General features: G+C 38.1%; 2 protein-coding genes and 1 non-coding gene across 3 annotated transcripts; 2 read left to right on the top strand and 1 right to left on the bottom strand.

The window, feature by feature from the left end:
* Nucleotides 1-27,798: 27,798 nt before the first annotated feature.
* Nucleotides 27,799-126,217, top strand: CEMIP2 (cell migration inducing hyaluronidase 2). Its single transcript, XM_078152816.1, is given in 25 exon segments — nt 27,799-27,817; nt 48,508-48,850; nt 58,870-59,010; nt 59,799-60,121; nt 60,123-60,361; nt 64,965-65,134; nt 69,080-69,268; nt 72,150-72,319; nt 74,134-74,343; nt 74,734-74,939; nt 75,093-75,162; nt 79,347-79,475; nt 82,054-82,142; nt 90,614-90,745; nt 91,899-91,934; nt 93,434-93,589; nt 97,291-97,468; nt 101,767-101,982; nt 107,158-107,366; nt 108,808-108,990; nt 111,427-111,646; nt 115,490-115,588; nt 119,752-119,906; nt 122,215-122,318; nt 124,254-126,217. Coding segments are annotated over 24 exon segments (4,152 nt in total). The 5' UTR covers nt 27,799-27,817; nt 48,508-48,519; the 3' UTR covers nt 124,451-126,217.
* On the top strand, nt 27,871-34,234 carry LOC144456516 (uncharacterized). Its single transcript, XM_078151729.1, has 3 exons — nt 27,871-28,017; nt 28,809-29,512; nt 34,171-34,234. The coding sequence occupies exons 1-2, from the start codon at nt 27,871-27,873 to the stop codon at nt 29,472-29,474; spliced, it is 813 nt and encodes a 270-aa protein (XP_078007855.1). The 3' UTR covers nt 29,475-29,512; nt 34,171-34,234.
* LOC144457216 (U6 spliceosomal RNA) lies at nt 123,718-123,820 on the bottom strand. The gene has a single exon (XR_013486542.1). It is a non-coding gene; the product is annotated as a U6 spliceosomal RNA (small nuclear RNA).
* Nucleotides 126,218-144,179: the final 17,962 nt, after the last annotated feature.

Genomic DNA, 144,179 nt, shown 5'->3' with positions numbered 1-144,179 from the left:
TAGCCAAAGGAGGAAAATATAGGTCCAATTTCATTTGATTGTTAAAATATAAGCTTACTATTTCATATTTATAGAGTTTTAATAAAATATAAGCTCATTTCCCCATTAGAATTTAACCTCCTTGAGGTCAGGGACTGTCTTTTTTTTTTTTTTTGTATTCGTATCCCCAGAACTTAGCACACAGTTCCTGGCATATAGTAGGTGCTTAATAAATGTTTACTGATGCACCTGATCAAAAACTTGATGAAATGTAGGTAAATTATATCCTCAGTATTTTTCTGTTTTTCTTTTTTTTTTTTTGCTAGGCAGTGACCTGCCGAGGGTCATGTGAGTATCATGTGTCTGAGGCCGGATTTGAACTAAGGTCCTTCTGAATCCAGGGCTGGTGCTGTATCCACTGCACCACCTAACTGCCCCTAGTATTTTTCTTCTTTATTAGTTTAATAATCCTGTGAAGAAAAAAGGGAAATGAAGGTGTCTGAAAACTATGCTGGACTGTTGTAATTACTGCTTCTCTTTCTCTTTGATGGTCCATTCCAGAATTTTTCCAGAAATCAAAGTTCATTGCCTATGGCTTGTAGACACTATTTTCTTCCCTTTTTCATAAATTAGGGCAACATTTGTCCTTTTCCAGCCTTATGCTATCTCTTCCATCTTCAATGATCTTTTAAATATCATCAACATTGATTCAGCAATCACATCTGCCATTTATTTCAGAATCTGAGGATGTAGTTAATCGGAGTTAGATGACTTGAATTCATTAAGGGTAGTGTTAGGTTACTCTTCGTTTAGGTTGCCTTACTCTTTCATTACTTAGGGTATCAACTCCCTGTTAGTCATTTTTGTTCCATCATTTCTAGTGTAAAGATTATTCTTCTTTGTGGAGAAACAGAAACAAAATTAGTAACTTGGCTTTCTTTCTATTATCAGTTATCATTGTCCCATCCACTCTAATCAAGGTCTTGTCTCTTTTTTGATCTTCTCTCTCTGTGTGTGTGTGTGTGTGTGTGTGTGTGTGTGTGTGTGTGTGTGTGTGACAAAGCTTTTCATCATCCTTAGTTTCCCTGGCCTTCTGTGAGGTTCCTGGGCCATAATGAAAAGTTATAAAAATACAGCACAAACTGAATTAAATCCCAGCAAGTTGACTCCACCAAGTCTGCACAAGAAAGGGCCCTAGAGTAGAGGTGGGGTTGAAGGAGGAGGGGGGAGAAAACGAAAACCAAAATAAACCCTCTTCCCCTTCTAGTCTGTTGCTTTAATAAACGGAGATTAAGAATCAAAGGAGAAGAAAGACTTTCATTACTTTGGAAAACCACAAAACTACCTCTTATGCATCCATTGCTTTGAATCAAATCCTCAGAAATATGATGTGTGTTTCCATTAGGGTTCATGTTAAGGTATAAATAATAGAGCCACTGGAAATATAAACAAGGAAAGCAAAAAGTAAAGTGATCTATATATTGCTCTTACAAGTCATGCTTTTCCTTTTCAAAGCCTTAAGAGACAACCAATTAGTGTCCATCCTCCCCAACCCCTCTCCCCATCCCCTCTCCCCATTCCAACAGTTAAGGTAGTTACTATTAGTCTCATTTAGCACAGAGGGTAAATTTGGCAGAACCTCAACAATTTCCAGATGCGCAGAGGAAATTGATGCCTGTATTAAGTTGAGAGCTCGTGTTCATTATTGTTTTCAGTTCTGATCTGAGACCACTAGGCTATGGTAGCTATTAAGAGTAAGTATGGGGAGAGGGGTGGAGTTTCTGGTAAATGTTTAACAAATAGCTCTCTGGAAAAAAAAATGTTTACATAGAACATTTTAAAATTTAATATGCATTATTAACACTTTATTAAGTCTGGACAATCAATGAAACAATAATTCAAGCAATGATTTGTAGTATTTGTGAATTTCTGAGGCATAAATGCTCACACTGAAAATTTAAACAATCACCTCTCCATGAGCCAAGTTAAGCTGGCTCTAGCAAACCTATGTGTAACCTTGTTATTTCTTAGATATGCCTTATTTTGCTCAGTTCTTAAGACAATAGGTAAGTAGATGAGAGAGAGGGAGGATGTAGTCAATAATGAATATGAGGTTAAAATAAAAGGTACCAATAAAAATAACATGTAAAAAATAATAGGTAATTTGTATGTTTATCATGTTTCCTACTAGTATTGGACTTAAAGTATGAATGACCTGTATTCAAACCCTACCTCTGATACTTACTATCTGTTTGATTTTGGGCAAATATTTTAACTTTTCTGAGCTCCATCTGTAAAATGGGGATAATTTATTGGAGGTAATATTACCTAATAAGTAATAAATATAATTATTATAGTAACAAGTATAATTATTTATATATAAGTATAAATAATAAGCATAATAAATAATAAGTACAATTATTATAGGTAATAATACCTGTACAGACATAGGTAATGTGGCATTATCAATAGTGAGATGGCCTCAGGGAAAGAAAGAGTCAGGTTTCAAATCCCAACTCTTAAACATATTGACTGTGTGATCCTGGACAAGTCACAACCTCTCAGTGTCCCAGGAAGCTCCCTACAACTGTTGTTGTTGTTTGTCCTTCAGTTTTGGAAAGGACAAATGACAGGGTGATTTCTTGACTTACATGTGAATTAGATTTATTAAGTGAAGCAGAGTTGCACAAAGTCATCAGCCTCACTCTCTCTTCTGGAGTTCAGTGGCAAGACAAAAGTCAGGATGACTATTGATGGCCTGGGAGGCAGTGAATGACCTTGGCATCTTTGATGTCTGACCAAGCTCTGAGCACTTCACAATGCTTGTTCTTCTCTGCCCCTTTCCACTGATGAAGTCAGCACATGCTTGGGGTAGACGTCCCTCTCTCACTGACACATTTGAGGCCTGCCAGTTACCCTCAATCTGGTTTAGCCTATCTGCCGAGATGGTCTTACCAGCAAGTGACCACTGTGTGTGCTACAGCTCCTTGGAACCACAGGTGAGAGCTGAGTGACAGATGGACACCAAAGCTGAATGAGCAGCTCTGAAAAGGGCTCGACAGACTCTCAGAGTTGCAACCAGAGTTACTACTCCTCCCTGAACAAGACCCCTCTGAAAAGATTATTTGCTTTTCAAACACACCAAACAGCAGAAACATCGGAGGCATCAATGAATGCAGCAACCAAGGACAACAGTGACAGTGACAGTGTGACAGTTGAGAGACCAGTAAGAGACTTCTTAAGTTGTAGAGAAGTACCCGATCTGAATTTCTAGAGAAAGTTTCCTATACCAATGAAATCCCAGGTCTGGTTAAAAAAAAAAAAGCTATGTAATACTTCACAGGATTGACAGGATTGTTGTGAAGTTCAAGTGAAACATTACTTGGTTGGGTTTTTTTTTTTTGTAAATAGCATTTCATTTTTTCTAGTTACATGTAAAGGTAGTTTTCAACATTCATTTTTTAATAAGATTTTGAGTTCCAAACTTGTCTTCCTCTTCTCTTTCCTCCTCCCTCTCCAAGAAGGCAAGCAATCTGATGTAGGTTATACATGTGTAATCATGTTAAACATATTTCCACATTAGTTGCGTTGTAAAAGAAATGGAACAAAAGGGAAAACCCATAAAAAACAAAGTGAAAATAATGTTTCGATTTGCGTTCAGACTGTAGTTCTTTCTCTGGATGTGGATAGTATTTTCCATCATGAGTCTTTTGGAATTGTTTTGCATCATTGTATTACTGAAAAAGTCTGCCATAGTTGATCATTGTGTAATGTTGCTGTTACTGTGTACAATGTTCTCCTGTTTCTGCTCATTGCACTCAGCATCGGTTCATGTAAGTCTTCCCAGGTTGTGAAACATTATTTGTAAAGCCTTTTGTAAATATTGAAACACTACAAAAAATTCAGTCATTTTTATTATTTGTGGGGATAATGAGTCCTGCACTTGGAATCAACAGAGAACTGATTTCTAGCCTTGCTTCTGATGCTTACTATTTGGTGGAACATGGGCAACCTCTCTGAGCCTCAGTTTCCTCATCTGTGTAATGGATATAATCATACCCATATAAGCCACCTGTTAAGGTTGCTGTGCAAATCAAACGAGAAAATACATGCAGAGTGTTATAGAAATGCTAGTCATTGTTATTAATGTATATGAAATGTGTTGTAAGCAATGCAAATAGTATCTATTACTTCAGGGGTAGTTTCATAGGAGGAAAAAACCCCTAAAGCTAATGTTTTGAAAGCTAAGGTTATGAAATAAAATTAATAAATCATGCTCTGGGAAGAAAGAATCTCTCAAATTAGGGATTTGTTCTAGGTCATTAGAGTCCATGGTCAAATTGGTAAGCAAGCATTTGCTGAGCCCTTGCCAGCCCTTCTACACCAAATCCCTTAGGAGTGGAATGGAGGGGCAAGCCTGGGGAAATCTTATTCTCGTGCCTGGCTGGGCCTTCTCCCCACTCTGAAAGTTCAATCAGGTTGGTATATTATTCAGATCTGGAAAGAATGCCTTTACATCGGTTTCTTACTACATTGAAAGAAATACAATTTGTTAATATCTGAGCCAAAAAAGTATTTTTTTTTAATCTACAGGAAACTGTCTGAGATGCACATACCTTGAGGAAGACAGAGGTTCATGCCTGGCTGATCAACTATAAAACCAAATATTTGTGTGATTTCTAAAGAAACAGCCCAAGTCCCTTTTTGGATTTTTAAAAATTCACCTATTCTGGGATTATCCATGCAAATTACTCCAGTAATTTTAATTTCCTCCCAACTTCTTGTAAGAAATAGCTCAACAACTATAGCCTTTGTGGGCTGGGTACTTTGACAATTTGCCACAGATATAGTTATTTGTATAAACAAACATACACATATCTTTAAAATCCAGAAAAGAAAAACAAAACAAAAAATTTTAATTTTTAAACTATTAACTAGAAAATGTTCAAAAGGTATGAATATTTTCATAGACAAAGAACACCAGAAAATGGGTATTGTACATGAAACTGGGAATCCATCACATATACCTTATTCAATTTAATGTACACTACATTTAAAGTGATAGCACCAATATTTGTTTGCACGTATCTCTTTCTGAGCCCACTTCTGGTTTCCTTTGTGAATTTTAAAATGCTTCATTGACCTTTTTTCTTGTTTTCTTTCTTTTTTATCACTGTCACTACCACTTCATTATTCCCCTTCTCAACTACTTTTTGTTGTTCAGTCTTTCAGTCATGTCTGATTCTTCATGAACCCAGACATCATAACACAACTATCCATGGAATGTTCTTGATAAAGATACCAGAGGCTTGGTCTGCATGGTCACAGAAGTAATAGGTGGCAGACATTTAAACACAGATCTTCTGATTCTAAATCCAGTGCTTTTTCCAACGTATCATGATATCTAAAATGTTGTGGTAATTGTATAAAGAGTTCTAATGGTTCTATCCTCTTCATTCAACATCAGTGCACACACATTTTCTGCAATTTCTCTGAATTCATTCCTTTCTGAATTTCTCATGGTGGACAATACATTCATATGCCAAAATTCGTTCCACCCTTCCTCAATGAATGAGTGCCTACTTTGTTTCCAGTTCTTTATTATAGCAAACAGTATTGTTTTTTTTTTTTTGCAAATATGGGTCCTTTCCCTCTTTATTTGATCTCTTTAGAGACATATACCTAGTAGTGATATCTCTGAGTTAACACAATTTAGGGACTTTTTAGCAAAGTTTAGTATCTTTAGGGGTATAGTTCGAAATTGCTTGTGGATTTCTTGCCTTGAGAACTGCCTTTTCAAATCCTTTGACCATTTATATATTAGGGAATGGCTCTTTTTCTTATGTACTTCTATTAATTCCCCATATTGTATGTCTTGGATATCAGACATTTATCAGAGATATTTGTTGCAAATATTTTTCCCCTGGGTAGTTTTCCTTCTAATTATAACTGCATTGCATTTGTTTGCACAATAACTTTTCATTTTTATGTGATCAAAATTATCTTTTTATCTTCAGTGATCCTTTTGATTCCTTATTCAGTCAAGAATTATTCCTGTATTCACAGTTATGAAACATACCTCTTTCCCTTTTCCTCTAATATTATAATAAGACCTCATATCTTGGAGCTTATTGTGGCATATGGTGTGAGATGCTTATCTAAGTCTAATTTCTCTCAGACTTTTCTAATTTTTTTCAGGAGTGTTTGTCACATGGTAAGTCCTCACCCCCATTAGTCTGTGTTCTTCAGTTTACTGAAGACTATGCTACTATGTTCACTTGCTTTTGGATTCTGTGTGCCAAATCAATTCAGTTGGCCAATTTTTCCTATTTTTTTTTAACTGGTACTAACTAGTACTAGTTTCAAAGATCACTGATTTGTAATGTAGTTTGAGATCTGGTCCTGCTAGGGTCCCTCCCTCCCCACTTTTTTCGTTGTTTCTCTTGAGATTCTTTTCCTACTCCAGATGAATTTTGTTATAATTTTATTTTTAAAATTTTTATCATTTTCTTTTGTGAGGCAATTGGGGTTAAGTGACTTGCCAAGTGTCTGGGGCCAGATTTGAACTCAGGTCCTCCTGACTCCAGGGCTGGTGCTCAATCCACTGTGCCACCCAGCTGCCTCTAATTTGTTATAATTTTGTCTAGTTCTATAAAATGGTCCTTTGGTAGTGTGGTAGTATATTAATAATTAGCTCATCTGAAAATATTAAGAAATAATATTTTCTTCAGACAAAAGCACTTTCTAGACTTTTCTCTTTAGTAAAGTATATAGAACAGAAACTATAGCTTTCCTTTTAAATGGATTAAGGATGATAATCAAACTTATCTCTTGTCTCCTTTAGATCTTTGTCTTTCTCAGTTCCAGAAGCAATTGGACTATCTATGATGCAAACCTAGGAAAATGCCTTTTTTTTCATTCAGAAAGAACTTTAATATTAATCACAAGAAAGAGGCCTTTCCTTTCAATCTTTGAAGGTATGGCACATAGCCAAGTAAGGAGATGGGGAGTGATTGTTTTTCTGCAATGACATCTCCACACAGTATTATAATTTTTTTTTAATTGCAAAAGATCCCTATAAATGTTACCTCAAATCATCTTGGGTTAAGAGATAGTTGAGGGCATGGGTAGATTATGCCAGGTTGAATACTTTCTTTCTAAGCTAAAAATGTTTGAATATTGGAATAATGTTAAATTAGGCAATTTTTTCCCTTGCAAACTTGTTCCTAAGATATAGAGTACAGCATTGATACTTTTTTCTTCAATAGTAGTTTGATTGCTGCAGTTCTGAATCTGTAAATTAATTTAGGTAGTATCATCATTTTATTATATTTGCATGGGCCTATGAAGAGCATGGAATGTCTTTCCAATTATTAAATTTTCCTTTATTTTCATAAAGTGTGTTTTATTGTTGTATTTATATAATTCTTATGTATAATTCATATATTTTCCTAGGTAGATTTCCAGGTATTTTATATTCTGTAATAGTTTTGAATAGAATTTTTCCTACTTCTTTCTGATGGAATTTTTATTTTTTGGTAAGGTAGTAAAGGTTGATTATTTTAGCGCTTATTTTATATCCTATTAATTTATTGAAGTTTTAATTTTTATTAATTTTTAGTTGAATCTCCAATGTCTAATAAATTATCATTTTGATGCTGTTAAGGATTGCTGGGAACCTAGAAATGTCAGGGTACAGGGCAGAGTCTACCTGGAATGATTTACGCACTCAAACCATCTTCCAGTCAAGGTTCAATTTATTGTAGCCAATAGTAGTGGGCGAGGTTCCTATTGAATCTGCAATTTAGTGGGGGTGAGACTGATACTTATCTATGAAAAGTACAGTGAAAGGATCTGGGTGGGATTAAGGAGTAGTCAGTATGTGCAAGTAGTCTGAGGTGGGCCAAGTGTGACAGTGAAAGGAATGTCAAGTAAATTTAATCCTTAATCCTACCCAGATTCTTTCATAGTCCCTTTACTGTATATAAGCATCAGCCTCATCCTCATTAGTTTGCAGGTTCACTGGGAACTTTGACTGCTTCTATTTGTGTTACAATAAACTTTGCCATTAGACTGGAAATTGGTTTGAGTGTGTGAATTCTTTCTAGGCAGCTCTACCTTGTACTCTGACATTTTGGGGTTCCCAGAAACCTCAAACTACATTAGGTCCATAATTATTTTTTGATTCTCTATTTTGGTTAGATTTGTCTAGGTATTAAAGGAGCATATGGAGGTCCTTATATGGAAAAGAATTACGTTGGGTGCAATGAATGAGCTCCAGTCTCTATGAGTAGATGGAATACCTGTGTTGATGAGATCATGGATCTTTTTTCCAAAAATGATACTAAACTACAAACCCCTGTGTTCCACTCCCCACTTACATAATTGGATATTATGATATCTAAAAAATCCTGAAATTCACTAGTTTAACAATGACCAAATTATGGTTAAAATGGTCACACTGTATACACCTTTCACAATTTTCCTAAATTCCTAATACTGATAAGCAGCAAAGGAGACATATTTTTATCATCATCATCTTCATCATCATCAACAACACTAATATTTATAAAGGGTCTACTATGTCTCAGGCTGTGCTAAGTAAGCACTTTACAAACATTTTCTCATTTGATCCTCACAGCAACTTTGGGAGGTAGGTACTATTATTATTCTAATTTTATAGTTGAGGAAATTGAGGCAAACAGAAGTTAAGTGATTTGCCCTCAGTGATGTATCTAGTCAGAGTCTGAGGTAGAATTTTAACTTCAGTCTTCATGACTCCAAAGTGATCCATCCACTGGGCCACCTAGCGGCAGCTTTAATTTCATCTTTGAGTTTCTGGATTCAGTGCTCTCTTCAAAATATTTTATGTGCTTGCCAAATGTTGTGAATAGACTACTTAAACTAGAAAACATTTTCTTTTTTTCTTTTTTTTTTTGATACTTGGTTATCAGGTTGAAATAGTGAACAAAATGGAAGACAGATGAGTCCCTCCATATCGGTTATATCAGGTGCTAAAAAATAAACACATATTCATCCTTTTAAAACCAATATTTTCGGGGGACACTATATGACTATGACTCATGGAATAGCATAGTCTCTGGAAAATCAAAATAAAAAGTTCAGGCTACTGAAAAGGCAATGAAGAGAGGGGCATGATGACTATCAACAGACTAGATGGCTTGGTGTAATGAAATGAGTATTGGTCCTGGAGTCAGAGATTTGGGTTTATATCCTAGCTTGCCATCTACTTCTTGTTTGAGCCTGGGAAAGTTAATTAATTTTATTGGACCTCAGTTTCCTCATTTATAAAGTAAGATGGCAAAAAGTATCTAAGGTCTTCATGCCCTTTGTCTCTATGATACTACCACTAGGGACATATCCCAAAGAGAAAGAGAAAAAGGAAATATGTACTAAAGTATTTAGAGCAGCATTTAAAAAATTTTTTTTGTAGCAAAGAATTGGAAACAAAATGTATATTAATCAATTGGAGGAAAAGCTGGACAAATTATGGCATATGGATGTAACAGGATGTTATTGTCCCATGAGAAATAATGTAAGGGATGGACTCAGAGAAATTTGGGAAGACTTTTGTGAATTGATGTTGATCTCTAGCTCAGTAGAGTCAGTCCTAGTCACTCACCATTTTCTGAGTGAAACTAATAGATTCCCACAAAGGCAGTGGGCACCCTTTGTTCATCCTCAGCTAGGCATACAATACTATTTCCACCTCAGGGTCATGAGTCACTATCCCTAATGTCACAGAATATCAGAGCTATTGTCACAGGACCATAGAAACCATGTAGTCCAGAGGCTCTTAACCTGGGGTCCCAGACGCCTTGGGGGTCCATTGATAAATTTTAGGGGAGCTGTAAACTTGGATAAAAAAAATTACATCTTTATTTTCACTAAGCTGTAGCTGAAATTTAGCATTCCTTTCAATTATGAATGTAGGCAATGTTTGTCCTTTGTTTTGAAGATGACCAGTGACATCATGGGGTGACATCTTGACTTGCATATGAAATGGATTTAAGTGAGATAGAGTCGCACAAAGTTATCAGCCTACTTCTCTTCGACAGTCATCAAGGTCTAGCAGCAAGACAAAAATCAAAGTGACTGGGGTTGGCCCAGGGTGCAGAGGATGGCCTTGGTGTCTTCATGTCTGACTAAACTCTAAGCTCTTCATAGTACCTGCTTCAGGTACCTTCATGGACACTGGAACAAGTTATTCTCATCAGAGCATTCCATCAGAGGAAGCCTTCATATGCTTGGGGTAGACATCCCCCTAACCTACTGATGGGTTTGAGGCCTGTTGGTTACCCTCCATCTGGCTTAGCCTGTCTGCTGAGAATGTAGGCAATCAATAGGCGTTATCAGACTGCCAAAGAGACCACGACATATGAAAAAAGGCTATGAACTCCTGGGATCTAGCCAAACCCTTTTTTTTTTTTTTCCAGTGAAGACTGATGTCCTCTAAAGTGAAGTTACATGTTAAGATTACACAAGTAATAAGGAAGAATATAACTGGGATTTTAATCTGGTTCTTTTGGCTCAGAGACCAATATTCTTTCCATTGTATTATGCTGCCTTTCTCTTAGGCAACAAGATCCTAAAGACTAAAAGCTATTGTAATTACTTTTTCAGTCCTTCAAAAGATTTCCAATTTCATATGTGTACATATTCTTTTCAATAATTTACTTTACAGACTCTCTGTGCCTCAAGAGACAGTTTCATAAGTTGTGATGGAAAGTAAGAAATCATTTGCATCATTATTTGCCAGTCAACTTTCTGATAACAAGTCCCTGTCCTAACTTAAGCTAGACTGGTTGCTGGGCAGCAGTCCAACTCTATTTGTACTTGAAGCGTTCTTTTTAAAAAATGTTTTGTTCCTATTCTTTTCAAAAACATGGCTGTCACAATTCAGAAACTCTCGCTGTATCACCTCCTCCCCCACAATAAAATCTAGTCTTGTGGTAAGTGCAATTAAGTAAAACAAATCAATTTGTTGACAGTGTGTGCCTCATTTTGTGCCTATAGTCCACCACTTTTCTACCTGGAGGGCTAAGGCATGCTTCATCCTCTGAAGACATAACTGGTCACTGGATGGATCAAAGTTATTAAATCCTTGAAGCCTTTCTGGTATGGTAGAACATGTCAGGACTTGACTCATCTGCGTGGCATAGTCATCGAGAAACCAAGGGTCACCTACTTTGGAGGAGAACTTTAATAAGGATTATAATAATAACAATGAGAACTGGATGGACATATAATAAAATGATTAACTTTTCCTATACCCTGTCCCAATAATTGGGTGCAGCAATTTCCCTACAGGGTTTCTTTTAAGGATTGGGTCTCAGAACTGGTCATGGCTATCTCATGATGATTTGGCCAAAGGTTATAGTTGGAAACAAGGTTAGATTTCCACCTTCCTTTTGTGTGTTTGTAGTTTGAGTATCTTATTTTCTTCATTTGAAAAAATGAGGCATTGGATTAGATGACCTCTGAGGTCCTGTCTTGCCCCAAATTTATACTCCTCTAGGTACTACCGCAAATAAAATCCAAAAGCAACTGAACTAAAATAACATTTAGAATCAAAGCAGAAAACTCATGAATTGTTTTTCATCCTCTAAACTACCTAAACCTTGTAACTTTTGTTGCCAGAAGGGACCTAGAAAAAGAGATTCAGCAGATAGTGATATATAAATGCATATACATGCTGGCATAAACAACTAACAAGCTCCTTCCCACCTACGCCCTTTCCACCCTTTGTGCGTCAATGAGCTCAGTACATGCTGTTAAAGATCATGCTGCTGACGCTAGCATTTCCTGTCCTGATGACTGTTAGGGAAGGATGGATGCGTGACTGACAGTCCCTGTCACGCTGGTGACACCTATGGTCTGGCAGTTGAAAATACCTTACAGTTTCTGTTTACTGCCCTGCTTTCTAATGCCACAGGAAGTGTGATGTTTTTTTTTTTTCTCTTTCTGACTGAGCAATTCCTCACCTCAAAACTTTATACTTAGTTTCTTTGAGGGGTTAGGCTATTGCTTTACTCAGATTTTATTGCTAACATTTAGGCTACTCCAATCCAGAAAGCACCCAGCAAGCATCTACAGTATGCACCATACTGTGTTAGGGTCTAAGGATATAAAGGCAAAAAATGAAACAGTTATTTTCTCTGAAAAAGTCATGTTTTACTGGATAATTTCACTTGTAAACAGATGAGTATATGCGTGATAATTTGAGAAGGGAAAGAGCATTAACGATAACAGAGATCAAGAGAAACTTCCTTTAGGAGGTGGCACGTGAGCTGAGCCTTGAGGGAAGTTAGAGATTCTAAGAGGGAGAGGGAGAAAGGAGGGTCTTTCAGGTAATGGGGATAACTTGGGCAAAGTCATAGAAATGGGAGATAAGAGTGCCAAGTTGAAGGAACAGCAAATAGCATGGAAGTCATAAGCCTGGAAGGGGAGGTTTAAGCTAATCTGTGGAAGGTTTTACATGCTAGGAACCCAGTTTAGAAACCATTATTTTTCTTTTGCCTTGTGTGAGAAGGCTCACTATCCTGGTACAATGGGTCCCCCTCCTATCATCATAGACCAACAGAACTGTGCTGAATGGGACTCCAGTCAAGTGGAGGGGCTGTTCTAAAACCCTGTTTTTAGAAATTCAGTTGTCAAAGGTCAGCCTTTGTAGAATACAGATGATGCTTGCTCAGAAACTGAGCTGCACTTTTTATCTGTATGTTAGCTTTCACCTTTTGTTTTTGTTTTTCATTTTACACTTGCATTTTATCCTGGCTTGCAGACATCATACCCCAGATATTGTAGGGGTATATATTAGTGTAATACTAGGGGTGTATACATAGTATAATACTAGATCTTGGTCCATTGTTTAGGGGAACTTGTTACTAGGAAGGAGAGAAGACCAAATTCTTGGAGTTGCAAGGAGGAAGGGAGAAGGTCATGAGATATATATTTCAGACTTGAAGGAACCTTAGAAGTCAACTATTCTAACTCTCTCATTTTATGGTGAGGAAGTAACTTGTCCAGAGTCATACAAGTAGTTAGTTTTTTAATTTTATTTTTAGGCAGTTGGGGTTGTGACTTGCCCAGGGTCACACAGCTAGTAAGTGTATGTGTGTATATATATATATATATATACACACACGTATATATGTGTGTATGTATATGTATACATATATATATGTATATGTATATGTATATGTATGTATTTCAATTTTATTTTATTCTTAGGCAACTGGGGTTAAGTGCCTGGCAGTCTCATTTGACATAAAGTACTCTCCCCACTGGCCCTCATTACCTCTGATCTGGCCCACTAGGAAGAGGTAACATGGGGTCGTTGGTAGATTGCTTGACTGAGTCAGGAAAATCTAGGTTTGGATCACATCTTGTGTGATTGTAGGCAAGTCTACCAGTCTTCTTTTAAGAAAATTTTCTTGATTTCTTTTGTTTTTACATTATCTACATTTCCCAATATCTCCCCCTTCCCAAATAGCCATCCCTTATAATAAAGAATGAAAAAGAAGGGCAAATTTCACCAAAATTAACCAATATATTGAAAAAGTCTGACATTATACACGGTATTCCCTATTCAGTCTCCCGCATTTTCAAAGAGGTTGGGGGAAATATCTTCTCATATCTCATCTTTGGTGCCAAGTACGATCATTGTAATTTTACAAGATTCAACTTCAATTACTCTGTTATTGTTGTCCTTTCTATTTACATCATCATCATCGTTATTGTGCATATTATTTAATTATTTAATTGGGTTTAATTATTTCACTTTGCATCACTTCACATGTTTTCTCATGCTTTTTTGGATTCATCATTTCTTATAGCACAGTAATATTCCATTATCCAATTTGTTTAACTATTTGCCTGCTATTATTACTAATAAAGGTACTAAGCCTTAAAGCATGGCAACATTTCCCCCATTCACTCTTCACCATCTCCTTACCTAGGGTGTAATGGAAAGGGTTTAAAGTCAAACAAGATATGTTTGAATCTTACCTTTGTTACCTGTATGAACTTAGGCAAGTCAGCAATCCTTTCAGGGCCTTGTTTTTCTCATTTGTAATGAGGAGTCTATAACATAGAATAAATGACCTCTAAGATCCCTTCCAACTTTACATCTATGACCTTATGATCCTATTTTTACACATATTATGCCAGAAAATTCTACATTCTGAGGCTTAGGCAAAAGCTCACCAGAAATAATTTAGATCAATTCTAAGCATTTCTGATGAGAGAAAGAGAGGGGGAGAGAGGGAGAGGGAGAGGAGAAGAAGAAGAAGAAGAAGAAGAAGAAGAAGAAGAAGAAGAAGAAGAAGAAGAAGAAGAAGAAGAGAGGAGGAGGAGGAGGAGGAGGAGGAGGAGGAGGAGGAGGAGGAGGAGAATAAAAAAGAGAGAGGAAGCAGGAGAGGAAGAAGGAGCATCTGAAGATAGATAGAGTAATCCCACGCATTTAAAGGTATCTTGTGTTACAAGCTATTTTGGAGTTACAAGTTATAGTATTCCCAGACAATAAGCAAAATTTCATTAGATAGAATCAATCAAGTATTTATTAAACATCTACCATGTATTAGGCCCCATGCTAGGGAGAAAAATAGAATGAATGAAGCAATGCTTACTAACAAGGAAGCTTACTAACAAGGAGCTTAAATTCTAGTGGGGGAGACAAATGCATTTATAAATATATAGAGGATGAATATAAATATGTACAAGGTAGTTTGGGATTGAGGGCATGAGTATAATAGTTGAGGGATCAGTAAAGCCTTCATACAGAAGGTGGTGCTACAAAATGATTACAGAAGAGGTGAAAGTTCAATTAACATTTTGCTTTATCAAACAGAGCAATGTTATTTAACTTTCTGTCAACTTTTTTTTTGTGTCATCTGAAACCTATAGACCTTCTCAGAATGTTTTTAGATTCATAAAATAAAAAGCATACAATTACAAATGAAATCAAAGATTAGTGAAAATGAAGATGTAACAGCATTTAGGTGGTAAAGTAGAGTACTAGGCCTAGAGTCAGGAAGATCTGAGTGCAAATCTAGATTTCAGGCATAGCTGTGTAACCCTGAGAAAGTCATTTAACTTTTGTCTGCCTCATTTTCCTCAATTGTAAAATGGGGATAGTAATAGCATCTACCTTACAAGGTTGTTATGACTGAAGATCAAATGAAATTATTGTAAAGTGTCTGGCACAAAGGAGATGCTTAATTAATGTTTGTTTCCTCCCTTGCCCTTGCCCTTCCATCCAAATTAAAAAACCTTCTGAAATCCTTGGTTTTAATCTGAAATCCAGGTTAAGACCCCTCCCCTAAATAAACATTTTTCTAAAAAAAAAAATTCAATCCCTCTTCAACAACTTCATGCCATGATTCTTCATTTCAATTATTCAAAGATGAACCGAAGAGATACTTCCATTCACTGAAATGATCAAGAACTTCTTTCTTAAGTCTGATCATTACCCTAATCCAGTCAAGGCATGGAAGTGGGTGACCTGGAGGTAAGAGGGAAAAGGGTGCTGCTTTTAAGTGAATCAGTCAAAGCCCCTTTGATCTGGTCTGGGCTGTGCCCCAATTCTTCCTGAAAAATGAGTTCCTTCCTGAACTTTTTACCCAATTTCCTCAAAGAAAGTCTAGACCTTTGGTGAGAGAGAAAAAGGATTTGGTGTAGGGCAGAAATGTTAAACACACAGACCAATACTCCAAAGCTGGGCTGAAAGAGATCAAAATATAATTGGGAAATATTTAACAAATTAAAAAAATACAGTAAAACATAGATAATGTTAATATGTAGTTTTCTAAATCAATATGCCTCTACAGGGATCCTTATGTATGGATTGACACCACTGGTGTAGGGTATTGTTTCAGAATCCGTATTACCGTCCTGATATTATTTTGGAATATGTAGCTTAAAGAGTAGAGGCACAGGAGGGAAGGGTTATAGGTAGGTCTTCAGGATTATCCTTTAGGATGAGCATTGATTAACCAATTTGTGAGCTATTTTTCCTTATTATCTTTTGTAAGACTCTCTCTCTGTCTCTCTCTGTCTCTGTCTCTCTCTGTCTCTCTGTCTCTGTCTCTGTCTCTCTCTCTCTCTCTCTCTCTCTCTCTCTCTCTCTCTCTCTGTCTCTCTCCTTCCCCCTTACTTCTCTCCTAGATTGCCTTTGATGTTCATTTAAAAAGAACTTATTGTCTTTTGTTTTCATCACAGGCATTTTTGGAGGTACCTCTTAAAATTGTGCATTTTTATTTCTTCTTTGGGCAGCTAAGTGATGCAGGGGATAGAGTATGGGGGCTTAGAATCAGGAATATTCATCTTCCTGAATTCAAATTTGGCCTCAGACATTTACTAGTTCTGTGATCCTGGGCAAGTCACTTAACCCTGTTTGCCTCAGTTTCCTCATCTGTAAAATGAGCTGGAGAAGAAAATGGTAAACTACTCCAGTATCTTTGCCAAGAAAAGCCCTAATGAGGTCACAAAAAGTCAGAAAGCACTGAAACAACTCAACAACATACATATATATATATAAGTTTTATATATGTGTGTATATATATTACACATACAAACATATATATAAATATGTGTGTGTTTCTATATGTGTATAGAAACACACACATATAGGTTTAACTCTACACCAAGACTTTTAGGATACTCTATACACATACATATGTGTGTGGGTGTATATATATACACATATATACACATATACATACACCCCCCCCACCACACACATACACACACACACACACACACACACGTACACGAGAGACACATACTTTTGGTGGAGTGGCAGACCTATGATTTCCTGGTGAGGCACTCTTGCCAATACAGAGCAGCACTTTTTCTTTAGCTTATAGTCTCTGAGAGTTGCCTGGGTATTCTAGGAGGCTGAGGAAGTCCTCCTGGCTTCAGATTTGAGATGATGAAAGTGACTGACTCAACGAAAGCAAAAGGTACATAAATTTTAAAAGATTTAATTTGTAAGTGAGGATACAAATCACCAAACACACATGGTGCAATATGGGACTTGATAACACTTTCAGTCAGTGGACAAACTCCCTACACTTCTGTATTCCTCACAGTCAGACTCGTCCCTGGTTCCGACCTCACAGCAGCCAGCCTGAGGTGAGGGTCTAGACTGGTGAGAGGAGCAATGATCCCTGTGCCCATGATTACTTTTATTTCCAAATAGGGGATGGTGAGTCATTGTACCTAGTAGTCAAGACAGCCTCTTTGTGACTCGAGGCATGTCTATTTTACATTTTATAACTTTTTTTTTGGCTCTCTCCCACCTGCCCTCTGTTTTACAACCTTGTTTTTTTCCTGCTTTTACCTAATTAAATTCTTACCACGTCCACTGCCCTCAGAGTACCTACCTCAGTGGGGATTGCAGCAGGGCCTGGACAAAGCCCAACACTCTAGGATACTGGGAGGAAGTTGAGCGATTTCTTCAGGCTCACATAGACACTATGTGTCAGAGATGGGGATTGAACCCAGGTCTTTATGACTCAAGGCTAGCTCCTTCGCCACTAACCCATCCTACCTCTGCTTTCCTAAATACAAACATATACATAATCCAGTACTTCAATGGATCTATTATCTCATGAATTTGCCTACTTCCTTCAGTAATACAAATCACAACCCATCCATACTCTTGTCATAATGACCAACCATCTTTCTCCCCATCAGTCAATAGATCAATTGCAAGCATTTATTGTGTTCTTTTGATGACATCCTTTACCCTATTCTCCCTAATCCTCCATTTACAGCACTTTTGGTGACCTCCAAGCTTCTCCCTGAAACAAAATTTCATCTTTTTTGTTCTAAACAATTTCTTTTGCATCAACAAGCATTTATTTTTTCCCTTCCACTCTCCACCACTGACAATAGGAATAAAACAAACTCTCTGTGACTAATATGTATATTCAAGCAAAAACAAATTCTTACATTGAAGGCTCATTTATGTTTTGTATATGCTAATATCCTTCCAGTCAGAGGCCCTTAATCTTTTTCTGCATCATGGAATCCTTTGGTAGTCTGGTGAAGAGTCTATAAACCCCTTCTAAGAATAAGGTTTTTAAATGCATAAAATAAAATACATATGATTACAAAAGAAACTAATTATATTGAGAGTTCTCTATCTATCTATCTAAAGTTCATAGATCCCTGGTTAAGAACCTCCACTTCCAAAGCTATTGTAGGGCTGTTTATTATGGAATTCTATAGTCTCCAAAAAAGTGAGTTTCAGGATCACCCAAAGGGACATGGAAAACTGCCTGGTGGGTGTCAGCAGGTTGTATCACACTTTTACAAGAAGGAACAATATATACACACATACAACAAATGCCTGCGGGTAACATTACAAGCCATCTTTAGCTAGCTTACTAACTCCTATAGTAGCAGAGATTAATTACAATTAGTTAGGAGTGGATTTGGCGTGGAAAAAGGGAAATGAATGGGTATCAAAGACAGCTTTGTCTACTTCACAGGTTTGCCTGAGACAGATCCTCTTAAAAGTTTTCCACAAAATAGAAAACTGCTTGAATGTATTTGTTTTATCCCATCTACTTAAATGACTCACAAATATACAAACAACTAGGAAGGAGTACAAATGGGAATGGCAGGAGGTGATGAAACAAAGGGATAGATGGCAGTTCTTTGAAGCTACAGCCATTTGTTAAAAAAAAATAGGTGCTCTGGGTTACACATGAACATCTTACTCTGAAGGACATTTCCGTTTTATAGGGTAGAATAGACCTCTTGAAACTAGGAACACTGGGTCTATAAATCGTATGGCAAAGATACTGCTCAATAATATTTTTTAAAAAGAAATTCCATTAAAATTTTATTGATGTTTTCTGTTTACATGACCATAGTATCCCATCTATGGTTCTCTCCCCCACCCCCTTACCACTTCCCCAGAGCCATCCCAAAAAACATAGTGGTTTGTTTGGTTTTGAGAGAGAGAGAGAGAGAAGGAGAGAGAGAGAGAGAGAGAGAGAGAGAGAGAGAGAGAGAGAGAGAGAGAGAGAGAGAGAGAGAGAGAGAAATCAGCATAATTAGTCAATAGATTGAGAAAGCCCCAAAACATGTGTAGTGTGTAACATCTGTGGACTTCCCATTGCCATCAAGTTGTAGGTTGGGGGCATCTTTTTCATAACTTCATTTGGGTTCCACTTGATCTTTATAATTTGTTATGTTTATTTTTGATTCTTTGGTAGGTCATTGTTCTTTCTACCCATATCTTTTGGAAATCAACTTCCTCATTCTTGCATTTTCTAAACTCACATAGTTTATTGAGCATATTCTGTCTTTCATCTGTGGACTATCAATATGTCTTATGCTGATCTCCCCCTAGTACGAGTTCATTGCCTGAGTATTACAAAATAAGGCAAATTTCTCCCTGCTCCCAAAATGAAGTACATCACAACATTGGAACAATAAAATCATATATGGGGTTTGGGGAATATATGGTTTGGGGAATAGGATTTCCATCTGGAGGAATTATCAGGAAGTGTCATAAAGCAAGTGGTATCCTCACTGTCGTCATTATCATGCTCTGTGGTTTCTTCAGTCTCATCTGATATTGGGTCTATAGTTAGAATATTTTCATTCTTGGAGTAGAGGCCAATGGAAAATAGAGGCCAGAGAGGCTCTAAAAAGGAGTTGGTGAATGTATAGATGTGGCATCTACCATCTGCATCATAAAACACTATAAAACTCCTGCCTCATAATCCAGAAAGATCCCTACTTTGTTGAGTTTTCCTTTTAAGGAAATTCTGGTCCCAGGTGTGGTACAGACTATATTGTTATTTTGTCTTAGACTCAAAAGCCAGTATCCATTAGAAGAAGATGGTGAAACCTCTCCAATTCTTCTTACAGAGTTCTTACAAAGACCAACATCCCAAGCAGAACTGTTTCCCACTGTCACCTCCCAATAATGTCTTCCAGACTTGAAGCTCTGAGCTGCTAGAACCGGACCACATAGATCAGATCTCTCCACGATACAATGCAATTCCTTCCATGAATCTCTTTCTCTCATTGTTTTCATATCTGTGGATATAATGATTCCAGAATGGGCAGTTTCAGGATCCAGGTTGATTTCCTCATGGAATTTTGTCTTTGATTTTTTTTCTGATTCAGGCTCCTCCTCAAATGAGGCTGGAACAGTCTGAAGGACTGTGCTACAGCTGACAGTTGTTGATTGGGCCAGAGATTCTTGATGAAACAAGCTTTCCAGCATACAGGACATTTAAAACTGCCCCATTAGCTGAATAAATGTAGTGGAGGATACAGTCTTCACAGAAATGGTGACCACATTCTATAGACATGGCACTTAAGAAGAAATCTAGGCAGATAGAGCATATCATCTCTTCTGAAATACTTGAAGTAAGATATGAGGCCATCATCCTTTCTGATGCCTCTGATTTGGGTCTTTCCCTGTTCTTGGAGCTCCTCTGTTTCCAAGAATTGCTCAATAATATTAAGAAAAAAAAATCATATAGCCTGTTCTAGGGGTAGGGGTGAGGGGAAAGTACATCTCTGATTCTATCATGAAAGAGACTCGAGAAAGAGAAAGTAGTGAAATGTAATCAAAATAATTTACCCCAAGATTGGCATGATGCATTTGCCATCTAGAGATATTTAACAATGCATAAAGCCTCAGAGTATCACTTCCTTCCCCGTAGAGTCCATCTCCATCTCTTGATGAATCCAAATCATTGACTTTACATATACTGTCATCTTTCAATCACTTTGCATCAAAGAATGGAATGAGTGCAATTGTAGCTTTACTCAAAATAGGAAATATGTAATTCCAAAAGATTCTAAAATGGCACAAAATGACAAACATTAAATCTGTCAGAATCAACCAAAAACCATTGTTATTGACAACAAAATGCCAGATGAGAAAGCTGTTAGACTCAACCAATAAACATTTAGTGAGCATTTATTAGGCACTTTACTTGGTGCTGTTTAGTAGTGGGCCAACCAAATGTAAGTAGTGGATTTACCAGCATTGTGTTTAGGAACTACTAAATGCTGGCCAATTTTCATCTAAATATGGCCAATTTTTGTCTAAGACATCTCTCTTTCTACTCATAGAAAGTAGAGTGTCTTCAAAAAAAGAGCTTCCTCTTCTGCTTTGGCATTTTGGATTCAGATGTCATATGTGTCCAAGGCCAGCTTTAGAATAAATTAGATATAAAATTATTCCCCTAACACTGAAGGCTAATGCACTGCTATGTTCTCTGATGCCACTACCTTCCCCAACTTTAGCCAGTCTGGTATCTTATCTCTTAGGCCATTTTGAAATTAGCAGGAACTTTGTAAATAGTTGTCAAATTGAGTTTTTTCCTCAGAAGCTTACTCTATCTATTCTATGATATCAAAGACTATCCTGATAAACAAAACTAGTGGACAGGCATAGGAAGTCTCCCTCCACTCTCAGATAAGATACAAACATTTTAATAATGGTCTACTGGAGACCACACTTCTTTCTTTGTTATCTAATCTACTGGTAACAACAGAATTTGCTTTGGATTAGGTGAATTCTTTTGGTAATCACTTAATAGTGGTAACTGTCTATGACATCTGTGCATAAGGAAAGTCAATCTGACTCTGGTAATTTTAAAAATCAAATTGTGACCCCACAGGGAACGTTTTCTACTTTTTCTTAAGTGGCTTTTTTTTTTCCTATTGTGCTTTTCAAAATTCTGGAGCACTACGCCAATCCTGTGTAAGCAGTAATTTGTATCATATTGCTCATCATACATCTGTCTGAATTGTCTAGTGTTCATATGTTGTTGGTATGGGAGGGAGGAGGGAAGAGAAGTCATGGTGTCAGGAAATAGCTTTACAGTGTTGAGTATGATTGAATGTAACTTTTGGCATAAAGTTAATTTGTGGAACCTTGAGTTCATGGGGAGCTCAAGTTTCCTGGAAAGCTCTTTTGTGATCCAGGGCGACTTGAGACTTCAGCAGGGATATATTTGCTTCCAGTATTTTATTTATTTTGCATTAATAACCATGGAAATTGGAGAAAACTGGCTACAGTCTCCTTGAGGGACTCAATTTCTCTAACCTAAATGTATTCACACAGGTAAAGTGTTCTTAAATTTTCTTCCTTCCTTCCTTCCTTTCTTCTTTCCTTCCTTCCTTCCTTTCTCTTTCTTTCTTTCTTTCTTTCTTTCTTTTTCTTTCTTTCTTTCTTTCTTTCTTTCTTTCTTTCTTTCTTTCTTTCCTTCTTTTTCTTTCTTAATAAAGTTATCCTTTTGAATACTACACTGGATTTTTAATCTTTTGGTATGAAATGAGTTTATGATTCCCCCCCCCCCCAATCAGGAGAGGTGTGACACAAAACCCTTAAGATAATGTATAATTTCAATACCCTGGTTCATATTGAGTTTAAAACACCCATCTTTTATTTATTTATTCATTCATTCATTTATTTGTGAGGCAATTGGGGTTAAGTGACTTGCCCAGAGTCACACATCTAAGTAAAGGTTATGTGTCTAAGACTGGATTTGAATTCAGGTCCTCCTGACTCCAGGGCTCTACTCGCTGCCCCTTTTAATTTATTTTTAAAAAAAATCTTGTTGATGACTTTTTGTCTTTTCATCACAATCATTAGTCACGCCTCCAGGTAAAACTCTCCCTTGTGACAAAGAAAAACAATAAAAACATGTCGATACAGAAACTTTGACAATATGTACAATATTCTGCCTTAGTTGTCCCTCATTCCCTTCTATGAGGGAGGAGATATACTTTGTTATTTCTTCCCCAGGACTTTGTTTTTCATATTATGCAACCTTCAATTTCTTTCTATTTATACAGGATATCCCAAAAGTCTTAGTACAGTTTTAAGCAAGGAAGAGTATGTGTGTGTGTGGTCACGCATGCGTGAGCGTGCCTGCGCATCTGCGCACGTGCGCACACACACACACATTGGTGGTATGATTTATCAGGACATCAAACCCAGTTGACAAACACAAAGGGGGCAGGTAACAAGGACAAGATGTTAAGTGAAAAGCAGAGTTTTTACTTTGTTACCACTTTTTAAAAGTATGAAGTTCTTGATCAAAAGAGCAGCATGCCATTGACATTTTGAAGATATGTCATGCTCTTTGTGACCTTTAAAAAGTAAGATATATATTCTCTTGGAAGGCACAGTTGAGCCAGGAGACAGTTATAGAGTGTAACTCCTGGCCACAGAGAAAACAGTCAGCCTTGATAGATTAAGAACTTAGTTCTTGACAGAGGATAACTCTGCACATTTGTCTTTGTGTTTCTAGGAGAGGGCAGCTGGGGGTGAGGAGATTAGACTGGATTGTTCACAGATATTATTCACAGATCTTCCAGATTTAGAATCTATGATTTTATGAAAAGAATAAGGCAGACAAATCCACATGAGGATGCAGACAACGGTAAAATAAATGAGCACTTTAAACAGGATGTGCTGGAAAGAACATTAATGGGGTTGGTGTCATTTGTCAGAGTCGCTGTTGGGAGCCAAAGGAAAAGACCACCATCACTTTTTCAGTTCACTGTGAAAAGTTGCTTTTTCTATGAAGAGGGGGAAGATATGGTTTCTGCACAACCTAATATAAATAACTATATCCATTTTTTCACTCTTCTTGCTCTAAGATGTTAGATTCGATTCAGTCTCCAAAGCATTTATTAATATAAATCAATCAACAACCGCCTATTTTCTAGGCGCTGTACTAGGTGCTGAGGACAAAAAACAAAAGTGTAACAGTCCTAGCCCTCAAAGAGTTTTCATTCTATACGAGAGTTCATGTGGTATGTGTGTGAGTACATAGAAAATAAATATATACAAAATAAATATGAAGTTTTTTTTTAGGGGAGAAGGAAATAATAGTGAAGGGAAATCATAACAACTTAATATGGTGAATAAGTTGAGATTTAAAAGAAACTAGGGATTCTATGAGTCAGAAGTGAGGAAGGAGTGCAAACCAGTCATGGGCGATAGATAGCCTGTGCAAAGGACAGGAGATAGAATATTGGGTGTAAGGAATCATAGGTGAGAAGGCCAGTTTGGTTGGACTAAAGAATACTTCAGGTGGAAATAATGTATAAGTTGTCCCAAAAGTCTTAGTGTAGTTTTAAGCTGTTACTCATTCATTTGTGTCTAACTCTTTGTGACCCCATTTAGGGTTTTCTTTGAAAAGATACTAGAGTGGTTTGCCATTTCCTTTGCCAGCTCATTTTATAGATAAGGAAACTGAGGCAAATGAGGTTAAGTGATTTGCCCAGGGTCAGACAGTGTTAGTGTCTGAGGTCAGATTTGAACTCATGAAGATGAGTCTTCCTGACTGGCATTCTATCTGGCACTCTATCCATTGTGCAACCTAGCTGCCCATAATTAGCTACTGAATCTTAAAATCACACTAAGATTTTTAGAACACCTTATATAATAGATCTGGAAAAATAGGCTGGAACCAGGTTATAAATGTATGCCCAGTACCAAAGCCCAGTGGTTTGGGACTCTCTCTTCATTGGTGGAGGTGAATGCCCTGTCCTGTGTGAGAGGTGGTCTGGAGCTATTGAGAGAGCTCTATCTTCTTCTTTAGTATTCTTGAGACTTGGAGTTGCTTTGGACTTTGGGTTCTTCTGACTTCCAGCTTCAAGAGGGAAGGTGAGGGAAGCCGACTCCACTTTGGGTTGCTGAAGGAACAGACTGGGAAGATGTAAAAGAGTGGGTGGTTTCTATCATATCCCCAGTTTGCTACACTAGAAACTTTGGGGATTTTCCCCTTGGATGAGACCTAGGACTCTCTCTCTCTCTCTCTCTCTCTCTCTCTCTCTCTCTCTTGTTTGAGCTGTGTTACCAACATTCAGGTGGGAGAGTGTCTTCATTTTGTATTGTCTGGTATGTATCCTCACATGTATACTTGCTTTGATTTTTGTTTTTGCTACCAACTTGGATAAATGGGTTTCTTGAGTATATATGTTCATTGTGGAACTGGTGTCTGGTAGGAAAGGGAGTAAAGCCTTGTATATAAATCCTGCTTTCTCCCATACTGAACTGTGATCAGAAATTAGCTTTAATCTGAAAATCCCATCCTCTTGACTATTTAAGGGAGCATATGTAATTCTAGCCCAGCAACTCATCTCTCTGAGAACAGCAGAGAGGCCTCCAATCCCAACTTCATACTTCCCCTCCTGGCAGGAATTAAAGTCTCCCTTGGAGAAGGGGAGGGGGGCAGAGAAGAGGCTAAATATGTCTATTTTGCCTTGAGACATCCTCATGCCATGTGGGGTTAGCTTTCATAATACATAGGCCTTGCTACTTGTAGGGCCCAGCAACATAAACATTTATATACAGCATATTAAAGAAAGGGAACACAGTGTTTCTTTAAAACAAAGAATCCAGTGACCAAGAAAAAATCCAGTGACCATCAAAAGAAAAATTGACAAATGATGGTGTCACAGAAGTGTAGAACAGTAGCTAGAAGAAATATCATTTTTTCTTTTTTATTGCATTGACTAGACTGAAGTCAACTTATTCTGTGACTTTTAATTACTTCTAAGACAAAACCTAGCACATCAACAACTTCCTAGGGAAAGCAGTGAAAAATTCAACCCCTTGAAGATAATCTATAGATTGCATTCAACAAGTGTGAGCAGAAGAATATAATTTAAAGACAATCTGCTAAGGTTATTGTATAATGGACCAATGTTTTAGGCACTGCAATAAAGAGAATGGAATTTGGGAGACTGAACACATACACAAATAGAAATATGTATGAAAAAGAAATCATTCCAGAGATGCTGTGGTGAAAGAAACGCACACTTAAACACATCACATATATGTACATATACATAAACACATGTGTGTATATGTATGTAGCTAGAGAAATCCCGAAAGTCTTAGTAATTTTAAGCTTCCTATTTCGGGCTAGGGAAGAGAGAGATGAGAATAATAGCTTTACCTGGTTTACCTTATTTCAGAAATGTGTATTCAGGCATAACAAACTCATGGTTTTCTATCCTGACACCTACACATTTAGGGCAATCTTCTTCCCTCAGGCCCAAGTCACTCAGTCCTTGAAACCTGCAATGAAATGCCAACTCAGATGCCCATCCAGAAAAATGCCCTTCAAAGAACTGGAAATTGAGAGGATGCCCATAAAATGGGGAATGGCTGAACAAGTTGTGGTATATGAACGTAAGGGAATACTATTGTGCTATAAGAAATGATGAACAAGCTGACTCCAGAAAAACCTGGAAAGACTTGTATGGTCTGATGCTGAGTGAAGTGAGTAGAACCAGGAAAACATTGTGTGATGACTAATATTGACAGACTTAACCCTTCTCAGCAATGTAAGGATCTAAGACATCTCCAAAGGCCCCTGATGGAAAAAGCTATCCACAAAGAAGAAAGAACTATGGAGTTTGAGTGAAGATTGAAGCATACTATTTGCTATTTTTTTCTTCTGTTGTGTTTTGTTTCTTCTTTCTGGTGGTTCTTCCTTTTGGTTCTAATTCTTACTTACAACATCACTAATCACTAATGTGAAAAGATGTTTAATAGGAATGTATATGTATAGCCTATATCAGATTGCGAGCTGTCTTGGGGAGGGAGGTATGGTGGGAGGAGGAGAAAAATTTAAAACTCAAAAGCTTATGGAAGTGATTGTTGATAATTCAAAATAAAAAAAAAAGAAAGAAAAATGCTCTTGATCACAGGTTACCTGAAGGAAGAGGAAGTAGTATATGGATCAGCAGAAAGACATCAACAGCATAAACTGCCCTCTTGATCAGTGGAATAATTTACTTATGCAAGGCCAGTACTCTGACAAAAATAAAGATGAAATGTTTCTAATCCTACTTTAGTAGCCTGGCACAAAAAAAATCTATGATGCATCATTTTGGTAGGTCTCCTCCAGTTTCATAGGCCTTCTCTTTTGATATGTCACTCATTTCCAAATTTGCTCTTTTCCCCTTTTCAAATAATGTATGAAACACAGAAAACATATCTTAATTCTCAAACTTGGCTTTATACTTTATATGAATTCTACTTTAAAATATTGGAGAATACATAAATAATGGAAATGAGGCATTTATAAAAATCAAATATACATGAAAATATTGTGCAGACATGGAATTAAACTTTATATTTTGCTAGGTACCATACAAGACATACAGTGATTGCAGTGGTTTTATAATCCCAAATAGGACAGACTGACCCCAAGCAATGTATGCCTGCACTACTGCAATAGCCTTCTTCCAATTTTGCATACAGTCACCCCCCCCCCTTTTTATTGATGCTTCCTCTTCTTGGGACCTTCCTGAGATGCAGTGGGGAAATGAATGAAACACAGGTCCTTTCTTGATGTCCTTTTGAGGGGGGAATTCTTTATTATTTAGTTAATCCATACATTATAGAAGCTCATTTCCCTAGTGTCGGCTACTTCTCTAACAATATCTCACACAAGGGGATTTCTTCCTGGGTGTGTATGTCTGCGTAAATACCACGATTACACGACTAGACTTTACAAATTTTATATACAGTGTTAAATGAACTAATGTTCTCAATGGGATGACATCCAATTCAGTACTAAACAGAGGAAGGGGGAGGCCAGTGCTTGGCTGCAGCTACTAGCTGAATGGGGGTAGAGAACAAAACTTGTGGACTTGCGACATAGCAGTTCCAGCATAAGGGCTCAAGGGCCACTTGGGAAGAGGAAATAAAAATGAATCAGGAATCAGGTGGGGTCGGGGTTCTTCTGTCTGGGACTGGCTGAGAAGCACATTGTTTGAAGAGAGGGAGTGGAGAGCTTAGGTGCGTAGGGGTGGGGCTTGGATGCCAGACCCTCAGTTGTGAGGGCAGGGGGCATGGGAGGCGCTACATATATTAACCTCGAGAGTGGGAGTGGCATAGTCCAACAGCTGCAGCAGCATCAAGCTCCTGGGGCTGTGGGAGAAGGCACAGCTAAGCCTCGAGGGACGTTTGGGAGCCCCGAGAAGCTAGCGGCACGCAAGGTGGGGGTGGTCGCCAGATGGGGTTGGGTCTTGGCAAACTAGCCAAGTTGAGTCAAATATCCTTCTGACAGGGGTGGGGAGAAAGGAGCACTATATTTGGAGTCGCTGGACCTGAGTTCAAACTCCAGTTCTGCTTCTTATTACTTGTGTGACCTTGGGCAAGTAACTTTCTCTCTTTCGTTTTCAGTTTCCCAATCTGTAAAAATAGTAGGGTTTAAGTAGTGATTTCGACAGCATTAAATCTATGAGCTGAAGACTTAGGAGGGATGCTAACTCTCTGCAAATATTTGAGGAGGCCTAGGTTGTTCGGCTTGGCCCCTGGGGGGCAGATCCAGGATCGATAGCTGAAGGTTACAGAAGTATTTTTGGCCTTGGTATGTATGGAGCCCAAAACACTTCCTTTTAAGCAGAGGGCTTCGTAGAAAGTGGAACTGGGCTGCTTCTGGAGCTGATGGATTTTATCTCTCTGCAAAAGCTAAATGACTCTTGGTTGGGGTGTTGTAGCAGGGATTTTAGTACAAGTACAGGTCGAACCTCTTTGATCCCTTCCAACACTGAGATTCCATAAAAGGGGAGGACACGCTACGGATGTCAGGGAGAGCAACCGTAATTCCTTCTACACCCAGAGTGAGGGTGTTGGGGAAGGAGATCGAGTTCCCCGGTGAGAAATGGGAAGCGTTGCCTCCTTTCCCGGACGGCAGGTCTGGGGTTAGGCGGGGCACCGGGGCCGCGTCTGCGGAGCCAAGCTGTTCCTAGCTGGGAGCAGTGAGCGGCGCTGGGCTCTCACCTAGCTTGCGCCGCGACCCCGCGGGTGGAGCCCGAAGCTGCCACCGCCCCTTCGGTCTGCAAGCACCGCCTTCTCCCCTTCCCTCCCAGCCTCTGTTCCGCCCCCACCCGCGATTCCCGGCCCGGCCCAGCGCTGCCCGGGCCATGGCGCCCTGCAGGCAGACAGAGGCTGGCTGGGGTGGAGGAGAGCAGCAGCAGTCGGCTCCGCGGCCGAAGCCCTAGAACCCAGAGCTCGGCACCTCGGCGCTGGCCAGGGAGCCGCAGCGGCTGCCGCCGAGCCTTTGTCCTTCCCCCAAGGGCGCTCCGGGCCGCACTGCCCAACGGCACCGTGGAAGGGGAAGGAGGGGAGAAAAGAGCAGAGCTGTTGCCACGGGATAAAAAGCGGCGGGCACTGCTGGCTCTCCTCCCCGCCCCCCTTCTCTTCCCGTCCCTCCGCCCCCACCCTGAGGCTCAGGGCTGGAGGAGGACGGAGGAAGCGGCGCGTCACTCTCTGGAGGAAAGTATTTCACCTACCGGGCAAAGGCTGCCGCTGCCGCCAGTTGCGTAAAAGCAGCAGCCGCGGCAGCCCCCCAGCAGCCGGGGCTCAGCGGGTTTCCATTGCCATGGAAAGCAGAACCGGGGCCAGGGGTAGGAGGACGACAACCCAGTCTGTCTGGACTGCCGCCGTTTAGATACCCGAATTGCCCGGCTCCAAACTGCGGAGAGGAAGGTAAGTAGCTGCGGTCTCTGTCCCCTTTCTGTGGGTGCCTTACCCCTCCGGCTTCACTGTGTAGACAGACCCGGGGGCGAGTTCGGCCGCTTCACCACCAGCCAACCGCAGCCTGCTGGGCTGAGTCTAGCGAGGGAGCACGTTGGGGATTCCGGGTGAATGAATAACCCTCCCCCTCCCAGCCCTTTCTCGGCCGGGTCCGCCTCCCTTGCCTGGATGCCTTCCCTTTGGGATTAGGAAGGATTGAACTCCCTTAGAAGGGAATCCACTCCCTGAGAGAGGGTATTTGGGAACCCTTGTCTTGATCATAGTTTTCGTCTAGTTTTCTGGGGAGGAAACAATGGATCTTTTAAAGTTCATGTGAACAATCTTAAACTCTAGGGGGACGGTGTGTGTGTGTGTGTGTGTGTGTGTGTGTGTGTGTGTGTGTGTGTGTGTGTAAATAAACCCCACAGGAAGCCGGCTTCAGGGACAGATTGTTGGAATGCATTGTGTGTATGTGTGTGTGGGTGCATGTTTAATGGCTCTGTCCTATCGCTAATCCGATGGAGGTATTTTTGTTTTGTTTGTATCGAGAAAGGTTTTCAATAGAATGGATCTAAAATTTGGAAGATTCTCAAGAACTAAACATTCCAACCTCATATATTATGGACTTTCCTGCCAGGCTTAGCTTTTCCTTGTTGGAGTTGGAAGATGGAAAGGATCAGGACCAAAACTGTAGCTGGCTTACTTTTACCTGATTTTTAAAGTCAAAGTCTTTGCTTAGTTACTGTGCGTTCAGTACTGAAGGGGGCTGCTCTCAGGACTACAGTGAAATCTAGATCACACACATGCCTTTTCTGCATAGGCTAGGCTAGGAGAACAGCCTGGGAGGCTTCATTTCTTAATGTGTTTTGAGTTAAGTAGCATAGATCACAGGACTTCATACATTAAAGAACTCGTAGAGATGAGTGAGTACAACTCTGTTTCTTAGTTTCCTCATGTATAAGGTGAAAGAGAATTTCCTTGACTTCTTCAAGGTCAAGCCTAGTGGCAGGGCCAGAAGTAAGAGGCCGACTCCAAGTTCCTTTAGTTTGTTATGCCATAACACTGATGGATTAAAACCAATCTGTTTCTTGGCTGCTTCCAGACATGAGGTCCTAACTTTCTGAGACCCACATTCTTAGTTTAACTAGAAAGTGAAAGCACAAGTGTGTATAATATCAGTATCTAAGATGCACTTTCATTATAGATTGTGTACATGAAAGGGAGTACTTGAGATTGAGAGAAGGTACAAGTGGAGGGCATTTGACCTGAGCTCTGATACAGCTGAATTTACAAGGCAATAAGAAACTTTACGTTGAACATGTAGAACCTTAAACTCAATCTTGTATTTTAATATTATTCTTGTGATTCTTTAATAGCACAGAGTAGTGTGTGTCCTTTCATTAACTTCTACTTAGAATAAGTTGCTATTTTCAAGAATTCTGTGAATTCAGTAAACAAACATTTATCAGGTGTCTACTATACATTCCAATTGCTCCTTATTCATCTACACACTCACATATGTAGAGTGGTCCAGCTGATGCTATTCCTCATGCATGGTACTCCATCACTTAGCTCTTCAGTGTCTTTGCATTGACAGTTTCCCCTACACCTGGAACATCCTCCCTTCTGAACTCCTATCTCTCAAAATCCCTACTTTCTTTCAATGCTCAGCTGAAGTTCCAGCTTTTCTACATAGAGATTTTCTGTATGTCTGTACCTTCCCTTCAGAATTATCTTATATCTATTTTGCTTTGTTGTTGTTTTTATTGAGTCTGACTCTTTGTGACTCAATTTCGGGTTTTCTTGGCAAAGATGCTGGAGTGGTTTGCCATTTCCTTCTCCAGCTCATTTTTTACAGATGAGGAAACTGAGGCAAATAAATAAGGTGAAATGACTTGCCCAGGGTCACACAGCTAGTAAGTGTCTGAGTTTGGATTTAAACTAGGGTTCTGGACTCCAGGTAGCTAGGTGGTGCAGTAGATAGAATGCCAGACCTGGAGTTAGGAAGAGTCATGAGTTCAAATCTAGCCTCAGACAATTACTAGCTGTGTGACTCTGGTCAAGTTACTTGATCCTATTTATTTGCCTCAGTTTCCTCATCTGTAAAAAATGGAGCTGGAGAAGGAAATGGCAAATTATTCCAATATCTTAGTCAAGAAAATTCCAAATGGGGTATCAAGAGCCAACATGACCAAACAATTACCACCTGACTCCAGACCTGGCACTCTATCCACTGTGCCACCTAGCAGCACCCACAAAATATCTATTTTGTATATACTATATATATGACAGCTAGATGGCATTAGATAGAGTTCTAGACTTGGAGTCAGGTAAACCTGAGTTCAAAATTTGCCTTGGACACTTAGCTAAGTAACCCTGGGCACTTAGGTATTTTCAGCCTTAGTTACCTCATCTGAAAATGGAGGTAGTGGCCCTTACCTCCCTGAGTTGTCATGAGGATTAAATTATGTTACAGCAGTAAAAGTATTTTGCAAACCTTAAACCACTATATAAATGCTAGCTATTACATGAGTTGGCCTGGGAGCATGAGTGGTTAAGTGGAAATCATAGGTCCAGTTTAAAAACAAATATATGTATGATGTTGTCTCTCTTGGCTAAATGGTAATCTCCTTGGTCCTGTTTTCACTTTTATTTTTGTTGTCTTCAATACCTAATATAGCCCTTGGCATATATAGTAGGTACATAATAAATAATTGTCCTTTGATTGTTGTGGGAGGAAGGCACTGTGCTAGGTTCTGTGCATACAAAGATAGCTATGAAAGGGACTGTTCTCAATCAATTTATTGGGGGTGGGTTGAGGGTAGAGAAGACACAAAGAAGCAAAGGAGAATGTATTAAGTTCAAAGGGAAGATACAAAGTGGTTAGAGAAATTTGAGGAGAAATCATTTTTCAGAGTAAGAGTCAGGAAAGAATATAATAAATGAATGAAAAATCATTTATTGAGTGCTTACATCAGGCACCATTCTAAGCATTGGGCATATAAATACAATCAAACAAAACAGTATCTGCTCTCAAGGAGTTTACATTCTAATCAGGTAAGACAGCACATAGATTTGGACAAAGGGTGGGGCAGTAAACACTGGTTTGGAAATTGCTGGGAATTATACGGGATGTGGATTCTAGGCAAGAAAAAGCAAAGATTCACCAATCAGGACCCCGGATCTTGATAATATCCATATCAGAGTTGTCAAAGTCCAACTCTTGGTGGGAGAAGTATGAGGAAGATGGCTAATGTGGAAGAAGAAAGTGGTGCTGGAGTTGGACCTCGAAGGATCATAGATCGTGATAATGGTGATAGCTAACATTTATATAGCTCTTACTATGTACCAAACAGTGTGCTAAGTACTTTACAATGATTATGTTGTTTGATCCTCACAACAACCCTGATAGGTAGATGCCATTGTTATTCTCATTTTTATAGATGCAGAACCTGTGGCTGAGGGGTTAAGTGATTTCTCTTGGGTCACACAACTAATAAGCATCTAAGGCTGGATTCGAACTCCCATCTTCCTGATTTCTAGGCCTGGTACTTTATCCACTGCAACTAGGTGGAAAGGACCTCAAAAACCCTATTGTCCAAGCCCCCTCATTTTGTAGGGAGGGACTTCAAAGAGTAGAGAAGGGGATAAGAATGGAGGTCATTCTAGGTCTGTGGATAAGGACAACAAAGGCAGGAGGTTGAGAAGGCAACATGAGAACAGGAAGTGGAGACTAGTCCAGTTTTGTTGGAACATAGAATAAGTGATGTGGAACAGTACATGTTCAAGCTAGAAAAGTAGATACGATAGGCAGATTGTAGAGGGCTTGCATTCTAGGATAAGAGTTTCTCTTCTATTCCATTGGCAGTGGAGAGCTACTGAAAGTGTATATTGATACCCTTGATCCTGCTTGCTAATGCATGGCATAACAGAATGCTTCCACAATTATCCACCCTCTCTTTAACCTTAAATTTCTCGCCAGCCCTTGGTTAATTCCTTCTCCCTAGAAACATACCCAGATTTCTCCAGTCCTTAAAACAAAAGAAGGCAAAACAGAATTCACTACCATCACCTCAGGCTATTGTTCTGTATCTTTCCCTTTCACAGTCAAACTCCTAGAAAAAGTTGGAGGGGAAACAAACATTTAGTGTCTACTATGTTCCAGATCCTCAGTTAAGTTGTAGTGAATGTTGTGAGCCTGTGATGTTTCTTAGACTCCATTTTGTAACATGGAACCCATCTCTAACTTTGACTTTTGCTTGTTTTCTGTATAATTGGCTGTGGAAATTTAGCTTGCTGAATCCCTATGACCTGGCCTTCCCTGACTGAGTATCATGCTAAATGACTATTTCTTACTCTGCTTCTTTGTATAAAGCCATCATTATCAAGATGGTCCAGGGTTATTAGAACATTGGACAGTCATTCACTATTCTCCATCTAGACATAAGCCCTACTACCACCCAACTCCATTTAATGCTCCACTGAAATGCATGGTTGTCTCCCATTCTTAGCTGATGGCCAGAGACTAGCTTTTCCATCCTATAGGTATTACTTAACTCCTCAAGTGGGACTCTCCCTTCCCCACTCCTCCCAATATTATTTCCTTTTTTTTACCCTATTCCTTCCTATAGGTTTTGCTACTTGTGCTGCTGGCCTCTGGACCCTTCTTTCACCCACCACTGACCTCTGGTAGTGGTAAGTGTTAACCCAATACTAATAACACTTCTTGAAATGACTCTTGGAGTTGGAGTTGTCCCTTCTTATCAGAATCTAACCCAACCATATAGAGAGTATAAAGCTGAGTCTGGACCACTAGTATTTTAAGTCATGTTACTTATCAGAGCTAGGAACAGGACTCTTGGCAGCCTCACCTTCAAGGATAGGGCGAGGTCAACAGCTCTGCTGGTTACCTCCTATCTTCACCAAAGAGAGTAAGAGCTGAGGGTCTAACAGAGGTAGGGACCCTTTCTTCTTAAGCTGGTTATCTCCTATTCACACTGAAGAGAACAAAGGCAGAGGGTCTGATATTCATGCCCCAGTGACAGGAAATCCTTTTCCTACCATGGTCACGGCAAGGCCTTTACCTCTGGTGTTACATATAAGTACTTTACAAATATCATTTGGTCCTCATATCAACCCTGCTATTATTTCCCCCATTTTACAGACCAGATATGAATTCAGGTCATCTTGACTGCAGACCCAGTGCTCTATCCACTGTGCCACATAGCTACCTCAAGGAACAGTATATTAAGTAGATAATAAGAGTTACACTAAGTTGAGGGTTAGCAGGATGAGAATGATGAAAGGGCAAGAGAATCAGGGATAGCAAGTATAACAATAATGATAACTTCTATTTGTATAATACTCAAAGTGCTCTAAAATCAGATCATGGTTAATAGATTGGTATAATAGGGAGTGCTTTTAACATATTGTTGTTCAGTCATTTCAGTCATATCTGACTCTTCATGACCCCATCTGGAGTTTTCTTGGCAAAGATATTGGAGTGGTTTAACATTTCCTCCTCCAGCTCATTTTATAGATGAGGAAACTGAAGCAAACAGTATTGTGACTTGTCCAGGGTCACACAGCTAGTGTTTGAGGCTGGATTTGAACTCAGATCTTTCTGACTCTAGCCCTGGCACTCTATGCACTGTGCCACCTAGCTGCCCAGCTTTGACCATACTAGAGTTTAGTTTAATTGAATAAGGCTTCTTTAAGGTGAAGAGATAGCTCGGTAGATATAATGGATAAAATACTGGATTTGGGGTCAGAAAAACCTGAGTTTAAATTATGCCTTTGTTACTTACTAACCCTGTAACCCTTAATAAATCATTTAACCTATGTCTCAATTTCTTCATTTTTTTAACATTCTTCATTTTTTTAACATTGGACTCGAGAGCCCTTCTAGATTTAAATCTATGATCCTATGAATTGTTGTAGGAAAATTAAAGGAGTAGAACAGATGGAAAGATCATGGTTAGAAATGTTGGAATTTTGAAAGTGAAGTAGTTTTAAATGCTAGTCTGGCCTAAACTGTGACTACACTGGATAGTAATTGAAGTAATACAATTGTATTGAAGGTCTTGGGAGTTAAGCCAAAGAAATCATGGTTTTAGAGGTGTCATTAATGGATATTGAAACCTTTAGTAATGACAGCTGAGAAAGGGGTCAAGAGGAAGACTGTAATCTAGATGCCATAAATTTGGAGAAAAGTGTGAGGTTTCTAGAAGCCATAGATGACAGAGACAAGGGTCAGGATATCATTGTTTATAGTCAGATGGTATGTACTTCAAAGGAGAGGTTATAGAACAGTATTTGAAGAACAAGGCTCTGGAAGTGGTAGTGAGGAGTGAATATACCAGGGTGAAGTGAGAAAGATGTAGCTGATATTAGAGAGAGCTATTAGAGATGTAGAATCCTTAGGGAAAGGTCAGGTTTCACTTGATGGGTTGAGGTGGAAAACATATGACAAGGAGAGATTGAGGATAAAGTGAAGTTTAACAATGGAATAAAGATTACAGAGAGCCCAATGAAAATGATGGGTAGAGGCTATAAAGATTGGAGGGAATGTGGGGCTGGGATGAATGGAATGGCAGCATGTATGAGATAGCCACACTATGTGATATAGTTGCATGAGAGGATAAAGGAAAAAATTAGGAAGTGAGCTAGCACAGTATCAAAATTTTATGTATTTAATTTTAAATATGAAGCAAATTGATAAAAAAATTCTTAGACTTTTCAGTTATACATTTTCTATTTCACAGGAAAAATAATATCATGTGTCTTTTCTCTGCTTAGTAAACATTTAATCATTCAGTATTCTTATTCCTTTTGTCTTTGTATATTGACTTGATTTATAATCCAAAGTATTTTTTTTTAACTTTACCTGTGATTTGTTTAATATAGGGAAATCCCAATAAGGAAATTCCTTCAACCAGTATAGGTTGGTACTATCTTTTCTGCAACTTATATTCTTAGAGAGTTGCCTAGGGTCTTGCAGATTTAAATTGCTCAGAGTTATAGAGGTAGTATGTGTCAAAGGCAGGATTTGAACCCAAGTCTTCTTAATTCCAAGATCAGTTCTTTACCTATGCTGTACTACCTGTCATATAGCATTTTCTTAGTGTTATGGGGTGGTAAAATTGGAGACTAAATTAGTTTGGCTGAGAGAAATCTCTGAGTGAAGTGGGGAAAGAAGGCAGCATTGACAAGAGTTAGCAACTGATTGACTGTGGAATGAAGGAGAGGGAGGAGACGAGTATGATGCCTCAAAATTTTTGAGGGGTGAACCTAGATGACTGGAAGAGTGGTGGTGCCCTTGAATGTGGAAGTTTAGATGAAGGCTGGGTTTGCAGTGAAAGTTGTGTTTTGAACATGGTGAGTTTGAGATGGGACTTTCAGTGTGAAATGTCTAGTAAGTAATCGACGAGTATAGTATACAATATGTATTTCTGACTCACCGTGGTATGTGGTTCTAAGACTCTAGATTAACTTGGTATCAAAAACTTGTTGTTTTGTGTCCGACTTCATGACCCCATTTGGGGTTTTCTAGGCGAAGATACTGGAGTGGTTTGTCATTTCCTTCTCCTAGTTGATTTTACAAATGAGCAACTGAGACAAACATGGTTAAGTGACTGGTCCAGGGTCACTCAGCTAGTAATTGTCTGAGGCCAGATTTGAATTCAGGAAGAGGAGTCTTCCTGATTCCAGGCCCAGTGCTTTATCCACTGTATCACCTAGATGTCCCAAACCCAAAGAAGTAGCTTTTAATCACTTATTTAGCTCTTAATAACTTATTTCCATTTTAACAAATATTCTTTTCAGTTGGATTTAGGCTGTAACAGTTTATTTCGATACTGGGAGGTACCTGCCTTCCTTTCGCCTATCCCCACCCCACTCTGCATTTTTCCTTCTACACCACATACACTAAAAAAGCAATAAACCAAGTCATGTAACTGTATCTCTGAATGTATGACTCTAATTTATAACTGTTTTTCTTTAAAAAGGAAGAAGCAATTTTCAGCTTTACTTATAAAGAGTAAAATGTGCCTTCCCCAACAGGTGATTTCTAGCAGTCATTACAGACTATTCTAACTTGAATTGACTTAGAATGCTTGCTTATTGCTCTAAAGCAAGCTCACATTTCATTGTGAAAACTGCTTTTGTTACAGATTTAAGCTTGTAGGAGACAAGGACCTTCTAATTAATACATATAAGTAGGAGTTTTTAAACATTTCATAAAAGTGCTTGGCTTTTGTTGGCTATGTGTTATGTGTTTGGGGCATCTGTTCCCTCTCTAAATTCAGTTACATTTGAGCTTACTGTAAGCATTTTTATAGCTGTAGTTGAGTTTACTGTAAGCATCTTTATGTCCTGGTAGGGCAGACTATGTCATCTACTTGTAGCCCCCTCCCTTTCTTATCCACCCTCCCACCACACAATGAGCACTCAGTCCTGCAGACTGACTTCTTTGTTAAGAATTTCTGACACAAATAAGTGACCAAATATAAAAAAAAGCTGTGCTCTGCTTACACTTGTTATAAACAACATATACTTCAAAAGATGTTTTTAAAAAAATCAACAATGTGATTAATCCTTCCACCAATACATTATTGCTGTGAATGATTTTTAAAAACAATTTATTAAGCCCTTAACATGTATTTGGTAAGGGCAGCTAAGTGATGCAATGGATAGAGTGTCAGGCCTTGAGTCAGGAAGACTCATCTCCCTGAGTTCAAATACGCTTCAAATACTTACTACTGTGTTACCCTGGGCAAGGGTTAACTCTTTTTGCTTCAGTTTTGTCATCTGTAAAATGGGCTGGAGAAGAAAATGGCAAACAGCTCTAGTATCTTTGCCAAGAAAACTCCAAATGGGGTCATGAAGAGTTGGACACTGGAAAACAACTGAACAAAAATGAGCTGAGCACTGTGCTAAGCACTGAGGATACAAATGTAGAAGTCAGATAGTCTCTTACTGTTAAGAAATTTATAGTCTGTTTGGGAGAGGCGATATATACAGTGGAGTGTTGGCCAGAGAAGGGAATTTTGGTCTAGGGAGTTACAGGGATTGCAAGTTGGACAGTCTGTTGACATGCCTTTTCTAAAAGTGATGGTAATATTGATTGGATTACTGTGACTAGAGTAGGAGGCAGAAAAACCAAGGGGAGAGAGGTGATGTGGGTGTCCTCTGTCTGGACAAAAGGCAAGATGGCCAAAGTAGATGATTGGATGGTATATGGATTATGGTCTGCTCAGGGGCTGGATGGATATAGCAGTTTTGATGAGTTCCTATTTACTTTGTCACCTATCAAGATGGCTTGGCTCTAGGGCAGATTGTGACAAAAAAATTCACCGCCTCATCACCAAGCTTTTTTAGTGGTAAGAATCTTTGGTCTTGGTGCTTGTATGACACTCCTGAATCTGTACTTGACTTCTTTCTTCTTGGTAATATCAACCAGAGGTTATGCTCAGCTGGCATTGCCTTTGAGACCCTAGGGTCACCTCCTGAGAACAAAGAGGAACCAGAGAAGAATTTTAGCATAGGAGACAACAGATATTGAAGTAGAAAAATATTTTTTTTCTGCAATATTTTAATGCAAATAGAACCAAGAAACAATGAAAATCATGTTGGTAAGTAGAACAAAAGTCTATTAGAGATTTTTTTTGGATAGTGAAGTTTTAGCCGTGCATGTGCCTTGAAAAATTTTTGTATTCTCTTTGTATGAGCATTGAATCACAGAACTTAAGAATCAGAAGGCAGTCACCTCAGCAGTCACTCCTGTCTGACCTATAAATGAAGGATACCCCACTAAAATATAGCTGACAAGCAGCCACCCAATTGAAGACCTCTCAGGAAGAAGATATAACCTCTTGTTGGAAGTCAATTCAACTTTTGGATAGTTCTAATTTGTTAGGAAAATTTTCCTGAAATCAAGGCTAAATTGAGTTCTTGGCACTTTCATTCATTGCTCCTGGTTTTGCCCTCTGGAGCCAAACAAGATGAATTTAGTTCCTTCTCCAAATCATAGCCTATCGAATACTTGAAAACAGCTAATATGCCCCCTTGTGTCTTCTGTTGTCCACGATAAACACAACCAATTCTTTCAACTGGTCTTCAGTTGGTCTTTAACTGGTCATCAGCAGATTCCTTCAACATGGACTCAAGGCTTTTTCCCTTCTTGCTACTTCTGGACACTCCAGCTTATCAATGTCCTTAAATTGTGGTACCAAGAACTGAACACAATACTCCAGATGAGGTCTGATGAGGGCAGAGTAGGGTGGGACCATCACTTCTCTATTCTTGGAAGTTATCCTTCTCGATACAGTTCGGATCGCATTAGCTTTTTTGGCCATCACACCACACTGCTAACATTAGTTATTTATTTTCATCCTCTGGTAAGAAGAGGCTCTTATTACAAATGGCTATGTTAAGGATGACACTGCTTGAGAAATAGTGTCCATTAAAAAAATGACCCCAGGAATGATTCCACAACTGACACCAGCCCTTTGGTGGTCAGCTACATAAGAACATTATCTTTGAAATAGCCAGAGCTGGGGTTTCCAAAGCATGTTTGCAGCACTGAGAACAGGTTTGTAGTGAGGTATAGGGTTTTATTATCTGGTGGTGAATGACAGCTAATGTCAGCAGAGTGATGTGACAGCCAAAAAGGCTAACTGTTGAGATAGTCAACAGTAAGATGAGGCCTTGTGGCCTATGAGACATGAGTGTGCTTCACTGCTTTGAACCTCTTTATTTTAGCCTTGACCTTGATGCTGTCCTGTACCTATATTCTGTCTGCCAATTTCCCCAAAGGACACACTGATCTTGATTCAGTTCTTTATTATTATTATTTTTTGCCAATATGTAACTGAAGTGATAGAATTTAATGAGTGTTTAGTTTGGTGTTTCTAATAAAAATCATAGAAGATTCAAACTGGAAGAGATCTCTAAAGGTCATCTATACTAGGGGTTCTTAATGAACATTTTTCCCTTCGATAGTTTGATAACTACATTTAAAGAAATTGGTTTCTTTTTTAACAACATGTATTTTATTTTTTGCATTTAAAAACATTATTCTGAGGCTTTCCTCCAGACTTCCAAAGGGGCCATGACACAAAAAATTAAGAGTTCCTCATCTAAACTCTTAAATATTACTAATTACTAATATATTACTAATGAGTAAGTTAAGGCATACAGGAGATAAAATGATCTGTCCAAAGGAAGTATACTTCTTGTGTTAAATTGAGACTAGAAGTCAGGCCACCTTACTCCCAGTTTGATGGCTCTTTCTATTACACAAAATTACCATTCGATCTGTCTGTAGGCTTTCCCTGGAACAGGTTGATATGGAGCCACAGGACTCTTCAGTGCTTTACCAAATCAACCAGATAGTATTCGATGTTGTGTTCTTGCCTTTTCCCTCTAATTGTTCACTCATCTCTATAGTCAGCAGCCCCTAGGATAACTTTGTCCAATAAAATGTAAGTTTCCAGATGGCAGAGATGGCTTTGTTTTTGCCTTTTTAGCATTAGTACCTAGCATAGCGCCTTGTACAAAGTAGATGATGGATAAATGCTTGTTGAATAGGATTAGCTGTCTCTATGTCTTTTGATAATGCTGAGGATTAATGACTTGACTGAAACTAAGAATGATTAATTTCTCATGTTTTTGGAAATCAGCCTTTAGGTTCTCTGTTGCATTTTCAAACATGGCTTTTAGAAAAAGCTAATTTTAACAGGATGGTCCAGCCCTGTTTCAGTGTCTTGGTGATGAACAAAGGATAAATTAGAATGAACTGGATATAAGAGATATCATAGTTACAGTGTCCTCAGAGAGCTTGTAGATTTCTTAGACTCCTTAGTAGCTAAGGTCCATTTCTGCTAATGGTTTCAAATGACCTCTAAGAATATAAAGTACAAGAAATATTGATAGTTTTCTGTTATCTGTTATGCAGTGGAGGTCATGTCAACAGTAGTGCATTAAGATCTAAAGACATATTTCAGTTTTTAGAATTTCTAATTCATGATGTTGTTTAGTACTCCAGCTAGGAGAATGTTGGATGGGAACTTGCCAACTTGCCTGTGATAGATAGTAGAGAAATGTTGCATACAGTTGCCATACTTGGTTTCCTTGCCTTTCTTTTTTAGGATGTTGATGATAATGGCATCATTGACATCTTGAGACATTCATTTCCCAAGTGACTCATATAAACCTGTGGAGATCTCTACAAGATAGCATCCCTTTGTTGAGCTTATGCATCCCTGGTGGGGTGGGGTGGGGTGACCCCTTCAGAAACTGAAGTAAGGTTCTCAAATTTGTGCTTAAATTACATTGAGAATGAATGTAGGGATTTTCTGTCTTTGATGAAGTTAGACTTATCTAACCTCAGGCGGTTGTATATCTCATCTAATGTTACCTTAGGTTTAACTTTTTTGGCTTTCCGTTTCCTTATTGGTAAAATAATGGTACTGGACCAGATGTTTTCCAATGCCTCATTTACTTCTAGATCTGAGATCCTATGTTCTGAATAGCCCTGAATCTTTCTTGGCATCTGACCGCTTAATATGTAGGTTTATTAATCTCATTTTTGGCTTTGTTTTTTCCTTTCCTACTACCTACTAGCAACTTTATTGTATCTGTTTTTAGATCTTCAGAGCCATTTAAAAATATATAAGTTCAACTGAAAAATTCTTCATGTACTTATACAACATTATGCTAGTCACCTATACTTTGCATTTTCTTTGTTTTCATATACCTCCCTGAATCACTTGCCATCCTTACTAAATGTTGACTTGAATTGAATGCAAAGTACAGATGAGCTAAAATCATACATGGACATTAGGGCTAGAAAATCATCTAGGTCAGCCCTTCATTTTAAAATGAGGATACTGAAGCTAAGTGACTTGCATAAGGTCATACAAGTTGTAAGTAGCTGGAGTCTAGCCTCTAACTAGTTAAGTGCTCCTTCTCCCAGTACAGAGCTCTAATCTTCCTCTGTATTCTGAAAAGAATGGCATTGAACCCATTGACTCGGCCCTTTGCTGTGACCTTAATTAAAATAGCCTTCTCCAAGTCAGTGGAATGCCGGCCTTTTAGGTTCTGTCTTCGAGGGGCCAGTCACGCTGTTGATTAGATGCCAGAGCCTGGCTTTGTGTGCTTTTCAGCACACCCATCATTCACCATTGGCTGAGTCTCTTGTATCATCTTAACCCAGTGATTGATGGAGGGTCGGGGTAGAGGGGAAGAATAGGGGGAAGTTGGGATGGAGGCGGGGAGAGAAGAAAGGAAAAAAAAAAGAAGGTGGAGCAGCTATGTAATAGAACTGGGGAAAGGAGAAAAAAAAAGGAATCCAGGGGATGGCAATTGAAATAAAGGAAAACAGAAGAGAGGAATGGTTGAAAAGGACAAAGGATGAGAGGAGGACTGGTAGGTAGAATTCTATACTCCCTCACCCCAGTGAATTTTCTAGATTAAAAAAAAATCTTTGTATAGTTTGATCATCTTTTGTTCTATTTTTCTATTTTGGGGGAGTATATTTTGTTTTATCTGCCTTGAAATTTTCTTCAAATGGACTTTAATGATGTTTTTGATGTTACTCATTGTCATCCTTTATCCACCCCACCCCCCACCCACAATGTCCAGTTTTCTTTTTTTTTTTCTTTTCAGTCTTCACTTTCATTATGAATGAGAGTGCTCTGTACCTTTTCACTGTGTCAGACATCTTGGCTTTAGGGTTAAGCTTCCCTGCTAATGTGTGCATTTAAAAATCCCCCAAAAAGTCAGAATTGCGCAATCCTGATTGTCACCAGGAGCGTAGAAGACTTTGTTCTCTTTTATATCACATGAATGAAAAACATATAAGAGTGAAAAAAAAAAGTCTGGCAGTCCACTTACCCCAAAGTTTAAAATGGAAAAAGAAATCTTGCTGATAGCACTGAAGACTATTTAACGGGTCATAGTTGAACAGGTAGCCCAAATAAGCTTTCTGTATGAAAGATACAGTTTCACAAATTTGCCACTGATGTGATGGGTTCATTGAATTTAGAAGCATGTACATTTTTCAAAATGCTCAAGCTAAGCAAACCTTATAATTTTGGAATATATTGACTTCTTTTGTGGGGTTAAATATTTAGAAGGCATATATTTCCCAATTGTATTTGTTTAATACCTTCTGTCAAAGCTTAACCACAAACTGAATTCTCCAGCAGATCAAACCGGATCAGTCACTATGAATGTTTACCCTAGTTAAAATGCTTTACTCAAGGGAAAATTTTTTTCTACTTTTTTTCCAAGTTTAGCTTATTTAAACAAGGTATTTAAGTGGCCCTCACTGCAGTTATTTGTAAGTATAATGTTGAAATATGCTCTTTTATAAATGTTTTGCATATAGTTCATATATATGAAAGTAATTGGAGTAAACATTTTTATTTGGTTTAAAATATTTTGATAAGATATAAAAGGTGAAAAGTAAATATTAAAAGTAAAGATGGTAGAATGGTTGGGTCTCTGACTATACACATGTTTTCATGCAAATGTTTTCATGGAGGATTGTGTGTATATTTTTCAGTCATTCAGGGATTTCCATATATATATATATATATATATGTGTATATACACATATATATATATATACACATATATATATATATATATACACATATATATATATATATATATATATATACATATGTGTAGACATGGTCTTTATTTCAAGTTATTTTCACATGACCCCTAAGCAAAAACTTGATTCATTGTAATGGTTTGGGAGTAGAGTGTTTCAGTTGAATTTTGGAAAGCCAAGTAGCAGAATTAGCTAGAAAAATTCTTTGTTTCAATCAAGTTTGAAAAGCTTTCTAAAATGTTTGAATGTGCTTATCCCACCTATGTTAGTGAAATAACAGAGTGCAGAAGTGGATTGTTTATGATGATTCAGAAATTTTATATTACCCAAATCTTGTATTACTCAAGGTCATCAGTTTTAAGCTTAACTCTAACCATTATGGTGATATAATTTAATATGTGCAGATTGGTCTGAATAATGGCCTTAGGACTAGCCTTATTTTTTTTAAGTGATTGAATATCAGATTGTTTTGTGGTATTTTGCCTCTTTTTCCTAAGACAACAGTGAAAAAAAGAAAATTACAGGATAACTTTATTATATATTTAAAAGGAAATAGCAAGTTTTACATAATAGATTGGCAGTTTCATGTACAATTTTTTTTTATTCTACTATGTTATGGAAATGCTTGTTTTATTTCTTAAGTTCAGAATAAAATAAATAATGAGGGAAAAAGAATATGTCTAATGGGGAGACAACATGAAAAACAACTATGTACAAACAAGATATAGACAGAAAAAAATTGAAAATAATAAAAAGAGGGAAGACACTAGCTTTAAAGGAAGATTGGGAAAGGCTTCTTGTAAAAGATAACATTTTAGTTGGGACTTCAAGTAAGCTGTGAGGCAGAGAGGAGGAGAGTGAGGGTGTTTCAGGCATGGTGAATAGCCAATGAAAATGACTGGAGTCTGGAGATGGAGTGTCTTGTGTGAGGCACTGCAAGGAGGCCAATCTTACTGGATTGCAGAATATACCTCTATATACTTTGGAATTCAGTGAGACTGTCTTCTTTGCAGTTTTTCTGCAAAGGAATAAGGTAGAGAGTAAGGTGTAAGAAGATGGAAAAGGTATAGGAAGGGGCCAGGTAGTAAAGGGCTTTAAGTGCCAAATAGAGGATTTTATATTGAATCCTGCAGGTAAGTGATAATCCTGTAGGTGTGGGTAGGGAATGTGATATGGTCAGAACTGCCCTATAACATTAAGTACTCTTAGGCAGGCATGGTGTACTGATTACAGACCTGGCCTGGGAACTAAGAAGACCTAAGTTCAAATCCTACCTGTCAATTAACGTCGAAGTGCTTAAGGATGGACCACAGTCGAAGCCTACAAGTTACAGAGAAAGTACAGACCTGCAATTGATAAAATTTCCTCAGCTTGCATTCTCTCTACAATGAAATCATAGGTACAGTCTCTGTCCCTATCCCTGTTATGACTTAATTATCCTCAACAAACACTTCAATATGCAAAGGACAAAAAAACCAACCAAACAAAAAAGCCATATTGTAAATCAGCCCATGGCCTTCTGTTACATTCAGTTGTTTGGTTTTATTTAAGAGTACAAATTAAATTAACAAGGTGCTAACACAACTGATCTTTTGTTTGTGTCTCCCTTTGATCTTTTTGTTTTTTTTTATTTCTCAGTGTTTTTATTATTCAAGTCTTTTCAGTCCTGCTGCACTCTTCCTGACCCCATTTGAGGTTTTCTTGGCAAAAATACTGGAGTGGTTTACCATTTTCTTCTTCAGCTCATTTTACAGATGAGGAAACTGAAGCCAACAGGGTTAAGTGAATTGCCCAGCTAGTATATGACTGAGGCCCAATTTGAACCCAGGAAGACGAGACTTCCTGACTCCAGGCCTGGCATTCTATTCTGTCCACTGCACCACCTAACTGCCCTTTAGTGTTTCGTTGATTTTTTTCTTTAATTTTTAGAATCTTTATGACTCCTTAAACAGAGTCAAGCAAAACAAATCAACACATTGATTATGTCTGAAAATGTATGTCTCATTCTCCACCTCCAATCTGTCACCTTTCTAACAAGAGGTGTAGTTCTTCAGCCTCCTAAAATCACAACTGGTTCCTGTGTTCATCAGTTCTGTAGTTTTCTTAAGTTATTTTCCTTTATATTATTTCAGTCATCCTATACATTGTTCTGGCTCTGCTCATTTCACGCTTCATTAGTTCATATAGGTCTTCCTAGGTTTATCTGATTTTTAAGTGCTTATTTGAGGAATGAGATATCATAATTCTAGTATACATAATTTAAAAGGACAATTAGCAGATTTAAATGTCAATAGATACAGTAACTGACTTTAAGTAGGTCTCCATTCCAGGAACTTTAGGCTCAGATCTCAACCCATGGGGTTTGTTATCTTAGGTCTAAAGTCTTAATAGGTTCAGAAAAATCTGTTTAAAAGTATGATAATGCCTTTTTTTTGTCATTGGTATTTTAATATATGGAAGATGTGGTCTCAGTGATGGCTTTGTTATTTAGGAGGAATACTGATTTTTTTTTTATCCATATTATGCTTTTGTACACCATTTTCCATTGTGGAATGGCATAAAAACAACAACAAACTCTGATTGTTTTAAATCTCAAGCTCTTGAATATAGCCACATGTCTAGGTCTGCATCCATGGAGTTGTTGGAAAACATTTGGAAGAGTTGAAGAAGACTTGTGGGCAGGAGCCAACATGCTGTTATGTCAGAAAAGACAAAAAGGCATATTTTAGTTGGTACAGTTGTCAAGTGAAATTTTCTAATTAGGATGCTGTTTGGTGATGTTGCAAGGCAAAACTTATTCATCAGTGGCTTGGTGACTCCATTTCTCCTTTCACTGCCTTTTACTTTATTGTTTGTACATCTGGAGATATATATTATCTCCAACAAAAGAGTACTCTAGTCTGTTCAGTAATAACAACCTTTCTCACCCTGAAATAATGAAGTATTAGATTATTGTGGCCTTCGAAACAAAAGTTCCCTACTCCTTTTCAGAGAAGACTACAGTCACTATTTCATTCCCACCCTGATGGGCCTGGCACTCAAGAATCTTTAGTTTGTCCTTCCTTTGTTTGTAGAGGAGCATAGAGGGTCTTTTGTTGTTCTAATCTCTTGTTTGTTCCAACAGGGCAAATGAATCATGTTGTTCACTCTTCTGTTTCTTGGCATATGCAACTATGTATGCAAAAACACCTTAAATTGTAGAGCTTCTCCTCTTGTCATTAGGATTACCATTATCTAAATAATTTTGGTTAGATTTCAGGTTCCATTTTAGAAGCCTAAAATATGTGATCAGCTAAGTGTTCTTGAGATAGTATGCTGACTCAGAATATGCTAGCAGGTAGGTTAACAAATCTGGAATTATATTCCCATCCTATGACATTTTAGTTGTGAAATTGGTTGAATCCTGGGGATTTCCATTTAAGCCTATTTAGTTGGTTTGCTTCAGAGCAAGTTGGTTACAGGAGCCCTGGGATCAAAAGCTCATTCATTGTATAGGCAGTCAGTCATGGAGAGGAGTTATTGGGTGTCAGGATAGGAGGTGAAGTCAGGTGCCTTCCATGCTGTGCCACAGCCCTGGAGGTTTGGAAGAGAGAAATAGAGAGCCAAGTTGCAAATAATGCTAGGCTAAACCCTTGAGGGCATCTCATCTATAATCACTATAATTATCTCATCAATAATCACTGTAACAGGGTTATGATAGATTTCACTCTTTTTTGTTGCTAATACATTAAAAATAAAATTTCATCTAAAATATTCTTAACTGCTCACTGAAAATGGAAAAGAAGAGAAAGGAACTGTTTTGCTTATCTCAACTATTATAGAGGAACAAATATTGTAGAGTTCATTAGTACTGGAGAATAAGAGAAGATGAATAGATCCTCAACATAGCCATTTACTACATTCTTGATAATTAATTTGTAATTACTTTAAGTTACTGTCATAATATTTTGATACTCCCTCCCCCCACCCCTACCCCATGCCATGACCTAAGCTTTGGGGAATTATAATGGATTGTGGAAGATATCATCTGTAAAGGAAAATTCACAATAGTGAGAGACAATAACACCCTTAAAAACACTTAATTGTAGTTAGCCAGAACTATTAACCTTTAAAAATACTGAAACAAAGGATATAGCTACATGGGACCTTTTATGAGTACATATTGAGTATTTTGTTTTTTAAATTCTGAGACATATGAGCCTTAAATTTTTAAAAGTGTATTATAGTTACTAGTAAATAGAGTCAGTCTTATATCAGTAATCTAAGCTAAGCTTTGTTTTTTCATGTGGTAGATGATTTCAAATACTTGCTGGATTATAACTTATTTTTGTTTTTTCTTCTGCAGTGACGTTGTATCATGCATGCCACTGATCCCAGGGGAAACTCCCCTGTTTTCCTACAACCTCAGAATGGGAACAGCCATAGATCTTCAGGTTATGTTCCAGGAAGGGTTGTTCCATTGCGCCCACCACCCCCACCAAAGAGCCAAGCTTCAGCCAAATTTACCTCTGTCAGACAAGAAGCCCAGGCAACCTTTGCATTCTCTGGTGAGGAGCAGCGCTCACAGAGAGAAGACCGAAAGCAGAAGAGACACAAAAATACATTCATTTGTTTTGCCATTTCCAGCTTTACATTTTTTGTTGCACTTGCAGTCATTTTAGGAATATCTTCAAAATATGCTCCAGATGGTAAGATTCTCATTCTCTCTCATTTTCTTTCTTTGTGTGTGTGTGTGTGTGTGTGTCTCTCTCTCTCTCTCTCTCTCTCTCTCTCTCACTCTCTCTTTTTCTCTGTGCATGTAAGTGGGAGGAAAAAAATCATGATAAAAAGAAAGATGATGGCATGTATTGCTTGCAGTCTTTTTGATTTCTGATTCAGTTAGATTTAAGTTGGATACATGAATTATAGATGAAAAGCTGGCTTCAGTCCTGGTTCCTTATTTAATATTTGCTTGGGCCAGGTCTATCTATTCCTCAAACTTCATCCAAAAATACCATTTCCATGTAGACCACAATAAAAATTACTGAAAATCTGTTCTATTTTATGTCTATTTGTTGTACTGTCAGCTTCATCTGTGAGTAGGGTGATATGGTTTAGTATCATGCCAAGCTTTCTGCAGGTATGTTGTGTCTTCTGCTTTTCACTGGTCTGTAAGGTGATACTACTCATAATTTCCCATCTTCTTCCTCTGTAATGTTAGCTAGATGAGCTTGTATTCCAAACCAGTGTTGTGCTTGGCTGCGATGGCTGTTTGATAGAGCAGATTGCATCTCAGCTAAGACAGTTTCTAGGTTCTTTCAACTTCTTGAACTGTATTATATTGGTTAAGCTTCTCTAAGATACAGTGGTAATCTGAATCAATGTCTTTACTTTTATCTGTTTCCTATTTTTCAAAGATAATAGCTTATTTAATTAAGTTAGAGTGGAGCTGTTATAATTGCATACAGCTTTACCTTCTCATCTTTATCTTTCTTCTTTTGTGAGGTTGACTATGAACTTTGCACAATATAACTAGACTATGCATACCCAGGTGATTCTGTAATGACTAGTATATTGTTAAGTATGATTTTCCTAGCTGGTAAATATAGAACCAATTTTATTTTTGGGGGAGTGATGTTTGATGCATGGCATCCAATGCTTTCTGGTTTTTTTTTGAGAAAAGTATTAATTACATATAGGAATGTGGCTTCTTAATAATCTAGAAATTTGGCGTATCTTTTGTTTATTATTTGTGAGCATTATTTTCCAGTAATTTTTTTTTTGGATATTCTTCTCCACATTCATGGTAACATTGGACGTTGTTGAGTATCAAGGTAGATGTTTACTTATTTGGAGGATCTTGAGTTCAGAAAATGTCTCTCTTTCATCCTCTACAACAAATATTAGAGTTTGATCTGTATAGTGGTTTGTCTGTTCATTTCTCCGATGATCACTGCGAGGTGACCAAGTATCCCATGAAATGTTTTCTTGTTGCCTTTCGACACACAGTAAAACCAGCTATGCCAATTCCTTTATTTTCTTTTTTGAGAAGAACTTGTGAGAACTACCATGCCATTTAAGTTCAACTTCTTTGTTCTCTCCTTTCATTGATAGTGAGAAGATGAATATGGATACAGTTTAGTTTCTCTAGTGTAGCAACTCTTCATTGGTTGGATGAAAATCTCACAATGAGTACCCACAGTTGAGTAAATGTCTGTAGATGGTTTTTAAAATGGTGAGCTTCTTAGCACATTCTCCCTCGTCCCCCTTTTCACCATCTTGCCATAATCATTAAAAATTGGAGAGAGAGTTTCACAGGACTGAGGGCCATGTTGTATTTTTACCTGTCCCATGGTTCACCACGAACAAAGGAGAAAAGTGCAAGGAGGAATTGTTGCACAAAGTCAAAATAGAGCAGGGATTCCCTGTAAATGTCAAGATTCTCCAGATGTTCCTCTTAGCAAATGGCATTGTAATATTTGTAGCCTATAGGCTAGTTTTTCCTATTTTGGCAGTAGTATAGGACATGAGTAGAAAAATCTAGTATATAGCAACATTTCATGGTTAAGCAGTGCTACAGTTATATCTTATTATGTTACATGTATTATTCACCTGAAAGGCAGTATGCATAGAGGAGACATAGGTCTAGAGACAGGATGCCCTGGATTTAATCCTGCTCCAATGCATGCTGGCTGTGTGAGCCTAAGCAAAGTCATCTAATCTCTGAGACATTTCTAGAACTATAAGTTGCAGAAGAGTATCTTCATTGACAGAGGGAGTTTCCTTACCGGAAGTACCAGTGAAATCATGGGTCTAGGCCAAAAAGAAAAAAAAACATCTATTGCCATCAACTTTATACAATGGGTCGATATACAGGTTGTACTTGTCTGGTTGATTTTTTCCCCCCGATGCTTTCCCTGAGTCATGCCTGTTTCCTCATTAAGAGCAAATTGATAGAGACCAATTATTTATTTATTTTTTTTGTGAGTGAGATATATCTTCTTAGGAATGCTTGTAAAATGGTGAGACATACTATTTAAGTTTTGATTCTGACTAGAGTCACATGGCTCACACAAACTCATACAATTTGTTTCTTTCTTTTTCCTAACTGATTATAAAGCTTATTACCATTTATATTTACCTCTATTACAAGGCAATGAGAGATCTAGTCATTCTTTCAACAATTATTAAGCATCCACCATATGGTGCTTCGTATGGAGCACAGTGCCACATAGTTAAGTACTTAATAAATGTTTTTTTCATTTATGTGCCATGAACTGTGCTCATTGCTACTGTTTGAAGGCAGGTGTTTTATGGGATGAGCAGAAGAAAGGTCAATGATATCGAAGTATTTATCTATAAAGCTCCAGAGATTGTTTGCCTTTCTTAGATGGAAAGCAAGTTTAGGGAATTCAAAAAATCATAATGATAATGGTAAAGCAGGAAGTGTTTCAGTGATCATGAAATTTATGTGAAGAGAATGCCATGAAAGCTGCTGCCAAAGGCACTTTTTGTGAAATATAATTATAACAGGATATTATCCTTTGAAAGAAAAGGAATAAGCTTCAGGCAGTCTTGGTGTTTAGAAACAGAAAAGAATGTTGAATTCATGCAATGCAACTTCGGGGTGAGGAGTCAGATTTTTGCCCATATTAGAGAAAAGCTTTGTACTACTCCCAAGTACTAAAAATGGTATCATTATTGTCAGTGGCATAGGATGTGCATAACAAAAGGTCAAGGGTCAGATGCTCCTATTTTCCTAGTTGTATCTGAAGCTTTGCTGCTCCATCCGACAACCTCCCCTCCACTGCTTAATAAGTACAAAGCCATGTACAGAGACTACCAAAAATACTGGTATTTTAAAAGAATTATCCTTATTTACAATGTTTCCTAACCTGATTTCATTTCACCCCTTTTCAAATATCCCATCTCTTTCCCATCTCTTTTCTGATAGCCTTGGAACCTCTATATTTCATCTTCTGTATGGAATTTCTTACCTAATCCTTTTACTTCTCATGAACCCTGTTGTTTGTCAAAGGTTTACTTCTCTATTCCCACTGTCACTGCCCTAGCCCATTACTTAAACAGCTTTCTAGCAGGATTTCCACCCTCTTGGCTCTTTCCTGTCCAAACTGACCTGTATATCACAGTAAGTCTAATTTTCCTGTAATATTGTTGTCACAATATCATTTCCCTGCTCAGCAACACACAATGACTCCTACTTGTCAACTGGTTCAAGTCTAAACTCTTCCTGTTTTTCATGGTACTCCATTATTCTTTCCTATCTTTTAGTGATCTGACCTGATTTCACCTTATAAAGAATGTAAACATTGGAAAGGACCATATAAATACAGAATCACAGAATGTTAGCATTGGAAGGGACCATAAAAATCATATAATTCAGCCTCCTTGTTTTTGTAAACAAGCATCCTTCACTCTAATCAGACTGGTTACTTTTACATGCCAAACTCATTCCTACCATTGCATCGGTGCTTATACTATTTCCTGGGCCTGAAACATTCTCTTTTCTCTCCTCAGCCCAATTCAGTCCATTCTTTTCCATGAAGCCTTCTCTAATTTTTCATGTCCACATAGTTTTCTCCCTTCCCTAGATTGCTGGGACACAGTCAATACCATACAGTTTAGAACTGAACTGTTGTCTAATTATTCCATTTAGAAGGTTGTTTTTGGCATCCCAGGGAGTTTGCAGACTCCGTGATGGCAGAGGCCATGCCTTATGCTTTTCCACAACCTTCACAATAACATAATGTTTAGGTAGTTGAAAGATGCCTAGACCTGGAGTGGAAAAATACAGTGTGTCCCAAAAGTCTTAGTGCTGTTTTAAACTTTACTGTAGTAAGACCTTTAGGATACCCTTCTTCTTACATTAGAATGTACATACACTCCTTGAGGTCAGGGACTGCTTTTCTTTTTACTTGTATGCTCAGCACTTAACACAATGCCTGACCTATAGTAAGACCTTAATAAATGTTTTTTGACTTGACATGACTTGCCTTGGAGAGTAGAGGATGTAGAGGTAGAATGACGAGATTTGGCAGTTGATTGGATGATGGGGGAGGGGAGGATGGAGAGGAAGGTGTTGCTGACTTTGAAGTTGTGAACCTGGTTGCCTGGGAAGATGGAGATGGTGGTCCCCTTAATAGAAATAAGGCGTCCTTTGAGTTTACTTATCTCAAAAATGAGAAACTTCAACTTTTTTTTTTTTTACTTTCCTTCTATAGTTTTACTGCTGAAGCTACTTAAGTCCAGCAGCAGAGTACAATCATCTTTCTTTTAGGGACCAATTTTATGTTTCAGTGAAGCCACAGGCTATTTTGTGATCCTCCACTTTCTGATTCACAGAATGTATATGGAAAGAGACTGCTGAAGTCATCCATTCTCTCCCTGGAGACTGTTCTTGAAGTCAGTATGGTTCCTGCTGTTTGGTTTAGCCTAGCTTTAAATAACTCAAGTAATGGGGCTTTTTACCATTTCCTAAGGGAAGCGATTCCACAGTCTAATAGATTTCATTGTTATGAAATGTTTCCTGAAATCCAGCCTAGAAACTTTCCTATTCTCAGGCTGTCCCTTTGGTTTACTCTTTATTGTCCTGGTTGAACATTCTAAGCCATTCTATTTTCTGCTTAGATTATACATAATCAAATTATTTTTAGGTGGTAATTCTAACCACACTTGAACGCTGCTTGGTCAATTTGTAGATTCTGACAATATTTAATCATCCTTCCTGAGGCAGTCTGTTTTACTCCTGGGAGACACATTATATACAGTATTTCCAGGAAGACAATGATGATTCTTCAGCATTCAGGAAGGGAAGGAACTGAATTGAACTCAATCATTGATGATTACTTCCCCTCTTCTCCCAAAGGAGCCTGGTTTCAAATAGAGATAATTTTATGACTGTACTGACAGAAGACAGATGTTGAAAGACGATTGTGTTGCCTGCAAGAAGATCTTGAAAGGTGTTTGCCAGCTGGCTTAATTTTGTACTTTTGGAGTTTAAACTCTGGAGGTAGCAGAATATGGGGTAAAGATCACTGTATTTGGAGTGAAGGCATCTGGATTCACATCCCAGCTTTGCCAGTTGTTACCTCTGTGACGTTGGAAAAGTCTCTCGACCTCTTCCATATAATAAAGGGGTCAGACTGGATAATGTCTAAGGTCCCTTCCAGCACTAAATGATTCTATATGCTTTTATATTGTAGAATTCGTTGTTTCTGTCTTGTGAGTTAGTCTTGTTTGTGGCATTATGTGTGACTGGACTCTGTTTTCTTACCTGTAAAATAAGTATAGTAGTAACACAATTATTGTGGGCAAAGTATTTTATAAACGTGATCTAATAATAATAATAGCTGACTTTTTTTTAGGGTTTGCAAACTATTCTACATATATCATCTCATTAGATCTTCTTAACAAACCCCTAAGACAGTAGTGTTAATCTAAATAGAAATGGCGCCACTAAACTGTATATAAGGATACCCTTCAGCTGCATATTGATTTAGAAAACCACATAGTAACATTATCTGAGAAAAGAAGAAAAGGAAAAAAAGAGAAAAAAAGGAAAAAAAACATCCATGTTCTATTGTGTTTTTATTTATTTTGTTAAATATTTTTTTATTTCATTTTAATCTTGTTTGGGCCGCTTGGGAGAGGAGTGGTCTGTGTTTGACCCCTCTGCTGTATGGTATTATCTCAGTTTTACAGGTAAAAAAGTGGAAGCTATTCACCAGTAAGAATCTGAGGTGGATTTAGAGCCCAGGTCTTCCTGTTTCCAAATCCAGGCCTTTACCCACTATATTAAGCTGACTCTATATTATTATTGTTGAGCTGATTATTATCATTATCACCAACTTTGGATATAATTTTAAAAACTGATTTTTATTGACATTATTGTTTTTACATTGCCTATATTTCCCCCTATCACTCTCCTGTTTCAATCAGGTTGGAAAATAAAGTTTCAGTGAATACAAATGCTCTTCCCCAAGCTGCTACCAAAGAGCCATCCTTTCCAATAAAGAATTAAAAAAGAAAAGAAAGAAAAAGAGAAAGAGAAAAAAATTCAGCAAACCGATCAATGCATTGAAAACTATGCCACTGTATACAGTGTTTCACACATTTAGATGCCTCACCTTTGACAAGAATGGGAGGAAGTATTTTCTCATATCTCTTTTTGAGGGCCAAGCTTATTCTTTGTATTTTTTCAATATTCATTTTCTATTCCTATTTACATTTTTGTGGTCATATTCTGGGCTGCAGTTACTTCATCTAGCATCACTTCATGTGCATCTTCTCCTGCTTCTTAGTATTCATTATGTACTTAGTTTCTTACAGTGGAGTATTCCATTTTATTCATGTGTACCAACTTGTTTAGCCATATCCTAATCTACTTTGTGCCTATAATACTTTTCAAATAATGTTGGACTTCTAGTTTGCCTCTCCTCATTAGAAACAGAACCTTTTGACTGATGCTAAGAGATTTTTTTGAGTTCATACTAGATTTTTTTTGTTGATAACTATTGCTTATATTTAAAAGCACATACCGTATAGTAAGATTTTAAAATAGTTTATAATGTAACATTATCTGCAATGTTTACATGCAATGTTGATGGACACTTGAGTACCTTAAGAGTAATAGATCTAATAATAATAATACTAGTAATGATGATGATAGCTAACATAGTGCTTACAATGGGTTAGGTACTGTGCTAAGCACTTTACAATTATTATTTCATCTGATCCTCACAACAACCCTGGAAGGTAGGTGCAGTTGTTACTCCCATTTTACAGATGAGGAAACTGAAGCAAATAGAGATTAAGTGACTTGCCTGTAGTCACATAGCTAAGAAGTTTGTGAAGCCATAATAATATGTAAACTAATACCTTAAAAAGTACCCAAAAGAAATAGACTTCACTGAAACTTTATTTTCCAATCTGCTCCTTCCTTGCTGAATTAATTATAAAAACTCTCAAGAGGTATCGAGCAGTGATTGTGGAAGATTTTGCTTGATTTGAGCTCAGAGTGTGGCATAGGCGGGATAGTTTATACCCTGAGAAAGCTGATGGGGGTCTGAGAACAGGTTTGCTCTGTGAATTTGAAGTGATGACTACCATTAAGGAAACTCCATACCATACCCAAGGGCACCTGCTGAGGAAGTCATCTGCTTCAAGGGCCCTGGAATTAAGAGCAGAATCATTTCAGCTTTTCTTAATCTTTCTTAAGAAGTCTAAAATTATACTGAAATTATACCTGGATCTTAGTACTAATATAACAAGGTCAAACACTGCTTCCCAGAAAATAGAATTCATTATAAAGTTTGTAAGCAGGAAAAGTCCTACTTGATGTGACAAGACACCCTCAAAATATCTCTCTTGTGATATATTATAGACTGACTTGTCTGGTACCTGAGATTCCACTATTCTAATGTTGTTTAGGCCTTAAAGCTATTGCCTTTGAAAGTTCTCGCAATTAAAATGCAAATATTCCAGGAAAGCTCACACATCTTATTAGTGATACTCAGTCTGGCAGTGCAGAGGGGATTGACCTGGAGTCGGAAGGTCTGTGTTCCAGTCTTGTTTCCCCTCACACACACTGGCTGTGTGATCTTGGGTGCATCACTAAACTTCTCGTTGTTCCAGACGGCTCTCTAAGCCTCTCTGTTTCGTGCAGGATTTGCCATTTGTATCAGTGGAGGAAGTTTTCATACCTTGGAGTTCCCTACAGTGAGAAAATTGCAGGTCTGCAGTAAAGTGAAACAAAACAAATAAAATAAACTCGTACTCCATTTGTATTTGTTTCATGACCAAGATCTGTATATCTATATCTATCTATATATTTTTTGGCTAGGCAATGGGGTTAAATGACTTGCTGAGGGTCACTCAGCTAGTAAGTGTCAAGTGTCTGAGGCTGGATTTGAACTCAGGTCCTCCTGACTCCAGGGCTGGTACTCTATCCACTGCACCACCTAGTTGTTCCCTCCCCCCAGACCTATAATTTTAAAAAGTTATTATAGTACATATATATAAAGAGGAATGGATTAAGAATCAGTAGGCCAGGATTCTAGTTCTCTGTTACCTTCAGAAAATCTTAAACTTTCTGAGTTTCAGTTTCTTCATCTAGAAAATAGAGATAAAAATTCTTATCATGCCAACTTCTAGGATTGCTGTAAGGATCAAATTAGAATATATATATGGAAAATTATAAAGTGGTATATAAACATGAAATATTATTAGTCATATGTCTGTTTTGTTTAGACATGATCATAGATGTCTATCATAGATAGACATGATCATCGTATGAGACTTGTCTGTTTTCAGTGCACATTGAATCCTCATATCTGTGGTGCCCATCTATCTTTATATTGGTACCATATTACCAAGTAAGTAAAAGTCCTGCAGAGGTTTTATGTTTGATTCACTTTTTGAATGTTTTCATTCTTATGTTGGAAGGATAGCAAGTAACTTTTACTTTGATTTTGAACCTGACCTTGACACTAAAAGCTGTTAAACTTTTTGTATCTTGAGGAAATAAAGAGTGCGATGCAGTAAAAAGCACTGGTTTTAGCATGGCTATAGATTGGCATCATATGCCAGCTCTGCCATTTACTATGTAGGTGATGCACTCAACCTTCTAGGCTTCAGTCTTCTCATCTGTAAAACAAAAGAACTGGACTAGAGGACCCTAAGGGTGCCCTGCTACTGTAACCTAATGAGCACTAGGCCTTGCTGTTTGCATCTTCCTATGTGGACTATCTCCTCCTGTTTAGACTGTGACTCGCTGAAAACAGGACTGTCTTACTTTTCTGTTTCTATACCCAGCACTTTGCACAGTTCTTGTTTTTCAGTAAGCACTAAGTATTTTCTTCCCTTCCCACTTCCTTTCCTTCTCCCCTTCCCTTCCCTCTTTCTTTTTCTTTCCACTCCTTCTTTTTCCATTCCCTCTCCGCTTCCTTTCTCTCTCTTTTCCTCCCTTCTCTTCCCTTCCCTTCCTTTTCCTTCCCTTCCTGTTCCCATTTCCTTCCCTTTCCCCTTTCCTTCCTTTCCCCATTCCCTTCCCTTCCTTTCCCTTCCCTTGTCCACTTCCTTCTCTTCTCTTTCCTTCTCACTTCCTTTTCCTTCCCCTTCCCTTTCCTTTCCTTTTTCCTTCTCACTCCCCTCCCTTTCCTTTCCCTCCTTTCCTTCCATTCCTCCCTTCTCTTCCTTTTTGTTGTTCCCTTCCCTTTCCCCCTTCCCTTTCCTTCCCTCTTCTCTTTCCTTCCCCTTCCTTCCCTTTTCCCTCCCCTTCCTTCCTTCCTTCCTTCCTTCCTTCCTTCCTTCCTTCCTTCCTTCCTTCCTTCCTTCCTTCCTTCCTTCCTTCCTTCCCTCCTTCCCTCCCTCCCTCCTTCCCTCCCTCTCTCTCTTTCTCTCTCTCTCTCTCTCTCTCTCTCTCTCTCTCTCTCTCTCTCTCTCTCTCTCTCTCTCTCTCTTTTTCTCTACCTGATGCCTTACTTTCCTCCCTATTTTAGCTTCCCTAAATCTACCATTCTTTAAGTGAAGTGGTGGGAGTGGGTCCTTTTATCTCTATTGTAGACCTTTGAATTATTCTGATATTATTTCATTGCAATTATCACAGATATTCACTAAATGGCGTTAAGTGTACTGTTAGACTTTTGGCTCAATATATGCTGGTGTCTTGCCACTTCTAACCATATTCTAATGTGGAATGTTATTGCAGAAAATTGTCCAGATCAAAACCCACGTCTCAGGAATTGGGATCTAAAACATGATCCTGAAAAGCAAGTCATTATCAAGAAAGGAGATTGGCTCCGTTTAAACTCAGATGTTACAGTGAACTCTATAGTCATCCAGGATGGAGGTATATAACTAACTGTACCACAAAGATTTGCTCCTTGTCGATGTTGATTAATATTCTGAGGGTATTTCTTAGACTGAGGTAATTTTTTTTAAATTAAAGTTTTATTGATGGCTTTCATTTTTATATTAGAGTCATTTCCAGATACAGAGTCTCTCCTACCTCAATGAGCCTTGCCTTGTAAAAAAAAAAACAAAAACACTCAACAATATTGTTATGAACAACTAAGCAACAGGACAGTCTCATTTATTATATCTAATACAATCTTATGCTTCATGTCACCCATCTCTCCAAGAAATGATGGGAATTTACTTAATGTACATTGGAATGATATCTAGTAATACACTAGTTGCTCTGGCCTATGAGACATAGGGAAGACTTCAGAAGTAGATCATTGTTAGAGATGATAATGAAACTGGTAGGTTAGACAAGACCCAGCTCTAAGGGGAATAATGGCACAATGCACGTAGGTACTAAATTACACTTAGATGAGCCTCAGATTTATAGGTTTTTTGAAGTTCAAGAAATAAGTAGCCTACGAAGTAAATAGAGGTGAGATACATGTATCCCAACCAGCTTAGGCATAAAATGCTCATTTCCTCTTTTTAATTGTTTGGAAACTAAAATAAATTTCTTAATAAGCTGTCTTCCCTTTGCCAGAAAGGTGGAAGAGGCTTTGTTTTTTTTCTTAAACATGAAATCTCTTTCTTTGGAATTCACAGAAGCACTTTTAATTACCAGCTCACAAAGAGCATTTTTTTCTCCTCTCTCTCCACCTTTCCCCTTCCCAGGGTTACTTGTCTTTGGTGATGATAAAGATGGATCCAGAAATATTACTTTGAGGACTCGTTATATCCTGATCAAGGATGGTGGAGCGCTTCATATTGGAGCAGAAAAATGCCGCTATAAATCCAAAGCGACCATTGCCTTATTTGGCAAATCGAATGAAGGTGACAGTATGCCAACATTTGGCAAAAAGTTTATCGGTGTGGAAGCTGGTGGGACGCTGGAGTTGCATGGGGCTTGGAAAACATCATGGACAGTCTTAGCAAAGACTCTGCGTTCCTCAGGGCTGACCTTTGGTTCTTATACTTTTGAAAAGTCCTTTAACCGAGGGTCTCAACGTGAGGGTCATTGACCAAGACACTGCTGAAGTTTTGGTGATTGATAGGTTTGATACCCACGAGTACCAAAATGAGAGCAGGCGACTTCAGGAGTTTTTAAAAGCCCAGGATCCTGGCCGGATTGTAGCTATTGCTGTTGGAGATTCAGCTGTCAAAAGCCTCCTGGAAGAAACGATCCTGACCATCCAAAATCTTCTGGGAAGTAAGCTGATCAAAGGATTGAGTTACAGGTAAACGCAACCTCATTCTTTTATTTTATTTTTTTTCTAGTTCCAGTGCCATGTTACATAAAAGCTGTTCCCATGAAAGGGTAAGAGGGGGAAAAGGGATTTGAAGGTTCATAAAAGGACAGCTAGTTGGTACAGCAGATAGAGCTCTGGCCCTGAAGTCAGGAAGACTTATCTTTTTGAATTCAAATCTGGCCTCAGACACTTACTAGTTGTGTCACCCTGGGAAAGTCACTTAACCTTGTTTGCCTCAGTTTCCTCATCTGTAAAATGAACTGGAGAAGGAAATGGCAAACCACTCTGGTATGTTTGCCGAGAAAACCCCAAATGAAGTCACAGAGACTTAGACACAACTGAAAATGACTGAACAGCAACAACAAAAGAGTTGAAGTCAGAGGACCTAGGTTCAAATCCTACCTTTTACTAGCTCTGAGACCGTGGCAGTCATTTAACTTCTCTAAGCCACGGTTTTCTTCTCTGTACAATTAAGAAGCTGCATTAGATGGTCTCCAGATTTAGGACCCTACGTTAGGTATTTTATTGTCTTTTTAAGAGCAGATTTGGCATATAAGCCTTCTTTGATTTTTGATTTGTAGAGTCCCCACCAACATCATTGGTATTCCAGAGACTCGCTATACAAAATTCATTTAAAATGGAGGAATGTAGTACAGTATATAGAGTCATGGTCCTGGATTTAGGAAGCCCTGAGTTCAGATCTAGCCTCACATACTTACTGGCTGTATGACTGTGGACTAGTCACTTAATCTGTATATCTCAGTTTCCTCATCAGTAAAACAGGGATAGTAATAGCACCTGCTTCATAAAGTCATTGTGAGGGTATAATGAGATAATATTTGTAAAGTGTTTATATATATATAAACTTTACTTCTTGTTTTTGTATTGAATTTGGATCCTACTTTATACCAAACAAACCAGAACCAGGTGATTGGCTCAGCTTCTTGAAACTCTGAGGTATTTGAGGTAGAAAGTGATAGGAAAACAGAAACTGGAGAGGAGGCCCCATTCAGAGGGAAAAGCACACGGATGGATTCTTGTCCAACATTCTAGTTGAACATGATTTTTTAAGGCAGAGCTGACCTCAAAAATTGCTCAAAAAAATGGTAGGGGTAAATCTCCCAGGAACTTTCTTATTAGGTTAAGGAAATGTTCTGCTTTGGAAACTAACAGAACTATTTGAATAGCAACGGGAAACCAAAGTGCTGAAATTGGCCAATTTTCCTTTCCTGTGAGGTCCTCATGGTGTGCCTGAATCAGCTACAAAAATCTTAGAAGAGGCAAAATGGACAATAAGTAACAGAAAATCAGGGAAAAAATGATGCCATCTATAAGTATATGTAATATATAAATACCGTATATTTTCCCATGTTAGAGAAATAATCCCTACGTTTTCACGTATTGTGATGTATAAGCTACTAAGTCACATCTGACGACCACTTGTATTTTAAGCTCGTTGAGGGCAGGAATTATTTTTGTTTTTTTCCTCTGTGTCCCTATTAGTATAGTGCTTGCACCTAGTAAATGCTCAATAAATATTTGTTGATTGATAGATTATTTAACAATCTAGGGGCAGCTAGGTGGCGCAGTCTTTGCATCGACCCTGGAATCGGGAAGCCCTGAGTTCAAATGTGACCTCAGATACTTAATAGCTGTGTGACCCTGGGCAAGTCACTTAGCCCTGATTGCCTGCCCTCCCCTTTGCCCCCAAATAAAAATCTATGATCTACTTCTCGTTTCCAGAGTGGCATCATCTGTCAATCTTGTGATTAGACAATTTGATTGAAATTCTTGCATTGCCTTGGGCTCAAACCTTACTTCTGATGCTATCTGCTGTAGTGTGATCTTGGCAAGCCATTTAATCTCTCTGACCCTCACTTTCTTCATCTGTAAAGTGAGAGGGTTGTTCTCTGAGATACTTCCAGTTCTAGGTCTATGCTGCTAAGCTCCCCTTGGCTTCCACAAGGTTTATGCTGCTTTCACCACCCCCCATCCCATAATCACACTAGGATTAATAAAGCAGGATGTCAGTTGTGGTCCCGTGCCAGTATTTCATGCCTTTGACATTATCTCCCACATACATAAACACACACCCCCTTTGAAGATAATGTTCTAGTCCAATGACATTTTTCTCAAATGCCTTAAAAACAAAAATGTAGGAGGGGAGTGGGAGGAAGGGGGAGATAACATCAGTGGAATAGAACATTGTCCTGTAAGGACTGGAGGCAATTTTGGTAAATAAATGAAAGATTGTTGATGCTTCCTTTGCAAAGCATTAATTGTATGCAGCCTTCAAAAGAGTTTTTCTTTTGTATCAAAGGATAGAAATAGAAATGTGAGACATCACCAGGCAGCAGAGCTAATCCATGGTGGGGCTGTCTGGAATTTTTGAAAGTGTGTGCCTAGTTGCTTTGACTTAACTTTTATCAGTGGAAAGAGAGTAGCTGTCTGGTATGGATTGTCTTGGCTTTTTTTTTTTTTGAAAGAAGGAAGTTGGAGGTTTTTCTTTTCATTCTTGAAACCAGTAGTCTGATAGACTGACAGACTTTCCTCCTCTAAACTGTCACCCATATGTGACTGAGACAGCTAACATTTTTGTTCTATACCAGAGAGAATCACTGAAATACAGCACAGTCCTGAGACAAGTTAAAACAACCCCCTCATTAAATAAACTTTCAGTGTGGGCCATTTAAAAATCCTTTTGCTAACAAACCTAGGAATGTATTGGTCAATAATCAAGAATTTGTTAAATCCCTGCCAGTTTCCAGGTGAGAGGTAGCTTGGCATAATGACTGGAATGTCAGCTTCTAAATCAGAAAGAATTGGGTTCATATCCCTCCTGACACATACTGGTTGTGTGACCCTGGACAAGTCACTAAACCTCTCCTTTCTCTAGGCAATTTTTTAAGATTGTAATTTGAAGACCTACATGGATAGAGGAAGTTTTCTCATATCACAGTTCTTTATGTCAGTGAGACATTGGTCTAATTCCTATCTCTGAAAGTGTCAGACACTATGCTAGGGGCTGAGAAAACAACAAAAATGAAAAGCCCTTGTTCTCAAGGATCTTGTGTTTTCTCAAAGGAAATAGTGTGTGCACACTTATGTGCAGAGTAAATACAAAGTATAAAAACAGCACCATGATTAGAGAAACCTCCGACTTCTTTTGAGATGTCTAAAAGTAATTTAAAGATTATTGTGAGGAATCCTAGTGAAAGATTAATTTATTCTTTTTGAAACAAAAGAACATGATTTATTGCCAGGTTTTGTGTGTGTGTGTGTGTGTGTGGTGTGTGTGTGTGTGTGTGTACACTATTGGATATGTTTTGATAAGGGGGAAAAATGATTAAGTAAAGAACCTGTAAAGACTGTTTTACCTGTCACCAAGCTAGGCAAACAAGTCTGCAAAGGAGCATACCTTTCCTTTTTTCATCTTTGTTTCTTTAGTTATGGTCTGAAATTTGGACAAAGAGACATGGGTAGTGGATGTATGTGTATGTGGGTTTAAAAATATGTATATGTATCTCTATATGTATGTATGTATGTGTATATATTTGTTTCCCTGTGCCCTTCTCCTTCTCAGAGAATCATCCTTTATAATAAAGAATACTTTAAAAAAAAGAAAAAGGAATTTTTTTAGCAATATTAACATAAAAAAATCTGATAATAAATTTAGTGTTCCACCTCTGTGCACACTTCCCTCTACAAAGAAGCGTAGGAGGTTTTTTCTCATATCCTCTTCTTTGAGGACAAGTTTTTCTCTATAATTTCACAATATTCAATTGTTTTGTGATGGTGGTTCTTATCATTTGTTTTTTAGTCATTTTGCATATTATTTTCCTTGTTGGGCTCATTTCACTTTGCATTAGTTCATGTAAGTCTTTCCATACTTCTTCATGTTCATCATACATTTTTTAAAGCACAATAATATTCAATTACGTGTATGTACCATAGTTTACTTAGTCTTTTCCCAATTCAATTCAGTTAACATTTTTTTTTAAGTGCCTACCATGTTCCATCCACTGTGGTATGCAATAGGGATACAAAAAGAGGCAAAAGATGGTCCCTGCCCTCAAGGAACTTACAGTCTAATGGGACAAACAACATGCATGCAAACATATACAGCAAGCTATGTACAGGACAAATAGGAATGATTAAAAGAGGTATTAGGAAGCCTTCCTGTAAAACATGGGCATCTCCTTTATTTTCCATTTCTTTGCTTATATGGGCTTAAAAAAATTGGTACTATGATTTCATTGGTAGAGTCACTCTTTGGTGAAGAAACTTCTCTACCAATGCAGATCAACAACTAGTCTGCAATTTATAGTCTTAGGGCATTGCTTGGGGACACTGAGAGGTAAAATGATTTCCTTAGGGTCACATAGCCAATATTTATCAGAAGTGAGACTTAAATCTAGGTCTCAGCTCAGTCTATGATTCTACCTTGCCTTGGATGGGTTGAGTATATTATAATAAAAAGGTGGTGGTGGTGGTAATTTATTATGCTAATATTAATGGTAATGGAAAGTACATCTTAATCTCTTTTTTCTTAGTCTACAACATTCAATTTTAACATATTTTTTCCTCCTAGGCAAGCTTGGGCTTTGGTTGCTGTCATTGGTGGTGGAAGTGCCTCTTGCAACGAATCAGTGAGGAATTATGAAAATCACAGCAGTGGAGGGAAGGCTCTTGCCCAAAGAGAATTTTTCACAGTTGATGGTCAGAAATTCACTGTAACAGCTTATAGTGAATGGAATGAAGGTAGGAAAGTACAACTCACACTCTTATGAGATATTGGTCACTCTTGTGACAGATGGTTCATTTCTTTTTTTACTTACATGAAAACCGGGGTTAACTTTTACCACTCATAGAATGAGAGAAGTTTTTAGGATAGTAAATTTATTCCACAGAAGCCTACAGTGGAATGGTATCAGGCAAACCATCATCACTTGGCATCTTTCCCCCCTGAAAAACCAAATGCCTTGAGTGCAGTAGAATCTGAGGACAGGTCCATATTGTAGGAAGGATAGAACCAATCTGGCCTTTTAGTATGAAGTTATGTCTTTCACTCACATTACAGTGGGTAGCTAACTCTTTGGAAATCTAGACCCATTGATAGTAAGATTTGATTCTGGATTCAAAATATCTGCTAGGCCTGCAACCATCAGAAACACTTGTGTACCCAGGATAGAGAGTGCTATGTAATATATAAGAATGAATACAACTGTTTTAGGCTTCTCTTACATAAATATGTCTGCAGATGTCGCACTTAACTGTACTATGTACACTTGCACATTTGTGTGGTGGTATATTAAACTCTAATCACATTCTTACCAGCCTAGAGACTGATTTGCTTCCACTAAAGTCCTATTAGGACATCTGGTGGTGATGGGAAGGTGACCTTGAGCCTTTTCAGATTATACCAGTGGAATGCAAGCTCTGTCAGGTGTTCCTAATTGGGAAAGACTTCTATATGATACCTAATGGTTTGCTGTAGCCATGAAGAGAGTTATCACTAGAAAGTTAGGGGATGAATTCTTTTGACTAATATAACTCATGAAACGATCTGCCAGTTTATGATATTCCTTGCGTCTCTCCCTTCACCACACTTTTCATTATCACCACCCACATTAACACACTCATAGGCCAAAATAAGAGTTTTGTAATGGCTACTTCTGTTTCTACTTTGTATACCTTCCAATTCATCCTTTGTTTAGCTGCCACGCTAATTTTCTTTACATATAGATCTTGACATGTTGCTATTCTGTTCAAAAACCTTTGCTGGTTCCTTTTTGCCTATCAAGTTATGTTTAGACTCTCTTATCTAGTCTAGTATTCAAGGCTTTCTGCAATCTGGTGGATCCTAACTTTTCCAGTCTTATTTCCTATTAGCCCTTGAGATTTCCCTTCCCCCTTCCTTTATTGTACACATTGTTCTTTTGGTTCAAACAAGTCTGCCCAGGTTTCTCTAAGATGATCCTTTTTGTTATTTATTGTAGCACAAAAAATATTCCCTTAAGATTCATATGGTATTATTTGTCCCTGGAATATATTTTATATTCTTGCTAAAATAACTGCCTCTTGTCCTCTGAGTACTCTATCTCCATTCATTTGACTGCCTACAGCTTAAGCCTGGAATTTTCCTCCTCTCCACCTTGCCTTATTGAATATAAAATCATGCCTTAAAGCATAAACTCTCAAGATCCTCTCTGTGGGTAACAATCTTGTTATGTCAAGTCCAAAGAGATTTTAAACCCTGATTGTGCTGGAAGACTTCTGCTCGTCAAAATATCATCTATTATAGAGTGTTGTTTTGTTTTCTACATTCTCCATGACTTATTTTTTGGAAGAGGTGGAAATTCTATTCAGGAAACAGGGAGAATGAACTCTATTTCCTGCCTTTCTTCCATGCTGCGGTGCGAAAAGGAGATAGTTCCAGGCAGGGTTTTCTCCTAAAGGCCGAAGATTGAGAAACTGCTGAACGATGTTAAATCTCCTCAATCAGTTCTTCCTGTCCCCTGCCCCTTCCTAATCCCTCCCACTCCTCAATCTACACTGGGAAGCTTTTCACCTTTCCCTACCAAAACTAGGTATCTAAAAATGTAAATGACCATTCCAGTTCAAGTGCAATATAATTGAAAGAATACTGGGTTTGAATTCTAGTTCTGCTACTTAGTAGCTATAAATAGCACTTTGTAATTGGGAAAGTCACTTCCCCCTTTTAAGTCTGAGAGAGTCCAGTTAGATGATTTCTAAGCTCCCTTTGAACTCTAAATCCTATGACCCTCAAAGTTATTTTAAAGAAACTTCACGTTTCTCAGCTTGGAGTGATTAGGGAACATTTTTCCTATTCATAATCTGGATATTAAATATTGGTGATTATTATTAGTATGGGATTTCTTTTCAGCCTTCTCAGTCACCAGGTTGGGTTTGACTTTGAGGCAAAAAACCAGAAAAGTCTGTCTTGGAACTCAGTTCCTTGGTCTCAGATACATGTTATATGGCTAGCAGGAAATATTTTAAATTTCATCTTGTTCTTTCTGTAACCATTATGACGTAGACAGATAAGGAAGCACTTGGCTAAAGGGATTATATCTCAAAGTTCACACATATTACATTTAATCAAGATAGTTTCTTTTGGGCCTAAGAATATCTGCATACTTCATACCATGTGAAATGATTTCCATAGTTACAACCACTTAGAATTTGATTTGTCTACCTGCCCCCTCTGACAGGCATCTTCTTCCTAGAACATCAACTTATTGCCATTTACCAGAAGAGAGATGAGTGTGCAGTAGCAATATTCATGAATCACACTTACTCGAGATGACATGGTATATCTTGCTCGAGTTGGGTTCTGATCTAGGCAATAATCACAAGATTTAAAAGCTCTTAACAATTTCAACTGGAAGAGTTTATTCATATTTTGATACCGCTTGGTCTAATTTGTGCCTTGAAATTTAAATTCCTATAGGAATTTTATCATTCATAAAGGAAAATTTAGTTTAAAGAGGACAAGGAAACAGGCACCCAAAGTACTGACTTCATGGGACTATTGCAAAGCTCAAATGAGATAATGTATTGTGGGGCAGCTAGGTGGTGCAGTGGGTAGAGCACCGGCATTGGAGTCAGGAGAACCTGAGTTTAAATCCGGTCTCGGACACTTACCAGCTGTGTGACCCTGGGCAAATCACTTAACCCCAATTGCCTCACAAAACAAAAAATAAAACAAAACAAAAAAGATACTTTGCAAGCCTTAAATTGCTTTACAGAGAGCAAATTACATTATTACCAGGTAAGGCTATGAAACATTCAATTCATATCTTCAGAGATCTATGAAGAAAAAAAAGAGGTTCCTGAGTAGTATAAGATACAATGTCACTTATTCTGAATATTCTTATGTGGTATACTGGATAATCATAACAAGTATGTTGGAGTTGAAGTTAAGAAGACCTGATTTCAAATCCTGCCTCTGATAACTTACTAGCTGAGTGATCGTGGGCAAATCACTTAGTTCTCTGAGTCCCAGTCTTTGCATCTTTAAAACAGGGATAATAATACTTGTGATACCTTGCAGGTTTGTCATGAGGCTCAAAATAAAATGTTTTGCACATTTAAAATCAGAATATTAAAATGATGATGATCATGATGATAAAGATAATAATAATAATATCAGGCCAATCATTTCATTGACATAGGGAATTCTGAGTTAAGAAACTATCTTTGCCAGTTTGGATTGGCACCTCATTTATTATGTTTTTTCTATAGTAGGCAGTTAACTTCATAGCTTTGGTACATTCACATTAGATCTTAAGATGATGTTCTAACTTTCGGAGGGGAGCTGAAAGTGTCATCTTCGAAGATAAGCAAGGATTGGGGGGAAAGCCCCCAAACATATATTTAATTCAATAAACATTTATGAAATACTTTGTGTTCAGAACACTGTGTTGGGTATTGGGACAGTCACAAAATTCGAATCAACTATAGTTCCTGTCCTCAGAAAGCTTGCAGACTAGTAAAGGAATATGGAACATATATCACTATATATGTACAAAATGTACAAATATATATAAAAGTACATTAAAGAATAATTTACTGAAGTGACTTTATCTTGAACTCAGGTGTTGAACAAGTGGTGGAGATGTGACTTTAGGAAGTAGAATTTCATGCTAACATACTTTTAAAATTTACTGTTTGTTGCTTTAGGGGTATCCCTTTCAGGTTTCCAGGTAGAGGCCATAGATGGAGTAAAGCTACATCTGGTGGATGATGTCAGCAGCTGGAAACCTGGAGACCAGATTGTGATTGCAAGCACGGACTATTCAATGTACCAAACAGAAGAATTTACTCTTCTTCCTTGTCCTGAATGCAACAACTATGAGGTCAAAGTCAGAGGTACAAAATCGATGCCCAGTATGCTTAATTTGAAACATAGAATTTTTTTTTAGCCCAGTTCCTTAGTTTTTGTAATTTTTCTCCTTATTTATGAGTCACTTCACCTAGTGACAAGATCTTTGCCACAGAATTCATTAAGTTCTGGCTTTGTAATAGAATGGAAACAGTATTGGCCCTCGAGGTAGAGGAGGGTGTTTCACAGGTAACACCATTTGTTGGGCAGGAGAATGCAGGAGGGCTCCAAACATTAATAGGTGTTCTAGCACAGGTTCACTTTTGAGCCGGTCAGACAGGAAGACAGCTTAGGAGGGGTTAAATAAGCTTACTTTATTCTAGTTTAGTCTTCTCAGTAGGGTTGCTGATAATGGGAGCATCAACTCTACAGCATTCCCTAAGCACACTTCTTGCAGGAGCAGGCGAGAATAGGAGTACATCTCCTGCAGGATCCCCTAAGCCTTGATGGGGGCTGATCAAAGCAGGTACATGAATTCCTCCATGCATTACCCAAATCCCCAAAATGGGTTCCCCGCTTACTGACCTGTGCCCACTTGCTTTATAGGGCAACAGACAAAGAAGGCGTCTTGCTAACATAAAGCTCACAGGTTAACTTTAGCAATATCATCATGACCTAGCACAGCGCAAACATATACTATGTCACCCTGTATCTCACCATGTAAGCATGGTGGAGATGTTTTCAACCATCATTTTCAACCATTAGGATTCTGGAACTATTATCTAAAAATAACGACAAAATCTTCCTTACACACACTAAAATTCACCTTGCTTACAGAGGGCCTGGGTTCAAATCCCAGCTCTGTAAGACCTTAGGGAAGTCCTTTAACCACCCAATTTAATCTTCCTGGGCCTTAGTTTCCTCATCTGCAAGATTAGGAAATTGGATTAGATGACCTCTGAAGACCTTTCCTCTTTTACATCTATGATCCTATGATTTTGTAATCTGGAGTCCTTAAGATTTTGGTATGCAGTTTTTGGTTGTTGTATTGTTTTAAACTAGAGGTATAGGAAAAAGAACACTGGATTGTTGATCAGGAAACCTGCGTTCTAGTACTAGCTTTGTCACTAATGATGTGACCTTGGGGAAGTTACAGCACTCAATTTAAAAAAAAAATTTTTTTAAATGAATGTTGTTCAGTTATATCTGACTCTTCATGACTCCATTTGGAATTTTCTTGGAAGAGATACTAGAGTGGTTTGCCATTTTCTTCTTCAGTTCATTTTACAGATGAGGAAACTGAGGCAAACTGGGTTAAGTGACTTGCCCAGGTTCACACAGCTAGTGTCTGAGGCTAAATTTAAACTCAGGAAGACTCATCTTTCTGACTTCAGGCCTGACATTCTATCCACTGAGGTTTTTAATTTAAAGGGAGTTTATCTGTCTTTTAAGATAATAGGAACAATAATTCATAGCTTTTTCATATTTTAGTGTTGTATTTTTCCTTCTTGATAGTGCTTCAAGTAGGGCAAACAGAGTTCACAAAGGGAGAATTCACAGTACCATCTGGTGTAGATTTCTTGGAAATTCCCACTCTTGTGGCTTATATAAAGCATTCTCAATTTCCGTGATTTATTTGTTTTTCCTTCCTGATTTTGTGAAATGGATAGCAGAGATAAGCACTTTTTAGCAAGGTATAAAAGTGAAAGTGAAAAAACATTAGAATACTAAGTGATTAAGAAATGATAAACTGCGACATTTGTTTTAATTCTGCCCCCCGGTTAGCTCATGTTTGTTACAAATGGTCAAGAAGACTTGTATGTCAGGGAATCAGCTGTTAAGCATATACCATGCTGTGTGAACTCTATCTGTTTATATGTTTTCACAATAATGTGGAAACAAAACAGCCTTACGCCCCCACATCTAAAGAAATACCTGCTGTGCATGTTTTGGCTTTCATGCGTTCAGCATATCCAATTTTGTGCTAGGGAGAGAGTAAAGGATGTAAGCAGTTTTAACTGTTTGGTTTCTGGAGGTGAGAGTTCAATAAGCATTTAAATGACTATTAATATGCCGGGTCCTTGTTTTCTGTTTATCCAGGGCAGCTTGGCTTGGGAGTAAGACCCATCTTAACTGGGGACTCTCGCCCTTTTTACCTTTCCCCCTTGCTCAGGTTGCTTGACTGCTCACAGGGCTAGGATGAGATGGGAGACAATTCAGTTCCTTCTGGTGAGGCGGAGGACCATGAGGCTTTACTGTCTGCCCTGCCTCTGTGCCCAAAGGGGCAGCAAGGTAGCACAGTAGGTAGAGTGCTGGGCCTGAAATCAGTGAGATCTGAGTTCAACTCCACCCTCAGACACATACTAGCTGTATGACCCTGGGGAAGACATTTAACCTCTGACTGCCTCAGTTTCTTCATCTGTAAAATGACTATCATGATAGCACCTACTTCTAGGGTTGTTGTATGAGGATGAAATGAGATAATATTTGTAAAGCACTTAGTATGATGCCTGGCATAGAGCAGGTATTTAACAAATGCTTGTTCATTCCCCCTTCACCACGTATCATCTGAATTACTTAAGTAGCCCAAGTATTCCTGGGCCTTGCCAGCCAATCTACCACTGCCCACATAGGAATTCTATGCCTTTTCATCTGTGCTACAGCTGATGTGTGTGTGCGTGTGTGTGTGTGTTGTGTGTGTGTGTGTGTGTGTGTTGTCTCTCCCAATTAGAGTATGAGCTCCTTGAGCACAGGCGCCATCTTGCTTTTTTTTTTTTTTAGAAATTATGTCACCAGCAACTAGCACAATGCTTGGCACATTATATATGCTTAATAAGTGATCATTCATTCATTCATTCATTCATTCATTCATTCATTCATTCATTCATTCATTTATTCTTGTTTGCTTTCACTGACTCCACCAAATAGAAACCCCTAAGTTTCTACACATGGGAGAGATAGTTGATGGAGTGGATATGCGGGCTGAGGTTGGAGTTCTTAGCCGAAATGTGGTGATCAGAGGAGAGATGGAAGCCTCCTGCTATGCTGACAACCAATGTCAATTCTTCAACTACGATACCTTTGGGGGACATGTCCAGGTATGCTCTGATGATGTAAACAGTATCGGGCTAGTTGAAGACATTTTTGTAGAAATTTCCAAGGTGAAGATTTAATTTTATAGAGGAAAATACCTAGTTTCAGTGTTCTTCACCCTAATATGAAAAGGCATTTTTAGGGAACAAAAAAGGAGGGTGTTTGTTTTTTTAACTGACCTACACTTGGAATGAAACTAAAAAAAGGTTTATGCCATGAAGGATTAACCAAATGAATTAATTAGGAAGAGGTGGGTATTACAAGGAGATATTTATTTCTGATTTGGATGCCTGTTCCTGTCCTTTTTATAAGAATAAATTTTATTTATCTTATAAGATTATAATATTAATATATACACAAATAGTACACAAAAAAAATATCCCTGACAGAAATCCTTTCTGGGGAGGTGGAGGTGGGACTGGCCCTGTAATTTCATTTGTATGTGGAACTCCCAATGTGGAAACTGTGCCAATGTGGACTGGCACTTGCTTGACAACTTAAAGTTTTAGAAAGTTCGTTGGGCACTGACTGGTTAAGTGACTTGTACAGGGTCACACAGTTCCTATGTATCAGAGAAGGGACTTGAACCTAGGTCTTCCTGATTCCAAGGTTGCTTCTCTATTCTCTATCTACCCTAATGGTTTTCAAGTTGTGGTCTGGGGAGACCTGAGGCATCTCAGACCCTGTTGGGGGGGGTCTGTGTGATAAAAACAATTTTCTTAATAATATGAAGATGGTAAATATTGATAGATATAGCCCAAATAAACAAAAGCCCTTGAAGGAAGTCCTCAATAATTTTTAAGGGTGTAAAGGGGTCCTGAGACCACAAAGTTTGAGAACCACTCCTGTATTCTAAGCTGCCTCTCAGCAATACTTTTATTTGCGTCAAATAGTTGCACTTTTAATACCGTAATTTGTTGGATAAATGGAATCATATGGAATAATTTTTAAATGACATTTTGTAAAACAACTGAAAAAGTTATAGTTTATAAACTTTTCTATTATACCGAATTCTGAAAACTTGGTCAAGTGTCCTTTTGTAGAGATATAATAGTGTGTTTCAAGAACCAAAGTGTTTGTTAATAGTATTTGAATTCATGATCATGTAGAAACTTAAACAAACAAAAGGTTTTCTTGATTGGTTACAAATATGCTAACAATGTAAAATCCTGTTTACCACTTTGATAGTAGGTTTCTAAATATAGGAATGGAAAGAAAAGACAAATTGACAAAAAGAGATGTTACAATCAGAGCTTACTGGCAGATTTAGTTCCTGAAGTTGTCCAAGTCACATTCGTTTTTACTCTTGGAATTGGCTGAGACTCTCTGGGGTTTTGTTTATTTAAAAAATTTCATAGATTCAGGGAAGAAGTTTTCTGTTAATAGTCTAAAATCCAGAGAAACAAACGTGAAACAAGTAAACCCATGTAGTTTTTGCAGGATCTTTCTATTCTTTCCTTCCCTCCTTCCTTCCTTCCCTCTCTTTCTTTCTTTCTTTCTTTCTTTCTTTCTTTCTTTCTCTTTCTTTCTTTCTTTCTTTCTTTCTTTCTTTCTCCTTCCCTCCTTCCCTCCCTCCCTCCCTCCCTCCCTCCTTCCTTCCTTCCTTCCTTCCTTCCTTCCTTCCTTCCTTCCTTCCTTCCTTCCTTCCTTCCTTCCCATTTCTTTTATTGCTTACCTTTTAATTGATTAGGGTACTTTACATATTCCCCTTTATCTTCTTCCTCCCATCTACTACAGGGTTTTCTTTTTAAAAAAAATGCCAATCCTTTTCTGTTTCTTAAAGCATGGAATTTATTGATTTCAGTACTTTGTGTTGTAGATTCAGAAAAACTTCACCTCGGTCCATCTTTCCCACGTGGAACTAAAGCATCTGGGGCAGCAGCAGCTGGGGAAATATCCGGTGCATTTTCACCGATGTGGCGACGTGGATGATAGAGGAGGTTACAGACCTCAGACTTACCTGGATGGTGTGTCTATTCATCACTGCTTCTCTAGATGTGTTACTATCCATGGAACAGATGGTCTGCTGGTAGGTAGACTCTTAAATCTAACCTTAAGTTATTGTTGAAAACAAAGCAGTCTAGAGCCTATTGCAAAATCAGCTCATTGTGCCAAATTTCCATGGCCTTTCAACCATATGTAAATCATTTCTTTCACTCTATGCCTAGGTCTGTCTTGTTTCTACTGTGCTTTTAGATATTTATCTTTCTCCAGTAAGCCAATTTTTCTTGCCAAAGCAGTTATAATACCAGGGGAATAAATAAAACTCGACATTTGACTTTTTTTTTTTTTTTGCTGCTGCTGCAGATAAGGAAGCTTCCTCTTGCAATTGTACCGAGAATGTTAAACTGAGTATCATTTGCACTTAATTTGTAGTAAATCTTGTTACTAATGACATAATGGACTTGTATTTCTGCAGATAAAAGACACTATTGGATTTGACACACTAGGCCATTGTTTCTTCTTGGAAGATGGCATTGAGCAAAGGAATATTTTGTTCCACAACCTTGGGCTTGTCACCAAACCAGGCACTCTTCTTCCCACTGACAGGAATAACACCATGTGTACAGGCATTAGAGGGAAAGTGTATGGAAATTATGTCCCTGTGCCTGCTACAGATTGCATGTGAGTACTTAGCAGATGGGGAAATTTAAAAAAAAAAAGTAAAACAACTCATTTGTTTATATTGGTGTTATAACTTTAGAAAATTTTAGACTTTTGCGTTGGTCAAGATTCTTCATGAAGAAATTTTAATCTTTCTTAAAAAATGCATTTCAGGGCTGTTTCAACATTCTGGATTGCTCATCCTAATAACCATCTGATAAGTAATGCAGCTGCTGGCTCACAGGTAAGGCACATGGGCCTCCCATCATATTATTGAATTATTCTTTCTGTATGTTCACTAAAAAGTTTGTGCATGTGGTATATATTCTGTTTTGTGGTGTTATAAATACTCAGTGTTTTTCCAGGGTATTGACCTGACCTGTTGTCACAAGGACAGAAGATAATTCTTCTGTCTGTTCTGGGTCCCTCCATTATTTTAGCCTATGGAGTAAAACAGGTGCTGTCTTCAAGAACAGTATTGTCTCCAGTGTGCATTATGAGTATATAGTATATAGCTATTGTCATCAGTCTCTTCTGTTTGAGTGGCTACTATTTGAGTCATGGTATTTAGTGATGATATGCTGATTGCCTCAACTTTCCTTTCTGAGAATGGATTGTTTTAGAGGCTGTAGTAACAAGTATTGAGCCTTTATGATAATAGGTAGAAAGTGGCCCTATTGACTTCAGGCTGTCTCTCCTTTGTTTAGGCAGCTGGATTCAGCCATGTGATTTGGCAGGCACTGGAGTGCTGGATTGGATGTCTGGGGCAAGTTTTGTTATTAGGCTAATTTTAGGTAGCTAGTGGAACTCCCTTGGTAGAGAGGACTAATGTTGTCCCATGATGAGCTTGCAAAAACCCACACTTATGGTTTAATGGGTGTGTTTAAAAAAAAAAAAGAAAGAAAACATGGCACTTTAAGTTGCTGTCTCCCTAAGGCAGTATCAGTGCTGGCCAAATACAGCTAGAAAGTTATGAAATTTGCCTTCTTATCTTAATATATTGAGGGTGTATATTTTGGATATCACTACTATTAAAAGAAAACAGCTTTGGATGGAAGGAAACACTTGACACTGCTTTCCAGAACTTGAGGATATGGTCTGGGTGAGTCTGGCTTGAATCAAAAGACTAGCTGAAATGCATTCTCCTTTGGGAAAACTGGTATACAGGAGTCAGTATTAGTACAGTGTCTGACACATAGTAAGCAATTAATAAATGTTTATTGATTGCTTGATTGACTTGCTCCTATTGAAACAATTTCTTCATGAATGTAAATTTCACAGCTCACAGGGACCATAGTTCTAGACCTTGAAAGGACTTGAGGGGTCATTTTGTCCGACTTCCTCATTTTACAAATGAGGCAAGCGAGGAGGCCCAGTGAGGTTGTGACTTGCCCAAAGGCACATAGGTAGTTTAATTCAATCCTGACAGCCCTCTGTAGGCTTTTTGTTTGATAGCCTGTAGACAACCCTTCTCTGTGTTATGCTTTGTAATGACCCATATTATGAAACTTCTGATCTGAAGATGGATCCTTATAGATAGGATAACTATGATGTCAGTGGGTCGGTAAACAGTTACTAGGTGCCTATTATGTGCTAAGCGCTGACATCTCTAACCAGTCTCATTTAGCATCGTCCTTTGATATGTATGATCTCAAGGACGGGAATCAAGGATAAAGATTTCTTTCAGTTGTTTCAGGATCAATATGTTGAATAAAATGTTTGGAAAGGATCTATGGGAAAATATAAGGAAATGTTATTCTCTTGTTGTAGTACCCAGTGTGTACTAAAAGGCATGCCCTTTGAGCTCTGTCTCTCTTTGTCTCTCTGTCTCTGTCTCTCTCCGTTTCTCTCTGATCTCAGGCTTGGTGCTATGGAATGAAAAAACGTGCTCACCTTCATTTCTTTCTTCCTAGGGAAACTCATCCAGCAAAGCTAGCTAGCCCTTTGGCAGGACTTTCACTCTTGAAGTAAATGAAGCCCTTTCTTCAGTGTACATCTCCATGGTTCTTATGCAAAAGTTCCTTTTACCTGTTTTAACTGCACAGTCAACAAGACAACAAGCATTCATTAAACACTTACTTTGTGCCAATTACTATGCTTAGCCCAGGGGAGATAAATATAAGCAGAAAGCTTACGTTCTAAAAGAAGGAGACGACACACAAAATGAAGCTAAAAGTGGGGGGTTGGGATGGGGGTAGAGAAGGAGAGGAGGCAAGGGGAGAAAGCCTGGAGAGTTGGGAGTTGACCACAGAGAAGAATGAAAATATGGCTGGCCTGGGCAGTTTTTTAAAATGAATTCTGGTAGGAACTACAAGGCCAAAGGGTACTTCCAGGGTGAGGAGACTGCAGGAGGGGCTTCTGAGTTAGGGTGAAGAGGCTGCTTGTGGAATGGTGGAAAAATTCAGGAAAGTCAGGGAAGGATCACAGAGAGTAATGAAGCACATTTTTTTTTTTAACAAGAAAAAGCTGTGGGACCAGAGACTCATTTTGGGATAAATTTTTTCCCTTTGGTTTTAACTTGCAAGTTTGGGTTGTATCTGTACTAAGCTCTTCTCCCTGCCTCCAAGTATGCTTTCTTTCATCTATCACCTTTGTGAATGATGCCAATAGGAGCAAATATATACATTTTTCCCACACTAGTTCGTTAATGAGGTACAATTATAGCCTTTTCAAAAGAAAACAAAAGTCATGTTTTATTCTCTCATGTTCTCAATTCACATAAGGTTTTCCTCTTCCTTATTCTTAGGTTTCATCTGTTTGTTTCATCAAAGTAAGGTAGAAGACTATTTTATCCTCTGTATAATGAGTCTTTGTTTATATTCTATGTTAATAGTTAGTAGACTAAGACAGACTCAGCTATTTCCACTTTTATATCTTAAGTGCAGAAAATTCCTAAATCTTTCCTGTGTTCCTCTTAAGGGCAGTAACACAGTATTCAAACTGACAACATTTCCAAGGCCAAACAGGATGCTGATTCATTTATGCTGTGTTTTTTCTTTTGAAAAAAAAGTTTCAGGACAGGAAGGGCATTAGAGCTATTTGCAAGAAGTCAATAAGATCTGTATGTTGGCTGAATGGTTGTCTAATGGGCATGACTCATCTATTGATCATTTTAGGACTAAACAAAAAACCTTATTGCCTAGACTCAGTGTGTTGTCTTTGTGGTGAGTCTGTTGACTTGGCCCTTTCTTTCCTTCTTTTTTTTTAAATTTTAAATTAATTAATTTATTTTTAGTTTTCAACATTCACTTCCATAAGCTTTTGAGTTTTAAATTTTCTCCACTTCCCTCCCCTTTCTCCTCTCCAAGACAGCATGCAATCTGATTTAGGCTCTACACATACATTCTTATTAAACATATTTTCACATTAGTCATGTTGTAAAGAAGAATTAGAACCAATAGGAGGAACCATGAGAAAGAAGAAACAAAACAAAACAAAAAAAGAGAGCAAATAGTATGCTTTGATCTGCATTCAGACACCATAGTTCTTTCTCTGGATGTGGATAGCATTTTCCATCATGAGTCTTTCAGAGTTGTCTCAGATCCTTGTATCACTGAGAAGAGCTAAGTCTATCAAAGTTAGTCACAATGTGATTGTTACAACTTGGCCCTTTCCTAAACATGCCTGGAAATGATTTTAGTACTAGATAATAACCAAAGACTTTTTAAGCAAATGGTAGTAGAAACTTATTATTTTAACATCTTTTTTTTGCCTAATCTAAAAAACAAGCTGAAATGGGTTTTAAGTCTATTTTGTGGGTTCAAGTGTACTATCTGTAGGTTTGGTTCTTTGTAATTTGTTCTTAACCTGAAACACAGTACATTAATGTTTAGGGAAATGGAATGAAGTGATTGATATAGAAAGAGATTGGATGAGAATGTCTTTTTTTCCCCCAATATATTTTTATTTTGTTAACCATATCCCAATTGCAAGTAAATTTTTTTAACCATTCGTTTTTAAATTTTGACTTCCAAATTTTCTCCCATCCTCCCACCCTTCCCTCCTTCTTGAGAAGGCATTTTGGTATTGGTTTTACATGTGAAATCATATATAATCAAAACGTTTCCATATTAACTATATTGCAAAAGAAAACAGACCAAAAAAGAGAAGAGTAAAGAAAGTAAAAAATTCAATTTGTATTCAGAGTTCATAATTTTTCTTTCTGATGGGGGTGGGGAGCATTTTTCATAACCGGTCCTTTGGAATTATCTTGGATCATTGTCTTGATCTAGCTAAGTCTTTCACAGTTGATCATCCTTACAATTTTGCTGTTGCTATGTGCAATTTTCTCCTGATTCTGCTCATTTCACTTTGCATGAGTTCATATAAGTGTTCCCAGGTTTTTCTGAAACCATCTTGTGACAAGAATGTCTTTTTAAAAAAAATAAGTTTGTTTTTTTACTAATGATCTCTTCATTTTGATTTTAGGATGCTGGAATATGGTATTTATTCCACAAAGAAGCCACAGGGGAATCCCGTGAATCACATGGATTAACCAAAGCAGAACTTACACCACTGGGTATTTTTTATAACAACAGAGTTCATTCAAATTTTAAGGTCAGTTCCTATTGTTTCTTGCACCAATGGGTAAATTTTTTTTTTCTGGGAGAAAAGATGTGAGCACGGTTGAGGAATGGAAGTTAAAACCAGTCATAAAGGAAATTAATTTTGAGCTTTTGGACTAATTACTCTAACAAATATATGAAGGATAGTTTTATTTGTATATTGTATATGCTTGCTTTGGGGAAAGAATCTCACTAATATGTTTGAGTAGCTTTAGAATTTTCGTACTATGTAAATTCTGAGGGTTTCTCAGTGCATTAACACTAACATGAAGGCATTTCTTTATCCCAATGGGCAGCAGGAATATCTGAACTGAGTAATTTTGTAGAAATGTGTTTCACATGTGGCTGGTCTCACATATGGACTTTATACATATCCAGTGAGACATGTATATGTGTGTGTGTGTGTGTGTGTGTGTGTATATACACACACACACAACTTTATTTGGAATACACTTTACTTCACTTAAAACTTTTAGATGTATTTCTAATCCTGTTCAAATTAGACATAAGTTTCAGGAGGAAGGAATCTTTTCCTCCTATATGTGATATCACAGTGATTAGTACTGTGCTATTATGATCAATAACATTTAACTGATTGACTAAATGAATGAGTGAAATGTTTTTTCCTTAAATAGATTTGACAACTTAAAAAAAAGGCCAAGCAAAACCTTTTGTGACATTGGAATCTGGTTGTTGGGGGAAGATGGACAAATTGTTTCTTCATAATGTAAATCTGACATAAATAGTAATTTACCTGGCTTTTAATAATACTTTTTTTGTGTGTTATGTGAAGTCCAGAATCCTTGCCCATAAATGTGTTCCATTTCAGTTTTAAATGAGCGTAGTGCTATTCAGATGTTCCCCTAAAAACTCTATTGTCATACTTTAAAGAGCTTAAAAATATTTTTAATAATATTTCACTTATTTATTCTTTTTTAAAAAAATATAAATAGTAATTTATTTAAAAAAGGAAACAAATGTATTAATTGGCTACTATGTGCCAGGCACAGTGCTAAGCACTTAACAAACATCTCATTCAGTATTCACAAGAATCCTGGGAGGTATGCGCTGTTCTTATTCCCATTTTCTAGTTGAGGAAACTGAGGCAGACCGAGGTTAAGTGACTTTCCCAGGGTTGCGGAACCAGTAAGTATCTGAGGTAGAATTTGAACTCAGAACTTCTGGACTCCAGGCCCAGTGCATTATCCACTGCACTTCCTAGCTGCCTCTAAAAAGTAATAATAACTCACATTGACATATAGTACTTTGTGGTTTATAAAGCATTTTCCTTGCAACAATCCCTTGAGGAAATATAGTATTATTAACGAAGATCACATAGTTAGGAAATGTCAGAGTCAGGACCCTAACTGACATCTGTAAGCCTGAGATTCTTTTCACTCCACCATGTTATAGGGCAAATTATCTTCACTCTAGGAACAACCAGGTATTTGTGGGATGAAGAGACATTTCAAAGTAATAATATGTGAAAGCATTTTTTCAAAGTGAAAAATCCCACAAACATTTAATATAGTAGTTCAGTAGACATTTGGCAAGTGAAGTGTTCTCAGTATAAATTTTTACTTTTGTTTCCTGAGAGACAGAATGTTATAGGGGAGTCACTCAGCGGGCCTCAGTTTCCTCTTCTCTACAGTGGATTAGAGTAGATGGTTTCTGAGGTTCCTTTAAGAGCTCTAGATCCTGTGACCAAGGGTCAGAATCCTGGGATTGGAGTTTGTTTTTCTGATGTTTACTAGCTCTGTACCTGGAGGCTAGTTATGACTCCTCTGAACCTCAGATAGGCTTATGACTCTCGTAAGTATGATTTCAAGTATGGTCCTCACCTGACAGAAGAGTTGCAAAACATAAAGTGCTATTTTTATTTTTAGTATTCTAAATGTATAAACACAGATATTTATTTTTTAAATTTTGGACAGCAGTTTTAAAATTGTGTGAGTGATTAATTTGTTTTCACCCTAAGTAAGAAATCTATATAATGACCATTCCCAAACACAATTTTACTGTCAAAATTAAGTACACATACAAATAATAGATCATCCACTCATCATTATTTTGTATAAAATCTGCATTATATTTATTATATTTATGTAAATATCAGTATTATACACACGGGACACTTATGATTTGAGCAGATGGTTTCAGATTTTCAGTCATATGCTATAAAATTTCCTTTCCACATCTGAACAAAGACCAGTGGCCATCTTGTCAACCAAGTACCCCAGTGACCGAAGCAACTTTGACCCAGTGTTTCTCAGTGAGAAGAAATATTTCACTCAATATTTATGTATCTCAGCATCAGATGCTGTCAGATGTCTGAGAGGTTTCCCCAGGTTTTAGTCTTTTATATGTCCCTGGGAAAGGTTTGTACTGATATAAGACAGAATGAGTTGCTAAATGATTGAAATAGCTTAAAAAAGAAAGGGGATCCGTTTGCAACATATTTAGAATTTCTTTTTAGCTTCAGGACTATTTGTGAGAGAAGATTGTGGTTTCTTGACTCATGTACATGTGGTCATGGTTTTAAGCACATGCTCCTTAATTATGTTTTCCAGGCAGGTTTGTTTATCGACAAAGGCGTAAAAACATCCAATGCTAGTGCTTCTGATCCAAGAGAGTATCTCTGTTTGGATAACAGTGCAAGGTACACATCTTAACTTCTAAAATTCTACCCAGTGTATACTAAGCCAATGGAAACTTTCTAAGTCAAGTCATTGATAATAATTCAATTCAACAGGTATTTGTTATGTGCCTGCTGTGTGCCTGGTGCTGTGCTGGGGACAAAAAGCTAAAGATGAAAACAGTTCCTACCTTCCAAGAGCTTATGTTTTACTGATGAGGTGGGGTGGTGGTGGTGGTGGGGGTAGATATAAAGATAAGTAAATACAAAATTACACATTGATTCCTGGAGAGAGGTTACTAATATGGGGGGACTCAGGAGATGATGATAGTAATGATAATAATAATAATGATAATATGTCACCTTTGTGGGGTGGGCTATGCCCAATTTATACTTGTAAGAAACAGTTTTATAGAAAGTAACTGACTTGCTTAGGGTCACACAGCAACAGTGTTGCAGCTGGATTTGGACTTGGGTCTCTCCTGATTCCATTGTGCTACGCCGACACTAGAAACAAAAATTAAAATGAAGTCTTCAGAAAGTATGAAATAGCCCTTTTTGTGAATGTTGAGGAAACGTATTTTACTGTTTTGGCATCTATGCAGTAATATAAGCTTCATCTTCAAATACCACAGAAGTAACTGGTGCCTTTCCTGTTTATGTCACTCTTTCCCCATCCTTATTGGTGCCATCTTTAGTCAGTTAGTCATTCAATCAGTAAACATTTGTTAAGCACCTACTATGTTCCAGGCACTAAGTGCTGGGGATACAAAAGGAGACAAAAGACAGTCCCTGCCCTCAAAGGAGCTCACAATCTAATGGGGGAGGCAACATGCAAACAAATATATTTAAAGCAAGCTATATACAGGATAAATAGGAAATGATTAAAAGAGGGAAAACACTGGAGTTAAGAGGTATTGGGGAAGGCTTCCCTATATATAGGGATTTTAGTTGGAACTTAAAGGAAGCCAGGGAGGTCAGTGTAGGAGTGAAGGAGGGAGAGCATTCCAGGCACGGGGGAACAGTCAGAGAAAATGCTCAGAGCTTCTTCCTTTCAGATCCTTCTTCCTGCTTTCCCAATAAATTTAGTATTGTGGCTCACCTTCTTCCTTTCCACCCTAAGGCCTGCTATAATCCCTCAGGGACTTTGGTACCTAGTATGTTGATGAGCTAACAACCTAATTACTTATTTCCTCAGCTCCTCCAGATCCAATAATTTCTTCCTCCACTCTGCTTCTGCCATACTCTTGCAATTTCATTACCTCCAGGAGCTAGAATTTTGAAATTCCATTCTAATTACACAACCTTTATCTTTCTATTTCTCCCACTCTTGTTTATAATAAATACATCATCCTTTCTTATAACCACTAGTCTTTTGAGACCGTCGCTATTCGACTCAATTTCCCCTGTTGCTTGCCTTGATGCTGAGCCTTGACCCTATGGTCTGCCTCTGTAATGTTAGACTATTACCCTAGAATCCCTTGCCTGGCTGATCTAACATTCTCAACTTGCTCATCTTCATCCTATCACCGTCTACTGTCATTCCAACTTTGCTTAAGCTCCAGGGCCTGAGAGCATTGCTGAGAAAAAGAAGTAATGAAATAAGCTGATTTTAGGGACTGAATTTATCATTCACAATCTCATTTGGGCCCTTGATTGATGTAGTTTGACATATTTTTTATTTTAGTCTTATTAATTCCTGTCTCTTCTCCCACAGTGATAAATCCAACCCTTCTCCCCTTCCTTTTGCTACTTATGATACCCCTATACTTTCAACAGAAGATTTAGCCTCTTAATTAAAAAGCTTGAGGCCATCTGCTGTAGGTTCCCTCATGCATTCATCCCACACTGTTCCACTCCTCACAGCTTCTTAGAATTAATACCAAATTATTTTCTCTTGCTTCCTTTTGGCTACAGAAGAAAAGGCATCTATTCCTTAGTGAGATGAATTTCTTTATGTGCACCCTTGATTGCATTCCCCACCTTCCTTCTTCATGACTTTGTTTTAGTAGTTATCCCCCTCCCTTCTGTCTCTGTCTGTCTTTCATGCATCTTTAATATCTTCCTTTCTATTGGCTTCTTTTCATCTACCTACAAATGTCTGTGTCTTCCCCAGTCCTAAAAAATTCATCTTAAAAATGCTTCATTTTCTTTCTTCTGTTTCTTTTCTTGTTTTATTACCCTCTCCCTATCCTCTTTTCCCTCCCCCATCCCCTTACCATTGCAGAATAAAAAGACAAAATCCTTGTAACAAATCTTGGAAGTCAAATAAAACAATTTCCCAGACTGATTGTCTGATAATGTAACTCTTATTCTGCATCATGAGTACGTCACCTTTCTGTCAGAGAGTAGTATGCTTTATCTTCAGTCCTTTGGAATCATGGTTGGTCATTGAATCCAACCATGATTCCAAAGGACTGAAGATAAAGATCAAATTTGAGTGTTTCAAAGTTGTTTTTCTTCATAATGTTATTTTATTTTATTTTATTTATTTAGTTTTTTTGGCTAGGCAATGGGGTTAAGTGACTTGCCCAGGGTCACACAGCTAGTAAGTGTTGTGTGTCTGAGGCCGGATTTGAACTCAGGTCCTCCTGAATCCAGGGCCGGTGCTCTATCCACTGCGCCACCCATAATGTTATTGTTAACTTGTTCTCCTGGTTCTGCTCACTTCCTTAACCAGTCTTTCAAGTACAGCTGAAGTGCTACCTTTTCTATGAAGCCTTTCTTGAAGCTCCTCATTGTGCATAATTTTTCTGTTGGGCCTCTTGCAGCACTTTGGTTTACGCCTCTGTGACGTATTTATGCATTGCAGTTATGTGGTCATGCGTGGTGACTCTTTAGTAAATTGTACTCTCCATGAGAATATGTCCTACATCTTAGCTGATTTTTTTTCCATTACCCTAGTACCTAGCAGAGTACTTTTGCACAGCATAGATTCATGATAAAAGTTTCTTAAATGGAATCACTTTCTTTGTCATCAATTTGAGATTTCTGCACAGTTTCAGAAAGCCATTGCTTCTTGCTCATTGAAGAGAGAAGAGTGTAGTTAAGCAATAGTGACTTTGCAATGTGTCATAATAATGTGTTTCTAGAGGAGGCTTGCATAAAGCACTGACTCACCTTTGAATTCAGCTACTTTGAGACAGTGAAGCAGTGCATTCTTGACTAGAATTACAGCTTATTTTTAGGTAGTGAAATGAAGAACTGTCTCCTTCAAGGGGAGTCCAAGTTGGTCAAGTCAACAAGCATTTATTAAATGCTTGTATATGCTTAGCATTGTTTTAAGTTTTGGAAATACCAAGAAAGACAAAAACAGTTCCTGCCCTGAAGGAGATTATATTTTAATGGGGAAATATGTACAACATATACAGAGTATATGAAAGGAACTTGTTCTCCTATAGTAAGATCTGAACTGTCTAGAAGGTTGTTGGTATAGGCATCAGGAATGTATCGTGGACATTTTTTTTGTCTACAAATATAAGAATTCATTATAATGCAAATGGCTATGTACTGTATTCGTTTTGCAGAGTTTTGGGGGGAGAGAGGAGAGGGAAGGGAAAGGGAGGAGAGGAAGAAGAAGAGAAGAAAGAAGAGAGAAAAGGAGAAGGGGGACAGAGAGAGGGAGAGAAAGAGAGCGAAGGGAGGTGGGAGGGGGAGAGAGAGAGAGAGAGAGGGAAGGAAGAAGGGAGGGAGAGAGAGAGAGAGAGGCAGGGAGGGAGAGAGAGAGACAGAGAGAGGGAAAGAGAGAGAGTGTTTTTGTAAATGAAGCAGAGATTTAAATAGCTTTAAGGTTTTAAAAAATGTTTTGCGTAAACTTGTGATCCTTATAGCAATTTTGTGAAGTATATACTATAGGTATTATCCCCATTTCATAGGTGAAGTGGAGAGCAATTAGATTACATTCTCAAAGTCAAATACCTGGTAAGTGTCCGAGGCAATATTTGAAACCAGGTCTTCCTCATTCCAAGTCCTGTTCCCTGTCCACTTCCATGTTATTCCATAGTATTATTTAAGTTGTGTTATAGTCCTAAAAATGACATTTTCCTTTATTCTGTGAATCTTGTCATCTTCTAGCACTATAGCATTTTCCTACAGTAGGTTTAGTGGGATATTTATCCAGGCTAATATGAAGTGATGAGTTCTACAATGTGGTGATCAGCTGAGCTCCTGTTTTCTCTTTAGCATTCCTGACTGTAAGTTGTAAACAGAACCAATGTTGTTTTCCTTTTCAGCCAAAGTGGTAAGGCACTATGTATATACTGTGGTTGATACGTGGTGCAACATTTCAGGCATAACTACATAATTTGAGCTAAGATAAACATAGTTCCAAAAATGGAAATAAAAATTTTGAAAATAATAGCAGAAAACAAAGGGCAAGATGGGTCAACAAAACAACACAGAAAATTATACAAAAAGGAAACAGTAAAAAGTCCTGGGTCTTGGTTAATTTTATTCTATCTCTGATACACCATAGATTAATTACTAACATGATTTGTCTAATGGCCAAGACTTGAGAGATATTGTAGGTTAGGTTGATAGATCTTACAAAATATAAAGCTAAGCCTGGTCTTTAGCAGGTAATTGAAGGAAGAAGTATTCCTGTAGATCACGAAGTCTGACTTCAATGTGAAGTGAGGTTCATTAGTGAGGTGTGGGATTAAGAGAAAGCTGTGGAAAATATGACTTGGTAAAATTAGTCAGCAGTATTCTACAAAGGTCAGATCTATTCTGAAATACTTTTAAGTAATATTCAGACAGCATTTGAAAAGCTAAGAGTAGCATTTAAATAAATAAATAAGAAATTAGAGACTACACAGTTGATCAAAGTATAAAAAAGGAAAGAAAGAATAATAGCCAACTAGGTTTAGAGATCTACTTTGAGATCATAGCATCTTTATTATACTCATTTGATTATTTATCAGAGATCTTGTGCTTACTACATTGCTAAGGAATGTGCTAAATACAGTGTCAACATATGTTTGTCACATATGTTGTAGCCAAAGGTATTGAGAAACCATGAAATCTATGCGTAGAATCGATAGATCAGGAACCAAAAGGGCAGATAGAGCAAAGATCCTGTAGAAATTGTCACCAGATGTGATACATCAAACTATGTGCATTCACTGAAATAAGAAATGCTTTATTTAGGTTAGTGTTTGTAATGTTATGGCTAATCATGAAATCTCTTTGATCCCACTAACTCTTGCACATATGCATATATATAATTCATAGGAAAGGAAATGGGAATTCCATTTGGAAGTAATTATTGAGACTACCATTTTGTAGAAGAAAAATGACAGCACATTTTGACAACTTTCTTAGGCATTTAATTTTACACAAAAAAAATGTCCATGATGTGCACGCATGCATTCAGGTAATTCAGATATGGGAGCCCATGATTAAATTGCCAACTAAATGAGTAATAAGCCAACTCATGAATGAAACATTAGGGTGATGACTTCCATAAGATATACAGGGTACTAAAGTTTAAAAAACTACATTAAGACTATATCTGTTATCTATCTATGTATCTCTATCTGTCTATGTATCTATCTACCTATCTATGTCTGTGTGTATATGTGTACATATATATGTATGTATATATATGTATAGATAGATAGACAGATAGATATACATGCACATATATATACTGAGGCAGTATTTGAAACCAGGTCTTCCTCATATATGTATATGTATATGTATATGTATATGTATATGTATATGTATATGTATATGTATATGTATATGTATATGTATATGTATATGTATATGTATATGTATATGTATATGTATATGTATATGTATATTCACACACACAGAGCTAGGTGGCATGGTGAATAGAGCACTGGCCCTGGAGTCAAGAGGACCTGAATTCAAATCTAGCCTCAGACACTTGACACTTGCTAGCTGTGTGACCCTGGGCAAGTCAGCCCCAATTGCCTCCCCTCTCCCCCCAAAAAAAACCCTGAAAAAAATATGGTATGTGTGTGTGTGTGTGTGTGTGTGTATATATATATATATATATATACATATATATATATATGTATATATATATATATATATATATATATATGACTTTTTTGAATACTCAGTATATATTAGATCTTCTTCAGAAAGACAAATTTACTCACCAGTTAATCAGATTAATTTTATGCCAATAAGATGTCAAACTCCAGAATTGGAGAGAAGGGAGAGTGAGTGTAAAGCCAGTTGTGTGGTGGGAAATTGGAAATTTGGGCTAAGCTTAAAAGATACTGAAAGATATCACGATACAAAAGATATCAACAGAGCCAAAAAAGAGAAAAGATGTGATTAAAAGGAAAATAAATCAAGAGAGCATCTATTCTAAAGCATAAACAGAAGATTGTCAGTTTAATGCACCATCATGGCACAGGCAGCAACAGATTGCCTAGAGTTAGTTCTAGAAATGGCTAGAGAGGCATTGATGTTGCAATGTGTGGTATCAAGGACAATTTTTTTTTCATTTTATTTTGGCTCTCATTGAGAACATTGTGTAGTTTCCTTTATGAAAATACTCCATCTGCTTGGTATTAAACAAGGACTAGGAAACTGCTCAGCTGTGATCCTATCCCGTGGAGGGCTGATTGGTAGCTTAAGAGTCAGAGGAATTGTCCCTTAGGCCCCAGGCTACTGGGGTAGGGTTCTTAGTGTAAGTTGGAGGCAAAGAAAGGCAAATAGATCTGGATTAAAACTCACATATAATATGGATTCAAAGGATAGATTTATCGCATTCATGTCCTATGTCAGGATAAGGGTTGAATAGAATGCGTATGTGAGAATGGCCTCTGTCCCATATAAGCTTAAATCTCCACTTAAGGAATATTTATGATTATATCTTTGCTTATTGACAAGGCAAATCTCAACAACTGGCATATGTTTTTTCTTTTTAGGGTGGAGTCTTTGTAAAAAAATAAGCTTAATACCTTTATGATATATCAGTCACTTCTGGATACAGGTCTCTAACACCCCTGGAACAGAACCTTCCCCTCCCCCTGTCAGCACTTTGTAATCAATCAGTCAGTCCACACACATTCGCTAGGCACTTAACTCTGGGCTTTGGCACCATTCTAAGTTCTGGGAATGCAAAGAGAGGCAAAAACCGTGGCACCTATGAGATGAAGGCTTTAGCAGCTTGGGAGTCTCCTGCAGAACGTAGAATTTGAACTGAGTTTTGAAAGAAGCTAGCAAAGGTAAGAGGTAGAGGGGAAGGGGCAGAGCACTCCAGGCATGGGAACTATAACAAAGAAAAATAATTAGGCAAAACCAACCACATCTGACAGTGTATTTGACATTCAGCTGTTGTGGTCCCCTTCTTCCTAAGAGGAAGGAAACAAGTTTCATTATTGGTTCTCTGGGACCAGTATCAGACTTCATCTTTTTTTTTTTTTCCAGAGGTGCTGGGAAGCACAGTGGACAGAACACTGGGCCTGGAGTCAGGAAGACCTGAGTTCAAATAAGGCTTCAGAGCTTATTAGCTATGTGGCCTAGGACAATCATTTAAACTCTGTTTGCCTTAGTTTCCTTAACTGTGAAATGGAGATAATAACAGTAGTTAGCCCCTAGGCTTGTTGTGGGAATCAAATGAGATAATACTTGTAAAGTGTTTAACACAGTGCCTGACACAGAGTAGGCACTATATAAATGCTTATTCCCTTCCTCTTAGTGTTTTCTTTGATTATAGTCATTATGAAGATTATTATTCTGGTTATGCTTGTTTTTACTGTGCATCAGTTCTTACAGATCTTCCCATGTATCTCTGAATTTCTCATTCACTGTTTCTTATTGTATAAAAACATTCCATACATATATCAGAGTTTGTTCAGTTGTTTTTCTATCTATGCAGTGGTTAGGTTTTTTTCCCCTTTAATTAAAAAAACCCCACAGAATTACTGCTACAATTTTTTTTTTATATATTGAAACTTTTGTTTTGATTTTAACTCCTTGGGAGTAATGTGCCCAACTGAGGGAATTAGTGTGGATATATATTGATCTGCATAGAAAACATTCATGACATGTATGACTATAAAAGGAAGGTGGCTAGTCATGTAGAAAGAATGAGGACTGGCAGATGGACCACCTGAATGAGCATTACACTGGTATCTCATCTGAGACGAAGGCTTCTAGAGGATTAGATAAGTGTATCATGGAGGATTTATAGGAGGGAATGGATAAAAAGCCCAGACTGAAAGTACATAGATATTTGTGAAGATCACTGTTGGAGGAAAAGCTCATACTGATACAATCGTATATCAATGGGAAAACTAATTTTGTATTTCTTTGAATTTTTGAAATATTAATATAATGTTAATACATGGACTAAGATTGAAACTAACATTAATTTTAAATCAGATTACAGGTTTTCTTTTTTTTTAAAAGCCCATTAAGTTATACCGGTACAAATAAGTATGCAACCTAATCCATATCTATAGTACTTTTGTTTTACAGTATTTATACTTTCCTCTCTTTATCTCAAGGTTTCGACCTCATCAAGATGCAGACCTAGAAAAACCCCGTGTTGCTGCGCTCATTGACAGACTCATCACTTTTAAAAATAATGATCATGGAGCATGGGTCCGAGGAGGAGATATTATCATTCAGAATTCAGCGTATGTGACCTAAACAAAATAGCTTAATTGACAGTTGAAAACTTTTTTTTCCCATGATGTTAAATATGAGAGAAGATGGTATTGTATCCTGTAATTATCCTATTTCTCTTAATGTAGGGGCTATCTCATCAAATATAACAAGAGTTGTCCCATTTTGCTTCTTTCTTGGTTTTAGCCTTTATCTTTTGCCTTCTGGAATATTGCTGTCAAACTCTCCTCTCTTTTATATGCAGCTGCCACGTTTTGTGATGATCCTGACTGTGGCTCCTTTTTTTTGGGGGGGTTGTTTGCAGTATTTTGTCTTTGACTAAAATTTCTGGGATTTAGCTAAAGTCCTTAGGGGAGAATTTATATCCCACAGCTGTTTCAGGGACTTCCCCCTTCCCTGGCCCCAGGGCTGTGGTGATGATTTCCTTACTTACCACTAGGGTAGTTTACTTGCTTGTTCTCCTTCAAATGGTTTCTTTTCCTTCTTCCATCATCTTACTTCTTTCCCTGAAAAGAAACTAGTCTGGTAGAATGAAAACACTAGAGTTACACAGAAACTAGGAATTTAACCATATGTGAATAAGAAGGATAACGTCCTAAAACCAAATAAAAATGAGGGAAAACGTTGGTTTTCTTAGAGGCTGCCAAAGGTTCCCCCCCCCCTTAAACTCTTTCATTGCCATTCAAAACAAAACTCTTCTACCACTATCTTAATAGTTTTGTGGACTTATGTTTTTAACATGGCTTGTGGCTATAATATATATTTTCACTCCCAATGTGTGTATAATTTGAAGAGAGGGGTGCTCTATTTTGGTCATAGATTTAATGCTCAAAATTGTTGAATTCTATTATTGAATATGACATTATTGTCATCTGTAGTTTTTGGCAGTTCAAATTCCTTTTTGACCTTGCTGTCCAAGAAAATGGATGGGTATACCAATCAAAGCGATAATTGGAGGATTAATGTTGAAAGGGTTTTGATGATAATAAGCTGATGTTAGTAATGCAAAATCATTTACTTGAAGTTGTCTCTTTGAATTCAGTTCATGTGTTGGGGAGAGTAAAAATTATTGGTACTATGGAGATTTCCCAGCATTTAAATAATGAGGGAGTTACTTTCTTTTACATGATTAATTGAATTTCTCTCATTTCATTTTTCTTGCAGATTTGCAGATAATGGAATAGGCTTAACCTTTGCCAGGTTAGTAATTGCATTTAGCATTTTTTTATTGATTTATTTTCTCTCTTTTCTATCTTTTTTGCCCTACCCTTCCACATTTAAGTTTGCCCCTATGATTCCACTTGACTTTCATTTTGTAAACAAAGATAAAATAATACAGGAAAGCTAGGGAAGGTCCTTTCTGGAAATAATGTTTATGTAGCTCAACAAATATTTATTAAGCATTGTGTTACAGACACTGGGATGTACAAAGATGAAGAGAACACTATTTCCGCCTGCAGAAAGCTTATATAACCTTACAGTTAAATAGGAGATAACCTGTGCATGAATAAATATAATAAAAAAACCCCCGAATATCACTGGTTCATAGGAGAGAGAGGTACAGAAAGTTTAAGGAGAAAGTTCTCTTTAGGCCTGATACCATCAGAAGGCAAAAATTCACTTACTTTGGGTAAGGAATTCTTGGGTAGGTAGGTGGCACAGTGGATAGAGTTCTGGGCCTGGAGTCAGGAAGGCTTATCTCCCTGAGTTCAAATCTGGCTTCAGACACTTCCCTGTTTGTCTCAGTTTCCTCATCTGTAAAATGAGCTAGAAAATGAAATGGCAAAACACTATTATCTTTGCCAAGAAAACCCCAAGTGGGGTCACAAAGAGTCAGACATTAACTGAAACAACTTACCATCTTAACAAGAAGAACGAGGGGTTCTTACTACCAATCAAGCTTCAGTGTTACTAGATTTCTTACAGGCAAATAGAGGTGTCTTCATTTCTTAGTAGAAAATTCTCAAGATTTAAAATTGAGATAAAAAAGGGGAAGAAGCATCTCTGAGAGATGAAAAAGAGGAAGGATATGAAAATTTGGAGATTATTATTTGTTTTGTCAAAAGCTATCCTCCTGTAGTCATGACTCTTACTACATAAGCAAGAGGCAACTAGGTGATGCAGGAGGTTGCGGGCTGGGCAGTCTTTGTGACAAGTCCCTTAACTTCTCTCAGATTCAGTTTCCTTGTCTGTAATGTGGGGATTGTACTTACCTCACAGGATTGTTATGGGGAAAAAATCAGATAATATTTGTAAGCACTTTACAAAACTTAAAGTGCAGTATAAATGCTAACTAATAATAATTTTTTTGGGGGGAGGTTGTGTCCCCAGTTCTTAGCATAATGCTTGCCACATAGTAGATTCTTAATAAATGTTTGCTGACTTAATAATTATATTAAATGAAAGCCCATGTTCTTGCCCTCTTTTTTCTTTTATTAAATGTGGCATATTTTGTCCTAGGACTATCAGATTGTTGCCAACGCCCCCCCCAAAGAAAAACAACTTTAGTTGTATATGTTTAATTTGTAAGATTTTCACTATTTCATGATATGAAGGTATATTGTTCTGATTTTCTTTTCAGAGACAAGAAAATTCCTGATTTGAATTGCAATACATTAAAAGAAATTTAGGGTTTCTTTTATGGCACAATTTTAGCCTGCCTTTCTGTTTGGGTAATTTTAGTCATTCTCATTTTGCAGTGATGGAAGCTTCCCCAATGATGAAGGTTCCAGCCAAGAAGTATCAGAGTCTCTGTTTGTTGGGGAGAGTCAGAACTATGGCTTTCAGGGTGGTCAGAACAAGTACGCAGGCATTGGAGGGATATCCAAGAGACTTCGGACTTTGCCTAGGAACAGGTAAGACTGCTTCCCAGACTTGGAGAGTTTGTGCATTGTAGTGGCCAGAATACTTGGTTGAATCAGGAAAATCCTGGATTGTAATACTGCCCCATGTATTTCCTAGCTGGGTGACCATGGGTAATTCACTTAACCTAAGTTCCTTGCCTGTAAAATGAGGGTAGTGCTGTAGGTAGTGTCTGCTTTGCAGGGCTGTTTTTAAAAAAATGAGTATATTTTTAATTGTTATGAACTTGACAAACAGCAACAGCAACAACAGCAACAAAAAATGGCTCAATGGAGAGAGTGGACTTGGGGTCAAGAAGATCTGAGTTCAAATTTGACCTCAGATACTTAATGGCTGTGTGGTCCTGGGCAAGTCATTGAGCCTCTCTCAGCCTCAGTTTCCTTATCTGTAAAATGGAATTAACAAGAATACTTACCTTCCAGGTCTGTTGTGAGGATCAAATGAGATAATATTTGTAGTTTCAAAACCTTAAAATGCTATATAAATGCTAGCTACTGTAACTATCAATAATGAACACTTTATCTAAACAAAGAAGTAAAGAAAAATATATATGGCATGGCAAAAGTTTATCATGTAGATGTTAGTTTTTTTAAAGTATATATTAAATTTAACTCTATAGTTGGGCATTGTTCTTATCTGTATCCCTTCTGAATTTGCTACTGTTCTCCTCTGTTTTTTAAAAGTTTCATTTTTTTCCATTTCCCCTTTATTTTTACTATCATTACTTCATTCTCCATTTCTCACTATGACTCCTTTTCTGGCCTCCAGAAAAAAAATGCTTTCCTTACAGAGCTGTTGTGAGGATCCAATATAATTTATAAATCTTTAAAGAATGATATAAATATTAGTTATTATCATTAGTGGTATTTTATTAGTTATATTAATAGATCCTAAATCTCTTTGTCTTATTTGGGTTTCTGAATCAGTTCATACAGACCAAAAGTCATATAGAACTGAGTTTTTTGAAATGAGAAAGAAAATTTTTTTGTGAATCCTGAAACTGTTCATTTCCTATTGTGGATTTTTTCCTCTCCATCTTCCTTCTCTCTACTTACTTGTTGTTAAGGAAAAAACAATAACCAGATAAAAATAAAGTTGGCAACTATGAGGACTTCATAGATTTCACAGAATATATGAAAGTAAATAAAAAAGTTTCTTTGAAATTTCTCTATCCTCGTGAGACCCCCTGCTAACTTAGATTCTCTGTGTGTGTGTTTTGAGCTGTAGAATGTTTTGGAGCTGGTATTAGGTCAGCTTTTCTTACTTTGTACTCTTGTAAGGTTTCAGAAATGGCCAGGGCAGAATTTAATTTTAGAAAAGGGAGTTTCTTGAAGAAAACAAATTAATGCAGAAGCTTGACTTGAAAACTACTACAGTGGTATAACAGCTGAATCTGAGATTATACTTTGGCTCTTTCCTTCTCTCCACCCTTATAATCACAGAATTGTCATGGTACAGCTTAGCACTTAGGGCATTTCTTTTTTTTCTTTTTTTTTTCTTTTGCTAGGCAATGGAGTTAAGTGACTTGCCCAGGGTCACACAGCTAGTTAAGTGTCAAATGTCTGAGGCCGGATTTGAACTTAGGTCTCCTGACTCCAGGTGCATTATCCACTGCCACCTAGCTGACCCTAAGGCATTTCTTCAATAATTAATCGACCCTTCAGTCACAGAGGCAGGCTAGAGTTATCATCTCCATTTTACACAGGGGAAAATCAGAATGGATAAGTTAACTAACCTTCCCAAAGACTTCATAGTAGAACCAATGGTAAAACTCCCTGTTTTAATGATCACTAAGGTATGTTGTATCTGTAGACTGGCTCAGAAAAGATATGGTGTGAAGAAAGATTTTTTGTGACCTTTCCAGTCATTTTATACCTTACTTTCCTCCAAGTATTCTACAGTCCTATGACAGTGGCTTCCCTGATGTACCTTGTACAAGATATTGTATTTCCCAGCCTTGGGCATTTTTTCTGGCTGTCCCTCAGGCCTAAAACTCTCTCCTTTCTTGTTTCAGCTTCCGGACTGCCTTATCTTTCTTCAAGTCTCAGCTAAAGTCTTATCTTCGCAAAGAAGCCTTTCATTGTCCTCAGTCTTTGTGTCTTCTCTCAGAGATTTTCTCTGATTTCTCTTTTCTTTATCTTATTTATACATAGTTGTTTGCATGTTGTGTCCCCCATTAGACTGTGAGCTCCTTGAGAACAGTAACCATTTTTTTTTGCCTTTTTTTTCCCGTATCCTGGCACATAGCACAAAGCCTACACACAGTTCAGACTTAATAAATGTTTATTGACTTGATTTGATTTATTTACCTTGGTTTCCCTGGATGGTCAAGCCAACCTGACTCCAGTGAATTATTGTTTATTCTGGGCTCTTCTTCCTTGGGAATTATCATCCTGAAATATATTAGGCACTCATGTGTGCCAGGCACTGTTCAGACAATATGTTGGTCCCAGCTTGAGTGCCATGAGGAGAAGGACGTTTTTATGCATAGGTTGCAGTCTTAAATATAATAGGCTATTTTCTGACAGCAAGAAAAGGAATCTTTGCTGGGCAGCACTGTCATATTAGAGATTGGTCAGTTGCTATAGAAATTCTAGGGAAAAGAGTTAAGGATAATAGAATAATTTGAGTGTCTCTAATTCAATTAGGCATTTGTTAAGTGCTTATCAAAATACAAGACACTGTGCTAGGCTCTAGGAGTACAAAGACAAATGAAATAGATGATTTTTGCTCTCAAGGAGTTTAAATTGTATTCCTAACATTTTTTTTTGGTGTGTGTGTGTGTGTGTAAAATAGAAGTGTTGCTACTTGGTATTTTATGGAACCTTCAAATGACAACTCAAGAAGCTTAGAGTACAAGACTGTTTCTTGGTATAGATATTTACCTAGATTTATCTGCCCTTCTAAACTTGAACATTTATACTCGTGCTAACACGAATTATAGAATCATAGAATTTCAGAGTTGGAAGGGACCTTAAAGACTGTTACCTTTTAACTACTTAATTTTACACATTAGGGTACTGGGGCACAGAGAGATGAAAGGACTTGTTTATGGTCACACTAGAGTAGGACCAATTCTAGATCCCAGTTCTCCTGGTTCTCATTTTAGTTCTTTTTAATATAACAGCTCCTTCATTTCTGACCTTTTCATTGCCTCATTAGCAGCTCAAAGAGAGGTCCTCTCTGCTTCTGTAGATTTAAAAATAGAAGCCCTTTGAGGACAAGGACTCTTTCACCTTTATCTTTTTATCTCTGTCATTGCTATGCATATAATAGGTATATAATAAATGTTTATCGTTGATTTTTTTCCCCATTCTGAGTATTTTTATGCCTATATTTATTAGCCCATCCAATCAATCAGTCAAGTACCTTCTATGTGCCAGACACTATGCTAAGTGCTGAGGATACAAAAAGAAGCAAAAGACAGTCTCTGCCCTCAAGAATCTTACAATCTAATGGTGCAAAATATAGTTAATGCTTAGCAAAATGTAGCTAGTAAAAGTGCTTATTCAAAAAGAAGAAAAAGTTGATTTTTTTTTTGGGCTAAATTTGACTCGGGAAGGCAAGTTTACTTCATTATTTTCTTGAACTAGTCTTTCCTCCATCTCTTCCAAATTAAACACATTGGAAGAAATTACATAATGTTTAATAAGTGTACCCATTTTCACCTGTGATTTAATTTGTGTTTCAACAGGACATTTCCAATTAGAGGTTTTCAGATTTACGATGGACCTATTCATCTCAGCAAAAGCACATTCAAGAACTATATGCCAACAGCAGATAGATATAGCAGTGCCATTGGGTTCCTAATGAAGAATGTTTGGCAGCTAACACCCAAGAATAACATTTCCCTGGTGAAATTTGGTGCTCATGTAAGTAAATCTTCGGGGTCCCTCTTCAGTGACAGTGGAGGAAGAAAAAGCAAGAGGAGATGAAACCAAATTGAGTTTGCAGTTGGTGGGACTGTAAAGAAAGATGTAGAATAAACTGGATTTCATGTATTTTTGCCCATATGAACTCCAGATGGTAACAGAAGAAACTATCTCTGGCTACTTTTTGACATTCAGCTAACATTCTAAGAGGAGAAAGTAGCTTAAAACATGGTGGATTGGGTGTTTTGACATGATTTAGAGGCAGCGAGGTGGTGTAGCGGATAAAGTGCTGGGCCTGGCATCAGAAAGACTCATCTTCCCGAGTTCAAATCTGGCCTCAGATGCTTACAAGCTGCGCAAGTCACTCAATCCTGTATGTCTTAGTTTCCTTATCTGTAAAATGAGCTGGAGAAGAAAATGGCAAACCACTCCATTATCGTTCTCAAGAAAATCCCAGGTGGAGTCTTGAAGAGTCAGACACAACTGAAATGACTGAACAGCAACAGTTGGGAACCTTTGAACAAAACTGGTGGTGAGAGCATCCATCCAAAAGCGCAATCACTGGCTCTCTGGAGAGGAAACACTTGCATATTTTATTTTCTTTGGAGGCCAGCATTACTAATGAGAGGGTGGGCGGGAAGGAGAAGAGCAATGCAGGTATTCCTAGGAAAGTTGTGGGCTTTAAAAATTAGCTTCCATTTTGGGCAGGTAGGTGGTGCAGTGGATAGAGTGCTGGGCCTGAAGTCAGGAAGACTAATCTCCCTGAATTCAAATTCAGCCTTGGACACTTAGTAGCTGTGTGACCTGGAGCAAGTCACTTAACCCTTTTTGACTCAGTTTCCTCATCTGTAAAATGAGCTGGAGAAGGAAATGGCAAACCATTCCAGTATCTTTGCCAAGAAAATCCCAAATGGGGTCACAAAGAGTTACACATGACTGAAAAATGACTCAAAGACCACGAGAGAGATCCTATTTAAACTATATAGGGTTTTGGTTAAGTACCACATAAGTTTGTAAAATTCAGTTGTCTACCATTTTCATTTATACCTCCACACCCTTGGTCATCTACCTGACAAAATTCAAAATATACCACCTCTGTCTGTATAACCAGACACACACTTAGAGCTCCAGTTCTCATGGTGTGAGTGGAGAATAACAAAGGCTAAGACCATGTCATATCCCCTGGAAGTAGCTGTTGAGTAGAGTGGACTGAGCATCTTTTACTCACCTCATGGGTAGCAGTGGCAATCACAGTGGCTTGTTGAAACCCAAGCTATTTTTGCTTTAAAATGAGGTCTGTGGTAGGTCAGTGAAAGTCAAGATCTGCTGACTCTACAGAAGGGAACGACTGAGTCGTACCACAGAATGTTGACTAACAGGTACTAGTCAATCCAAAGTTTATTTTGGCTATTTATCTCCAGTGGCATAGTTAAGGGCTAGACTAATTATTAGGTTATGATTGTGGAATTGGACTATCTCTTACCATCCAATATATATAGAAAGACCTATATGTGACTCTATGGGGTCCATGTTGGCCACTCTATTACCTAAGAAGGTCATATGACCTACAAATACCAATCTGTTAAGCTTAAAGTTTTTAGTCTCCAATGGGAACCAGGTAATATGCTATTGGCAATCATTCAATAAATCAAGCATTGTTTAATGCCTTGTCTCTAGGGATACTTAGTACTTACATAAAAGTGAAATAAATAGCCCCTGCCCAGGAATTTGTAATCTAATGTGGGCAGGCATATACATATATGTTCAGTTGTTTCAGTTGTGTCTGACTTTTTGTGACCCAGTTGAGGTTTTTTTTGTTAAAGATACTGGGGTGGTTTGCCATTTCCTTCACCAGCTCATTTTACAGATGAGGAAACTGAGGTAAACAAGGTTAAGTGACTTGCCCAGGGTCACACAGCTAGTAAGCATCTGAGGCCAGATTTGAACTCAGGAAGTCTTCCTGACTTCAGGCCCAGCACTCTATCTACTATACCAAGAACATATATAGGTACCTGCAAAATCAAATACAAGGTAACAAGGGAAGGCATGAGTGTGTGTGTGTGTGTATGTGTGTGTATGTGTATGTGTGTGTGTGTGTGTGTATACATATATACATATATGCATATTTTTTCTAAAAAGGCACGAGTATTTAGGGAGGATGAAACCTCCTTAAATACCCACAACTATTGCCTAGAGGCAATAGGAAGCCTCTGGAGATTGAGTAGGGTAGTCACACCATCAGACCTGTACTTTAAGAAAATAATTGTCAGCTGTGTAGAGAGCTTATTAGGGTATAAAGCAATGAGGCAGATAGACAGATTACAAAACCATGACAAGAGATGATGAGTGCCTGGGCTAGGGTGGTGGCTGTGTAGATGGAAAAAAGGGGACAGATGGAAGAATTGTTATGACCCAGCATAAGATTAACGCTATGTTATGTAGTTGTAAAAGAGACACAATCTCGATAGGAGTAAGGTGTCATAAGAAATGTTTTACTGGTCTATCCAGGCTTGTATTTTATCTGACAGTGACACCAAGAGACTGTTTGTAGCAGAGTTTGTCAGGAACCCTTCATTGCCTCAGAAGATTAGAGCCTAAAATATACCTGATTTTCCTCAAGCTTAGCACTTGGAGGCACAAGGTTAGACACCCCAAAACTCAGAACCAGAAACCTTATAGCTGTTCACAAACAACAGTCAAATATGAACCCCAAGTCACAATGTGAGCTAAAGGTACAGCTATTTTAAAAAATAAATTACACATAAAGTATAAATATCTTTTATAGGTGTGTCTGTATGGGTTGGATGACAGTATTAATTTATAGGAAATGAGGAAATGTTGATGGCATAGTTCCCCTGAGTCTGACCAGAAGCTTCATAACGTCAGCTGCAGTCTACTCTGAAGTGTGTGTTCTGTGCCGAGTCAAGGCTATAAAATGTATCCCTCCTTTCTTGAGAGAAGAGGGGGCCTTTGGTGTGGAATGTTCCATATATTGTCCATTAATATTGATATATTGGTTTGGCTGAATTAAAAAAAAATTTTTTTGGCACAAATGAAGGCTCATGATAGGGGTGGACAATTAGGGATATATTCAGATATTAATAATGTGATGTAAAATTAGACATCAATAAAACTTTTTAAAATGAGCCCAGTAAAAAACTGACTTGGAGCTTAATCTTAACTGTGTCAAAGAATGATCTGGGAAAGATGATATGATAGAAAATGCTAACTAACTATTTCTAGTTGCTTAAAAAGTAATTTGAGAAATTGAAATGAAAACCGGAAACAGAATTCAGAATGCTTTCAAATCCTATTCCACCATCCCACCTTCCCCTCCTTTTTCCCCTGAATAAAATGGCTGAGATGTTTAGTACTGAAGAAAATTATTCATGTCATGTAGTTAGAAGTGTCAGAGCTGGAATTTGAATCCAGGTCTCCTGTCTTTCAAGTTCAGTGTTTTTTCTTTTCTGAATATATCAGTTTTATCTACTGCTCTTTCTAGGTTAGATATCACTGTTTTAGTAAAACTTGAAATGGCGATTAACATTTGACCCCTTGACTTAGTGGTAGCTTAGGAGAACAGTGAGATCATTTGCAAACTCTGATCTAATTAGGCATTCTAGCTCTGAAGGTTGTTTGTCTTTTTTTTTTGTGAAGAGGACCTACATGATGTGCTACCTTGACTCAAACATGAATTGAGTTTAAGCGAGGCAGAGTTGCACAGAGTTGTCAGCCTCACTATCTCTTCCGGAGTCCAGTGGCAGGACAAAAGTCGAGATGACTGGCGATGGCCCTGAGTGCAGTGGATGACATTGGTGTCTTTGATGTCTGACCTCTTTCAACTGCCTTCATGGCCGTTGGAGCAAATTGTTCTCATTTACTCATTCCACCCGGGGGGGGGGGGCGGAGTTCTTTAACATGCTTAGGGTAGACATCCCCCTAACTCACTGCTGGATTTGAGACCTGTTGGCTACCCTCAACCTGGGTTAGCTCATCTGCCAAGATGGTTTACTGCGGTATGGCTGCTAAGCCACAGGTGAGAGTTGAGTGCAAGGTAGACACCAAAGGTGGATGAGCAGCCCTGAAAATGGCTTGGCGAGCCCTCATACCAGAAGTGCTAGTCCTCTCTGACACCCCACATACCCCAGATTAAGGTATCTCTGTTTTGAACTTCAAAAAGTCTTGTGCTACTAGTTCAGGCATTAAAACAATTGTACCCAGTATGCAAATGGAGGACCTGATTGTTGTTGCAAAAACTTTGTTGTTTTATTTTCTTTTTCTTGTTTTTCTTCAATCAGGTTTCTTTGAATGTCTTTTTTGGCAAACCTGGTCCCTGGTTTGAAGATTGTGACCTGGATGGTGACAAAAATTCTATATTCCATGATGTTGATGGCTCTGTAACAAGATACAAGGACACTTATGTGGGTAGAATGGACAACTACTTGATTAGACATCCAGACTGTGTTAATATGACCAAGTGGAATGGAATTATCTGCAGTGGGACCTATGCCCAGGTGGGTTCAGCATATACATGCTCAGAAGGGTTGAAGAGGTGACGAACAGTACCTCACTTGCTTTTTATATTCATTGCTTCCATGAAATGACTGTGTTTTGAAGATTTTAGTGTTAGAAAAAATTCCTAGAGAATATATGTGATACTGCTCTTCCTTCTTTTGTATCCTCAAATCCATTGAAATAAGAAATTTTTTTCTGCTTTTTAAATTTTGTTTTATTTTATTGAAAGTTATAAACTGTTAATAGGACTGGAATTTAAGAAAACCTCGAAGAAAGAAGCTACATCAATTGATGCACTGATTTTTTTTTTAATCTGTAAGCAGAGAAAAAAGAAATAGTAGGTTACCATTTTTATTTCAAGGTAAAATTATAGTATCTGTTTGTAATATTTATATTTAAAGTACATTTGCACAAATAGAAGAAATTATTTGTTGTTGCTGTTCAGTCATTTCAATTACGTCTGACTGTTTGTGACCCCTTTTGGGATTTTCTTGGCAAAGATACTGAAGTGGTTTGCCATTTCCTTCTTCAGCAGGAGAAATTATAGCAAATTATAAACAAGTTTTTGGATCATTTGATCTGCTTGGTCCCTGTAATGTTAGAAATTGAAGGGAATCTTTAAGATGGTCTAGTTTTGATCCCTTCATTTTAGATTTAGTAAACTGAGATCTACAGGGGGCAGTGATTTGCCTAAGGTAACAGTGAATGAGGAGAAAAACTTGAGTCTAGAATCCTCACCTCCTGAACCCCAGTCCAGTGAGTTGATTTCTACTGTACCATGTACAGAATAAAAGATGAGAAATAGTGGAATAACATTATTGTTTAGTGCCAATGTGGATAGATCTACTTAATCAGGGAAGCCTTCTTAGAAGAGGAAGTTTTTGAGATTTTGAGTAAGTGACTTAGGTATTTTGAAAATTAAAAGGTTTAGTGGGTGGCAGGAAAGAAAGTATAGGGCTAGAACTAATAATAGCAAGAAATCACACATAATATTTTAAAGTTTGCAAAGCACTTTTCTCATGACAGCCCCATGAGGCAGAATTCAAACCCATATCTCCTGGCTTCAGGTCTAGTAGTCTTTCCACAGCAGAGAAGAGATGTGGGACAAATGAGTCAAAGAAGATGACAAATTGGTTAAGAGAGGCAGAATCTGAGGAAACAAGTGAAATCTGTTTAAAGACCACAATATATTAACCCATTGTTTCTATAAATTAGATTTAGTAAAACAATGATTGGGGAGAATGACTTGGGACAGCATATCAGATAGCAGAGAGATGATTTTAACTGTGTCATCGTGAACTGATTAAAGACTGTGAAGGCAAATAAAGCAAATTCAATAATTTAGGCACCAGGTGGCTTGTGTTTTCAAATGGAAAGGAGGTTAAGTACCGTATTTTACAGAATGAAATGGTAGGATTTGTTAATTAGCTGAATGGAAAGCAAAAAATGTTTAAAATGAATGGTTATCTAGTTAGAAAAATATTCATAAGATCATAGGGTTTAGAGCTGGGAGATATCTTAGAGATCATTTAGGCCAATCCCATCATTTTATGGATGAAGAAACCAAGACCCTGGCAAGAAAAGTCAAGAAGCATTTATTAAGCAGTTACTGTGTGCTAGGCACCATGCTAAGCACTGGTATCCTAAATAAAAATACAAACAATTCCTTCCCTCGAGGAGGGAAGACAAAACACAAAAGGGAACCAGAAACCAGGATGGGAATAGAGGCTGGTAAGGGGAAGGTACTCTTTCAGGGTATGGTGTTAAAGTCAGAAAAGTTAGGAGGAAAGCCAGGAAGGGAATAAAAGTTGGCCAACCTGGATCCCGCCCCAAATGGAGGCCCCAACAGGAGCTCATCAATGAGAGATGTAGGCTAGTCTGTTCCAGGGGAATGCTTCAGGGACAGATGGATGTTCTAAGGTAAGCTGGTTTCAGCACAGAGGGAAATTCCAGGGTGAGACAGCAGCTGAGGCACAATGTTGAAGCTGGAAAAGTCAGAAGGAGAGCCTGAAGAGAAATGATCATTGGCTGACCTAGGACCCTTCTGACCTGAGGATTGAGTTGGCCAATGTCTCACAGGAAGTAAATGGCAGAGCTGGGATTAAAAAACCAGGTCCTCTAGATTCCACTGTCACTATTTGAGATGAATGTCCTGGAACTTAGGAGGAGAGGCTTAGAAGCCATGGAGGACAGCTTGCAGACGAAGCTATGCAGGGGTGTGATAATGGGATTTTAGCCTACTGAGGTTCAGAGAGCAGTAAGTTCAGGCAACATAACTGTCATGGGATGTATCTAAGCTCTGGCAAGCTAGAAAATCAGGGTTCCTTTCTCCATTGTGATTCTACTTGTATGACATAGATTGCCCACTTCTAGAGAACTGAGGAGTTAGTTCCATTATGTGTACATGTGTATGTGTATGTACATATATTGTCTTGGAAGAAAAATTCTTTCTGGCAACGTTAGTTCTCATTGTTCAGACTTGCATTTGTATATTACCATAGGACATCATCATCATCAACATCATAATGATAAACTACCATTTATATAGCTCTTACTCTGTGCAGAGCATTGTGCTAAATGCTTTACAATCATAATATCATTTTATCTAAATTAAAATCTTGTCTCAGATGCTTATTAGCTGTGTGACCTTGAGCCAGTCTCTGCCTTGTTTCTTCATCTGTAAAATGGAGGTAATAATAGTACCTACCTCCCAGGGTTGTTGTGAAGATAAAATGAGATAATAATTGCAAAAGCACTTAGCACAGTGCCTGGAACATAGTTAGAGCTATATAAATGTCAGTTATTATTAGTACTACTATTATTATTATCCTAAGCTCTATTATTCTTATGATATTCAAGTGTCAGATATTTCATAAAGCATTGCATAAATGCTAGTGATTGTTGTTGCTGTTGTTATTTAGCATTTTTATACTTGGAATCCTGTATGGAGGATAAGTAAGGGGGCAAAGGGGGCAAAGACCCAGAGACGTTCTGGTTTGATTTTGATAGATTCTTGTTTTCTTCATTGTGGTATTTCTTACTCACTTAGACAAAATTTAAAACTTAACCACTGACTGACTAGAGGAGTGGAGGGAGAGGGTAGACTTAGCCACAGTATATTAACCTGGAAAAGAATGTAGTAACTTAAGAATATTTTCTCTTCTCCATTCTTCTTTTAAAATATAGTGGATGAGAGCAAACATTGTTGATCTATTAATAGGAGATGATCTAGTTTTAAGAGTTAAAAAATATCCAGCCCTTTTTGGGTTTCTTGGCATTTGAAATCTATAGTGAAGTTTGTTTTGTTTGTTTTGTTTTGTTTTTCCAAAGACCATCTGGACATGCGACTTGTATGAGTTTGTTTTTTGAGAAAGCTGAGTGTGTGTGATTGAAAGTTATATATTCTTAAGTCCTAGCACATAGTTGAGCCACAAGTAGAATTTCTGTCACCAACAGTCCATCTGAGGTCACTATAATTCTAGCTCTGTATAAGTCTGCTTTACTATTCCTATGACTGACACGGTAATAATGTTTAAATCCGTTGGGTTTCCAAAATGTGTTAGAATTTGAAGTTGGCCACTCTAGTGTGTTGATATGTGATGTTCTTTTAACTTACGGATGAAGAGTGAAATCCTTCATAAAACTCTACATCATGTTGGTAGGAATGATAAACCTAAGACTCAGATATGTTATCTTCTAAGCATAGACTTGGGCAACTATAGACATAGGGTTGAATTTTGGTATTTACCTGAATAGTATAATGAGTGGGCATGAAATAAATGTTAATTTACTCTGAATATGTGATCTTTTTTTCCATTTAAAGCCTCTTTTAAAAGTACCTGGAGATTCTTCTTATGAAATGTTGTTCTTTCCTGCCAATTGCTTCCATAGCCTTTGTTCTCCCCATTTAGACCCTGCCACTTGATCCACTATCCTTTTATGGTTATTTGAAAAGAACTAAGTAGGTTTTTAATAGCCCAAAGTGGTAGGCTGCCAGATCCCAAGATAAAAAATAAATTTTTTTTGTTCCTTTATTTTCTTCTTGGAATTTCTGTGGTACTTGCAGACTCAAGAATGAAGGTTATTGAAGAAGGAAGATAATAACATGAAGAAGGATTTAAAATTGAAGTAAAGAGAAGCAAAAATGGCAAGAAATTGCTGTCATGGGGTCAGTGGTGGGAAATGCTATAGTGCTCTAAATTCTGGCCAGTGATAATCTAGAGATTTTCATATGGAAAAAAAAAATTTGTAATTAAGGATGTATAGATAAAGAACAATATTTTTAAAAAATGAGTGGAAAGGTAGAGTTTTGGGAGATTGAGAAGGACAAAGTGGAATAAATATTTAGCAGTGAGTATTTCAGCGCTGGTACTCCAAGCATCTATAAAATGGCCTGGTGACTATTAAGAAAAATGTCAAGATGGGGAGAATTGTGGATTAAGTGGAGGTTTACATAGTATATTATAACATACCTATGTGTATATACTACTAATAATATATCCCTAGGAGTGATTATTACTAGTGAGAAATTTGGGGATAGGTTATTATTTCTGTGTTAAAGGGTTGCCTTGATGCTCCTTTTTTGTTAATATTTTGTGAGAAAGTTTTGGTTATGGCATTGCAGAGGCCTTGAATGACGATAAAATCCAAACCTTTCAAATTTGCCTCTGTTTAATAATAGTGGTTTTTTTGGCCAGTTTTTTTCAGTGACTCTTAGTTCAGCTTTTTTTTTTGTGGTTGAAAAATGACTATTTGAGCTGCCTAATATCATGGAAAATGAAGAGTGAATGTTCCAAGATGTTAAATTTTCCATATATTGTTTTTTGAGAGACTTCTTTCATAGTTTGGCTAGAGGATATGCATTTTACAGAGGTTTGTTCATTTCTTCTTCAGTTGTTTTTTTCTTTTTTCCTTCTCTGTTAAAAAAGCCAGAAAGATTTTGTGTTATGATGAATAAACTGGCCTGCTGGTATGGAATAGTCTAAGAAGATGTTGGCTAACACTACACTGTCTGCTTTTTACAGTTCTAGCTTAGGAAACTGCAATGTAAATACAGCTTAGTATGTTGTAGTTGGCTACTGCAAGTACAGATGTCTACCTTTTCAATGGAAATTCTTACTTAACTGGTTTTTAATATCCAATTTCTTGTAATTCTTCATATTTGTCTTTTGAAGGTTTATGTGCAGACATGGAGCATGCAAAATCTTAGCATGACCATCACACGGGATGAGTACCCATCCAACCCCATGGTACTGCGAGGGATTAACCAGAGAGCTACATTTCAGCAGTACCAGCCAGTAGTAATGCTAGAAAAGGGATACACTATTCACTGGAATGGACCAGCCCCACGAGCTACCTTTCTTTACCTCATAAATTTCAACAAGTATGTTTATGGTGGTCTCAGTCTGTTAAAGTAATAATTGTTTTGTTATGCTGTTTATTAGTGGGAGATACTTATTTTACATGTTTTAATGCATGTAGTAAGTAGTTTAGAATTGTACTTTAATTTTTTAGGCTGCTCTAAAAGCTGGTACAAATGTGGTTTGGGAATTTTAGTAGTATTTAGACTCCGCCTGTTGGAAGTATGGGAGAAAGTAGGGGACAGAGCACTTAACTGGAGGTTAAAAATTCTTAGTTCTAGTCTGGTCTTTGCACTCCCTAGCAGTATGATCTAACAGTATGATCTTGGATAATAACCTCTCTGGGTTTCAGTTTCCTCATCTATAAAGTAAAATGATTGGATTAGATGATCTTTATGATTCCTGACAACTCAAAAATTCTATAACTGCTTAGTGAGCATGATACATCATGAAGGCAGGACAGAGGCATATTGGACATAGGTTAGGCTTGGAGTCAAGGAGACCTGGTTTCAGATTCTGCTTCAAGCAACTCCTTAGGGTTTTCTTACTAAATCAGAGACTGTTTGCAATGTGAATTGGTGGACAGAGTTCTGTCACACTGGATTTTCCCTAAATCAAGAGTTCTTAATTTTTTGTGTGTGTCCTAGGTCTCTTGTGGCCATCTGGTAAAACCTATGAACCCTTTCTCAGAATGATGTTTTCAAATAGATTAAAAAAATGAATAGGATTACAAAGAAGACCAATTTTATTGAAATAGAATTATCAAAATATTTTAAAAAATTGTTTATGGGCCCTAAGTTACTGATAAAATGACAGATTTTTCAGGTATTTGAGTAGGGTAAGGACACACATTTGCATGATAAAAACCACCTCTTTGCATTATTCTTTTGTAGTTCTTAACTATACAACCTACACCAAGCTTTTAGTTCTATTGAGAGTATGAACTGGGTTTATTCTATTCCAAATCAGCAGGCCAGTTAATTCATCATAATACAAAATCTCTCTGGTTTATATAACAGGGAAAAACTCAACAACTGGAAGAACTAAGTGCTGACATACCCTAGAGTGGACATTATTTTTGGTTTTTCTTCCTTTCTTGACCATGCGGGAAAGAGCCAATGGTAATGTTGGCCTATGTATATGTCAGTCAGCGCATCTGGCCCATGATTGAAAATTAAAGTGCAAGTCTTGTTGCAACAGAGAGGCTACAATGGGATGTCATTCTGTGAGATCATTGCTAAAATGGATTTGGGGTGAAAGACAAAGAAGAATTCTAGGGGCAAATTTTGAGATTTTAGGTGCTTTCATTACTAGCAATAGGAATCCATGGTAGAAAAAATCAGAAGTCAGTAAAGGAAGGGAAATTTAAGGCTAAAAATGTTGGCAGGCCTAGTACTGATAGAAGACTTAATAAGCAGCCCATTTTGTAAATTAAACTAGCTGAGCTATTGTGTGTATTTGCAGGAATGACTGGATTCGAGTTGGCCTCTGCTATCCATCAAACACCACTTTTCAAGTTACATTTAGCAGATATCACAGGCAGAATGGCATTTCTACCAACATGGAAGAATATGAGCCTGTACTTTCAATGGAGGAACTGGAGAAGAAGCCTTCTGACAGAAAGTTCTATTTTGATTATAGCACAGGGTAAGTCACTGGAGCTTGGGGATGAGAATTATTACTGTTTTTCTTTAATAGTGAAATTACCAGCTCTGCAGAGTGGCTAAGAATAGGGCATGATAGCTGTTTAGAAAAGCAACTGTAGTTGAGCAGTTCTCTGCACATTGCTATTAGAGGTTTAGAAGAAAACCAAAATGGCTTATAATTGTTGGCAGACAGAGTCTAGTGGAAATGTTTACCATTCACCTATTAGCACAGAGTTGGAGAGAGAGGAAGAAAAGCATCTCTACTGGAGACATAACAGGAAGACAAGTTTAAGAATTAAATATCTTTTAGGTAACAGTTAGCCCTTTTACATGTCATGATTTTTAAAAATATCAGAGTTCATATTTCAGTGAAATTTGCCTTGCTGTGCTTCTCACTGTATCTATAATCATCATTCACTGTGACCACTTCTTACTAAATAAATAGAATTTCTCCAGGCAAAGTGGGATAGTGTATGGAGTGCTGGACTTGGAGATAGGACTATGGGTTCAAATCTTGCCTTTGGCATTTACTAGGTACGTGACCACTGGCAAGTTGTTTCATTTCTCTGAGCCTCATACAAATCTCTATGATTGTGAGTTCCAACTTTAATTGAGTATGAATAGAACAAAGCTATTTCTTACTTTCTCTTTTCTGTACGGGACCGAACTTCTTTGATCTAATCCCGTTCATGGGTTCTTAGGGTCCTTTAGATGGCATCCATCCAGGTATGGCCTAGTCCCAAGCCGCAATTTCTGCTTTTGGTTTTAACGTGTGCTTTTGGTTATATTTATTTTGCCTTTTGATTTTCTAAGCCCCTAGAATACCCAACAAGTTTAGTTGAAATAACTTTATTCTTATAGAAAATTCTTATCTTTTAACAGACTATTGAAGAATTGATTTAATATTCTGCATTCCCTTATTTGGCCGAGGCATTTTCCATTATGCAAAGGAAGAATGAGATTACAGATCATGACTGAGTTGGGAAAGGCTCGACATGTTTATAATTTTTTTAGGAGACAAATCAAATGAGAGTAGCACAAAGTTAGCACATTAAGGAAGATGTACAAAACCAGGAAATTAACGAAGTTGTATTAGGTAGAATCAGTGAAACAAAATGCCCAAGTGGATTTTTGTTATTGCTATTGTTTTTTAATATTCCGGGAAAGGGGCAAAATATTAATAGATAACTGATGATAGCAAGCTCAGCAAGGATTCCTATCGTGGGACTAATTTTGCTAGGGTTTCCTATGGAAAAGCACTTTTCCCATAGTCCTTCAAGGTAGCATTGTATAGATATTTAGCCTTTGTAGTAACATGAGGTTTTGTAGAATCCCACCAAAATAAGACAGATCTAGAGTCCTTATTCCATGGCATTCTATAGTTTGATTGTAGCAAACATGATGCTAGGCTACCATCATGCTTTTGTCCATAAACACGTTGCTGCACTTGAAGTACGTTTCCTCAAAGGACATAGAAGGAAAGCTAAAAAACAAACAAACAAACAAACAAAAAAGCAAAAAACCTTCCTGGTATGGTGATTCCTGTAATAGTTACCCGAAAGCTTTTGCTTAGAATGTGAATCTGCTTTAATAGGATTTACAGTGGTTTGGACTCCAGTGGCATGACCTTTTACATATCAATGATATATAAAAATTTTTTTCCCTGGTTTTTTCTTGATGTATGAACCCCTAACTTTTTAGAAAATGCTGCCGCTGTGGAAAAGGACTAGGGACTGCTCCTGAGATTTCACTGGTATGGGGAACTCCCAATATGGGGAATTCTTTGACCAAAACAGACTGGTACTTTTCCCACAATTTATAGTCTTAGAGGAGGGATTCTTAAGCTGGGGTCCATTAAAAGTCTTAGTGTGGTTTGAAGTTTTAATAGTTTTAAGCTTTAGTAGCTTAAAACTGCACTAGGGCATTTGAGACACCCTGTATAATTGAATGCAAGATAATTTCATGGGGAGTAAGGGATGTTCCGTATTCTCTAGATCAGCAGTGTCAAACTCAAATAGAAACAGATCTCTGCCAGCCACATTTTGACTTAGAAAACAAACCACAAATTAACATTATCTCTGTTGCATTGTGTTTTTATTTATTTTGTCAAGTATTTCCCAATCACATTTTAGCTTGGTTCCAGCCTGGCTAAGAACACTAGGGGATTTTGGGGGCAGCCTCCAGCCTTCAGGTTTACGAGTTTGACACTTCTGCACTAAGTGATCATTTCATTTGGCCCCTTTCCTTGGTTGTAAACATACTATCTAAGTAACTGTACCGTGTTTTGTAATAGCTTACAAATGAAAAGTCACCCCCTAGCAATAATGTTATCTTGGTGTGTCCATTCTGGCCAAAAGTGTATAGTTAAAGAATGATTCAAATATGTCGTTATCTGGCGTTAATCCTAGCTCAGTGGATGTGTGTCCATTTTATGTAGATTGCTGTTTCTGTACCTCAAAGCTAAAAACAACAGGGAAGGTCACAGCTATTGCTCATCTGAGGGATGTGAACGGATCAAGATACAAGCAACAACTAGCTCGAAAGAGATCAGTAATTGCATGGCTAAAGCTTACCCACGGTACTCCAAGAAGCCATCAGTCACCAAGAAGATGCCAGCAATGTTAACTGGACCCTGTCAGAGCTGTGGCACACATCAGGTAGGAGAGTTGTGACATTATGGACTAGGGGAGAAAACCCATATAATTTTGTGTTAAGAAGGAGAATGGGCTGGGCATGATGGTACTCACTTATAATCTTTGCTACTGGTGATTCTGAGACTGGTAGGAGTTCTGAGCTTCAGTGGGCTGTGCCAGTTGGGTAGCTACACTAAATCCAGTGCCAAAATGGTGAGCCTCTAGGAGCAGACCTCTAAGGAGGGGCAAACTGGAAATGGAGCAGATCAAATGCTCCCATGCCAATTGTTAGGGGGAAGGAGAGAATAAAGGAAGAGAGGTAGAAAGAAAGGAAGGGAGGGAGGGAGAGAGGAGGACAGATGAAGTACTGCACTGGGCTACAGAAAAATAAAAAAATTAAAAAATAAACCTGAGAAAAGCTTTTCAGCCTATTGATAGGTCCCAAACAAGTAAGATCACAGTTCCTTTGAAGAATAAGTTAGCAAGTTAAAATGCATAGTGGCAATCCCTTAATTTTTAGCTAGTTTAGGTGGCATAATGGATAGAATGGTGGACCTGGAATTACGAAGACTTGAGTTCAAAATCTGGCTTCAGACACATGCTAGCTGTATGACCCTAGGCAAGTCATTTAACCTCTGCCTCAGTTTCCTCATCCGTAAAATGAGTATAATTGTAACACCTGCCTCTTACAGTTGTGAGGATAAAATGTGACAATATTTGTAAAAAGCTTTGCAAACCTTAAAGTATAATATAAATACTAGCTTTTATTATTTAGCCCAGGAGTGAAATTTTTGATATTCATAGAATTTGGACTAGACAAAAAAATGTCTCTTCTGATATATGTTGCATTAACAGGGTTTGCAAGGCATATGTCTTTGCAATGCAGAGAATATATTTTAATATAGTTCATATATATTACATGTATGCACATATATTTTTTCTGAAACTGGGTCTTCCTATCTTACCCATGCTGGAAGTACTTAAGCCATTCATGGACTTGATCACAATACTGATCAACAGGGAAGCTTTAAAATTGCCCTGTTTTTCCAGCCTAAGCTAGTTTACCTTTCCTTAGGCAGCCTGGCGGCCATCCCTCACTGGGGGCCCATCATATTGGTGCCAGATTCAGAGTAGAGACCTGATTGGTATTAGCCCTTCCAGTCTTAGAACTCCTCCCTGTTTGTGGGGCCTACAGGCATGTGCCACCATGCTCACTACTGTCTTTTCTTTATATTTAATATGATTCTGCTAATTAATAATCTCACGATCTACATTTTTATACTTCAATGATGTAAAAATATTGTTTCCTTTTTTTCCCATTATGTATGAGCTCTTTTTAGAAAATGCCATTGCTGTGAAAAAAAGGACTTGGAACCATTTCTGATTTCATTGGTGTAGAGAACTCCTGGATGAAGAAATTCCCTCCACTAATGCTGATCACCACTATTTCTGAAACTTGACCTAAAAATTACATGCACAAGAAGGAGTTCAAAATGAAAACAGAATCATCACAGATAAAAATAAGTGCATAGCACAGTAACTCCTTACCATAATGTGCAATAACACACACATACTTCCTGCCCTTTGATGCTGATCTCCCTAAAAAAAAGGAAACAGGCTTTCATAAGAGAAATTTTTAAAAAATCATGTGGCAAGAATTGGGGTAAACCACAGAAACTAAATCCATTTAGGGGGAAGATTAGTGATCAGCTTTTTAAGATCACTTTTATCTGTCAAAGCAGAATTGAGGCTGAAAAAGAGAAATATGTTATAGTTAAGATTTTTTTAAAAAGCTGAAATCGACACAAAATGCATTGCATACTACTGTGGGAAAATATACTTTAATCTTTCTTTTCCTTTCTTATCAACACTAGGGGAGTCTGGGAAAAATAAAAACCTTTCCCTTACCACATCCACTCTTTTGTTTTGTTTTGTTTTGTTTTTCTGTTCCCACATACATTTATAAGAGTAAACTGGAACAGGCAGAAATGATTACATTAGGCTTTCCCATGACATACAATAAGCGCTCTTCTAGAAAAGCACCACCCTCACTTTAAAACTTTCCATCCATTCATCAGCCACTTTTTTATTTAAGTTTTGTTTAATTCTTTTTCTTTGATCAGCCTTGGCTCTAGTTTTAGTGACAATAACTTCGTCAAGTAATACTCCGTCTCTAGTTTAATTTTTTAGTTGGCTCTGTCTCTAGAGTTCCCCTGACCCAAGGGACTTAGGGGCTTTATAAGGCCCCTGAAGAACATCAGAGGATTTTTCTTTCTTAGAGAAAACTAAAGTTTTCAGATTGACAGTGACTAATACAATATCGCATGAAGCAATTAGGAGTTGAATTATTTTAGAGTAGAAGTATTGGATAGAATGAGGTCTGGTATCATAGTATCGCAGATTGAGAACTCAAAGGGACCTCAACAGCCATTTAGTTTAACCCTCTCATTTTACAACTTAGGAAACTGAGGTCTTAGAGGTTAAGTGACTTGCCAGAGGTCCCACACTGTAAGCATTCGACCTATGATTTAAACTCATGTCCTCTCACTCTAGGGTCAGTGTTATTTCTCTTGTATCATGCTATTTCCTAACATAGTTCCCCAGAGCCCCAGTGTTCTGGTGCCAGTGGAGTTCACTGAAGGAAAGTATTTATTATTCAGGCATTTTTTAGTCACATCTGACGCTCTGTGACCCTATTTGGGGTTTTCTTGGCAAAGATACTGGAGTGATTTGCCATTTCCTTCTTCAGCTCCTTTTACAGATGAGGAAGTTGAGGCAAACAGGGCAAAGTGACTTGCCCAGGGTCATACAACTAGTAAATATCTGAGGCCAGATTTGAACTCATGAAGATGAGTCTTCTCAACTCCAGGTCCAGCACTCTATCCACTGCCCCACCTAGCTGCCCAAAAGAATTTTAACTACTACTGAATCTCTTTGATCACCAATCAGTCAACTAATACTTATTTATATGTTTAGCGTTGAGATTTTCCAGAGTAGAAATACGGTCCCTGTTGTCAAGGTGGCTGACAATTCAGTTGGGAGATAAATCTAATGTCCGTGAAACAACTGGAAAGCAAATCAAACAGCTAATTAAGTTATTAAATGAGTGATTGATTGTGATCTTCTTAGCTCCTAAGAGGAGGAGACCTACTTTTTGGAGAATATGGAACTTGATGTAGGTTTTGAAAGTTTACTGGGCTTGGATAGACAGAGGCAAGACAAGACAGCATTCCAGGTGATGAGACCACCGCTGAGTCAAAGGCAGAGGCAGGAAGGAGCATGATAGATTTAAGAGACAGTGAAGTGCTGAACATGACGGGAGAGGAGGGTTGCTGTTGTAGGGTTATATGTGAGAAATATGGTCAAGGTCGTATTCTAGAGCAGAGATGTCAAACTTCTGGCCACTCTTGAGTTTGGTCAGACCAGATTAAAATGTAATTGGGAAATCTTTAACAAAATAAATAAAAGTACAGTACAACATAATATTAATTTGTGTTTTTCCTGTGTCAATATGCAGTCTCAGGACTCTGTTCCTATTTGAGTTTGACGCCACTGTTTTAGAGGGCTTTGAAAGCCACACCTTACCATTTGCGTTTGAGGCAATAGAAAAGAAGGAATCACTGACATTTTTTTGACTTGGGGAGTGAAAAGATGAAAGCATGTCACTTAGTGGCTTTGTTCTAACGCTGTGCCAAAAATAAGGATTCAGGATCCTTGAAAAACAACTGAGAAGGGTTTTCAGAACCCCCTGAAAATGTGAAACATCTCGACCTAGGAGCTCCAGTCAAAGTGAGTTTACTGTATTCGAGGGAGGTAATTTTTGTAGCCAAATTCAGATGATGTGTGTTGACTTATTTTATTACCTAGATGGTGTTTACCAGCGATCCTCACAAGTTCTATCTGCCTGTACAGTTCCAGTCACCTAGTAAAGCAGACATTCAGCGTGGAAATAAATCCTTCATCTCCGTGAGTAAAAGCTTATTAGTGAACTTCTCTTGTTTATTTGAAAATAATTGTTAAAGACATTCATGTAGCATTTTAAGCTTGCAGAGCATTTTTTCTACATTATCTCATTGGAGCACATCACAGCCCTATAAAGTAGGTATTCTAAATATTATCCCTATTTTACAGATGAGGAAACTGAGGCTTGGAAAAGCTAAGTGGTTTGCCTAAAGTTGAATAGCTACTAAGTGTCAGGAGCAGGATCTGAAGCCGTATCTTTCACCCATCAACATGATTTGTTTCTGGGAATTATTATTTATTTGTACAGTGACCTGTGCCACTGGAAAAAAAGCAGTCGCAGAGAGAGCTACTAAATTAATTGGCTTTCATTTATATTGGTTTTATTTTGTTTTGTTTTTCTCCTACAGCCCGAGCAGATTTATCTTCCTAATTACCTTCAGTTTGGACTAAGGTTAAGATGAGTTTACATTACTAAAGCACATATTGACTGAGAGTGAGCATAAGGTGATTTAGGAATCAGCTGAGTGTCAGGGGAAAAACCTACCTCAGATAGAAACAATATTTTCCCTTCGAAAATCCACATGCAGGTAATCCCTGAACCTTTGCATTTGTATACTAGAAAGTATGGGAAATAAATTCATCATGGAAGTGAGTGTTTTGCATTTCTATAACATTAGGCATTATTTAACCTAGGTACTCTGACTCCAAACCAGTATACTTTCTACCAAACTATGATGATCCTTCCGTACATTAAACTAGCGTCTCCTCCATTTTTACTGATGACAAAACTGGAAGCTTTCAGTTTTTGAGGGTCTTTCCCAGGGCTCCCCAGTGGCTAGAGAGCTATTCTCAAAGCCAGGAAGAACTGGGTCAAGTCCCACCTTTGATACATAGTATTGGCTGTATTACTTTAGGCAAGTCAGTGCTCTGGACATTGCTCTAATATTGTAAGTTGCAAAGAACATACTGACCTGCATTGTTAAAGTGAGTTTCCTCACCTGGCAGTTGCCTAAATCAACAACATCACAGACACTTAGAGCTGTGAACTCCAGTGATGCACACAGAATTGAGTTTAGCCGCTGTCTCTGAGTATCACAGTAGCTTCTGCAGGTATCTTGTATGTGGGCTTGTCAAAAGTGAGTTAATATTGTTATTGTCAGATTGTGAAACTTTTTCGTGAAATTGGCTGCCATGCTAATATCAGATGACTTAACCATAACTGCAGGCCAAATTTAATCTAGCCTCTCCAGAAATGATTGCTCAGAGCAGAGTGATGTGACTCTTTAAAGGCATCCAAGAACTTGTTCCTATGCTATTCGATGACATTATCTAGTTCATTGCCTAGAGATATGGCTAATGCTCATTCTTGTATATATACCAATCGCTTTGTAGTCTAGAACATAGTATATATAATATCTACAAATAAAATACATAAACAGCAAAGCATCATATGAATATAAGATATTACTTAATAGCAACAATTTCTTAATGTAAATAGATATTACTTAATAGCAACAATATCTTAATGTAAATAGATATTACTTAATAGCAACAATATCTTATATTCAAGATTTGAATTTATTTATATTATATTATTATATTTATATTATATTTAAATTACATTAATTTAATTCATATTAATTTAATTTGATTAATTTTTTGGCTAGGCAATGGGGTTAAGTGACTTGGCCAGGGTCATACAACTAGTAAGTGTTATGTGTCTGAGTTCGCATTTGAACTCATGTCCTCTCGAATCCAGGGCCGGTGCTCTCTCCATTGCGCCACCTAGCTGCCCCTCTTATGTATACTTTTGAAGAGAGATTAGCAAAATATTCGGGCCAGGATCTGGGGGGGCATTGGCTTTTTTCCTTTATTTAGAAGAGCGGGCAGGTGACTTGTTACATGGTACCAAGACATGTTAGAGTTAGGAGTGATCCTTAGCCATCTACATCTCATCCAATCTTTTGATCTTACAGAAAGGAAATTGAGGAATAGGAAAACGGAAATGATTTGCTCAGGGTCACACAGAGTATTAGTGGCAGAGTTAGGACTTAAACTCAGGTCTCTTGATTCCCAGGCCACTGCTCTGTTCACTGTGTTATACTGTGTCTCTATATCAGCTTTAAGCAAAAACAAGCAGGAACATATTAAAGTGCTTGCTTTCACTCTAGTGGGTTGAGGCTGGGCTGGACACATAAGCATTCAAGGATTAAACTCATAACTTGAGGTTGGTGTTGTGCAGAGCTAGACTGTAGTGTAATACTTTCTCCTGGACTTATAAAATAACAGTTAAATCGCTTCAGCTGAGGGATGGAGGCTGCCCACCAGGGTAAGGAGTGATTGAATTGTGCATAGAGATTTACTTTTTTTTTTTTTAAAGGGAGCTAGTTGGGGTTAAGTGACTTGCCCAGGGTCACACAGCTAGTAAATGCCATGTGTCTGAGGCCAGATTTGAGCTCAGATCCTCTTGACTCCAGGGCTGGTGCTCTATCCACTGTGCCAACTAGCTGTCCCGAGATTTGCTCTTTTTAAGGCAAAGCTTGCTTAAGTGTTGTGTACTACAGACACTGCAGCAGAAATAGTTGTAGTGAGTGGTGGCAGTGGTTGTATGTGCTTTTACTCAGAATCAACCCCTTTTCTCATCAATTAAGAGCAGTCTAGCCAGGTTCTGAGAGACTCTAATACAATCCGATCCAACAAGTATCTGTTAAGTGCTTTGCTGTCGTTCAGTCTTTTCAGTCACGTCCAGCTCCTTGTGACTCCATTGGGGTTTTCTTGGAAAAGACCCTGGAGTGGTTTGCCATTTCCTTCTCTAGCTCATTTTACAAGATGAAAAAACTGCGGCAAACAGGGTTAAGTGACTTACTCAGGGTCACACAGGTTGTAAGTGTCTGAGGCCAGATTTGAACTCAGGAAGATGAGTCTTCCTGCTCACTGCATTAAGCATTGGGGATACAAAAATAAAATGAAAAACATCCCCAAAGAAGGCACTATATTGTAAACTCGCAGATAATAGTTCTTTAGAAGCCCAGTAGAAAACAAGTTGTATACAATTTGAATCCTGGAGAATCTAGTATTTAACTGAAAGAATGACTATGTCTATGCCACAAAGAGATCAAAGAAAGAGGAAAATAACCCTTCTATACAAAAAAATATCATTAGCAGCTCTTTTTGTGGTGGCAAAGAATTGGAAATTGAGGGGATGCCCATCGATTGGGAATGAATAAGGTGTGGTATGTGAATGTAATGAAATACTATTCTTCTATAAGAAATGATGAGCAGGTAGATTTCAGAAAAACTTGAAAAGACTTACGTGAACTGATGCTGAATGAAGTGAGCAGAACCAGGAGAACATTGTATGCAGTAATAGTAACACTGTGCAACGATCAACTATGATAGACTTAGCTCTTCTCAGCCATTCAATGATCCAAGACAATTCCAAAAGACTCGTGATGGAAAATGTTATTCACATCCAGAGAAAGAACTGTGGAGTCTGAATGAAGATTGAAGCATACCATTTCCACCTTGTGTGTGTGTGTGTGTGTGTGTGTGTGTGTGTGTGTGTGGCTTTTCCCTTTTGTTCTGTTTCTTCTTTCACAACATGACTAACGTGGAAATATGTTTACATGATTGCACATGCATAACATATATTAGACTGCTTTCTGTCTTGGGGAAGGGGGATGAGAGTGAGGGAGAAAACAACTGAAACTCAAAATCTTCCAAAAAATGGAATTTAAAAGCTATCCTTACATGTAATTGGAAAAAATAAAATACTGTTTACCAAAAAACAAAAACAAACAAAAAGACTAACAACTTTGAAAAACTTAAGAACTCTAATCGATGAAGTGAGCAACCATGATTCCAGAGGATTGCTGATGAAGCATGCTACCCATCCCCTAAAAGAGAATGGTTTCTAGATGCAGAATGAGATATGGCCAATGTGGGAATTTGTTTTTGCATGGCTAGGAATATTTGTTTAAAAGGTGTTTTTTTTCTTTTAAATTAAGGCTGTGTAGAAGGGAAAGAAAATAAATGCTTGTTAATTAAAAAATAAGATTTTAAAAATTAATTTTAAAAAATCAAAAGGGAATGGGAAAAGAGAGTAACAAATGGTTGAGAAACCACAAAAATGGCTTTAATAACAGGTAATATCTTTGTATTATCAGGTTAATGGCACCAACTATCCGGTCACAGGTGTGGGTCTGTATCTGCTGGTTGTGGATGCCTGTAGTGTTCCTTGCCGAGTATCTGAAAACAAATTATTCTCTTTTACTGAAGTTGAACGCTTGAAAGAATATTTAAAAACATCAATTCCTGCGAGGTATGTGAACTTTTCTGTAATAATAATAATAATAGTGCACCTTAAGGTTTATAAAGTACTTTTCCCACAGCCAGTATCTTATTTTACAGGTGGGGAAACTGAGGCTTAGAAACAGTGGCTTGCCCAGGGTCAAACAGCAAACAATTGTCATCTAGGATTCAAACCTAGCTTTCCTCAGTCTCCAAATTCAGTATTCTATCTACTGTAGGAGGCTACCTGTTTGTATTTCCATACAATAAAAATAGGCTATTTTAAGGCAGTGAAGTACTCTGATAAGATAACAGTTAACTCTGGGCGCTTTAAATTGTCTCCCTATTCTGACATTTTAACACAGTCCATACCTCTTTCAGTGCTGTGTTCCCTGCCCCCAATTTTTGTCCTGTGTAGAGCAGTTTCTTTTCCTGTTTTTCTCTGAGGAGTGGTCCTGAATTGTTTTCAGTTCAGCAGACCTGCAGAGGAGCAAATGAGATTGTGTATCCATGTTGACACTTTGCTGACTGTAAAGTGTGACACAAAGGCCAGTTATTACTATTATTATTCCACTCTCCATGGACTTTGTCAAAGGAGACTCTGAGGGCTTGAATTCTGGATGTTTATCTATTGTTATAGAATCTCTTAGGGAAAGAAAAGACACTCTTTAACCTTTTATTTGGGTACAGGTGGGGACTGTCTACACAAGTTACTAACATACCAGAAGGACCTAAAAGGTCCTTACATGATGATTACTTTTGGAAGGTATAGACCTAAAGTGAGGGTCCAAGGTCATAATCTGGTGAGGCAGAATGGAGCAGAGCTTTGAAAGCAACCTGAGGTCTTTTTGGTAGAGACGCTCATCTGCCCATCACTTTGAATAAGATGGACAAGTCAGACTTTTTTTGTTGTTGTTTTGGCCATCCTCACATAGAAGAGACTGTTGTCTTTTTGAGAATAATCTAAATCCTTTTTTTAAAAAAATTTTCACTCACAGGAATGATCTCAAGGTCCCCTTTAATCCAATGACTGTGATAAAGATGGTTTATCACATTAACCATTGCTGATGCACATGTAGTTTGAATGCTTTTGTTGAGAAAAGCGCCCAAAATGCACATTTTATTTTGTAAGCCTTTTTCATTTTTGGATTACCCTCAATATATCTTACCATTTTTTTATGTAGACATCAGAAACAGATTTTCACGTATTCTGATTTTCATTATTCAGCAATTTATTTGATCTCTCTCTCTCTCTCTCTCTCTCTCTCTCTTTCCCTGCTTCCTTCCTCCCTCCCATCCTCTCCCTATCCCTTCCTTCTTTCTCCTTCTGTCTGTCTCCACTGCCCTGAACATTGGCCCCCCCAATATCTTTTTTATTTCCTCCTTTCTCCTGCCTTAGAATGCTACACTTATGGAGGAATCCTTTCCTGGGTCATATTCTTTAATGTTTAGTTGTAAGCAATTAATTCTAAAACACCCAAGAATTCAGCCTGATATGAATTTTGCCACAGATATTCAAGATAGTCCTTTGAACTCACAAATCACCCTGCCAGACAGATTATTTAGGTGTAAGATTTAGCTGTGCAGATGAATACTGTCCTGGGGCTACTAAGATTAACTTCTACAGGATCAGTTCTTAACCCTTTTTGTGCCATGGGCTGCTTTTACAATCTGGTGAGGCCAATGGGTTCATTATCAAAATAATGCTTTTTTTTTTCCAGAAAAATTCCTAATTGAAGCTAATTCTAAATTTCAGTTAGAGGTTAATGAAAGAATGTGAGTGTGAGTGTGTGAGTATGTGTGTGTATGTGTGTGTGTGTGTGTGTGTGTGTGTATGTTTGTGTGTGTGTGTGAATATATATTCCCATTTAAGTTCTCAGAATGTCTAAAATTTATCCAAAGATAGCTTGGACCTCAGGTTAAGAACTCCTTTTTAGAGTCACTGAATTCCTGGGCAGATGTTTGGAAGGCATTCCATGAGACCAGGCTGGGCGGCTCTCATCTATGCAGAGGTAGCCAAAGCTTTAGGATTTCTTAAGACTCAGTGTTTTTGAGGCGTCCTGCTGCTGAGATTGCTTGGCTTTTAGAAGGGAATTCTGGCTGCTTCCATCACACATTGATTCTGTACCCTCTACTAAAAGAGTTACAGCCTGAGCCCTTTACTAGCTCAGTTTACCTAAAATATCTATGGCTTATCTTGGTTTATATTTTGTCTTTGCTGGGAATAGTTTATGAGAAAGTAAAGGCTATGAAGCTGGAGAAGAGGAGGGGCATTTGTGTGTATGTAATAGATATTTCACTGAATGAAAATGAAGTATTCTGAATTTTGTAAAATATAGGTCAATTGTTCTGCTGAGCACAAGAGGAGAAATTAAAAATCTGAATATTTCTGAAGCATTAATACCCCTGGGATTAGCCAAACCAGCTCATCTTCATAACAAAGGTTGGTATTTACATTTTTGTGGATAACTCTTAAGTTGCTTATGCTATCTACATTTTTGTGTATTCACTGGGGACTTTAACTTCTCAATGAATGAAAGAAATAAAAATTGAAAGGTATACCCTCTCTTTTTCTTTCTTTTCCATCATTGACTGTTCTTTATGAATAGGATCTTTTTTTTGTTTAGTACTTTATTTCATCCCGATTGTAGGTAAAAACATTTTTTCAACATTCATTTTTAAAATTGAGTTCCAAATTCGCTCTCTCCCTCCCTCCCCTTCTCATTGAGAAGGCAAGCAATTTGACATAGGTTATATATATGTTTAGCCATGCAAAACATTTCCATATTAGTTATATTGTAAAAGAAAACATAGACCAAAATAAAAAATCCAAGAAAAATAAAGTTTAAAAAAAATATGCTTTGAATGTGTGTTCAGACTCCATCAGTTCTTTCTCTGGGTATGGATAGCATTTTTCATCATAAGTCTTGGATCATTGTATTGCTGAGAATAGCTAAGTCATTCACAGTTGATCATCTTACAATATTGCTATTACTGTGCACAGTTTTCTCCTGGTTCTACTTCTTTCTCTTTGAGTCAGTTTATGTAAGTCTTCCCAGGTTTTTCTGAGAGCATCTAGCTCATCATTTCTTATAACACAATTAGTATTCCCTCACAATCATGTACCATAACTTGTTCAATCATTCCCCAATTGATGGACACCCTCTTAGTTTCCAATTCTTTGCCACCAGAAAAGAGCTGCTATAAATATTTTTGTACATATAGATCCTTTTCCTTTATGTTTTTTATCTCTTTTGGGATACAGACCTAGTAATGGTATTGCTGGGTCAAAGGATATGCATGGTTTTATAGGTCTTTGGGCATAGTTCCAAGTTGCTCTATATAATAATTGAATCTGTTAACAACTTCACTAACAGTGCTTTAGTGTCTCAGTTTTCCCACATCTCCTCCTACATTTGTCATTTTCCTTTTCTAGCCTATTAGGTGTGAGGTAGTACATCAGAATTGTTTTAATTTGTATTTCTCTATTCAGTAGGGATTTAGAACATTTTTTACATGACTATAGATAGCTTTGATTACTTTATCTGAAAACTGTATATATTTTTTGATCATTTATCAATTGTGGAATGGTTCTTATTTTTATAAATTTGACTCATTTCTCTATATATTTGAGAGATGAGGCCTTTTTCAGAGAAATTTTGCTTCAAAATTTTTTCACAGTTATGATTGCTAACTGTATTTCCCTCTATCCTATTTCCCCCCATTTATTCTAGTCTCTCTCTCCTTTTCCCCTGTCCCTCCTCAAAAGTGTCTTGTTTCTACCACCTCCCCAACTCTGCCCTCCCTTCTGTGAGCACCCCTCCATCCTCTTCCCCTTCTACAAAAATTTGAAAGGCTTCACAAATTTGCATGTCATCCTTGTGCAGGGACTGTGCTAATCTTCTCTGTATCATTACAATTTTAGTATATGTGCTGCTGGAGCATGAAAAGGGTCTTAATGAGACATTATACCTTCCAAAAGCATTTATTCTGTGCTTACCATATGCTGTGTACTGAGTTAGCAAGGCTGATATAGATAACAAGCAAGTAAGAAAGTCTGTGCATTCAAGGAATTTACATTCTAATAGAGGAAGACAAAATATTTAGGAGACTAATAGCCAGAGAGGAGTGTTTTGAACAGAGAAGTGAGAGGGAATGGGGAAGTGTCTTCCAGATGAAGGCCACCATGCTGGACTGCAAATTTAAAAGTGAAAGGGCTTTTTAAAAAGAGAAGTATGGGAATGTATTTTGTTACTTGGGACAAGATGTGGGTGGTAGGAGTTAGTTTGCTGACTTAAGAGAATGTGGATTTCATGGCTATCTCTGGTCTGACCACACTTTGGCCTGACACGGAACTTACGTGGCTCTTATGTTGCAGGGAGTATAGTATTCCTGGGATTCAGCGGAAACTTTAAACCAGCGTGGACTAAACTGTTTACCAGTCCTGCTGGACAGGGCCTAGGGCTGCTTGAAAAATATATACCTTTACAACTGGAAGAGTATGGCTGCGACAAAGTGCACAGTATCCGAAGAAGAGACTTCGAACTTTTAAAGAGAGCTTCAAGAGCACATTAGAGACTAAAACGTAACTTAAGTGCTAGGGGAAAATGTGAACTAACTTATTTAATTTATGGCATTTTAAATGACACTGTTAAAACCTGAGGAAATCATTTTGCTGTTTGCGACAGAAAGAAGCCTGAATCAACAGCTTCGAACGCCAATCTGTGCACCTTCTCATTGTACAAAATGTTCAAGAATTGATTCCTGTTTGTAAAGCCAGTGTATTCAGAGTGTCTCTTCTCCCTTTCCCTTGAGGTCCTTCCGTCTTCCCCCTCCCCCATCCTAGTTTGTATTTACTGTAAACAGTTTTCTACTTTTTTGTATTGTGGAGAAACCTGGGGTGTCCACAAGAATGTGCCTGAGGCTCATTTGGGGGCAAGTCTTGTTGCGCCTTGGATTACTTGAAGTCTGACATTCAGTTGTGTGTCTTCTAGCCATTTGAACTGACCAGGTGGCACGTGGAGATGATTCTTTTGTGCCTGTCCTCAGGCAGACTTTGAGGATTTTACGTGTTACTGACTGACTTTATTTTTGTTGTTAGTTTCTAAGTGGCAGCTCAGGCGTGGCTTCTGTCCTTGTCTGGACACGGTCACTTTGTTCACTTTTACACTGAGTTTGTGGGGGTTATGTGTATGTGTGTGTGTGTGTGTGTGTGTGTGTGTGTGTGTGTGTGTGTGTGTGTTCAGTTTTCTAGTAGTGAAATGAATTGGGAAGAAAGGGCTATTTCTGAGGTAAGAATTTCTTAACCTATGAACATCAGGAGATTTTTAAAAAATTCCAGTATTAAAGTTTGAAGTTGATTGGGACCATTTTGCAGCTTTAATCCTTAGCCTGCTTTAGCTGTATATTTGTGTCTTATATGCAGTGCTAAGTTGGATATTTACATTTGTTACTCATATTTAATAATCAGGCTGTCTTCCTGACCTGTGACTTTTTAGAACCTTGGGCCTTGCTTGGGCTCCAGTGATGCCGTAAGCCTTTCTGCTCACAGATCTGCCTGAGGGTCCTAGGAAGCTAGCTACCTCCTGACATGGTTATTCCCAAAGGTAAGGGAATGAGCTTCTGGATCTATTCTGAAGCCCTAGATCTCATGGAAGAAGTGTAGAACTAGACCTTTTTATAGTCTAGAAAGAGTAGGTTATCCTGATTCATCATAGTTTTGAGATTAAGTAGAACAAAGTGGTAATTGTACCCTATTTCACTCTCCAATTATGTGCATGGCGTTTGTGGATACTAAGGAGGAGGGTTCTATGCAGCAAGGGGAGTAGCTAGACCCTTTAGGCAACAGATTATAAGATACTAGATTTAGACTGGAAGAAACTTTAGAGGTCATTTAATCCAAACCCTTCATTTCATGGATGGGGATGAGGGATAGAGTGACTTGCCCATGGTCACAGAGATCATATGTGTAAGAGCCAGGATTCAAACCCAGGTCCTCTGCCTCCAATCTAGTGTTCTTTCCACTGTATTACACTGCTAATCCAATAGGAAAAAGGAATCAATAGGTGGGTAGTTGGGTCATTTGTCACTGAGTTAATCAGGTTTTATAAATAAAACAAGTGAGGGTAGGGGTGGGTTGGGATTGCTAGGGGAGAGGGGAGTTAGGGGAGGGAGTTGAGCATTAATACACACAACTTCACTTTCTTCAACCATATGCAGGGGTGGGCATGACAAGTGCCTTTGAGTAAAGGGGAAATTGATGAGCAGCTCTGACTCTTTCTATTATTTTACAAAGTACGCTACCTCAAAGTGCTACCAATAAAACTTTTCCAATTGTAAAAACACTGTGTTCAGTTTTATTCTCTAATCAAGTTTACCTTGAAAGGGGATGAGGTAAGTACTTGCTATGAGTCATAATGGATTGGGATTGGGAAAAGGGACACAGGTTGGTAAACTTCTCTGTGATCCAAGTAGTTCGACAGCTCTGTTTTGGGAGTAGGCTTTCATCCACATTGACTAAAGGAGCCACTCACAGTGAGACTCCACAAGCTTTCTTTTTCCTGATTTTTGGATGCCACCAATCCACAAATTAGATCATCAGTGACTGGAGTCAGAGTATCCTGGGTGCTTCTTCAAGAAACCAAATGTAAAGACTTTACTGAAAGAAGGAAGGAGGGGCCAACTGTCCGCAAAGGAGAACTTTTATTAGGTAATAACAGAAACCACCTCTGACCTAAACCACAAAAATACCCATACTGCTCTAGTCTTGGACTCTAGCCCAGTTCCCTAACAATAAATATTTCTTTGTGATTAAAATGATGTTATAATAGGCATGCTTTTTTTATTTCAGCATCTCACATTGCTTTATAATGCTTATCATAAGTCAAAATAAGGTCTAATCACAATTTATTTGGATAACTTTTATATAGATAGTCTTATCCACCACCTGTTAGCCTTTTTTTAAAACAGGTTTAGTCATGTAAATTGATCCATGCATTTCAAGCAGATGGTAGCTCTCAATCAGATGGAGGTATTTGATTCTTGCTCCTCTCCCCCTCCCCCCAAAAAAGAAAGAAATGTGCTACTATAATGAGAAATGCAAGGTGATCTCAAGTGTCCTCAGCCTCTTTTTGGAGGTTTTGTTGAAAGATTCTTTTTCTACCACCTGAGAGATGTCATATCAAACTCAGTTTTCTTGACTTTGGAATGAGAGATGAAAGGCTGAGTCAGCCCTGTGGTATTTGGACCTCAAGCAGTCTCAGAGCTGATGTTTTGACTCTCTAGTATTTATGGCCCCCCTCTTCTGTTGACTTCATCAGAAATGAACACTTTCACATACTCTTAACTGGATATGTTCAGTTTAGAGAGAAGGGGTGGGTTGGAGACGAGTGTTGGGGAGGAAGAACAGATTTTTTAAAAAAAAATTTATTTATTTTTAGTTTGCAATATTCGCTGCCTTAAGATTTTTAGTTCTAAATTTGTTCCCCCATTTCTCCCCTCCCCCCAGCTCAAGACAGCAAGCAATCTAATATAGGATCAGCATATACATTCATATTGAACCTATTTTCACATTAGTCATGTTGTACAGAAGAATTAGAACCAATGGGAGAAACCATGAGAAAGAAGAAACAGACAAAAAAAGAGAGATCAAGTAATGTGCTTCGATCTGCATTCAGACTCCATAGTTCTTTTTCTGGATGTGGACAGCATTTTCCATCATGGGTCCTTTGGAGTTGTCTTGGGTCCTGGCGTTGCTGAGAGGTGATGAGTCTGAAGAACAGATCTTGACAGACTGATCGTTAGGCATTCCTTAAGATATTAGAAAATATCTTCACCTGTATCAGCTCAGCCTAAAGGATTGTAGGATCATAGATTTTGAGCTGGAAAGGACCACAGAAGCCACTAAACACTTCTATGCCTTAGTTTCCTCACTGTACACAAAATTCTGTCTTTTCATAAACATGGGGGAATAATAGTGCCGACTAGGATGTTGGCAGCTACAGACAGAATCCCAGTTATCTCTGCTAGTTCTGGCTAAAGGTAAACATCATGGACAATCCCACATTTTTATTGGGGCCAATTGTTTATTCCCTTTGATTATTTGGTAACAAATTATTAAAAAGTTAAACTCACGTAATAAGTATTAGGGTTAAGTGGGACCTTAGATCATCCCATCCAACCACATTTTTTTCAAATAAGGAAACTGAGGCTTAGACTGACTCATTTTAAATTAGCCTTTTAGTCCCGAATTGCTTTCACTAGCCCTTTGCACTCTCTGCTTTCTGAAGGAGATACTGATAGAGAGGAAGGTAGCCAGAATATGAACTAGAATTAAGTAGAGGCAGGTGTAGTCACGGGCAAAGTTGAGATGTGGATGAAGAATAGCTTGAGCTATTCTTTATGCTTCTTTCTCTGCTATCCTTCCTTGTTTCTGCTAGTAGTCCCATTGCCCCTTTCCAGGCCAAGCAGGTCCCCAAACTACTGCATCTTTTCTACTTTCTCTCCTTCCCCCTCTCAAAATGTGTTCTTCCTATGTTCCATTCTCTCAAGTCACATCTCTGTTAACCCTTGCCAAACTTAAACTATAGGCTTCATGGTTAGTATAGTCATCTTTTAGTTTATAAAGCCTTTTACTTCTTTTCTTTTTTTAAAAATTAAATACTTTATTTTAAAAATTAAATGTTTATTTTAATTTAAAATTCAATATTTATACGTAAAGACCTTTTAAACAGCCTTTTAAAAAAATGTGAGTTCCAAATTTTCTCCCACTCTTTCAACCTTTTTTTCCCCCTCACACGAACCTTGGGAAGGATTACTAAACTCATTTTACAGATGAGGAAACAGGCTGAGAGGGGTAAAGTGATTTGTTCATGGCCATATAGCATTAAGAGAAGCTAGGTGGCACAGTGGATAGAGTGCCAGGCCTGAAGTCAAGAAGAGTCATTTTCTTTAGTTAAAATCTGACCTCAGATGCTTACTAGTTGTGTGATCCTGGACAAGTCACTTAACCTGGTTTGCCTCAGTTTCTTCATCTGACAAATGAACTGGAGAAGGAAATGGCAAACTACTCCAGTCAGTGTTTTTGCCAAGAAAACCCTGAATGGGGTCACAAAGAGTTAGGCATGACTGAAAAATGAAAATTATACAATATTTCCATAGTTGACAGTGAATTAATGTTTTCCCTTCAGGCAATAGTTGTTGTTGTTGTTGTTGTTATTATTATTATTATGTTTCCCCTGGGAGGTAGCATGGCAAGTGGACAGAGTACTAGACTCCAATCAAGAAAAGTCAAGAAGGACTGGATTCAGATACTACTGCCGATACAACCTGGAGTCAAAAGAACTGGATTTGAATACTAAATACCCCTGATACCCACTACCTTTGTGACCCAGCCCCAGAATTATGATCTGTGGTTCTAGATCTTACACCTTTGGGACAAGAAAACCCTTTAGACCAATGCAGCTGTTGCTATGACAATGTCCTAGGTTTTCTTGTCTTTTTCTATTTGCTATTTCATAGAATCACGAATTTAGAGCCAAAAGTGACTTTTGAGGGTAAGGAGTCCAGTTTTACACATAAGGAAACTTATTTTACAAATAAGGAAACTGAGGTTCAGAGAATCCAAGTGACTTGCCTGGAGTCATACAACTAATCAATGTCTGAGGCAGGCCTCAAACCCTAGTCTTCTGGACTCTAAGTGCAGTGCTCTATCCCCTATGCCTCTGTCTTCTTGAATGTACTCCCTCCTCTCTTGTCTGGCAATATTCTACATATCCTTTAAAGGCCAGCTTTTACAAAGTCATAGTGGAAAGAGACTAGACTTGTTATCAGAAGACTTGGGTCTTTTATCTACTAGATGCATGACCTTGAGCAAGTCATTTTCCCTTAGTCTAAAATCTCACAGGACCAAAGGCTCATAGGATCATATATTTCTAACTTAAAGGAACCTTAGAAGTCATCAGTTAGGTCCCTTCTGTGTCTGACATTCTATGAAGTTCCACCTCCTACATAAAGCCAATTTCTCAGATCTAAAATAACATTTTATTTTGAACTTCACTGTTGCATGTAATGCATGGCCTAAAGGTCCTCCCAAAGGATTCTGGGCTCTCATAGATCCAGTCAAATCTTGGAGTCTAACCCCAAAGGAGCATTCACTCTGGGGAACTGTTTTTATACACTCATGATGTGCATATCAGGATCCTTAATAACTATGCAGACACTAGATGGACCTATCTACATTTTATCTATCTATCTATCTATCTATCTATCTATCTATCTATCTATCTATCTATCTATCTATCCATCTATCTATCTATCTATCATCTCAGTGGATAGCTTTTATTTCCCCCCTGCAGAAAATTCAGAAGATGTAAGGGCAACTGTGAACAGAAACAGAATCACAAAACATTCAAATAGCCCATTAGATTTCCCCTGAAGGTAAACACAAGTCTGGTACAGCTGAATAAATAGTCCCTTTCATGTCAGATGGGGGCTGTCTGAACAACTCTTGTCAACAGTGGGACTGACAAGTTCCAGATCTACTGTCTCCGTACCCTCAAACCCTTATCGCCTTGGCATGGTTCGTGATTCCAATCCTCCAGTAACCTTTAAGACTGAAAAAATTCACTCTTAGGAGCTCTTTCTCAGGCCAAACAGAAACACATACCTACCTCTTCCATGTACTCCTACAAGAACTTTACCAACGTATTGGCTTCTAGGGCAGGCAAGGCCTATCTTCTGGAATTCTAGTCTCTAATATGCTCTCAGAAACAGAATAAGAACATCAGAAAGCATTAGAAATCTGAAGTGCAAGAAGCTCATGCTATCTAGGTAAGCATATACAACTTATCATGTACTTTGCCTGCATCTACCCTTTATCCAGTCCTGGGGGTGGGTAGAGAATTTTTTTCTCCCCACCTATTGTTGTGTTCTGATGTAGCCCTGGCTCAAAGGAGAAGAAAAAGGAGAAGGAGAGAAAGTAAAAGTGAGAAGAGAGAGAAAGACAAGGAGGAGGGGAAGAGAAGGGAAGAAAGTTGTAGAGGGAAGAGAGGGGAGAGAAAAGCATGATTAACTTTGTTTAAAAGGAGAGGAGCAGTAATTCCAATGAGACATTCAGTTGCCACTTACTCAGAAGCAGCCAAGTCAATGGCAACCAATCAGAGATGTTTCTTACGTCCTCACAGCCAGGTGCAGTGTGCATGCTTACCTCCATTGGAGGTGCCCTTCAGATGCCTCCAGATAAAGGTCTATCCTCTATAATCTGGTCAGGTTGATTGGCGCTCCCTTGATCAGCCCTCTTTCGTGCTCTGGCTTTTCTTGCCCAGAGTTGGACTGCTATATCTCCTTTTGGGATTCTTGGGATGAAACTGAAGGGAAAGGATATCTTTTAGCTAATGCCATCAGTTCAAGCCCTTATTGATTATGTTCCTCTCATTGTTAGGAGCCTATGACTGAAACCCCAGTTCCATTTAACTATTTAACATCAATTAGCTTTTGCAAGGGAATATTTACCACAAAGACGTAACAAAAATAAAGTACTAACATTTTCCCCAACACATTGAGGCATAATCTCCCGTTGGTTGGGAGGAATTAGGCTCATAATTTATCTCAGTCTCACCAAGTTTTTGTCCAGATATGGCATGCCTACTGGATAAATCTTTCTTTTGGAATGTAATCCCAAAGGTAAGTTCTTCAGGGCATCTATTCTACATTGGCTGTAAACCCTGGTCTGGATTTCAACTCCTAAATTCCTATGGCTGCTCTCCTAACCTTTCAAACTCCCAAGTTAGATGCTCCACTCTCTTCACCTAATATAGAAAGACAAAAGATTAAGGTTTAGTTCTTGGGGCCACGTGGTCTCAGAAGAGAGAAGACCCAAAGTCCTCCCCACTTACCAAATGGTCTCATGAGCAAAAGAGCCAACAAGCTCCCCCATATGGTAATGAGACAAAGAGAGAAGCCTATGCAATTGACTCAGGCTTTTTGAAGATGCCGACAGTTTGGCTAGGCAGTCAGTTGGCAGGGCTCCTGCCAACCATCCATTCTCTACCATCTCTCTAATGCTCTACTCCCACATGGCATCGTGATTTTCCTGAAGTATTGTCAGAGCCTCCTCCATGGGGAGAGATTGTGTAAGTCAAACACATTGATAGAATCTGTACCCCAGGTAGAAACAAACCCCCATTACATATATCACAGTTATCTGCCTATGTGTCATATCTTCCTCCTCTCTCAGCAGATTATATAATAGGATCACAGACCTAGAGCTGCAAGGAAGAAAGAAGGAAAGAAATTAACTATTACATGCTTACTATGTGCCAGGCACTGTACTAGGTGCTTTACAAATTTGATCCTCACAACAACTCTGGGAGGTAGGTGCTGTTACCGTTCCCAGTTTGCAGTTGGGGAGACTGAGGCAGATTGAAGGATTTTTTTTTTAGCTAACATTTATATGGCACTTACTATATGTCAGGCACTGTACTAAATGTTTTACAATCATTAATTCATTTGACCCTCACAAGAACTCTGGGAGGTAGGTGAAATTATTACCCCCATTTTACAGATGAAGAAACTGAGGCAAACAGAAATTAAGTGACTTGCATAGGAACACACAGCTAGTAAATGTCTGAGGCTGGTCTTCGTAACTCTAGGCAAGAAGCTAATGAGATCACTAAAGAAGAGAATACATAATGAAAAGAAACAAGGCCCAGGACAGAACCCTAGGAAAAAATTATAGTTGGAGAAGGACATTTGAGATGATCCAGAAAAGAAGACTGAAAGAGCCATCAGACAAGTAGAAGAATTAGGACCCGAGTAGTATCTCAAACACTCAGGAAGAAGAGAGTATTCAGAAGAAGAAGGGTTCTCAATGTCAGATGCTGCAGAGAAGTTAAAAAAAAAGGGGGAAAGACTGAGAACTGGAATCATCAGATGTAGCGATTAAGATTAGCAATTAGCAGATAAAAAAATAACAAATGTGATTGGAGGAAACTCCGGTTGATATGGTTTGTCCCTCTTCACCAGATGAGATTTCAGGACATCCATCTTTGTTAGACTGGAACACCTCCTGTTGACTTTGACATGGGTACTGAGTCCCTAGCTGAGAGACATCTTCTTGGATGGGAGGAGGTAGTGAACTCCTCTGACTGGTCTCCAGTGACTGGAGCTGTTCCTGATCGAGGCCAAAGAGGCTAGACTCCTATCGGAAGGACCACTTCCTTTGTGGCCTTTATGAAATGGGAGAAGCAGTCTTGCCCATCTCTTTTATACACTTCTCAGCTGCTTTAGGTACTACTTTCTGTATTTCAAACATGAGTCCATGTGAGCCTAGAATCTCTCATTTTGTTTTGTTTTGTTTTGTTTTATTCATGGTAGCTTTTGTAGGAAGCTAGAAATACTGCAGGGCAGAGGTGAAGGAGTGAATTCCAGACAGGGGGCATTATCTGTACTCCTAGGTGACTCAGTCTGCTTTCATTTTTACCATTCTTTTATTTCCCAGGATGGAAAACATGAAACTTCTCAGAGTTTCAATGATTAGAAATGTTCTTTGGCCATAGGTTTTTAGAAAATCTTCAGTCTGGGACAAGCTTAAACCTAGTGCTTTATATGGAGAACACTGAGACCTCCTAAGGTCTGACTTTCCTGAGGGCCACATAGATAAAATAGTGGCCAAGCTAAGAGTAGAAGCCATGTTTCCTGGATAATAATCAGTGTTGTTGCTAATAAATCCAACTGTTGTACCCCGGTTTAAAAGCTGTCCATCCCAGCATTGTGGATCCCATAGTTACTATGTCATGGCTTTGTAAGCCTGTCTCCCCCACCCCCACCCCACCCAGCTCTGCCTCATTCCTTCTACTATCTCCATCAACTGTACATTTCTCTCAACACTGCATTTTATTCTGCAGTGATACCAAATGCCTGAACTTTCTACTTGTCCAAAGTATGAGGAGATTTTAGAATAGAAACTGTGTGCTTTTTTTGTGTGTGCATGCATACCACCACATGGGCCACCTCTGGCTAGAAGATGGACCTGTTAGCAGGGATAGAATCAACATCTGGGTTTGAGCTGAGTGTGCTGAGCCAAGTCAAGATGGCCAAAGAGAGCACCAGGGCTTTGGATTCATTAAGTCTTGAGGCACAAACAAAATGAGAAAGAGCAACCATTTCTCACAATACTCCTTGAATGGGAACTTAGGGGCCCCAGTTTCTCTCGTGCAATCTGCTGTTGAACATTTTCTGCCTTGTTGTCTATTCCGACTTGGGGAGAGGCAATTGCTCAAAAGGGAGATCTCTGGCCAGCCTGGCTGCGCTGACAAATTTTCCTAGGAAAATTTCCATAGGCATTCTAGGACTAGGAACAAACAGCTCAGAGGAATGTTCTTTGTACTGAATAAAGAATCTAGCTGTGGCCAGCAGCCCAGTCCAAGCCCAAGGAATTCCAAAGAACACAGCAGTTTTGTGAATTGCAAGTCACTTGTCTGCCCACAATGCTAATTGTTTCACATCAGCAACTTGGTATATGTTGTGCTGAAGGAGGTGGGCTTGAGGCTTCAATAGCTTATTTGTTAAACCCAGCTGCTTCCCAGTTCATGTTCAACAGAGGTCACAGTTAGAAAGGATGGCAGCTGGGGAGACGACTAAAGTAAACATTGCCTCCACCTCTCTCTGTATCGTAAATCACTTCCTCTTCCCTAGCAGCACTTTGCTGTCGGATGCTAGATCTATCTGTGGGATCTTCTGTGGTTATTTTCCTGGGAAGGGACCCTTTGTCCTCATGGCTGGCAGACATCAGAATGCCACATTTTGAACAGATGGCATGGAATGGGCATGGTAGTTGAGGTCTGGTGAGTTTTGGGTCAACGTGACACAGAGGATGGGGAGACCTTGGGGGGGAAAAAACAACCTCAAAATGTGAAAGGCTTTGTTTGGAAAAGTTCACAGGATAAAAACCATTTAGATCTAAACACCACATCTAGAAGTGAATTTTAAAATAAGACATTGTATAAACCACAAATAGCCTGTCCATTTCTCTTGCCAATGACTAGGTTTTGAGTTCTGTGGGAGAGTGGCTCTAATGGGCTGTGTTTTTACTTTGACAGCACCACTAAGGGTTGGTTTGTGGTAAGCTGGGAACTAGCTGGGTTCTCTGACTTTGTAGCTGAGTTTTACTTTTCTCCATTTTTGCTCCTGTTTATAGTTTTCCTGTTTGGTAGCTTCCAGGTAGATGTAAGGGCAATGATTACTCACAGACATCTGAGTGACAGAGGGAACTGAGAATTCTTAGGTCATATCAAATGAGATAATATGTAAAAAGTGCTTAGCACAGTGCCTGGCACATGGTAGGTGCTATATAAATGATTATTCCCTTCCCCCATCCCTCCTGTATGTGTCTTAGCTCTTAAAAAATGATTTCACCAAAGTATAGTTTCACCATGATTTAATTTTAATTCAATAAACATTTATTAAGTGCTGGAGATACAAATGAGAAAGAGAAAGACAGTCTGCCCTTAAGGAATTTACAATCTAATGGGGAAAGACAACACACATAAGGAAGTTGAAAAGGGGGCACCAGTGGGTATGATGTTCTATGGAGCTCAAAACAAGCAGGGCTGCTGATGGAAAATGGACAGTTGCCTGGAAAGTTCTGAAAGCTCAAAGCCCTCTATAAAGGAAGGCTCTGGGAGGAGTTTTTGCTTTGCCCTCTCATCCTGGAATCAGAGGAGAGAGGCAACTGAGGGGGTTGAGAAGCTATTGAATATCAAAAATTGAGTCAATCTTCGTGGTGATGATATTTCAAGTCTGATGAGAGCAAGAATCTATCTCTTTTTCTATATGAAGAAATGGAAGCACAGGAGACAAAATTTAATTAATTAAGCACTTACCTATTAGCTTTATATCCAAGGTGCCATGCTAGGGGCTTGGCTTATACAGATAGGTCTTATGGAGGATGGGGGTGGGGAAATAGGTTGGCACCCCCCAAAGAAGCCTGAAACAGAAACTGGGAACTGAGTTCAAGTCTTTTGCTGGTCTACCATCTATCAGGAACAAAGCTCAGTAGTGTGTGTATGACTAGTAGTATCTAAGATCTTGTTTCTTCAACTTTCCTTAACTAGTCCTAACCTCTCTGCTGACCTCCAGTCTTATATGTACAAGTGCCTTTTGGACATCTAGAACAGGATGTCTGGTAGACATTTTAAACTCAATATATCTACAACTGAACTCATCATCTTTTCCTTCAAAGGCTCTTCCCTTTCCAAATTTCCCTATTACTGTTGAGGGCACCATAACATCCTCTCAGTTCCCTAGGCTCACAACCTATAGAGGTCATCCTCAACTACTTAATCACTTTAACCCCTGTACTCATTCAATCTGTTGTCAAGGGTTGTTGATTTTATCATCACAACACTTACCATTTAGGCCTCCTTCTCTCCTCTGACATTGTCATCACCCCAGTGGTACCCTGTACCTGGTGCAGGCCCTTATCACCTCATACCTGGACTATTGCAATAGCCTGCTGGTTGGTCTGCCTGCTACAACTTTCTTCCCACTCCAGTCAAAGTGATCTTCCTAAAACACAAATCTGCCCATGTCACCTCTTACTCATTAAACTCCAGTGGTTCCCTGTCATCTCCAGGATAAAATATAAAATCCTCTGTTTGACCTTCAAAGCCTTTCGTGATCTGCCCACTTCCTTACCTTTCCAGTCTTCTGTACCTTCAAACAGGGGTGGGGAACCTGTGGCCTCAAGGCCACATGTGGCCCTCTAGGTCCTCGGGTGCAGCCTTTTGCCTGAGTCCAAGTTTTACAGAACAAATTTAAACTCCACCACTTACTCTGCAGTGACTCTGGCCTCCTAGTCCTCACTCAAACAACATATGCCATATCTTGGCTCTGGACATTTTCTCTGGTTGTCTCCCATGACTGGGGTGCTCTCCCAACTCATCTCCACCTCCTGGATTCTCTGGATTCCTCCAAGTCCCAGTTAAAATCTGTCCTTCTTCAGGAAAACTTGCTTAATCCCTCTTGATCCTACTGCCTTCCCTTTGTTAATTGTTTCCAATTTTTCCTTCATATACCTTTTACACAATTATTTACATGTTGTCTCCCCCATTAGACTTTAAGCTCCTTGAGGGCAGGGACTGTTTTGTACTTTTCTTTGTAGCCTTACTGCTTAGCACAGAGCTTGGAACATAGTAGGTGCTTAATAAATGTATATTCACTGACTGGAGGCAAGAATAACAGTTTTCATACTTTTGTAGATATCCCCATCCCCATATGATACTCACTAAATGGCTGCTGTATTTATGTGTCATTTTTTATATCTGAGGAAAGAAATTACTGTAAATTGATTCTCTGCTAATGAACAGGGAAGTAGGGAATAGAATATATATGCATATGTGTAGATAATACAATGGATGTGTATAATGCACATGTGTATATAATACATGTTTATGGTGTGTGTAAATAATTTGAATTATGATAATGTAATATGTACATGATATATACATGTGGGCATGGTACACATATAAAAGTTTGTGTGCATGTATATTTGTACTCATGCATTCTGCTGTTTTCTGTGTCATCCACAGACAGATACAGCTTATTGTTCCCATCGTCACCTCAGAGGTCCCAACTGTCCCAGGAGCACAAAGGCAGGACCTGCCATTCTCCTTCCAATTCTACAGGGATTGACCCAGAGGAAGACATAGATACAAAAAAAAAATTTTTTTTTGGCCGCTTCAGCAATAGAATTCTTGAGTTCCACACAAACATTTTTGTTCTGAAGTCAACTGGTGTAACTGCTTTTCAATGAAAGGAAAAGTACAAAAATGATTGAATCTGGAATTGCTGTGGTAAATGCAGGACAAATTATTGGAGGACAACCCAGAGACCTGGCTTCTTCTCTTTCTCCATCTTGCTATGTGCCTGATCATTGGTAACACCTCCAAAGAAAAAGCAGGGTAGCTGATATAATTTAGATCATTAAGCTTTTTTTTTCTTTTTTCTTTCTCTTTCTTTCTTTTACTAAAAGTCTTGATAAGAGAATTATTGGAAAAAGAAATTGAAACTATATTAAATGAGGCCTTGGATTTTCAGTGAATTTAATTTCTCTGGATTGTCTTTGCCTTGCTTATTACAGATATCAGAAAGTTAACTAAAATAATGCACCATTTTATAAAGAGTAGTCTCATTTAAAGGCTCAATGCATCAAAAGGAACTACTCTTTAACAAGCCATCTTGTAGAAATTTAGAACTTTTGTTGAAAGATCCTTGAACACAGTAGATCCTGGTAGAAACAAAGGTAAAACTTGTAAAAAAAATGTCTATGAAGAAACATCTTTTATTTAAAAGAACCAGAACTCTCTTCCTTCTAAAACCATAAAACAAACAAGCAAAAAACCCAAACTTGTTTTATTTCAGAAGGAGTGCAAATCTGGCTCACTTAAAGCAATCAGGTTATATATTATTCACTCAAGGGAAGCAGCTCTGAATGACTAAATTAGGAACAGGTGGAGGTAGATAGGGATCCTATGAGAATTCCTTTCAAAGCTGGCTCTGCTAGGGGGCCTAAGGGGGCAGAGGTAGGAACCTGTAGAAGCTACAATGAAAAACCTACAAACAATTAGAGTTATTCCCAAAGTGGAATGGACTGCCTTGGTAGACAGTCGACTTATCTACCCTGTATGTTGTGTAGGAGAATTTCTTATTCCCTTATGTTTAAACTAATTGGCTTCTGAGGTGTCTTCAAACTTTGAGAACCTACGTTCTTGGGGGGAACATGATCAAGGTCTTCAGGTATTTTATGGTCTGTCATATGTAAGAGAAATTAGATTTATTCTGTTTGGCTCCAGAAGGCAGAACTAGGAGTGTTGGGTGAGTAGCACAGAGGCAGAGTTTGGCTTGATAGAAAGAAACTTTCTAACAGCTGCTAGAGCTATCCAAAGCGGAAATGCAGAGCCTACCAGAACATTTGTTAAGGGTGCTGTTCAACGGGATTACTGTCCATATAGGTGTTGGACTAGATGACTTTTGAGGTCTCTTCTAACTCTGAGATTTCATTCCATGATTTAAATAAACTTTAAGTGCCTGTATCTGGGACACAGTCTCAGCATCACTCATTCAATCATCAGTCAACCAACAAGCATTTATTAAGCACCTGCTATGTTCTAGGTACTGGGGATACAAGGACAAGATGAAACTTAGTCCTTATCTTCAAGTAGATATGCAGGGGAGAAAATATGTACATATATAAGCCTATACAAAATACATGATGGTTTTTAGGGAAAGGCAATAGTGACTGAAGGATCAGAAAATGCACCATCTAGATTGTGACACATGAGCTGAACTTTGGAGGAACTAAGGTATTAAAGATACTAAGATACTAAAGATACTAAGAGGCAGAAGTAAGGAGGAAGTGAATTCCAGGCATGGGGAATGGCACTGAAAGGGCATTGGGATAGAAAATTCATTATCTGTGTGACCCTTAGCAAGTTAGTTCAACTCTTTGGACCTCACTTTCCTCATTTGTAAAATGAAGGGATTGTATTTGATGGACCCAATGGCATCTTCTGGAGGTAGCTAGATAGCTCAGTGGATAAAGCACTGGGCCTGGAGTCAGGAAGACCTGAGTTCAAATCTGGCCTCAGACCTTACTAGCTGTGTGACCCTGGGCCAGTCATTTAACATCTGTTTGCCTTAATCCACTGGAGAAGGAAATGGCAAAACACTCCAATAACTTTGCCAATGGACCCCATGGATAGTATGGATCACAAAGAGTCAGCAACAATGGTCTATTCTATCTCTTTACTAATGATCTTATGAACAACAAATAAGCCTCTAATAAATCATACCAGATGTCAGGCATTGTGCTAGGCATTGGAGATAAAAGGACAGAAGTGAAACTCCTACCTCCATGGAGATTCAATTGGGGGAGATGACATAGATATATATGGTGGTTTTTTTGGAGGTAGGGTACCATGCAGCTTGGGGTGGGGAGGGATTAGGAATGGCTTCATGTAGAAGTTGTTGTTTGAGTTGAATGTTGAAGCAAGGCAGGTATTCTTTGAGGCAAGGATTGTATTCAAAGAATGGGGTGGGGCAGCCAGAGCGAAAGTCACAGTGATGGAAAATCAAGTGGTAAATATGAGAAACAGTAAGAAGTGTCATTTTGACTGCACAATGTGTAAAAAGCCTGGAAAGGTAGCTTGGAGTCAGGCTAGGAAGAGCCTTAAATGCCAAAGGATTTAAAATTTGATCCTAGAGGAATAGAGAGTCATTGGAGTTTACTGAGTAGGAGAATTAAATTATTAGATCTATGCTTTAGGAAAACTACCCAGTGTTGAGAATGAATTATAGTAGGGATGGAATTGAGACAAGGAGACTGATTAGGAGGCTACTGAATACATCCAAGTAAGAGATGATGAGTGTCTGAACTAGGGTGGTGGCTATGTGGATGGTGAGAAGGTTGCAAGAGATGTCAAAGATGACATTTGACAACTGCGAGGCTATTTAAGCTGAATAAAAATGATTAGATGAAAACGACAATGACATTAAGAATCTGAATGGAAGGATGGTGGTGCCCTTAACATAATAGGGAGGTTTGGAAGAGAGATGAGTTTGACAAGACAAGATATAGAATTCTGTTTTATGCATGATTAACCCTGAGATATCTATGGAGCATCCTGTTTGAAATATCTTATAAGCATTTAGAGATGCAGTACTGGAGTTCAAGAGAGAGACTATAGTTGAAAATATGTAGATCTGGGAGTCATCTGCATACAGAATATAACTAAATCCAAGGAAACTTATGGAGAGAGAGAGAGACAGAGAGACAGAGACAGACAGAGAGAGACACTAAGAAACATAGAGAGAGAAAGCAGCCTGGGACAGAACCTTGAGGTTTACCCACTGTTAGGGGGTGGGATATGGACAATGATCCTGCAAAAGAGATAATTTTATACCTAGGAAGAAAACCAAGAGGAAGAAATGTCACAAAAATCCATAAAGGAAAATGCATCCAGAAGAAGAAAAAGGTGACCAACCATTTCAAATACTGTACATAAATCAAGAAGGATGAGAACTGAGAAAAGGCCATTAGATTTGGCAATTAAGAGATTATTAGAACTGTGGAGAGAGCAATTTCAGTAGAAAAGTGAGAGGATAGGAAGTAAAGGCAATAGTTACAGATAACTTTTTTTTTTTTCCCTGGGAGTTTGGTTGAGAAAGGGAGGGGAAGATATAGGATGATAGTGAGCTTAGAGAGAATGGACTCTTTTTTTTTTTCAGTAAAAAATGAAGTGAGCTCTTCATCAAAGGGGGTGGGGACAGTAAATGGTTTGGCACGCTTGAGAGAAGGTTTGGAATAGCCACCTTGGGAGTGAGAGAGAATCAACTAGGGAGAAGTAAAATAATTGTCTTGCTGAAGATCAGAGAATCAAACATTTATTAAAGTGCTTACTCTGTGTTAGGGGGGCAGTTAGGTGCTGAAATACTGGGCTGAAGTCAGGAAGATGCATTTTCCTGAGTTCAACTCTAACTTACCAGTTCTGTGACCCTGGGCAAGTCATTTAACCCTGTAAGAGGGAATGGCAAGGTTTGGTGAAAATTTTTTGAAGATAGAGAAAATGTCAACATTTTTGTAGGTAGTAGGAAAGGAACTATTAGCTAGAATAAGACTGATGATTAGAGAGAGAGGGGTGGTGATAGTAAGGGCAATCTGCTGGAAAATACAGGAGGGGTATGATCAAAGGTAAATGAAGAGAGGATGGCTTTACTGGAGAGTAAAGCCACCTCTTCTTTGGAAAATGGAGTAACGGAGGAGAGAATTTGGAATCATGTTAAGGGATGTGGAATGATGTGGAAAAGAGGGACCTCAGAGGCTCTTTCCAACTCTGAGATTCTATAATTCAATGAAAGTGAAGTCAATGAATTTGATCCTTCAACATTTATTCAAGGACCTCACGGTAGAAGGTGAAGGTATGGTACTTTGAAAGTATTGAAATGTTTCTTTGAGATTTGCCCTGTAATCTTAAACTAGGGATAGAATGTCTTCATCTTCTGTAACATGGTGTAGTAAAAGAGATTCTTGGCTGAAGAGTCGGGGTCTACCCTAGCTGACTTTAAGCAAATCACTTTTCTTTTTCTAGCCTTCAGGTTCCTGGTCTTTCTATTTTACCATTTCATTTTATTTTATAGAATATTGGAGACGACTTGGGTTCAAATCCTGACCTTGTTGTTTACTACTAGTGAGTTCTTAGGTGGTATGATTTAACCTTTCTGGGTTTCAGGTTCCTCATCTTTCCACTCCCTCCTGTGTTAGGAGTGGAACCTGTTATATGTAGGCTGGGCTGGTCCTTTAAGGGAGAGTGGGGAAGAGCATTTGTCTTCCTTCTTGACTAAGGTATAAAAGGCCAGTCCTATGGGGACTTGTCAAAAGAGGTTTTACCTGAGTTCTTACTGCCCTGTGAGCTATGCCTTTCTGGCCTAGCATAGTGAGTTGTCATGGCCTTAGCATGGTTGGTTGCTTTGCTTTGGTCTCATTTGAATTGGTATCTTTTTAATCTTAGAAATTGTATTCTTTATACTTTGTCACTAGTAAAGCTTTTTTTGAATTGCATGTTATGGTTCACAAGTGCCTTATTGCATTTGTAACCTGGCTCTTCTCCAGTCACACTGGAAGGAAACAGCCCCTGTGCTACATACTGAGTAAGGAAGGAGACATTGACTCCTGTCTGGCAAACAGAATGTTGAGTTAGATGCTGTATAATTACATGCGACTTCCATAACATTGATTCCAGTGCTTTTTGGAGAGAATTACATTTGTTTCCAAAGAAACTCTGCAGGAGAGACAGATGAAGAAAGAATTTGGAAGCTGCAGACATGTAGGGGAAGTTGTCCCCTCAACATGTCCTGATTTGCCAGTTTGCTTCCCTTGAGTTTTCTTGGGTAAGATTAGGCCCCTCTCTCTTGGTTTGAGTAAGTTTTCGATCTTACTCCCATTTAGAAATCTCATTCACTTTTGTGTATCATTTGGTATTTCCTATGGTCATACAAAAGTGACATCAACAAATGTGTAAATTATTGTTTAAATCAACATTAAAAACTAAAACATCAGTGATGTTTTGGATTGATTTTTTAGATCTCTATTTCCTTTATCTAGCTACTGAGTGCAGCTACTGAACTTGCACTAATTTAGTCAGGCAGCTCATGGTAGAAGGTGAAAGCAATATTTTGAAAGTGATGAAATGGCTCTTTGATTTCTGTTGATTTTGCTTGGATAAATGTATTTACTTCCTATGGGCTATTTGTGATGGTCTTTTGAGGGGAGGAGCTGAGCTTATGATTGTAATTTAAGGGTTACCCTTACCCTTAGGAGAGGCAGCTAGCTGGTGGTATAGTATAAAGTGCTAGAATCAGGAAGACCTGAGTGCAAATCCAGCCTCAGACCCTTGGTAACTGTATGACCCTGGGTAGGTCATTTAAGCTCTGATTGTGTCTGTTTCTTCAACTATAAAATGGATATAATAATAGCATCTATTTCTCAGGGTTATTGTGAAGATCAAATGAAATAATATCTGCAAATGGATATAATAATAGCATCTATTTCTCAGGGTTATTGTGAAGATCAAATGAAATAATATCTGCAAAAGAGCTTAGCACAGTGCCTTTTTTTTTTTAATATAAAGTTATTTATTTTTAGCTTTCAACATTCACTCCCACAAGTTTTTGAATTCCAAATTTATACCCCATCTCCCCTCCCCAAGGAGGCATGCATTCTGAATATCCCTTCCCCTAGTCTGTCCTCTCTTCTATCTCTCTCCCCTTCTATTTTCCTGTAGGGCAGGATAGACTTCTGTACCCCATTTCCTGTATTTCTTATTTCCCAGTAGCATGTGAAAACATTTTTTAAACATAAGTTTTTAAAACTTTAGGTTTCAAATTTTCTTCTTCCTCCCTCCCCACCCACTGTCATTGAAAAGGCAAGCAACTCAATATAGGTTGTACATGTGCAGTTATGCAAAACATGTCTGTAGTAGACATGTTGTGAAAAACTAACTCTATTTCCCTTAATCCTATCCTGCCCTCCCATTTATTCTATTCTTTCTTTTGACCCTGTCCCTCCTCAGAAGTATTTACTTCTGATTACCCTTTCCCAATCTGCCCTCCTCTCTATCATCCCCTGCTCTCTTGTCCCCTTCTCCCCCTATTTTCCTGTAGGGTAAGACAGATTTCCATACCCAATTGAATGTGTATGTTATTCCTCCTTAAGCCAAATCCTATGAGAATAAGATTCCTCATTCCCTCT

Source organism: Phascolarctos cinereus, unplaced genomic scaffold (assembly GCF_003287225.1).
Source record: "Phascolarctos cinereus isolate Bilbo 61053 unplaced genomic scaffold, phaCin_HiC Scaffold_4;HRSCAF=312, whole genome shotgun sequence".
NCBI classification, from domain to species: Eukaryota; Metazoa; Chordata; class Mammalia; order Diprotodontia; family Phascolarctidae; genus Phascolarctos; species Phascolarctos cinereus.
Note: the sequence above shows the minus strand (reverse complement) of the source record. Positions and strands in the feature narration are given on the sequence as shown.

Coding starts and splice junctions, on each gene's coding strand:
- LOC144456516 (XM_078151729.1), top strand. CDS start 27,871: ATGGGAGGCGCTACATATATTAACCTCGAGAGTGGGAGTGGCATAGTC. Junction 28,018..28,808: donor AGAAGCTAGCGGCACGCAAG/GTGGGGGTGGTC, acceptor GCTCTCACCTAG/CTTGCGCCGCGACCCCGCGG.